The following is a 143,759-nucleotide window of genomic DNA, read 5'->3' as shown; positions in this document are numbered from 1 at the left end:
CATTTAGGAGGCTGAGACAGAAGGATTGTGGTTCGCAGATAGCCTCAGCTACTTAGTGAGGCCTTCTGCAACTCAGTGAGACCCTGTTTCAAAATAAAGAATAAGCCAGCGTGATGGCGCACCCTTGTAATTCCCGCACTTGGGAGGCAGAGACGGGAGGATTGCGCAGGTTGGAAGCCAGCCTCACTGGCTTAAGAGACCTTGTTTCCAAAAAAAAAAAAAATAGGTCTGGGAGTATAGCCCAGAGGTAGAAGGGTTTCCAGGAACCTCAGTACCACAAAAAAAAAAAAAAAAAAAAGCCAAAACAACAACAACAACAACAAAAAAAAAACAAAATAAAGAATAAAAATAGGGCTGGGGATGAAGCTGGGAGGTAGGATGCTCCCCTAGGTTCAATCCCCAGCACCTCAAAAAAAAAAAAAAAAAGTAAGTAAATAAATAAATAAAAGGGCTGGGGATATAGCTCAGTAGAAAGCTCCTGTATTGAATCCTAGTACCACAAAAAAAGGGGGTACTGGTCAAGCCTACAGTACCAAAAATATAACTAGGTGTGACAATTAAATTCAACATAGCATCTTTCACTGGATCACAGAGTTAAAGCAGAAGAGAGTTACTGTGGCCATTACCGAAAGATTAAGAATTACATAGGAACTAATTAATATTCTATGAGCCTTAAATTTCTTTTTTGAAATGGAATCCCGCTGTTTTGCTCAGGCTGGTCTAAAACACATGAGCTCAGGTAATTCTGCCTCAGCCTCCCAAGTAGCTAAGACTTTAAGAATGTGCTACTGTTCTGGGTTAAATTTCTTAAGTGCGATAATAATGGCACTGTGATTATGTAGAAGTGTTCTTGCTAGTAGAAGCTACAAAAAGAATTCTGATGAAATATCATATCAGAACCCATCCCCAAATTATTGAAGAGGGTGTATGTATGGCAAAAATAAATGCATCAAAATGTATCCGTTGTACTACTTTTTTCTGCAAATTTAACTTTTTTCAAAATAAAATCTGAGAAAAAATAATCAAAGTACTTATTCTGCTATTCATTAACTATGAAATTTATAAAAAACTTTTTTTTTTGGGTGGTACTGGGGTGGAACCCAGAGGCTTTCTACTTCCGGGCTATACTCCCAGACACATTTTATACTTTATTTGGAAACAGGGTCTCACTAAGTTGCTGAGGCTGGCTTCGAACCGGCGCGATCCTCCTGTCTCAGCCTTCCAAGCGTGGGGATTACAAGTGTGCGCCACCAGGCCCGGCTTATAAAAAGCTCTTTAATGTAAAACAGTGTTTAACTTACAGCTAAGAGCTGTCGTATAAGCATGTCTGAAGCTTTCTCGGAAATGTTGCCAACAAAAACAGTAGTAGTGGGACCACAATTTTCATCATTTTCTTTAACCTTTAGACCTGGATGATCCTTCCTTGCTCCCAAATGCTTTCCAACCATGGACACAGTGGGTACTAACACCTAAGGTGAAGAAATGCAATAAAATTTTATCTGCTGATTAAATTTCCTATCACATTTCATGTAAGAATGGACAAAAGACAATTTTAAAGTAGTAAATATACAGCACATTATTAAAGCTTCTCTTCAATCTAAAGTTTTTAAAGCATTGGCATTTATTCATTAATACAAATTTATTCAGAAGTAAACATCTGTTATTACATTACCTTTTTAAAAACCTGAAAATGCAAAAAGGAATAAGTCATTTTGTGTTTTAGTTATTTTATGTTTTAAAACATAACTTTAAAATGTTTAAGACATTATAGGCCTTTTTAAATTTTCAAAAACATCTAGAAGTTTTTTCAACTATATTTTCAGTACCAGCATAAAAGCAAATTCTAATTATTCCTGCTAATCCTCAAACAGAATATCCCAGATCCTATAGCACTCCACTTATGATTTGCCCTTTAATTAGATTACATTCTGAGCTTATTTTCCCTTTATAACTTCCAACTTTGCCGAAGAAGGAACAGATCGTTTTACTTGACACACAACTCAGTAACTAAGACACATTCAATAATTACTGAATAAACTATGGTAAACTATTCCAAACTGTGAGTAGGTTCAAACCCCAATTTGACCTCTTCCTATCCTGAAATACAAGGAGGAGCACATGTCATTTGGAGGCTTTATAAAATAATCCAAGCCCGGCGTGGTGGCATACACTTGTAATCTTAGCATTCAGGAGGCTGAGACAGGAGGATTATGGTTCGCAGACAGCCTCAGCTACTTAGTGAGACCCTCCACAACTTAATGAGACCCTGTTTCAAAATAAAGAATAAAAAATAGGGCAGGGATTACAAGCATGCACCACCAGGCCCGGTGCTTCTATTTTTTATTTTGAAACAAGGTCTCACTAAATTGTGGAGGACCTCAATGAGTAGCCAAGGCAGTCCTTAAACCACACTCCTCTTGTCTCAGCCTCCTGAATGCTTGGATTATAAGCGTGTGCCACCACATCCAGCCTAAATAAGAAGGTTTGATGAATGTGGAGAATTAAAATTTAAGATACAAGAATGAAATTAACAATTCAGAAAAAGGTTTACAAAACTTTATGTATTAGGGAGAAAGAAGATAAAAATTGCTTGGAAAGGGCTAAAAATTAGAGGTTGGAAAGAATAGAAAGGTCATCAACACATTTCAAATTCAATTTATGTGAGGACCCTTCCTAAATTCCGTTTTTTTGTTTGTTTTTTTAAAGATCAGACAGATGACATCACTCTCCAATCTCTCAGGACCAAGATGAAATGAGAGAATGATGAAAAGATCAATGGAAGTCAGACGTGGTGGCACCCCAGTAATCCCAGTCCTTGGGAGGCTGAGAAAGGAGGATCCCAGGTTCAGAGTCAGCCTCAGCTACTTAATGAGGCCCTCCACAACTTAGTGAGACCATGTTTCAAAGTAAAGAATAAAAAGTAGGGCTGGGGATGTTGCTCAGGGATAGAATGCCCCTGAGTTCAATCCTCAGTTCTCCAGAAAGGGTGGGGGATGGGGGTAGGGGTGGGGATGGAATAAATCTATAGTGAGTTTAAGAAAAGTCTAAAGAGGAAGGAAAAAAAATCATAAAACTAGTTTAAGACAACTGCATACATGCATAGCTAAATAATGATAACCACGTGTGACAGAATATTCACGGATGCTGTCATTATTTTTTTAAATACTTAAAATTAACTATGTTTATCAAGTTTTTTTAGCTTTGAAAGCACTAGCACAACTGTAACTCCTAATTCCTCCTTTAAATTATACTTACAGTTGGCGCAGGAGCCATAATGCTCATTGGTACAGGAATCATTGGGGTCCCTAAGAAAAGAAAAAAAGGACAATGTGTCTATGCTATATAAGTATCAATATAAATGGCAATATAAGATAAAGGAAAACGAGATACTAATGAATGTCTTTATTTACAAAAATAATGATATCAGATTGGTTTATATATATCTATAACAAAAACTTATTCTGAAAGTAAAAAGCTATATATACTTTTGCTTTAAAAACTGTAAAATTCTGAACCAGGTGCTCAGGTACACCCATCTACTCACAGTACTTGGGAGGCTGAGAAAGGAGGATAGCAGATTCAAGGCCACCATAACATAAATTAGTAAAAACCTATTTCAAAATTACAAATAAAACAGAAGTGTGTCACAGCAGTAGAGCACCCCTAGCTTCACACTCCAGTACCACACACATACAACAGAATTTATTTTTCTTTCCTGTTTTTTCTTTTTTGTGGTACTGAAGATGAAACCCAGGGGCATTCTACCTCTGAGCTATACCTCCAGCCCTATTTATTTTTTATTTTAAAATAGGGTCTGAGTTGCAAAGGGCCTTACTAAGTAGCTGAGGCTGTCTGCAAATTGTAATCCTCCAGTCTCAGCCTCCCAAATGCTGGCCTCACTAAGTAGCTAAGGCTATCCGCGAACCGCACAAATGCTGGAATTACAAGTGTGTGCCACCATGCCCAGCCCAAAAGAAATTCTTAAAAGGCAATTCTAAACCAGGAATGGTGGCACACATAATTCCAGCACTGTGCAGTTTGCGGACAGCCTCAGCTACTTAGTGAGGCCCTTTCCAACTCTCTGAGACCCGGTTTAAAATAAAGAATAAAAAATAGGGCTGGGGGTACAATTTGGAGGTACAATGCCCCTGGGTTCCTTCTCCAGGAAAACACACACACACACACACACACACACACACACACACACACACACACACACACAATTCTATATAGTAGATGGGCATAATACTGGACAGCTCTAATCCCAATACTTGGGAGGCTGAGATAGGAGGATCACAGATTCTGGGCCAGCCTCAGCTATTAGGGAGGCCCTCCGCAACTTAGTGAAAGCCTGTTTCAAACTAAAGACAAAAAACAGGGCTGGGGGTATAGGTCAGAGGTAGAAGGCCCCTGGGTCAAATCCCTAGTACCACAAAAATAAAATAGAAAAGAATAAAAAAGTTTTGAACAAATCACATTATACAACATGGTGATTCTAGTTAACATGGTGATTATAAGATTGTATTCTTTTCATTTTTTGTAGTACTGGGGATGGAACCCAGGGGCTATACCTCCAACCCTATTTTTTATTTTTAATTCTTTATTTTATTTTTTTGCAGGTCTGAGGATGGAACCCAGGGGCATTCGACCTCTGAGCTATATCCCCTACCCTTTTTTTTTATTCTTTATTTTGAAACCAGGTCTCACTGAGTTGCAAGGGCCTAAGTAGCTGAGGCTGTCCGCGAACTGCGATCCTCCAGTCTCAGCCTCCCAAATGCTGGGATTACAAGCGTGCGCCACCACTACGGCTAATTCTTTATTTTGAAACAGGATCTCAATGAGTTGCATAGAGCCTCACTAAGAGCTGAGGCTGTCTGCAAACCACAATTCTCCTGTGTCAGCCTCCAGAATGCTGGGATTACAAGCATGCACCACCACACCCACCTTTAATATATTCTTAAAAATTGCTGAAAGTACATTTTAAGTGCCCTGACCAGAATAAAGTATGTAAAATATGTATAGCTAGGAGCGGTGGAGCACACCTGTAATCCCAGTACTTGAGAGGCTGAGAAAGGACTACAGGTTCGAGGACAGCCTCAGCAAGTAGTGAGGTGCTCAGCAACCTGGCAAAACCCTATTTCAAATAAAAATAAAATAGGGCTGAGATTGTAGCTCAGAAATAGAATATGCTGGGTTCAATCCTCAATACCATATAAATAAATAACATGTACCAAATTATATGCACTTTTCTTTTCTTTTTTTTTTTGGTGGTGGTACTGGGGATGGAACCCAGGGGCTTTCTACCTCCGGGCTATACTCCCAGACTTAATTTTTTATATTTTATTAGGAAACAGGGTCTAAGTTGCTGAGAGCCTCACTAAGTAGTTGAGGCTGGCTTCAAACCTCTGTGATCCTCCTGTCTCAGCCTCCCAAGGGCGGGGATTACAAGCGTGCAGCCACTATGCCCGGCCTAAATATGTAAATTCTGTTCAGTAAAAATCCCCTGAAACTTAAAAACAAAAAGTAGCAAAAAAAAAAAATAAATAAATAATAATAATCTGAAAACCTAAGAATCTTGTTATTTCTAAATTTTTTTTTTTTTAGGATATAAAAATCATGCTGGGAGCTGGGCATGGTAGCACACACTTGTAATCCCAGTACTTTGAAGGCTGAGACAGGAGGATCGCAGGTTCACAGCCAGCCTCAGCTTCTTTGTAAGGCCTTCTTCAGCTTAGTTTTAAAATACAAAAAAAAAAAAAATAGGGCTGGGGGGCATAACTCAGAGGTAAAATGCCCCAGGTTCCATCCCCAGTATCACTAAATAAGTAAATAAATGTCATGCAAGTGACATTCTCAAGAGACAATCTCAACTACTGTCAAAGAGTAATACCTAAGACAGGTTTATGCTACCTAAGAAAAACATACTGTGAGAGCCTAGGCACTATCAATGAACTATCTACTATCGAAAACTTCGAGGTTTCTCTTTTCAACTACATTGTTTGCTAATCAGTCGACAGGTGCTATTATATGGAGAGGCTCCATGTCTTATTTCTTTGAAGAACTAAGGAAAAAAATCAATCATCTGAAAACTAAGAAAACACTTAGAATACTATAATGAAAGCAAAATTAAGATTTACCTACAACTAAAAATGTATGCATTTTTGTGGGGGTGGGTACTGGGGGAAAAACCCAAAGACATCCTACCTCTGAGCTATACCCTCAGCACTTTTTTTTTTTTAGTGTGTAGTACTGTGAATTGAACCCAAGTGGCCCTGTTTTAATTATTTTATTTTGAAACAGGATCTCTCTAGGTTGATGAGAGTCTCACTACTTGCTGAGGCTGTTCTGGAACCCACACTCCTATTTCAGCCTCTGAACTATGGGACTACAAGCATGAGCCACCAAAACCGGATTTTTTTTTTTTGGTGGTACTGGGGATTGAACCCAGGGACATTCTACCTCAGAGCTACTCTCCTAGCCCTATTTTTTATTCTTTATTTTGAAACAGTCTTACTAGGTTGCAGAGGGCCTCACTAAGTAGCTTAGGCTGGCAAAGAACACACCCGAATCCTCCTGTCTCAGCCTCCCAAATGCTGGGATTACAAGCATGCACTGCCAAGCCTGGCTTTATGTTTAGTTTTAAAAAAGACTCTTGCTAAGTTGCTGAAGCTGGTCTCAAATCTGTAATCCTCATGTATTAGTCTTTCAAGTATTGCACAAGTAAAACCCCCCCTTTTTTTTACACCCAGCCAGGTAAATTTTTAAACACTTCTAAATAGTTAATAGTCTAGCTGGGCGTGGTGGTACACACCTATAATTCCAGGAGTTGGGAGGCTGAGACAGGAGGATCATGGGTTCTTGGCCAGTCTCAGCAACTTAGTAAAGGCTTTGTTTAAAAATAAAGCACATGCTTATAATTCCAGTATTTGGGAGGCTGAGACCAGAGGATTGCAGTTCTCAGATAACCTAAGCTACTTAGCAAGGACCTTCACAAATCAGTGAGACTCTGTTTCAAGGAAAAAAAAAAAAAAAAAAAAAAAAAAAAGCCTGCATTGGTGGCGCATGCTTGTAATCCCAGCATTTGGGAGGCTGAGCTAGGAGGATCACAATTCGTTCGCAGACAGCCTCAGCTACTCAGTGAGGTCCTTTGCAAGTCAGTGAGACCCTGTTTCAAAATAAAGAATAAAAAATAAGATGGGGAAATAGCTTGGAGGTGGAATTCCCCTGGGTTTCATCCCCAGTACCAAAAAACAAAACAAAACAACCGCTGGAATTGGTGGCACACAACAATAATATCAGTACTTGGAAGGCATAGATAGGAAGAACCAAGGGTCCAAGTAACATAGTGTATGGTGACTTAGCAAGACTATTTCAAAATAAAAAGGGTTGGGAGTATCTCCTCAGTAGTAGAACATTCCTAAAATCAATCCCTAACACCAAAAAACAACAACAAAGTTATTAAAAAAAAATACACCATCTACTGCCACAGGAAAATGAAACAACCATTTTTAGAATGACACTAATAGATCTCTTTAACAACCAAGTCAAACTGCTATCATTTACATTTACCTAAAGTTAATATCACAATGTCAGAAGTACAGGTTAAAAAGAACAACAGTATCAATAAAATTTACCTGGAGGCACAGGTGGAGGAAAGCCAGGAAACTGTGGGGGTGGGATCCCTGGTGGGAGTGCTGGAATTCCCATGGGAGGGCGATTCAAATGAGGGGGGAAAGACATTCTTACTGCAGCACTCTAAAGAAAGAAATCATGACAAATCATTTTATTTGAAAACTTTACAATTTGATATGCCTAGTTTGTTGGCCTTCATTTTTACAGTATCTGCAAAATTCTAAAGTTTTCTTACCCAAAGGAGTTGGCAAAGACCCTCTTTTCTCTGTCTGTCCATTGAGAATTTTTAAAACTTAGATCTTTTCTAAAATAAGTTCCCAAAATGTACACGATCTAAGTTCAGGATAGACTCCTACAATCATGTGGGAATACATATAAAGGAAGAAAAAAATTTTGAGGTTCAGTTAATATCCAAAAATTAAATACCAAACATAAATGAATCTTTTAAACCAAACTCAGAATGGAGGAGGACATATAATAGATATTTTGAAAGTGTTCTGATATATTCATTTATTTTGGCACTCATCAGCACCCTGAAAACTAAATGTACAAGGTTACACAGTATTTGACTCAATGTTAGCCAATTCCTCAAGGACAAATTTGTCAGTGAACTACAAGCCTGGAGTGCAAGGAAACAAACTCCTGATATCAGGCCACACAGTAACCACTCAAAAATGTAAAGAACAAGCCAGGCGTGATGGCGCACACTTGTAACCCCAACATTCACTTGTAACCCCAACATTTGGGAGGCTGAGACCAGAGGATCGCGGTTCGTGGACAGCCTCAGCTACCTAGTGAAGCCCTCTTCGACTTAGTGAGACCCTGTTTTAAAATAAAGAATAAAAAATAGGGCAGGGGGTTGTAGCTTGAAGGTTGAATGCCTCTAGGTTCCACCCCCAGAACAACAACAACAAAAAAAAGTGAAGAACACATACAATTTGTGACAATGAGAAAAAGGTTTTTCTTAAAAGCAAACCTCAGCCAGTTGCGGGAGCACATGATTCACATGATGTAATCCCAGTATTTGGGAGGCTGAGACAAGAGGAATGTGGGTTTGTGGCCTGTCTCAAAAAATTAGTGAGAACCACTACAACTTAGTGAGACTGTTTCTAAATAAAAAAGATAAAATGTGAAGGGTGTAGCTCAGAGGTAGAACATCCCCAGTATCACAAAATAAATGAATTAATTAAGTAAATAAGCAAGCCTGGTAGAAGATGAATGTCTTAAAATCCCAGTATGTGGGAGGCTGAAACAGGACGATCACAGGTTCCCGGTCACCCTCAGTAACTTTGTGGGACCGTTTCAAAATAAAAGAGCCAGGCTGGTAGTCCACACTTGACACTTGTAATCCCAGCATTTGGGAGTCTAAGACAGGAGGATACCTGTTCTCCAATAGCCTCAGCAACTTAGTGAGACTCTTTGCAACTCAGTGAAAACATGTTTCAAAATAAAGAATAAACCAGGCATGGTAGAGCACACTGGTAATCCCAGCATTTGGGGGGCGGTGACAGGAGTGTCTGCATTCACGACCAGCCTCGGCTACTACTTAGTGAGGCCCTTTGCAACTCAGTGAGACCCTGTTTCAAAATAAAGAATAAAAAATAGGACTGAGGGTGTAGCTCAGAGGTAGAATGCCCCTGGGTTCCATCCTCAGTACCACAAAAAAAAAAAAAAAAAAAAAAGACTGATTCTTACTAAGCCTTCTAAGTACCTGGGATTAAGGTGTACACCACTGCTCCCAGCTGTCTTAATTTGAGAAAATTTATTTATTATATTTTGGTCATACTGGGGGGTGAAATCCAGGCGCTTTTTCTACCTCTTGGCTATACTCCCAGACCTATTTTATACTTTATTTCCAAACAGGTTCTCACTAAATTGCTGAGAGCCTCACTAGGTAGCTGAGGCTGGCTTTTAACCTGTGCCATCCTTCTGTCTCAGCCTCCCAAGTGCTGGGATTACAAGTGTGCACCACCACGCCCGGCTTGAGTAAATGTATATAAAAACTTCCTCCTTTGCCAGGCTTGATAGAGCACACTTATGATCTCAGTACTTTGGGAGGCTGAGACAAGAGGATCACAGGTTTGTGGCCAGCCTCAGCTACTTACTGAGGCTTCCACAACTTAGTGAGATCATGTTTGAAAATAAAGAATAAAGCCAGGCGTAGTGGCCCACACTTGTAATCCCAGCATTCGTGAGGCAGAGACAGGCGGACTGCTGTTTGTGGACAGCCTCAGATACTTGGGGAGGCCCTTTGCAACTCAGTGAGACCCTGTATCAAAAATTAAAAAAAAAAAAAGACTAAAAAATAGGGCTGAGGGTGTAGCAGCTTGAAGGTACGATGCCCTAGGGTTCCATCCCAGTACAAGTAAATAAATACATAAAAGAAAGAATACGAAATAGGACTGGGAAAAAAATAAAATAGGTCTGGGGGTGCAGCTCAAAGGAAGAATGCCCCCTAGGTTTTATCCCTAGTACTGAAAAAAAAAAAATTCCTTGCCGGGCGTGGTGGCGCACGCTTGTAATCCCTGCGCTTGGGAGGCTGAGACAGGAGGATCGCATGGGTTCAAAGCCAGCCTCAGCTACTTAGGGAGGCTCTCAGCAACTTAGTGAGACCCTGTTTCCAAATAAAATATATAAAAAAAAGGTCTGGGAATATAGCCCGGATGTAGAAAGCCTCTGGGTTCCACCCCCAGTACCACCAAAAAAAAAAAAAAAAAAACCCACAAAAATTCCTCCTTCAAACCTTTTTATTTTCATAAACATCCTTAAGCATTTGGATCTATTGGGGGATGGGGATGAAAAAAGTGTTTGGATATCCTAGGAGGGTTCTGTTTTGTTTGACACAGTACTAGGGACTGGACCCAGGGACATTCTATCTCTGAGCTACATCCCAACCATATGTTTTATTCTTTATTTTTTTGAAACAGCATTGCCAAGAGTGGTGGCGCATCCTTGTAATCCCAGCATTCAGGAGGTTGAGACAAGAGGATCATTGTTCCTGGACAGCCTCAGCTACTATTTAGGCCCTTTGCATCTCAGTGAGACACTGTTTCAAAATAAATAAAAAATAGGGCTGGGGGTGTTGCTTGGAGGTAGAATGTCCCTGGGCTCCAACCCCAGTACCACCCCCCCCCAAAAAAAAATAGGGCTGGGGTATAGCTCAGAGATAGAATGTTCCTGGGTTCCATCTTTAGCACACACACACAAAAAAGAAAAAAAAGAAAAAGAAAAAGAAACAGGGTCTCAGTAAGTTGCAAAAGTGCAAAAGGTCTCACTAAATTGCTAAAGCTGACTTGAACCTTTGATCAAACCTGACTTCAAACCTGCGTGATCCTCCTGTCTCCGCCTCCCAAGCACGGGAATTACAAGCGTGCGCCACTATGCCCGACTCCTTAGTGTTTTAAAACTGTTTTACTTACCCTTCAGGACAGAAGATAAAAAAGCATATGTCTTCTTTCTTTCTCCCTAACCCCAACAGTCATATATCATGGTGTTTTACAAATATCTTTCTATATACAAACTAATATATAAGTTGTTCTCTTCTACAGTGTGATCATAACTACTGTTACCTGCATTTTCCCCTCAGTTTCACTGACACCTCTTCACATCAGTTCATAAAGTTCTACTCCAATTTTTGTAATGCAGTGAATTATTAGAGTACAAACAAATAATAATTATTCAACCCAAACTAATGCTTGGCTCTATTTTTAGCTCTTAAAAAATTTCAACATTCTTAGACATATCACACATAATTCTATAAATCTGTGCAAATAATTCCATAACACATATTACTACTGTATATATCCACACTTTATCTCCAAATCTAGTATACAAATTTATATGCCCTCAACACTGTTGGAATAAATCTGTCTTTATTTTATCTTTCTTGTTTTTGGTATTGAGGATTGAACCCAAAAGCATTCTACCTCCAAGCTACACCCCCATTCCAATTTTTTATTTCTCATTTGGAAACAAGGTCTCACTGGGTGGCTGAGAGCCTAAGTTGGTGAAACTGGCTTTGAACTTGGCAATCCTCCTGTCTTAGCCTCCCAAGTACTGGGATTGTAAGTGTGTGCCACCAAGCCTGGCTTTAAATTCATCTTTAAATTCTAAAATCTGATAGGCTTAAAATCACTCTTATTGGCCAGGCGTGGTGGAGCACACTTGTAATAATCCCTGCACTTGGGAGGCTGAGACAGGAGGATCGCACAGGTTCAAAGCCAGCCTCAGCTACTTAGTGAGGCACTCAGCAACTTAGTGAGACCCTGTTTCCAAATAAAATATAAAATAGGTCTGGGAGTATAGCCTGGAGGTAGAAAGCCCCTGGGTTCCACTCCAGTAAACACACACACACACACACACACACACACACACACACACACACACACACACACACCACTCTTATTCAACGAATAAGGTTCAGTCTCTTTACCTGTTGATTAGACATTTCTTTACAATGGAAAAGCATGGCTTTCAAGCTCACAACTGTTCTTCCTCAGACTGCTCCTCTGTCTTAGTAAGTTAGGATAACACCATAGTCTATAAAATTTAAACTTCAACTTCAGAAAACACAATATACTTAAAATACTTAAAGGAATTCCTAGGATGTTTCATACTCTTAATAAATTACTGGGCTGCTTTAAAATTTAGGTGAGTAGTAGTATATATTATAAAGAAAATCACAAGATTGCAAATTGTAAATGTGTTGCATTTCTTAATCTTTTGTAATACTTTCTGTCCAAAACCAAAATCATATTCTAAATGTAAAGGTTCAGGGAGGGGTGTATCTTCTTTTAAAATACAGAAGGCTACTGTCCTACTTACAGAAGCTCTTGTATTATCATTATAATACTCTATCTCAGCACTTTCTTAGGAGGACAGTTGGTATAACACCTGTTGAATAAATAAATTGATAAATGAGTCAATCAGTAAACAAAGTTTAAGGACCTCAAACTTATTCTACACAACTACCATGTGTCAGGTACTATTGAAGCAGCGGCACACACTAGCCTCTCAATAGTCACAAAATTGGGCCATCAATTCATTTTTAGAAACAATTTCCCCCCTAGTAATAGATTTAATATTTCAAAAACCAAAGTATAGCCAGGCGTGGTGGTGCACGCTTGTAATCCCAGTACTTGGGAGACTGAGACAGAAGGATCTAGGTTCCTGGCCAGCTTCAGCTACTTAGTGAGGCCCTCTGCAACTTAGTGAGACCCTGTTTCAAAATAAAGAATAAAAGCTGGGGGTGGTGGCACACATTTGTAATCCCCACGCTTGGGAGGCTGAGACAAGAGGATCGCGCAGGTTCGAAGCCAGCCTCAGCTACTTAAGTGAGGCTCTCAGCATATTAGTGAGACTCTGTTTCCAAATAAAATATAAAATAGGTCTGGGAGTGTAACCCAGAGTTAGAAATTCCCTGGGTTCCACCCCCAGTACCACCAAAAAATAAAAAATAGGGCTGGGGCTGGGTGTGGTGGCATACAATTGTAAATCCCAGCTTTTGGGAGGCTAAGACAAGAGGATCATGGTTCGAGGCCAGCCTCAGCTACTTAGTGAGGTCCTTTGCAACTCAGTAAGACCCTGTTTCAAAATAAAGGATAAAAAAAATAACGGCTGGGGGTGTAGCAGGAAGGTAGAATGCCCCTGGGTTCCATCCCCAGAAAAAAAGGGGGGGCAGGGATGTAGCTCAGAGGTAGAATACCCCTGGGTTTAATCCCCAGCACCCCCCACTGCCGACACACACACACACACAGTTAAGAGTTAACCAAAGCCAAGCAGAGCATGGTAGCACATGCCTGTAATCCCAATACATGGAAGGCTGAGACAGGCAGATCACAGGTTCAAGGACAGCCTCAGCAACTTAGCAAGATCATCAGCAGCTTAGTGAAACCCTGTTTCAAAATTTAAAAATAAATGTCAAGCATGAACGTACACATCTCATCACTTGGGAGGCTAAGATAGGAGGATCGCATTTTGGCCAGCCCCAGCAACTTAATGAGGCCTTCTACAACTTAAAGCTAGTTTCAAAATTAAAAGATAAAATAGGAATAGTAGTGTAACTCATAGGCAGACACTCCTGGGTTGAATTCCCAATACAATAAACAATCGAACAAACAAATGGGTTGGAGGAAGCCCACATGGCAGCCCACACCTGTAAATCTTAATACTTGGGAAGCTGACATGAGAACAGTAGGTTCGAGGATAGCCTCAACAACTCTCAGCAACCAGGCAACATCGTTATTCAAAATAAAAAATGAGCTGGGCATGGTGGCGCATGCTTGCAATCCCGGCATTCAGGAGGCTGGGACAACAGGACAGCAGTGCGCAGACAGCCTCAGCTACTTAGCGAGGCCCTTCACAACTCAGTGAGACCTGGTTTCAAAATTAAGACTAAAAAATAGGGCTGGGGATATAGCTCAGAGGTAGAATGCCCCTGGGTTCCATCCCTAGTACCACAAATAAACAAATAGATAAATAGATAAATAAAAGGAGCAGAGTGTGGTGGCACATACTTGTAACACCAATATTTGGGAAGCTCAGACAGGAGGATTGCAGGTACACGGCCAGCCTCAGCTCCTTATAGTAAGTCCCTGTTTCAAAATTAAGAAAATAGGGCTGGAAGTGTAGCTTGGAGGTAGAAAACCTCTGGGTTCAGTCTCCAGTACCACCAATTAAAAAAAAAAAAGTTGGGGTGTGGCTTGAAAAGATTGCCCTTGGGTTCAATCAATCCCCAGCACCTTCCCCCAAAAAGGGGGTTGAGGTTGTAATTTAGAGGTAGAATGTTTCAACACACAACACCAACAAAAGACAACAAGAAAGATAATGGCTACTTCTATGAAAATTTAGAAAACAAGCATTTCTCGTAAAGTTAGTGTGTGCACGCATGCACTTGGTATTGAACCCAGACGCATCCTTCTGAGCTACACCGTCCCTGCCCTTTCCATTTGGAAACAGGGTTTCACTAAATTACTAAGGTTGGTTTAAATCTGTGATCCTCCTGTTTTACAACCTCCCAAGTACAGGGATAAATTATAGCCTATGCTACCATATCTGGCTTAATCTTTGATAAATAATAATGTTCATTTTAAACATCTTTAAGTGCCGGGCGTGGTGGCGCACGCTTGTAATCCCCGCGCTTGGGAGGCTGAGACAGGAGGATCGCACAGGTTTGAAGCCAGCCTCAGCTACTTAGTGAGACCCTGTTTCCAAAAAAAAATATTAAAAAAAGTCTGGGAGTATAGCCTGGGGGTAGAAAGCCTCTGGGTTCCACCCCCAGTACCACCCCCCCCAAAAAAATAAAAATCTTTAAGTGAGCAGCAATTGCATATTTCAAGTTAGGTTTTCCATGTGAAAATGAGAATAATTGTTAATGTATGATAAAATATAAATTACAATACTCATATTTCATACAAATATTAAAATTTGGAAAGCTATTTTGTAGAAGAATAAAGCAGGGAAGAGAGATGGGGAATGGTTTATTTCAAATCCAGGAACAGGCCTTACAAAGGTGAAAGTTGGAGCAGGAAACCCTATTCATATGGGGGAGAACCTTCCAGGCAAAAGAACCTGCATACAAAAAAGCCAAGGTAGTGCCAGGTGTGTTGGTGCATGCCTGTAACCCCAGTACTTGTGAGGCTAGTTAGGAGGAACACAGGTTCTTAGCCAGCCTCAGCTACTTAGGCCCTCATTAATTTAGTAAGACCCGATTTCAAAATAAAGAATAAAAATGAGACTAAGGGTATAGCTCAGTGGGTTCAGTTCTCAGTACAGGGGGAGGGGGGGAAAGTCAAGGTAGGCACAGCATATTTGAGAGAGGGCCAGCAAAGTATACAATGTTGTCTGTAGCACAATAAGTAAGGAACCATAAACACTGGGTGTCACTTAGGGAGAGAATCCACAGCAAAGGGCTTTGCAGTACATTGTAAGGTTTGGTTGTTACTTTAATAAACATTTGAAATTTTTTTACTTGACTTATATTTTAACAGTATCATCAGATACTGAGTTAAGACTGGAAAGAAAGAAGATGAAAGCAAAACTACTGCCATAATCCAAATCCAAACAAGACCTGACAACTGGCGGTGACGGTGGGTATGGAGTTGCTGGACACAGGTTATATTTGGAAGACAGCCATTCGCTGAGGAATTTTATGTGGGTTGAAGGAAGATGCAACTATTTTATTAGTGCAGAAATTATTCAAATAGAATTTTTAAGATTACTGTTTAATTTTTAGAAGGTTCAAAGGATTTTTACCTACTCAATATAAATGTTTACAGCCGAAATTAGCAAAATCAAGCATTCATGAGACATATTTCCCATCAATGTGTTGGAATTAAAATGAATGCGTTTTTTGTGTGTGGTACTGGAGATGGAATCCAGGGACTTTCTACCCCCAGGCTACACACTCAGACCTATTTATATTTTATTTGGAAACAGGGTCTCACTACATTGCTGAGAGCCTTGCTAAAGTAGCTGAGGCTGGCCTTGAACCTGCACAATCCTCCTGTCTCAGCCTCCCAAGTGCTGGGATTACAAGCATGTGCCACCATGCCCAGCTAAAATGGATAATTTTTAAACCAGGAATGGTGGTGCATGCTTGTAATCCCAGCGTTTGAGGCTGAGACAGGTGAATCGTGGGTTCAAGTACAGCCTCAGCTACTTAGTGAAGCCCACTGCAAATCAGTGAGACCCTGTTTCAAAAAATAAAAAAATAAAAAAATAAAAAGCTGGGTGTGGTGGCGCACGTTTGTAATCCCAGCATTTGGTAGGCTAAGAAAGGAGGATCGCACAGGTTCGAAGCCAGCCTCAACTACTTAGCAAGGCTCTCAGCAATTTAGTAAGACCCCGTTTCCAAATAAAATATAAAATAGGTCTGGGAGTATAGTCCAAGGTAGAAAAGCCCCTGGGTTCCACCCCCAGTACCACAAAAATAAATTAATAAATAAAATAAAGAATAAAAAATTGGGGGAGGGGGCGGCAAGCATGGTGGTGCCCACTTATAATCCCAGCATTTGGGAGGCTGAGACAGGAGGATCACAGTTTGTGGACAGCCTCAGCTACTACTTATGAGGCCCTGAGCAACTAGTGAAACCCTGTTTCAAAATAAAGAATAAAAAATAGGGCTTGGGGTGTAGCAGGATCCCCAGTACTGCAAAAAAAGGGGGGAGGGCCTCGGGGTGTAGCTAGGAGGTAGAGTGCCACTGAGTTCCATCCCCAGAACTGCAAAAAAAAAAGCTTTTTTCTGTAATTTTTACCTCAAAAGATTTAGTCCAAAAAATCTAATATTTATCTGTACTACCTAAGACATGCATGCATCCTGCTTTGCTTTTCTCTTTTTTTCACTTTACTCTTTCTTTCTTTCTTTCTTCTTCTTCTTTTTTTTTTTTTTTTGGTGGTACTGGGGTTCCTGGAAGCCCTTCTACCTCCAGGCTACACTCCCAGACCTATTTTTACATTTTTATTTGGAAACAGAAACAGGGTCTCCTAAGCCAGCGCGCGCGGCTGGCTTCGAACCTGCGCGATCCTGTCTCTGCCTCCCGAGCGCGGGGATTACAAGCATGTGCCACCACGCTCGGCTTCACTTTACTCTTTCAAACCATTCTTTAGTTTTCTATACTCCAAGGAATACCACAAGTAAATCAAAATAAGCATCCCTCTGCTGGCAGACTTCTCAAAATGAAACAAAATTATTTCACCAGGGTTAGATTTATAAACTAATTCTATAGCTGGGAGTGGTGGCACATGCCCATAATCCCAGTACTTGGAAGGCTGAGGAAGGGCATAGGTTCAAAGTGAGCCTCAGCAACTTAGTGAGGCCGTGTTCCCAAATAAATAAAATAGGGTTGGGGGTACAGCACAGAGGTAGAATGCCCCTGGGTTCCACTCCAAGTACCACAAAGTAATAAAAAATACACTAGCTCTATCAGGATACTACATGCCAAAATACTAAAAGAACAAGCCAACAGATTCCCCTAGCTAATATTAAAATAGAGCTCATTCATTTGTTCAATATCTAGTTCCAATTTTGTACCAAATTCTCCTCTAGGTATCATCTGTATTGTTTTTCTTTCTTCCTGGCACTAGGGACTGAATCCAGGGGGACTCTACTACTGAGATACATCCCCAGACTTTTTTATATTTTAGTTATTTTATTTATTTTGCGGGTCTGGGGATGCAACCCAGGGGCATTTGACCTCCGAGCTACAGTCCCTGCCCTATTTTTTTTATTCTTTATTTTGAAACCGGGCCTCACCGAGTTGCAGAAGGCCTCACTAAGTAGCTGAGGCTGTCCGCAAACCGCGATCCTCTGGTCTCAGCCTCCCGAATGCTGGGATTACAAGCGTGTGCCACCACACCCGGCACTTTTATATTTTGAGACAGAATCTCATTAAATTGCTGAGGCTGGTCTCAAACTTGGTTTCCTCCTGCTTCAACTGGGATTTTAGGTATAGACCATCATGCCCAGTTGAAAGGCTGAACTCTAAGTTACTATGTAAAATTCTACAGCCAGTCTATTGGCTCTACAATATAAGTGACCATTAGTGTAACGTGCACTGCTTCCTTCCCTCCTGAATCTGCCTGCAAAGTACAATGGGGACTCACTTTACCGTCCGCCCTCGGCCTAAGCAAACCATACCCCTTAACACACTTCATAAATTTCGCGAAAACTGGACTTTGCACAAATTATTCCTAGAAAAAAGTGTTCCATGCCCAATGCATAAAGGGTAATGTTAACCCAAGTTTTTCTTACACAACAAAGCTTTATTTATTAATTTATTTGCTTATTTATTTATTTATTTTTTACGAGTCTGAGGATGGAACCCAGGGGCATTCGAACTCCGAGCTATACCCCCTACCCTATTTTTTATTCTTGATTTTGAAACCGGGTATCACTGAGTTTCAAAGAACCTCACTAATTAGCTGAGGCTGTCCGCGAACCACGATTCTCCGGTCTCAGCCTCCCGAATGCTGGGATTACAAGCATGCCCCACCACGCCCAGCTGCAACAAAGCTTTAGAGGTATGAAAATTCTCAACCAGCCGAGAGTGTGGAAGAAAGGAACTACTCAAGGGTTTTAAATCTCCAAAAAAGAAATTGATTTTTTTCTCCGTGTGTTTTCCACTTTGTTACTGCACCATTTCCAATAATTAAAAGACAACACCAAAGCTGGATGTAGCGGCACACACTTGTAATCTCAGCATTTGGGAGGCTGAGTGAGACAGAAGGATTGAGGTTCACGGACAGCCTCAGCTACTTAATGAGGCCCTTTGCAACTCAGTGAGACCCTGTTACAAAATAAAGAAAAAAATAGGGCTGGGAGCTGGGCGTGGTGGCGCACACATGTAAACCCAGCATTTGGGAGGCTGAAGCACAGTAGGATCGTGGTTTGCTGACAGCTTCAGCTACTTAGTGAGGCCCTCCGTAATTTAGTGAGACCCTGCTTCAAAATGAATAAAAAATAGGGCAAGGAGTGTAGTTTGGAGGTCAAATGCCCCTGAGTTCCATCCCCAGTACCAAAAAAAAAAAAAAAAAAAAAAAAAAAGGCAACACCAAGCCAGGTATGTAATTCCAATAATTGGGAGGCTTAGACAGGATGATCTCAGGTGGGACCAACAACAACAACAACAACAAAAAGGTCTAGGAGAGTCTAGCTCAGAGGCAGAATGTCCCTGAGTTCAAGTTCAATTCCCAATACCACAGAAAAGGGGGGAAGAAAAAAAGGCATCACCATGCATACAGAAATATTAGCAGAGCCAGGTGTGGTGGCGCACACTTGTAATCCCCGCGCTTAGGAGGCTGAGACGGGAGGATTGCACAGGTTCAAAGCCAGCCTCAGCTACTTAGTGAGGCTCTCCGCAACTTAGTGAGTATAGCCCGGAGGTAGAAAGCCTCTGGGTTTCACCTCCAGTACCGAAAGAAGGAAAGAAAGAAAGAAAGAAAGAAAGAAAGAAAGAAAGAAAGAAAGAAAGAAAGAAAGAGAGAGAAAAGAAATATTAGTGGTTAAGCCGGGAGGCTAAGACCAGAGGATCACGGTTCACGGACAGTCTCAGCTAATAGTGAGGCCCTCTGCAACTCAGTGAGACACAATTTCAAAAGAAAGAATAAAATAAAATAAAATAGGGCAGGGTATAGCTCCTAGGTCAAATGCCCCTGGGTTCCATCCCCAGACCCACTAAATAAATAAATAAATAAAAATATTAGTGGTTGCTACAAACAAGTGGGTTTGCTTTGCTTTGGGGGGAATGGATGCACAATTCTGCCTTATTAAAAATTATTGCATTTTATAGATCAATTACAACTTCATAAAGTTACTATTTATAAAAAGGACAACCTAGCTGAGCGTTGTGGCGCAATCTGTTATTCTAGTACTTTGAAGGCTGAGATAGGAAGATCACAGGTTCTAAGGCAGTCTCATAAATTAGTAAAACTCTCAGCAACCCAGTGAGAACCTGTTTCAAAACAAAAAATAAAATAGGAGCTAGGCATGGTGGCACATGTTTATAATCCCAGTACTTGGAAAGCACAAAGGTTTGCAGGTTCATGGCCAGCCTCAGCTACCTAGTAAGGCCTTGCGCAACCTAGTGAGATACTGTTTGAAAATACAGAATAAGTGGCACATGCTTGCTAATTCCAGTACTTGGGAGGCTGAGACAGGAGGATCCTGCAGGTTCCAAGCCAGCCTCAGCTACTTAATGAGGCTCTCAGCAACTTTGTGAGACCCTGTTTCTAAACAAAATATAAAATAGGTCTGAAGCCGGGTGTGGTGCTGCACGCTTGTAATTCGAGCATTTGGGAGGCTGAGACCTACCTGAGGATCGTGGTTCACGGACAGCCTCAGCTACTTAGTGAGGCCCTCCGCAACTTAGTGAGACCCTGTTTCAAAATAAAGAATAAAAAATAGGGCAGTGGGTGTAGCTCGGAGGTCGAATGCTCCTGGGCTCCACCCCCAGACCTGCAAAAAAAATTTTTTTAATTAAAAAAAATAAAATAGGCGTGGTGGCGCACGCATGTAATCCCTGCACTTGGGAAGCTGAGATGCTTAGGAGGCTGGACAGGAGGATCACGCAGGTTCGAAGCCAGCCTTGGCTGGTTTAAGAGACCCTGTTTCCAAATATAAAATATAAAATAGGTCTGGGAGTGTAGCCCGGAGGTAGAAGGGCCCTGGGTTCCATCTCCAGTACCACCAAAATAATAAAATTTTAAAAATACATAAAAATAGGTCTAGGAGTGTAGCCCGGAGGTAGAAGGCCACTGGGTTCCATCCCCAGTACCACCAAAAACAAAAACAAAAAACAAAAACAGAATAAAAAAATCAGGTTGGGGATGTAGCTCAGAAGTAGAACGCCCCTGGTTCAATCCCCAGTATCACAACAGAAAAAAAAAAAAATAATAATAATAAAAAAATAGGGCCAGAGGTGTAACTGACAGAACATCTCTGCATTCAATCCCCAGTAATCAAAATAAATAAATAGGACACCTTGCCAAAGGTGGTGGTGCATACCTGTAATTTCAGTATTTGGGAGTATGAGACAGGATTGTAGGTTCATGGCCAGCCTCAGCTACTTAGGCCCTCCACAACTTAGTGAGACTCTGCTTCAAAATAAATAATAAAAAATAGGGCTGGGAGTGTAGCTTGGAGGTAGAATGTCCCTGGGTTCTATCCACAAAAAATAATAAAGAGAAAATTAAATTGGCCTAGAGATGTAGCTCAGAGGTAGAATGCCCACGGGTTCAATCCCTACTACCAAAAAAAAAAAAGGAGGACAACTCCTGGAGATACACATCTATATTATCTCAGTACTTGGGAAACTAAGACAGGAGGATCACAGGTTTGAAGCCAGCCAGCAAACATGAACTTAGGAAAACCCTATTTTAAAATAAAAATAAAAAGGATTAGGGATATAGCTCAAAGACAGAATGTCCCTGGGATCAATCCCCAGTACAGGAAGAAAGGGAGGGAGGGAAAGGACAACTGGCAAAATCTAAGACCTAGAAATTAGATAATATTGTATCAATGTTAATTTTTTTTGGAAAGTCTGGGGATGGAACTCAGGGGCATTTGATCTCCAAGCTACACTCCCTGCCCTATTTTTTATTCTTCATTTTGAAACAGGGTCTCACTAAGATGTGGAGGGCCTCACTAAGTAGCTGAGGCTATCCACTAACCATGGTCCTCTAGTCACAGCCTCCTGAATGCTGGGATTGCAAGCGTGTGCCACCACGCCCGGCTTGGTTTTTGTTTGTTTTGTGGTACTGGGGATGGAAACCAGAGACATTCTATCTCCTACACCTCCAGCCCTATTTTTTTTAATTCATTATTTGCAATGTGTCACTGAGTTGCAAAGGGCTTGACTAAATAGCTGAGGCTGTCAGCGAACTGAGATTCTCCTGTCTCAGCCTTCCAAATGCTGGGATTCCAAGCATGCACCACCATGCCTGGCTAATTTGATAGTTTTTATTTAATTGTTGTACTATTTCATTTTATAAACTTTCTACTGTTGTTGTTTTCCTTTAATTCTGGTACTAGGGATTAAAACCAAAGACACTGATCTACATTTTTAGCACACTCCCACCCAGTTTTATTCCATGTAGTACTGGGAACTGAACTCAGAGCATTCTACCTCTGACCTAGTCATATCCCCAGCCCTGTTTTCTTCTTTTTCTTTTAAACAGGGTCTCGCTAAGTTAATGAGGACCTGGCTAAATTGCTGAGGCTGACCTTGAACCTGCAATCCTCTTGTCTGTCTCCCATGGACTGGGATTACAGGCATGCAACACCATGCCTGCCTTCTTTCATCACCCATGCTCACCTTGAACTGTCATCTTCCTGCCTCAGCCTCCCCAACAACTGGAGCTACAAGTATATTCTATCCTGCCCCAGCTACTTCCTAGATTTTAAAGAAATACACTTCAGTATTTATGGGTTAAAAGACATTACTGCTGGGGTATACTAGGGAAATATTTCATAAAAGCTGTGGAGACAGAGAAGTGCAAATAAAGCCAAATGGTAAAACGTTAACATTTGGGAAATTTGGGTAAAAGACAGTTGAGAATACACTTCATTATTCTTACAACTCTTTGTAAATTTAAATTATATCAAAATTTAAAAAGTAGTCAGAAGCCGGGCATAGTGGTGCACACTTGTATTCCCAGTGCTTGAGAGGCTGAGACAGGAGGATTGCACAGGTTTGAAGCCAGCATCAGCTACTTAGTGAGGCTCTCACCAACTTAGTGAGACGCTGTTTTCCAAATAAAGTATAAAATAGATCTGGGAGTATAGCCCGGAGATAGAAAAGCCCCTGGGTTTCACCCCCCAGTACCACACAAAAAGGGCGGGGGGGGGGTGAGAAGCCAGGCATGGTGGTACATGTTTGTGATCCCAGCATTTGGAAAGCTGACACAGGAGGATCACGGTTTGCAGACAGCCTCAGTTTCTTAGTGAGGCCCTTTGAAACTCAATGAGACCCTGTTTCAAAATAAAGATTAAGAGGATCATGGTTCGTGGATAGCCTCAGCTACTTAGTGAGGCCACTCTGCAACTCAGTGAGACCCGGTTTCAAAATAAAGAATAAAAAATAGGGCAGGGGGTGTAGCTCGGAGGTCAAATGTCCCTGGGTTCCAGCCCCAGACCCACAAAAAAAAAAAAAAAAAAAAAAAAAAAGATTAAAGGGGGGGGGGACTTGGAGACAGAATGCCCCTGGGTTCAATCTCTAGTACTGCAAAAAAAAAAAAAAAATAATAACAACAACAACAACAAATAAATAAATAAATAAATAAAAGCTATCAGAGCAACAGGGCGTGGTGGCGCACACTTGTAATCCCAGTACTTGGGAGGCTGAGTTGCGAGACCCTGTTTCAGAATAAAGAATAAAAAAGACGTCTGGGGATATAGCTCAGAGGCAGAATGACCCTGGGTTCAATCCCAGTAAAATACACACACACACACACACACACACACACACGCGCGCGCGCGCGCCCCCAACGCCCACCCACCCGCACGCACACTCTATTAAAGCCAGGCACGGGGCATGCCTGTAATCCCAATACTCCAGTACTTCAGAGGAGGATAGGAGGTTTGCAACCAGCCTCAGCAATTTAGTCAGGCCCTCTGAACTTAAGTGAGATCCTGTTTCCAAATAAAATAATAAAACAGGGCTGGGGGTGTTGCTCATAGGTAGAATACCCCTGGATTCAATCGCCAGAGCGCGCGCACACACACACACACACAAAGATAAATCATAAAAGAAAAGCTTAGTCAAAGCCATTATTAATACATGGTTCCTATATGCAACAGTGAGATAGTAAATCATATTTTCCCTAAGACTTCTGGTACTCTCCCAGAGGAAGAGGGGGAAACTTAAAAAAGGAAAAAACAAAACAAAAACAAAAACAAAGCACTTTTGAGACCTTAAAGAAATCTTATAGTTAGGCTTCGTGGCACAGGCCTGTAATCCCAGTACTTGGAAGGCTAAGACAGGAGGATCACAAGTTGGAGACTAGCCTCAGCAATTTAGGTGAGACTCAGCAACCTAGCGAGATCCTGTTTCAAAAAAATTTTTTTTAGAAGATATCTGGTAAGCCCAAAACAACAACACATAATAGCTATGTTTTTATTTATATTTGTAAACTTCTTCATTCTCATTTAATCTCCCACATTATTTGATGTAGATGAAAATGTTAGCTTGTCCAAGGGAACACAGTGAGTAGAAACTCCAAGGCTCCCCACTATCCTAAAATTACTGATTCAAAGGCTGCTTTTACTTGGCTGTTTTACTCTACGACTAAGTCTCTTTCTAGAAATAATATACAAATAGGGCCTGGTGGTGCTAGGTTGTTAATTCCAGCATTTGGAAAGTTAAAACACATGAGGATGACAGTTCGCTATTTAATAGCTTAACTTTTTTTTTTTTTTTTGGTGGTACTGGGGTTACTGGAAGCCCTTCTACTCAGGGCTACACTCCCAGACCTATTTTATATACTTTTTTTGAAACAGGGTCTCTTACGCCAGCGCGGCTGTTTTCGAACCTGCGCGATCCTCCTGTCTCCGCCTCCCAAGCGCAGGGATTACAAGCGTTTGCCACCACGCCCCGGCATAGCTCAACTATTTAATGAGGCCCTTTGCAACTCAGTGAAACTTTGTTTCGAAATAGAGTTAAAAATGGGGTTGGGGAGCCAGGCATGGTGGCCTAGCATGCTTGTAATTCCAGCATTTGGGAGGTTGAGACCAGAGGATCGCAGTTCGCAGAGGCCCTCCGCAACTTAGTGAGACCCTGTTTCAAAAAAAAAGAATTAAAAAAATTGGGCAGAGGGTATAGCTTAGAGGTCAAATGCCTCTGGGTTCCATCCCCAGACCTGCAAAAAATAAATTAATTAATTAAATAAATAAAAATGGGGTTGGGAGTGTAGCTCAGAGGTAAAATGTCCCCAGGTTCTATCCCAGGTAGCAACATAAATAAATAAATAAATGATAAATAAATAAATAAATAAATAAATAAAGGATGCCTGGGGGAGCTGAGCATGCTGGAGCCTGCTTGTAATTCCAGGACCTGGAGTCCAAGACAGATGGATTGCAGATTCGAAGCCAGCCTCAGCAACTTAGTGAGGCCATCTGCAACTTAGTGAGACTCTGTTTTGAAATAAAAGAATAAAATAGGGCTGGGGTGTACCTTGACGTTAAATGCCCCTGGGTTTCATCCTCAGTGCCACCAAAAAAGAGGGGCTAAGGGTGTAACTTAAGAGGCAGAATGGCCCTGGATTCAATCCCTAGTACCACAAAATAAAAATAACAAGGGCTGGTGGTGTACCTTAGAGGTAGACCATAACTAGGTTCAACCCCAACTATCACACACACACACACAAAAAAAATCTACTTATAGAAAGGAAATACTACAACTTACTTGAGTACTACACTTAAGATTTTTTCTCAGTTCCCAACCACAATAACCTATAAGGTGGAAACAATTATAATTCTAATTTTACAGATGAAAAAAACTAGGTTTTAGCCGGGCGTGGTGGCGCACCCTTGTAATCCCAGTATATTGGAGGCTGAGACAGGAGGATCGCGGTTCACAGACAGCCTCAGCTACTTAGTGAGGCTCTCCGCAACTTAGTGAGACCCTGTTTCAAACTTAAGAATAAAAAATAGGGCAGGGGGTGTAGCTTGAGGTCAAATTCCCTTGAGTTCCATCCCCAGACCCACACACACAAAAAAAGTTTTAAAGAAAATTAAATTATTAGAATCTATTTGAATCTCCAGAACTGACCAACTGAATACCTTTCTAAGACTATGAATATTCTTGAAATAACCTCTACAAAATTAAAGTTCCCACATATACATTGAAAGAAAGCACTGTTAACATCAACACTTCCTTGAGCCGGGTGTGGTGGTGCAGGCTTGTAATCCCAGCATTTGGGAGGCTGAGACAGGAGGATCGCGGTTCAGGGACAGCCTCAGCTACTTAGTGAGGCACTCCGTAATTTAGTGAGACCGTTTCAAAATAAAGAATAAAAAATAGGGCAGGGGGTGTAGCTCAGAGGTCAAATGCCCCTGGGTTCCACCCCCAGATCCACAAGAAAAAAAAAAATCAATGCTTCCTAATTTGATCTAAAGACTTAACACAGTATCAAAAATATACAGTAACATTATATTGCTTTTGAAATTATTGACAATGTACTTTCGAAGTAAAAAAAAAATTTTTTTTGGCACTGGGAATAGAACCCAGGGGCATTCGACCTCCAAGCTACACTCCCAGCCCTATTTATTTTTTATTCTTTATTTTGAAACAGGGCCTCACTAAGAAGCTAAGGCTGTCTTCGAACTCCTATCCTCCTGTCTCTGCCTCCCAAATGCTGAGATTACAAGCGTGCGCCACCACGTCCAGATCAAAATAAATTTTTTAAAGCTGAAAACTGCGAAAGAATTTTTTCCACAATATAAAAATTGTTTATACTACTGTCAACTACCTAATACACAGTAGTTCACAGTAAAAAAAGTCTGGTGCAAGATTAGTCCAATCTCTTCCCTCTTTTTTGTCCATCCTACTCAACCCAATATCAAAGTGGCATTTCCATGACAATTTAAATCCATATTACATAATTTCAAAATAACCTTGACACTCCTAGACCTACTCCAGAAAACATGCTTTAAAAAGCTGTACTGAAGGCCAAGGAAGAGAAAGAACGGACGTTAATGTGGAGGTTAGTAGGCGCTTAAAATGAATGAAGACATAGTTCACTGCATCCCTTCAATGCAGAGAGAAAACAGGCCCGCAAAACTGATCACCATCTAAAGCAAGCCAGGGAGGTCCTAGAAAAGGTGGCCATTAGCTCCATTCAAAGAGGGTAGGGGCAACTTATTTGATAAGGATGGCCAAATACGAAGAGAAAGAAATCCGTTGGTGGCCAGCACCTCGCTAAAATGGGTGGGTGCAGGCTGGCTTCTGGGCAGGGCCGAGGCCTGTGTGTCCTGCGCCCAGAACCCTGCTGGGGGGCCTGCAAGACCATAAAGAAAGCGGCCACGGGGAAAGGCCCCCCCAGGGGCATACCGATCATTGGTGGCTACCGCGGAGTCGAGATGGAGCCGAGGCGCTCCCCTCCCTGGCGGAACTGGAAGGGGAAGGGAAACTGAGCGACAATATGAAGAGGAACGCTCAGGGAGTGGGCCGGCCTCCCCGGACTGACCGGCCCACTGGCTTCGAGGCCTCGGCGAAGCGGAGAAACCTCAGCCTCGTGCCCGTCCCCTCCCCCACCCGCACCCCCACCCACCCCACCCCACCCTCCCGCAGCCGCCCAGGCTCTTCCTCCTCCCCCGGCTGAGGCACCCGGTCCGCCGGCTTCCGTGCGCGTCCAGAGGCGTGAACTCACCGGCCGCTAAGAGGGCGGTACTGTTTTCGGGGCCTTTGGGGCTCCACGTTACGAGTGGGCTCCACCGGTTTCGAGGTTTCTACGCGCCGCTCGCCCGGGAGCCTGGTTCCGTAGCGCCTACTCGCACAGGCCGCAAACACAACCGCGCTGCGCGGGGACCTTCTGGAGGTCTTCCTCTTGCCCAGCGTGCACTGCGGCCCGGGGCGTGCAGCCGGGGACCATAGAGAAGAGTGGACCTAGAGCGTCTCCGCCATCGGCTCTGACACGCCGCGCAGAGAGGGACGACCATAGAGAGGAAGAGCCGGCCGAGGGCTAGAAAGGCTCGAGCTGTAAATTAGGACCCACCCTGCCATTTTTGATTGGAGCTGATTGAATCTTATGACTACGGGACGCCATCTTGAGGTCAAGGTTCCCGTTGGGCGCCGCGCGATCCTTATTTAGAGGATTTCTCACTTTTCGTGGTTTTCTCGGTATTGGGAAGTTATTCCGTGGTATTCTGAGGGTCGATGAAGTGATCTGTCAGTTCGGCTGAGAACCTTAATAGAAACTCTAAATTTCCCTAGAAAACTATTCCTGTGAAGAAATAACTGGCAAAGGCTATATTATTTTGGGGTTTTTTTTTAAGTGCGTGCATACGTATGCATGTTGATAGAGCCAAAGAGGTAATTAGAAAATGTCTGAAATATGTAGAAAGACCTGTAAGAATATTTAATACATCTTTCAATCTGTAATGTAGGCATGCCAAAAAATAGTTGAAATGACTTAGTGTGATCCTGTTTAAAAACTAAAAATAAGAAGTGCTGGGATCAGAGCCCAGAGGTAGAATGCCCCTGGGCTCAATCCCCAGTACCAAAAAAATGGTGGAAATGAGTAAGACTACTCACAAAGTATTAGATTATTCAATTTATGGACTTAAAGCAATATCAGTTTATAGGCCTCTGTTTCCTGGCTGCTTCTCAGGAGGATTATGATTTATTCCATATAAAATCATTGCCACCCTCAGTGCCTAGGGCTGTGCAAATGAAGGGAAAGGGTGTGAGATTTGAGATTTGTTCCTATCTTTGAAAAACTACAGTTGAGGTGTAATAGGTAACAACAAACAATGACACTCTGACCTTTTTTACTTTTTTTTTTTTTTTTAGTACAGGGGGATTGAAGACAGGGGCATTCTCCCTCCAAGCTACACCCCCAGCCCTATTCTTTTTTTATTTTGAAACAAGGTCTCACTGAGTTATGGAGGGCCTCCCTTAGTAGCTGAGGTTGTCCTCAAACCTGCAATCCTCCTGTCTCAGCCTCCCAAATACTGGGATTAAAAATGTGTACTACTATCCCTGGCACCTACTTTTCTTTAAAAGAAAAAAAAAAAACTATTCCTAATTGGACACAGTGGCACATGCCTATAATCCTAGAACTTGGGAGGTTGAAACCAAAGGATGTCTGGTTTGAGGACAGCCTCAACAATTTAGCAAGAGCCTGTTTCTTTATTTTTGTTTAGTTTTTGTTTTTGTTTTGCAGTACTATGAGTGAAACCCAAGGGCATTCTACCTCCAAGCTACAACCCCAGCCCTATTTTTTATTCTTTATTTTGAAACAGGGTCTTGCTGAGTTGCAAAGGGCCTTGCTAAGTAGCTGAGGCTGTCTGTGAACTGCGATCCTCCTGTCTCAGCCTCCCAAATGTTGGGATTACAAGCATAGGTCACCACACCCAGCTTTTTAATTTTTTATTATAAAACAGTGTTTCACTAAGTTACTGAGGCTTTGCTATCTTGCTAAGGCTGGCTAACAACCCGAGATACCCTTGTCTCAGCTTTCCAAATAATGAGATTACAAGAGTGTGCCATCAGGCCCAGCTAGAATGTAGACTTTAAAATATTCTTTTTTTGATTGATAAAACTAGGTTTCTTTTTTTTTTTTTTTTTTTTTTTTGCAGTGCTGGGGATTAAACCCAGGGGCATTATATCTTCGAGCGATACCTCAGCCCTATTTTTTATTCTTTATTTTGAAACAATATCTCCTTAAATTGCAGAGGAACTCACTAAGTAGTTGAAGCTGGCCGAGAACCTGCAATCCTAGCTCTACCCCCAAGTACCGGGATTACAAGTGTACGCCACCACGCCCAGCTGAATCTAGTTTTTTAAATATACCAACATGACTCTCATCTGGGTGTTTTGACAATTTTACTAGGAGTAATATTGTAAGTATTGTGAACAGATGAGTGAATTGAGGATTAGTAGTCATTTTTATTTTTCCTGTATTGACTTTCATGATCTGTTAAACATGACTTGGGGAGGGCGGGAGGGGGGTGAGTTGGCCCAGACCACCCTCCCCCGATGCAATTTTGGCATGGGACTATAACTATTTTCTGTATTTTTATCTTTTTAATAAACTTCTTTAAATCTTCAAAAAAAAAAAACATGACTTGTGTTCTGATAAGTTAATCTATGGAAAGAGAAATGAAAATAGTAGCTGTGGGGGTATTAACTGGGAAGGGGGAAGCCGCCGCCTTCCAAGTAGCTGGGATTAGAGGTATTCACCACCATGCCCAGCCTGATATTTTTTTTTACTAAGAGCTAGCAAAGTGTATATTTCAAAAGGTTAAAAGTTTGACTAATACAAACATCAAGGGAGATAAATCAAATATTTTACACATGAATAAGGAAATTAGAGCTAGATGCACTCTTGTAATCCCAGTACTTGGGAGGCTTAGACAGGAGGATCACAGGTTTGTGGCCAGCCTCAGCTACTTAGTGAGGCCCTCCACAATTTAGTGAGACTGTGTTTCAAAATGAATAAAAAATAGGGCTGAGAGGGTAGCTCAGAGGTAAAATGCCCTGGGTTCAATCCCCAATACCAAAAATTAAAAATGAAAAATAGGAAAATCAGGATGGTGTAGATGGTTCAAAAAGCATTTGAAAGCCGGGTGTGGTGGTGCACACTTGTAATCCCAGCACTTGGGAGGCTGAGACAGGAGGATCACACAGGTTTGAAGCCAACCTCAGCTACTTAGTGAGACCCTGCTTCCAAATAAAAATATAAAATAGGTCTGGGAGTATAGACCAGAAGTAGAAGGCCTCTGAGTTCCACCCCCAGTACCACCACCAAAAAAAAAAAAAAAAAAAAAGCATTTGAAAAGAGATTTACAGTCAGATAAGAATTAAAAAAAAAAAAAAAAAAGCCAGTCGTGGTGGCGCACGCTTGTAGTTTGTAATCCCAGCTTTCGGGAAGCTGAGACTGGAGGAGCACTGTTCCCGGACAGCCTCAGCTACTTAGTGAGGCCCTCTGCAACTCAGTGAGACCTTGTTTCAAAATACAGAATAAAAAATTGGGCTGGGAGCTGGGCGTGGTGGTGGCGCACACTTGTAATCCCAGCCTTCTGGAGGCTGAGACATGAGGATCGCAGTTCGAGGACAGCCTCACCTACTTACTGAGTTCCTTCACTGAGGAATAAAAAATAGGAATAGGGGTGTAGCTTGGAGGTCAAATGCCCTTGGGTTCCATCCCGAGACCCACAAAAAAATAAAAATAAAAAATAGCCGGACGTGGTGGCGCACGCTTGCAGTCCCTTCACTTGGGAGGCTGAGACAGGAGGATCACATAGGTTTGAAGCCAGCCTCAGCTACTAAGTGAGGCTCTCAGCAACTTAGTGAGACCCTGTTTCCAAATAAAGTATAAAAGAGATCTGGGAATATAGCCCGGAGGTAGAAAGCCCCTGAGTTCCACCCCTAGTACCACAAAAAAAAAAATTTAAAAAATAAATAAATAAAAATAGGGCTGGGGGTGTAGCTCAGAGGTAAAATGCCTCTGGGCCAATCCTTAGTACAAAAAAAAAAAAAAAGGCATGATGAAATGGGTTTGCTGAGTTAAATATAAAACATAATAATAACCAGGCGTGGTGGTGCACGCTTGTAATCCCAACATTCGGGAGGCTGAGACCAGAGGATCGCGGTTCGCAGACAGCCTCAGCAACTTAGTGAGGTCCTCTGCAACTCAGTGAGACCTGGTTTCAAAATAAAGAATAAAAAATAGGGCAGGGGGTGTAGCTCAGAGGTTGAATGCCCCTGGGCTCCATCCCCAGACACCCGCCCCCCACACAAAAAATAATAATAAACTGGGTGAGGTGGCACATGCCTGTAATTCCAGCACTTGGGAGGCTGAGACAGGAAGATCATAGGTTCAAAGACAGCCTCAGCAATTTAGCAAGTGTCTCAGCAATCTAGTGAGGCCCTGTTTCAAAACAAAGAATAAAATAGGGTTTGGGGTGTAGCTTGGAAGTAGAATGCCTTTGGGTTCAATACCCAGTCTCTAAAAACACACAAGAATAAAATAACATATAGAACTATGTTTTAAGGTTACCACATAAACCGGTCATAAGCCAGGCGTGGTGGCGCATGCTTGTAATCCCCGCACTTGGGAGGCTGAGACAGGGGGATCGAAGCCAGCCTCAGCTACTGAGTGAGGTTCTCAGCAACTTAGTGAGACCCTGTTTCCAAATAAAATATAAAAAAAGGTCTGGGAGTATAGCCTGGAGGTAGAAAGCCTCTGGGTTCCACCTCCAGTACCACCAAAATAAAAAATAAAAATAAACCGGTCATAGTGTTGCATGTCTGTCATCCCAGTATTTGGGACGCTGAGACAGGAAAATCTCAGGTTCAAGGACAGCCTCAGCAATGCAGTGAGATTCAGCAACATACAAGCCCTTTTCAAAATAAAATAGGAGCTGGGTATGGTTGTGCATCCCTGTAATCCTAGTATGTGGCTAGGATTACAGCTGACACAGGAGGGTTGCAATTTCAAGGCCAGCCACACAATTTAGTAAGGAACTCAGCAACTTCACAAATTTTTTTTCCAAGGGTTTTTTTTTTGTGTGTGTGTGTGTGTGTGTGTGTGTGTGTGTGTGTGTGTGTGTGCTGGGGGTTGAATCTACCTTTGAGCTACATCTCCAGTGCTATTTTTTTTTTTTTTGAAGGTCTGGGGATGGAACCCAGAGGCATTTGACCTCCAAGCTATACCTCCTGCCCTATTTTTTTATTCTTTATTTTGAAACAAGGTCTCACTAAGTTCTGGGGGACCTCACTAAGTAGCTGAGGCTGTCTGCGAACCACAATCCTGCAGTCTCAACCTCCCGAATGCTTTATTCTTTATTTTGAAACAGGGTCTCACTGAGTTGCAAAAGGCTGCACTAAGTAGCTGAGGTTGTCCTTGATCCACAATCCTGTCTCAGCCTCCCAAATGCTGGGATTTCAAGTGTGTGCCACCACGCCCTGCACTATTATTTATTTATTTATTATATTTAATTAATTAATTTATTTTTCCGCATCTGGGGATGAAACCCAGGGGCATTCAACCTCCGAGGTACACCCCTCGCCCTATTTTTTATTTTTTATTATTATTTTTATTTTATTTATTTATTTATTTGGTGGTACTGGGGTTCTTGGACACCCTTCTACCTCTTGGCTACACTCCCAGACCTATTTTATACTTTAAAAAATTTTTTTATTTATGGAAACAGGGTCTCTTAAACCAGCTCTGCTGGATTCGAACCTGCGAGATCCTCCTGTCTCCGCCTCCCAAGTGCGGGGATTACAAACGTGCGCCACCACGCCCGGCATTATTCTTTATTTTGAAACAGGATCTCACTGAGTTGCAAAGGGCCTCACAAGTAGCTGAGGCTGTCTGCGAACTGCGATCCTCAGCCCCCTGAAAGCTGGGATTACAAGCGTGCGCCACCACGCCCAGCTTTATTATTTATTTTTGAAACACAGTCTCATTAAGCTGCAGAAGTCCTCACTAAGTAACTCAGGCTGGCCACAAACCTGCTATTCTGTCTCAGCCTCCCAAGTATTGGGATTACAAGTGTGTGCCACCACGTTCGTCTTCACAGTTTTATTTTTTAAATTATTTTTTGTTTTTGTGGTACTGGGGATGGAACTCAGGGACCTTCTACCTCTGAGCTACATCCCCAACCTGTTTTTTATTCTTTATTTTGAAACAGGATTTCACGGAGTTGCAAAGGGCCTAAGTAGCTGAGGCTGGGCTCGAATCTCAGTCCTCTTGTTTTAGCCTCCCAAATGCTAGGATTACAAGTGTTAACAACCACACCTCGCTAAAATACTATTTTTTTTTTTTTTGTGGTACTGGGGTTCCTGGAAACCCTCTATCACCGGGCTACACTCCCAGACCTATTGTATATTTTTATTTGGAAATAGGGTCTCTTAAGTCAGCAAGGCTGTCTTTGAACCTGCGTGACCTTCCTGTCTCCGCCTCCCAAGCGTGCACTACCATGCCTGGCTAAAATACTAAATTTTAAAATTTACTTGGTGCTGGGAATTGAACCCAGAGGCATTCTACCTCTGAACTATATATCCAGCCCTATTTTTTATTCTTCATTTTGAAACAGGGTCTTACTATGTTGTGGAGGGCCTTACTAGCAAATGCTAGGATTACAAGTATGTGCCATCACACCTGGTTTATTTTATTTTTATTTAGAAAGAGGGTCTTACTAAGCTGCTATGAGCCTCACTAAATTATTGAGGTTATCTTTTTTACCCAAGATCCTCCTGTCTCAGCCTCCTAAGTACTGGGCATGTGCCACCATTTCTGGCTCCATGAGATCCTGTTTCTAAGTAAAAATAAAGTAAGACTAGAGTGTAGCTCAGAGGTAGAATGTCCTGTTTTCAATTCCCAGTACCCACACAATTAACAAACACACATTATTTTGGTACTGGAGACTGAACCTTGAGGCATTCTACTTCTGGGCTACATCCCCATACCTTCATACTCTTTATGTTGAAACAGCGTCTCCCTAAATTGCCGAGGCTGTCCTCTAACCTACAATACTCCTGCCTCAGTCTCTCAAGTACTGGGATTACAGACATGTACCACTATGCCCAGCTAAAAAGGAACATTTTTAAAAGGTTGGGGTAAGCCGGGTGTGGTGGTGCATGCTTGTAATCCCAGCATTCAGGAGGCTGAGACCAGAGGATCGCGGTTCGGGGACAGCCTCAGCTACTTAGTGAGGCCCTCTGCAACTCAGTGAGACCCGGTTTCAAAATAAAGAATAAAAAAAAAATAGGGCAGGGGGTGGGGCTCGGAGGTCGAATGCCCCTGAGTTCCATCCCCAGACCCGCGAAAAAAAAAAAAAGAAAGAAAGAAAAAAAGACTAAAAAATAGGGTTAGGGGTGTTGCTTGGAGGTATCATGCCTCTGGGTTCCATCCCCAGTACCTCAAAAATAAAGGTTTGGGGTAGCCAGCCATAGTGGCATATGCCTGTAATTCTCAATATTTGGCAGACGGATATAGGAGGATCACAGGTTCCAGGACAGCTTCAGCAACATTGCAAGCCTCTCTGCAACCTAGTGAGATGCTGTTTCCAGACAAAAAATAAGAGCCAGGTTTGAAGCTGGGCAAAGTGGCGCAAGCTTGTAATCCCAGCATTTGGAAGGCTGATACCAGAGGATCAGCCTCAGCTACTTAGTGAGGCCCTCTGCAACTTAGTGAGACCCTGTTTCAAAATAAAGAATAAAAGCTGGGCGTGGTGGTGCCCAGCACTTGGGAGGCTGAGACAGGAGGGTTGTGGTTCAAGGACAGCCTCAGCTACTTAGGCCCTTTACAACACAGTGAGACCTTGTTTCAAATTAAAGAATAAAAAATAGGGCTGGGATGTAGCTCAGAGGTACAATGCCCTTGGGTTCCATCCCCAGTACCACACACACACACACACACACACACACACACACACACAACCCCCCACAAAAACAAAACAAAAAAACATAGGGCAGGGGGTGCATTTTATTTTATTTTTGTGGTACTAGGGTGGAACACAGGGGTTTTTCTACTTCTGGGCTGTACTCCCAGACCTATATTTTTATACTTTATTTGGAAAGAGGGTCTCACTCATTCCTGAAAACCTACGTCGCTGAGGCTGGTTTTGATCCTGTGCATCCTCCTGTCTCAGCCTCCCAAGCACTGGAATTACAAGCATACGCCACCACACCTGGCTGGTATTTTATTTTTGAGACAGGGTCTCACTGAGTTACAAGAGACCTCACTAAATATCTGAGGCTAGGATTACAAGTGTACAAGTGTAATCACGTAACCATGCCTGGCTATTATTATTATTATTATTATTATTATTATTATTTATTTATTTTTTTTTTTGCGGTACTGGTGATGGAACCCAGGAGCATTTACCTCCAAGCAACACCCTCAGCCCTATTTTTTATTCTTTATTTTGAAACAGGGTCTCACTGAGTTACAGAGGGCCTCACTAAGTAGCTGAGGCTGTCTGTGAACCGTGATCCTCCTTTCTCAGCCTCTTGAATGCTGGGACTACAGGCGTGCGCCACCATGCCCGGCCTATTTTTTATTTTGAAATAGGGTTTTGTTAGGTTGATGAAAGTCTCACTATTTGCAAAGGTTGTCTTTGAACCTACAATCCTCCAGTCTCAGCCTCACAAACACTGAGATAAGCACTCCGACTTTTCGTTTCCCACTTTATACTGAAAAAACATTTATTTATTTTTGAGCGCTAGGGATTGAACCCAGGAGCATTCCAGCTCTTGAGTTCCAGCTCTATTTTATTTTTTATTTGGAAACGGATCTCACTAAATTATTGAGTCTGACTTCGAATTTGCCATCCTCCTGTCTCACCCTCCCAAGTACTGGGATTACAGGCAAGCGCCACCCTGCCTGGTTTATCCTGAACATTATTACATCAGAGGTAGAGCCATTTCCACCCCTCCTCGTCAGTACCTTCAACGACTGCTGAAACCTGCGGAAACCACAGTCAACGCAAAGACTACAAGTCCCAAAATACTCGTGGGCGGTCTCCAGGCCCGCTCGCCAGTGCTGCGCTCGGGTCTGGGAGTTGTAGTCACCCGCAGCCCGCACTTCCGGGCTGAGGGGCTGCGGACCGCCGCGCGAACTACGACTCCCAGGGGGCCGCGCGCGCCGCCTCCCGCCCCGGCGCTCCTCCTCCCGGCTGCTCCGCTCACGCCTTCCTGTTAGCCAGAGCTGGGAGAAGTTCACTCCGATCAGCTGATCCCAACTGACAACAGAGGAGGAGGAAGCCCGGGAGGCAGCGGAGGAGGAGGGGGGTGCGGAGATGGGGATGGGGATGGATCCGCCGGTGCCCTGAGGAGCAGCCCCCGCCCGCGCCGCAGCCCTGCGGCCCCCGACGCCGCCCGGCCGCGGCCGAGCCTCAGCGCCGCGGTGGGATCCCGGGCGGCCGCGGGCAGGGCAGGGCAGGGCAAGAGGGCACGGCCCGCGCCGGGCAGCGAGCGTCCTGGGGCTCGGCTGCCCCCGGGAGGGAGGGGGGCCGGGTGCGGCTCGGGTGGGGGTGGGGTGGTATAAACAATGGATCCAGCTCCAGGCTGTGCTGGCGTGGGGGGATTTGGGGGGAACTTCTTTGTTCTCCGGTCCCCTCCTACCCCTCGGGTTGTGCTAGTGTTGTCCGGGAGGAAGGAAGGGTGAGGAACCCCCGTTTGGACAGAGGCGTCGAGGAGGAGGTTCGAATGGGCAGATTGTTTGCCTGGCCTGGTGGGGGTGAGGTGTTGTTTTGAAGGATGGTTTTATATTTTTCTCAATTGTACAAGTTTTGATTTTTGTTTCCGCTTCGGGAGCTGGTTGGGCATGTAGGAGGTCAGGGTGTAAATAAGGTCCCCTAATCATTCCCTTCGCCTTCCTTGTTTATCCAAAAAGAAGATTGATAGATTGATTACTGTAGGAGAGGAGTGAACATCTATCTAAAAGGAGGACTTTACACTTTGTTGGGCGATGGAATGGGGGTCAAGGCTAGAGAGAATTAGGAATGTAATTGTAGAAGTGACCAGAGCCCCAGTTATCTTTTCCCCCACCCTTTGTTTTTGGAAGTTATTTTTAAGTTAGTTTGTGAGTGACAAAGAGAAAAATTATTTGTTTTGACTCACTGCAGTCCTGATTTTGCGGTGGCCCACAGTGCAGGAATTCTGCCTCCTGTTGCTCCCCCTCTTTTGCAGTTAGAAAAAGAAGGGACAAAAGGAAGTATAATAATTGTTTTATTGTTTTTGAATGTAAAATTGTGACTGCTGTTTTCAGACTTAAGAGTCCTTACTAGGCGTCTCTCTAGAGTTGAAACAGTCCTGTTACACGGATATCTGGATCTTTCCAGGTCTTTGATGGGTCAAAAGTTTGTTGTTGTTATTATTTTTTCCTTAACTTTTTATAGGTTCCCTTCTCCACATACCTATTGTAAGGTGCAGGTGAGGGGGCATAGGGTTATCCTTCCAAGGACTGTTTGCTTAGTGATTTTTTTTGGGGGGGGTACTGGGATGGAACCCAGGGGCATTCCACTTCCGAGCTACACCCCCAGCCCTATTTTTTTATTCTTTTTTTTGAAACAGGGTCTCACTGAGTTGCAAAGGGCCTCACTAGGCAGCTGAGGCTGTCTGCAAACCACGATCCTCCAGTCTCAGCCTCCCAAATGCTGGGATTATAAGCTTGCGCCACCACGCAGGGCTGCTTAGTGATTTTTATTCTGAATTTAATAACTAAATGAACAGAACATTTCAGTCTGGAGCATAGAGCATCAAAATTATTTAAACGAGTTGGGCCTAAAGGAGGATTAGCCATGATTTTGGGAAGAAATTTCTAGTATCAGAACAAGCCAGTCTGAGTTTGCTAGCAAGAATGAGAATTATCTCGCAGTTTTGGCTTAGTATTTAATTACAGTCTTTTTGTTTGTTTTAAGGTGTACTTCTGTTTTTAGATGAGTGAAATCCGTTTCCTTCCTCTATTCTAGGTGTTTCCTGAAATATTGACTTGAGGTTGAATTATATTGAAAAGCTTCTGACGCTTTATTTCATTACCAGAACTTTGTGGCTGAGGCCCAAGGGATGATCTCACGTGTGTGAGCCCATCACACCTCTCTCAGATTGCCATCAAAGACCCCGTCAAGTTCACTTTGACTACATCTTTGCCTGCACTTTATGAAGAATGAAACCTTCAAACCAAATCAATGTTGCTGCTGATTTCTGAGTCTTGGAGGCAGAAAAAAAAATCTGAACACTTGGTGAGTGTATAAAGATTACACTAGGACAGGTTTTTAAGGTCTTCAGAAGCCTTTTCTGGGTAGTCTTCAGACTCGGAGCCCTTGTCTTCACTCCTGGGGAGAGCTCCGTGACTGTTCAACAGGGTGCATTACCTTACCAATCTGAGTTATGAGTGCCCAGACTTCCCTAGCAGAGAAGGGCCTGAACCCGGGGCTGATGTGCCAGGAAAGTTACGCCTGCAGTGGGACTGACGAAGCTGTCTTTGAGTGTGACGAGTGCTGTAGTTTGCAGTGTCTCCGCTGCGAGGAGGAGCTCCATCGTCAGGAGCGCCTGAGAAACCACGAGCGGATAAGACTCAAAGCTGGCCATGTCCCTTACTGTGACCCCTGCAAGGGCCCCAATGGACATTCTCCAGGTGTTAGGCAGAGAGCAGCCGTGAGGTGCCAGGCCTGCAAAATCAACTTGTGCCTGGAGTGCCAGAAGAGGACTCATTCTGGGGGGAACAAGAGGAGACACCCTGTGACCGTGTACCATGTCAGTAAGGTCCAGGAGTCCCTGGAGGCGGAAGAGATGGATGAGGAGACTAAGAGGAAGAAGATGACTGAGAAGGTTGTGAGTTTCCTCCTCGTAGATGAAAATGAAGAGATTCAGGTAAGCCCTTGGGCCTGGTGAGAATCATGTGGGCCGGGAACAGAAGTTGCTATCGGAAGGGAGCTCTTGAAGAGATAGATCAGGAGGGAGGCTGAGACAGGAGGATGGGAGGTTTGAGGCCAGTGTGCAGTTAACAGTGAGAACCTGTTTAAAAAAAAAAACAGGGCTGGCGGGAGGTGTAGTTTAGAGGTAGAATGCCCCTGGGTTTAATCCCCAGAACTCCACCACCCCCCACAAAAGAGAGAGAAAGGAAGAAAAAGAAAGAGACAGGCAGACTACCTGGAGGAGCTCACACTTAAATCATTAAAAGCCAAGACCTTTGAAGGTTAAGTTGCCTCAAGTCAGATTTAGTTACTTACCAACTGCACAACCTCAGGCTGAATTATTTCCCCTTTCTGAGCCTTAGTTTCCTCATCTATAAAATGGGAACAGTGCCTACTTATTTGGGTTGTTGTGGGGATGAAATGAGATAGTGTTTGTAAAGCCTGTGGCTTAATAAATGCTCCATATGTGGCCATCGTTGTTGTTGTTATTTGGAAGAACTGCTTTTTTTTTTTCCTTTTTCTTTTTCTTTTTTTGTGGTGCTGGGAATTGAACCCAGGGACATTCTACCTCCGAGCTACACCCTCAGCCCTATTTTATTTTTATTTTGAAACAGGGTCTCACTAGTTGCTGAGACTGTCCTTGAACCTGTGATCCTTCTGTCTCAGCCTCTCAAGTACTGGAATTATAAGTGTGTGCCACCATGCCCGGCGGAAGAGCTGTTTTAAAACAGTGTTTGTTTGTTTGTTTGTTTGTTTGTTTATTGGTACTGGGAATTGAACTCAGTGGAGGTCTATCACTGAGCTACATCCCCAGTTCTTTTTATTTTTGACTTTGAGACACTCTCTCACTAAATTGCTAAGGCTGTTGACTTCGAATTTGTAATCCCTCCCATCTCAACTTCCCAAATACTGAGATTATAGACCTGTGTCACCATGCCAGGCTAAAACAGCTTTTTGAAAGAGAGCACTTGGCAGCTGGGCATGGTTGGTGCACTTCTGTAATCCCAGTACTTGGAAGGCTGTGACAGGAGGATTGTAGGTTCAAGGCCAGCCTCAGCAACTTAGGTTCTTGGCAACTTAGTAAGACCCTATTTTCAAATAAAAAGTAAAAAGGACTGGGAGTGTAGCCTGGAGGTAAAAGGCCCTTGGGTTCCATCCCCAGTAGCATGAAAAACAAACAAACAAACAAACAAACAAACAAAGCAAAAAGGGCTCTTGGGCAATTGTGAGTGAATGGCAGTGATCAGCGATTGCTTAAATAGGGAAAGGAAGGCGGGGCCTCTGGGAATGTGGGTAGTATGGCATACGCTTGCTCCCTTGACTTAAAGAGGCAGATCTTTAAGAAAATGTCTTTTAGGGCTAGGGATGTAGCTCAGTGGTAGAACATTTATCTAGCATGCATAAGACCCTGGGTTCCATATCCAGCTTTGGAAGGAAAAAAGTGTCTTAAAAGGAATGTATTCTCTCTAGATAGCCTCCTCTTGTTTTCATTTAGAAGATTTTTTTCTTAGTCCGTTATCTGTTACTATGACAAAATACTCAAGAATGGGTAATTTATTTTTATTTATTTTTTGGTACTAGCCCTTTTTATTTTTTATTTTGAAATAGGATTTCACTAGGTTTCTAAGAGTCTTAAGTTCCTGAGGCTGGTTTTGAACCTGCAATTCTTCTGTCTCATGCTCAGAAGTACTGGGATTATGGGCATGTACCACCACAACCAGCAAGACTGATAATTTATTATTATTATTATTATTATTATTATTATTAATTATTATTATTATTATTATATTATTTTGCAGTACTGGGATAGAACCCAGGGGCATTTTACCTCTGAGCTATACTCCCACCCTATTTTTTATTCTTTATTTTGAAACGGTCTCACTGAGTTGCGCAGGGCCTCACAAAGTAGTAGCTGAGGCTAAGAAACTCCTGTCCCAGCCTCCCAATGCTGGGATTACAAGAGTGCGCCACCACGCCCAGCCAAGACTGGGTAATTTATGAGGAAGAAAGGTTCATTTAGTTGATTGTCCTGGAGGCTGGGAAGTCCAAGAACATGATCCTGGCATCTTGTGAGGGCTTTCTGCTGCATCACAACATTGTGGAAGCCAAGTGTGGTGGTGCACACCTGTAAGCCCAGTACTTGGGAGACTGAGACAGGAGGATTGCAGATTCAAGGACAGCCTTAGCAAGTAATGACATTCTCATCAACCTAGTGAGAGCCAGTTTCCAGCTAAACATAAAATAGACCTGGAGGTGTAGCTTAGAGGCAGAATATCTTTGGGCTCAATCTCCAGTACCACATACATACACATACACCACAAAAAACAAAAAACCAAAAAACATGGTGGAGGGCATCACAGGGTGAGACAGAAAGCAAGCTTTTGCTCTGGTTTCTCTTATGAAGCCATGACCATATCTAATCCCAGTAACCTCCCAAAGACACCAATTTGTGTGTGTGTGTGTGTGTGTGTGTGTGTGTGTGTGTGTGGTACTGGGGATGGAATCCAGGGGCTTTCTATCTCCTGGCTACATTCCCAGACCTATTTTATATTTTATTTGGAAAAAGAGTCTCACTACATAGCTGAGAGCCTCCCTCACTAAGTAGCTGAGGCTGGCTTCGAACCGGTGCGATCATCCTGTCTCAGCCTCCCAAGTACTGGGATTAGAAGTATGTGCCACCACGCCCGGCTGAGACACCATTTCTAAATAGCAGCAGTCTATGAATTTGGGGATTAAGTTTCAACCTAAATTTTGGAGGGGACATTCAGATCAAGACAACTTGTGATCAGTAAAAGCCAGAGCGGGCTTCTGGAATGACGAGGATATTTGATCTGAGTTGGGAGTGGGTAGCACTGGTGGAGCAAGCTGGGAGACAGGTATGTGGGCTGGTCTGGAGCCACTGGGCGGGGTGGTGTCATGTCTATACTTTGGAGTGAGCTTTCAGATGAACACTGCTTGAATTCACATCCTAGTTCACCACTCATGGGCTGTGAGCCACAGGCAAGTTATTTACTCTGTGACTCAGTTTCATCTCAACTTCATAGGATTGTTAAAAGGATTCAAGAGATTCGGAGAGCCCGGCTTGGTGGCGTATGCTTGTGATCCCAGCATTTGGGAGGCTGAGACAGGAGGATCGTGGTTTGCGGATAGCCTCAGGTACTTAGTAAGGCCCTTTGCAACTTTGCAACTCAGTGAGACCCTGTTTCAAAATAAAGAATTAAAAAAAAAAATAGAGCTGGGGGTGTAACTTGTAGGTGGAATGCTCCTGGGCTCCATCATCAGTATTGCAAAAAAAAAAAAAAAAAAAAAGGATCAGGAATGGAAAAGACTTACGGGGCTGGCACACAGTATCCAGTACCAGTTTGTTGCCAGTATCCTTGGGGTATTTGTGGTCCCTTGACTCAGTATTTGTGGTGGTGATGACTACTTTTGTCTCCAGATGGGATGGGAGGAGTACCTATGTAAGTTGTCATTTGAGAAATTTCAGTTTCCCACTAAATGTATTCCATCTCTACTTTTCTCCTCCTTTGGTAAACTGATAGAAATGAATAACATTATGACTCCTATGTCTAACTTTTTTTTTTTTTTTTTTTTTTTTTTTTTTTTGCGGGACTGGGTGTTGAACCCAGGGGCATTCTACCTCCAAGCTACACTCCCAGCCCTATTTTTTATTCTTTATTTTGAAACAGGGTCTCACTGAGTTGCAGAGGGCCTCACTAAGTAGTAGCCAAGGCTCTCCTCGAACTGCGATCCTCCTGTCTCAGCCTCCCAAATGCTGGGATTACAAGTGTGCGCCACCATGCCCGGCTATCTTTCTTTCCTTTCATATGTATTGTTAAGTTATTCTTTTAATTATTTTATTAGCTAAATACTAATACAGTCCTTTTTTTTATGACACTGGGGATTGAACCTGGGGCATTCTACCTCTGAACTATATCCCAGCCTTCCTCCTTTTTTTCTCTATAATTTTTCTTTTTCTGTCTTCATGCTACATCCCCAGACCTGTTTTATTCTTTTATTTGGAAACAGGGTCTCACTAAGTTGCAGATGTTCTAAGTCGCTGAAGCAAGCTACAAACCTGCGATCCTCCTGCCTCAGCCTCCCAAGTACTGGGATTACAATCACACACAACCACACCAGGCTTAATATTTTATTTTATTTATTTTTTTGGTGGTACTTGGGGTAGAACCCAGAGGCTTTCTACCTCCGGGCTATACTCCCAGACCTTTTTTATATTTTATTTGGATACAGGGTCTCACTAAGTTGCTGAGAGCCTCACTAAGTAGCTGAGGCTGGCTTCGAACCCGTGCGATCCTCCTGTCTCAGCCTCCCAAGCGCGGGGATTACAAGTGTGTGCCACCACTCCGGGCTTAATATTTTATTTTTTTGAAGCAGGGTCTTATTAGGTTGCTGAGAGTCTTACTAAATTGCTGAGGCTGGTCTGAAACCTGCGATCCTTCTGTCTCAGCCTCCCACATGCTGGGATTACAGGTGTGGTCAGCACACTCACTAATACAGACTTTTCTTTATTGGTTGAGAAGAACTAATTACCCACTAAATATATTCCATCTCTACTTTTTTCCTCCTTGGATAAACTATTAAAATTAGTAGTGTGGTGGTTCCTGTGTGTTTCCATTGTCAGCTAAGTGCTTTGCTAACACAGGCTTTTCTTTATTAGTTAGAGGGGAGCTGATGGAGTTGTGAAGAGTGACCCAGATCTCTTTCTGCCTCCCTCGTCAGCAGAAGTCTTCATTATGGATTACGCTCTAATTGAGTGGCATTGTGGACTAAATATTTTATAAATGGAGCACTTGGGTTTGGATGATTCTTACTGGTTTTCCTCTCAGTTTGCCTTAATGTCAGCTTTTGGAAAGTCATAGTGTGTGGGGCTGTCACTTTCCCAAAGATCCTCAGGAATATGGTGTTTGCACATTTCAAAATAATTTTTTTGAGGAAAGAGGATGTGTGTGTGTGTGTGTGTGTGTGTGTGTGTGTGATAGAGATTGAACCAGGGCAGTCTAACTCTGAGCCACATCCCCTAGATCTATTTTATTTTTTATTTTCAGAAAAGATCTCATTAAATTGCTGAAGCTGGCCTCCTATCTCACCCTCCTGAGTTATCTGGGATTACAGGCATGCAGCACCATGCCCAGCTATGATTTAGTTTTCTGAAAGGTAGAAGTCCAAAACACTTAGATGATTGATGCACATCTTTTTTTTTTTTAATGCGATATTGAGGATGGAACCCAGGGGCATTCTACCTCCGAGCAACACCCCCAGCCCTATTTATTTATTTTTATTTTTTATTTTTTTATTTTTTATTTTTTAGTGGCACTGGGGATGGAATCCAGGGGCCTTCTACCTCTGGGCTATACTCCCAGACCTATTTTATATTTTTTATTTGGAAACAGGGTCTCTTAAGCCAGCAAGGCTGGCTCCAAACCAGCACGATCCTCCTATCTCTGCCTCACAAACATGGGGATTACAAGCGTGCGCCACCACGCCTGGCTAGTTTTTTTTATTTTTGAAACAGTCTCACTGAGTTGCAAAGAGTCTCACTAAGTAGCTGAGGCTGTCTGATCCTCGGGTCTCTACCTCCAGAATGCTGGGATTACAAGTTTGTGCCACCATGCCCAGCTTGATACAAATCTTGATTATAAATTTAGCTAGGCCAGGCGTGATGGGGCATGCCTGTAATCCCAGTACATGGGAGAATGAGTCAGCAGGATCCAGGTTCAAGGACAGCCTCAGCAAGTAGTGAGACTCTCATCAACCTAGTTAGACCTTCTTTTCAAATAAAAATAACAAGGGCTGGGGCTGTAGCTTGGAGGTAGAATACCCCTGGGTTCAATCTCCAGGGCCCTCCCCCTAAATAAATATACAAAGAATTCAGCTAAATTGTAAATTCCTGGGGAGTAGGACATTTTTTTTATGCCCTATATGTTACCATATGTAATGATAAGCAACTTGGGACTGCAAAAATCCTTAACTGATTTGTAATGTCCTACTACAACTTGACTCTTATTTAATTTTGGGTACTGGGAATAGATCGCAGAAGCATTCTACCTCAACTACACCTCCAGCCCCTTTTTACTCTTAATTTATTTTTATATTTATTTATTTATTTGTTTATTTATATTTATTTGAGGGTTACGGAGGGCCTCGCTAAGTAGCTGAGGCTGTCCATGAACCGTGATCCTCCGGTCTCAGCCTCCGGAATGCTGGGATTACAAGCATGTGCCACCACGCCCGGCTTACTTTTTATTTTGAAATGAGTTCTTGCTAGGTTGGTGAGGGTCTTGCAAACTTGCTGAGACTGGTCTCAAACCTGTGATCCTTTTGTCTCATCCTCCCAAATACAGGAATCCCAGTGTGCATCACCATACCCAGCTTTCAGCTTGTTTTTATTTATTTTACTACTACTACTACTACTACTATTATTATTATTATTATTATTATTATTATTATTATTATTTGGTACTGGTTATTGATATCCAGGAATGTACACTTGTAATCCCAGCATTTGGGAGGCTGAGACAGGAGGATCTGGGTTGGTGGCCAACCTTAGCTACTTAGTGAGGCCCTTTGCTACTTAGTGAGAACCTGTTTCAAAAATAAAGAATAAAAATAGGGCTGGGGTGTAGCTTGTAGAATGCCCTTGGGTTCCTTCCCGGTACTGCAAAAAAAAGAAAAAAAAAAAAAGTAAACATATAATGAAAAGAGTTGGCCTCCTACTTTTTACCCTTTATTCCTTTTTAGTTTTGGTGTTACTAGGGGTTGAACCCAGGGCATTCTACCTACAATCTACATCCTCAGCCTTTATTTTATTTATTTATTTATTTATTTATTTATTTATTTATTTTTGTGGTACTGGGATTGGACCATAGGGGTATTCTGTCCCTGGGCTACACCCCCAGCCCTATTTTTTATTTTTTATTTTGAAACAATGTCTCACTAATTTGGGGAGGGTCTCACTAAGTAGTTGAGGCTGTCCTCAAACTGTGATTCTCCTGTCTCAACCTCCCAAGTATTGGGATTTATTATTTTTGTTTTTAATTTTGAAAACCGTGTCATTAAGTTGCTGAGGGCCTTACTAAGTTGCTGAGGCTGAGCTGGAACCTAGAATCATCCCTCTCAGCCTCTCAAATACTGGGATTATAGGTCTTTATTTATGTGTGTGTGTGTGTGTGTGTGTGTGTGTGTGTGTGTGTGTGTGTTACTGGAAATTGAACCCAGGGACATTCTACCTCTGAATTACTCTCCCAGCCCTATTTTATTCTTTATTTTTTATTTCAGCCTTCTGAATGCTGGGATTACAAGTGTGTGCCACCACGCCCAGCTTTTATTCTTTATTTTGAAACAGGGCCTCACTAAGTTGCAGAGGGCCTCACAATATGCCGAGGCAGGCTGTGAACCTGCGGTCCTCCTGTCTCAGCCTCCCAAGTACTGGCATTACAGGCATGCACTCCTGAGCCTGGCTAGTTTTTTTAATTTTGAAATAGGGTCTGAGTTGCTGAGGGTCTCATTGAGTAGCTGAGGCTGTCCTTTATCTGTGATTTTACTGTTTCAGCTTCCTAAGTACTGGGATTACAAAGGTGAATGCCTACCTGTATATACCCTTATGTGTGTGTGTGTGTGTGTGTGTGTGTGTGTGTGTGGTCCTGGGGGTGGAACCCAGGGGCTTTTCTACCTCTGGGCTGTACTTCCAGACCTTTTTATTATTTTTTTAAATTTTTTATTTTGTGGTACTGGAGATGGAACCCAGGGGCATTCTACCTCCAAGCAACCCCCCCCCCCCAGCCCTATTTTTGACTCTTTATTTTGAAATAGGGTCTCACTGAATTGCAAAGAGCCTCACTAAGTAGTAGTTGAGGTTGGCTTCGAACCGCGAACCTCCGGTCTCAGCCTCCCGAATGCTGGGATTACAAGCATGCACCACCACGCCCGGCTTCTCCCAGACCTATTTTTATACTTTATTTTGAAACAGGGTCTCCCTAAGTTGCTGAGAGCCTCACTAAGTTGCTGAGGCTGGTTTTGAACCTGTGTGATCGTCCTGTCTCAGCCTCCCAAGTGCTGGGATTACAAGTCTGTGCCACCACTCCCAGCTTTATTCTTTATTTTGAAACAGGGTCTCACTAAGTTGCAAAGGACCTCACTAAGTAGTAGCTGAGGCTGTCTGAGAACCGTGAACCTCCCATCTCAGCCTCCCAAATTCTGGGATTACAAGCATGGGCCACCACGCCTGGCCCCAAATCTATTTTAATCAATTAAATTATTTTATAGTACTAAGGATTGAATCCAGGGACATTCTACCTCCAGAGCTACACCCCCAGCCCTATTTTTTATTTTTATTTTTGAAACAGGGTCTCACTAAGTTGAGGAGGGCCTCACTAAGTAGCTGAGGCCGTCCTCAAACTGCAAACCTCATATCTCGGCCTCCCAAGTATTGGGATTACAAGCATGCACCACTACTCCTGATTTATTTTATTTTTTAATTGGAAACGGAGTCTTGGCAAGTTGCTGTAAGCTTTGCCCAGTTGGTGAGACTGGCAAAGAACCTGTGACCCTCCCGTTTCAGCCTCCCAAGTACTGGGGTTTGAAGCATGTGCCACCATGCCCAGCTGTATGTAGCTTTTTTTTTTTTTGGTGGTGGTACTGGGGATGGAACCCTTCTACCTCTAGGCTCCAGGCTATACTCCCAGACCTATTTTATATTTTATTTGGTAATAGGGTCTCTTAAGCCAGCGAGGCTGACTTCGAACCTGCACGATCCTCCTCCCAAGCGTGGAGATTACAAGCGTGCGCCTCCACGCCCGGCTTGTATGTAGCTTTTTAAACAAAAAGAACCCAGTGTACTTGCTGTTCTTTACTTGCCTTTTTTTCTCAAAGGGATACATCTTGTTGGACTTATCTTACCAGAACATTGAAGCCTATCTCATTTTTTAAAGGCTACCTAGGATTGCTTTGAATAGCTTTCCTTAATATAGTCTATTAATGGATATCTGAGTTATTACAAACAAGGGTGGGTTGAATATCCTGTACATCTTTTTTTTTTTTTTTTTTTTTTGGCAGTACTGTGGATTGAACTCAGGGGCATTTTACCTCTGAACGACCATCCCAGCAATTAATTAATTAATTAATCTGTTTATTTGGTACTGGGGATCATACTCCAGGTAGATTCTACCTCCAGACTGCACTCTCAGCTCTTTTTATTTGATTTTTATGTTGAAACAGGGTTTTGCTAAATTCCTGAGTCTAGTCTCAAACTTGTGATCCTTCTGTTTCAGTCTCCCAAATTCAGGGATTGCCAGTGTTCACCACCATGCCCAGCTTATATTTTGTTTTGAAACAGGTCGCTGAGACTCTTTCTAAATTGCTGAGGTTGCCCTTGAACCTGAGCTCTTCCTGTCTTAGCCTCCTGAGTACTGGGATTACAGGTGTGAGGCCTTTAAAATTTTATTTTTTATTTTGTTGGATGTGATGGCACGTGCTTGTAATCCCAGTACTTGGGAGGCTGAGACAGGAGAATCACAGGTTTGCAGCCAACCTCAGCTACTTATTGAGGTCCTCTGCAATTTAGTAAGACCCTGTTCAAAATAAGGAATAAAAAAACAGGCATAGTGGCAAATGCTTGTAATCCCAGTACTTGGGAGGCTGAAACAGGAGGATACATGTTCGTAGTCAGCCTCAGCTACTTAGTGAAGCCTTCCAAAACTTATTGAGACCCTGTTTCAGAATAAAGAATAAAAAATAGGGCTGGGTTTGTAGTTCAGAGGTAGAATGCTCCTTGGTTCAACCCCCAGCACCACAAGATAAAGAAATGAATAAGTAAATAAACAATAAAAAAATAGGGCTTCTGGAAATAGGTATACCTTAGAGAGAGAATGACCTTGAGTTTAATCACCGAACACACACACACACACACGGATTCCTTGGATTTTGGCCCCATCATCCACTTCAAAGCCAGCAGTGTAGTATCTTCCAGTCCCTCTGTGCCTTCTGCTCTCATCATATTTCTTTCCTTTTTTTCCCTTGGTAACTGGGGATTGCACCCAGGGGCCCCTGAGCAATATCCACAGCTCTGTTTTACTATCTATCTATCTATCTATCTATCTATCTATCATCTATCTATCTGTCTATCTATCTATCTATTTTGTGGGTCTGGGATGGAACCCAGGGGCATTAGACCTCTGAAATTCACCTTCAGCCCTATTTTTTACTCTTTATTTTGAAATAAGGTCTCACTGGGTTGCAAAGGGCTTCACAGTAGCTTAGGCTGTCTGCAAACCGTGATCCTGCTGTCTCAGCCTCCCGAATGCTGGTATTACAAGCCTGTGCCACCGCCCAGCTATTTATTTATTTTTGTGGTACTGAGAATGGAACTCAAGCATTCTACCTTTCGGGCTGTACCCCAGCCTTTTTTTGTTTTTTCTTTGGTTTTTTTTTTTTTTTTTTTTTTTTTTTTTGGTGGGTCTGGGGATGGAACCAGGGGCATTCTACCTCCGAGCTATACCCCCAACTCTACTCTTATTTTATATATATATATATATATATATATATATATATATATATATATATATATATAATTTTTTTTTGGTAGTACTGGGGGTGGAACCCAGAGGCTTTCTACCTCTGGGCTGTTGCGAACCCAGATCCTCCTGTCTCAGCCTCCCAAATGCCCTGGGATTACATGCGTGCACCACCATGCCTAGAATTTTTTATTCTTTATTTTGAAACAGTCTCACTAAGTTGCAAAGGGCCTCACTAAGTAGCTGAGGCTGTCCTTGAACTGGGATCCTCCTGTTTCAGCCTCCTGAATGCTGGGATTACAAGACTGTGCCACCACACTCAGCTTTTCTTTTTAGTTTTGAAATAAGGTCTCACTAAGTTTCTGGGGGCCTTGCTAAATAGTTGAGGCTGGCTTGGAACTGTGGTACTTTCTTCTCAGCCTCCCAAATACTGGGATTATAAGCATGTACCACCATGCAGGACTCGGCTCCCTCTTTGTAAGGATCCTCGTGATGACATTGGACCCACAAAGGTGATCCACCACAGTCTCCCCATCTCAAAGGCCTTAACCTAATCACATTTTCAGAGTCCATTTTGCCACAAGTGACAAATTCATAGGTTCCAAGAATTAGTATGTGGCCAATATTGGGAGAAAGTCAATATTTAGCCTACTACACTCTATAAAATAATTGTGTTTTATAGATGAGGACCCTGAAACAGCTTGCCAAGATCAAGTTACAGTAAGTGGCAAAGGATTTGAACATAGGCTTCTTACTCTAAAATTCTTATTGCCAGGCGTGGTGGTGCATGCTTGTAATCCCAGCATTCAGGAGGCTGAGACCAGAGGATCGTGGTTCGCAGACAGCCTCAGCTACCTTAGTGAGGCCGTCCGCAACTTAGTGAGACCCTGTTTAAAAATAAAGAATAAAAAATAGGGCAGGGGGTGTAGCTTGGAGGTCGAATGCCCCTGGGTTCCATCCACAGACACACACACACACACACACACATATACACACACACACACACTCTTATTCTTAGCTCGTCATGGTATGGTGGCACACTCTTGTAATCCCATTACTTGGGAGGCTGAGACAGGATGATGGAAAGTTTGCAGAGTCTCAGCTAGTAGTGAGGCCCTCTGCAACTTACTGACACCTTGTTTCAAAGTAAAGTATAAAAAATAGGACTGGGGTGTAGAATGCTATTGTGTACCATCTCTAGTATTGCAAATAAATAAGTAAATAAATAAATAAATAAATAAATAAAATCTTCATTCTTGGCTGGGCGTGGTTGAGACTAAAAGATCACAGTTTTGAAGCCTACCTCAGCAATTTAATGAGACCTTGTTTTAAAATAAAAAGCAATTAAGGGCTTGGGGTATAGCTCAGAGGTAGAACACCCTTGTCCAGTGTACAATTAAAAAAAAATCAAATTCTTAACTATGATACTCTTACCATCTTTAACTGATTTAGTTAAACTTTGTAACTGCAGGCCGGGTGTGGTGGCACACACTTGTAATCCCTGCGCTTGGGAGGCTGAGACAGGAGGATTGCACAGGTTCAAAGCCAGCCTCAGCTACTTAATGAAGCTCTCAGCAACTTAGTGAGACCCTGTTTCCAAATAAAATATAAAAAAGGTTTGGGAGTGTAGCCCGGAAGTAGAAAGCCACTGGGTTCTACCCCCAGTACCACCAAAACAAAAAAAAAACAACAAAAAAACCTTTCTAATTGCCGGGCGTGGTGGCGCACGCTTGTAATCCCCGCGCTTGGGAGGCAGAGACAGGAGGATTGCGCAGGTTCGAAGCCAGCTGCGTGCACTGGCTTAGGAGACCCTGTTTCCAAATAAAAATGTAAAAATAGGTCTGGGAGTGTAGCCCAGAGGTAGAAGGGCTTCCAGGAACCCCAGTACCACCAAAAAAAAAAAAACCAAAAAAACATAAAAACCAAAACTTTCTAACTGCATTTCATTATAATTTCAGGACTAGCTTACCAGTTCCTCATAGCAGCTGTGAGAATCAAATGAAACAATTGTACGTAAATTTAAGAGACAACGTTATCTCTGAGGAACTCCTTCATAGCAGTAAAAGCTGAACTAAAGCCCGGTGTGCCGGGTGTGGTGGCGCACTCTTGTAATCCCCGCACTTGGGAGGTGGAGACAGGAAGATCGTGCAAGTTCGAAGCCAGCCACACTGGCTTAAGAGACCCTGTTTCCAAATTAAAAAAAAAAAAAAACATAAAATAGGTCTGGGAGTGTAGCCCAGAGGTAGAAGGGTTTCCAGGAACCCCAGTACCATTAAAAAAAAAAAAAAAAAAAAAAAGCCTGGCAAGGTGGTGCATGCTTGTAATCCCAGCATTTGGAGGCTGAGACAGAAGGATCAAGGTTTGTGGACAGTCTCAGCTACTTAGGCCCTTTGCAACTCAGTGAGACTCTGTTTCAAAATAAAGAATAAAAAGCTGGGCGTGGTGGCTTATATTTGTAATCCCAGCACTTGGGAGGCTGAGACAGGAGGATTGCACAGGTTCAAAGCCAGCCTCAGCTACTTAGTGAAGCTCTCAGCAACTCAGTGAGACCCTGTTTCCAAATAAAGTATAAAATAAGTCTGGAAATATAGCCCAGGGGTAGAAAGCCCCTGGGTTCAATTCCTGGTACCACATACAAAATAAAGAAAGAATAAATTATAGGGCTGCAGGTGTCTCTTTCTTGGAGGTAGAATGCCCCTGGGTTCCATCCCCAGTACCACAAAAAAACAAAAGAAAACAAAAAAACTGAATTGATCACTGGATTTTTTTTTCCAGAACTGGGTGTTGAACCCAGGGACATTTTACTCTAAGCTACAACCCCAGTCCTATCTTTTATTTATTTATTTATTTATTTAGAGTGTGTGTGTGTGTGTGTGTGTGTGTGTGTGTGTGTGTGTATGTATGTATGTATGTATGTATGTATATAACTTAGGGGCATTCTACCTCCGAGCTACACCCCTAGCCCTATTTTTTACTCTTTATATTGAAACAGGGGTTTCACTGAGTTGCAAAAGGCCTCACTAGGTAGCTGAGGCTGTCTGTGAACTGTGATCCTCCTGTCTTAGCCTCCCAAACACTGGGATTGCAACCATGCGCCACCATACCTGATTGGTTTTGATTATTTTCAAATTAATTTATAGGATTTCTTTGGCACCTCATAGGTAAGCTGTTACTTGGAGGTAGAATGCCCCTGGGTTTAATCCCAAGCACCCCCCCCCCCCCCCGCCCACACACACACACATAGAATAACAAATAGGGCTAGGGTGTAGCTCAGAGGTAGAATGCCCCTGGGTTCCATCAAAAAAAAAAAAAAAAAGTGCAGAAGTGGGGCGTGCCTTTAACCCCAGTACTTGGGAGGCTGAGACAGGAAGATCGCAGGTTTTCAGCAGCCTTAGCTACTGAGGTCCTCTGCAACTTAGTGAGACCCTGTTTCCAAATAAAGAATAAAATGTATGGCTGGGAATATAGCTTAGAGGTATGCCTCTGAGTTCAACTCCCAGCACTGGAAAAAAAAAAAAAAAAGCTCAATTTGTCTCATTTGGTATTATCTAACATAGTGGTTCTTTTTTTTTTTTTTTTTTTTTTTGAGGCAAAGAAAATCTTTTTTTTTTTTAAATTTTATTTTATTGGTGCACTGTATTCATACATCATAGTGGGATACAAACTTTTGTAGACATACATGCACACATCGCCCAGTCAGCCCCCACCCGATCCCCACCCCATTCTCTCCCCATCCCTCCTTTCCATGCTTGGCTTAGTGGTTGACATCTAGTATTATAGCAATTTATCCAAAATTAAAAATGATAATCTCACATAACAGTTTCATTTGTCTGATACCAAGCGTTTGATGATTTAAAGATAGCATTTCAATATTTCTTTTTGCTTTCTTTCTTACTAGAGCATATTTTTTTCTGTTTTTTTAGGTGAAACTATCATATATTTATATATTTATTTTTCAGAAAAAAATCTATCCTAATATGGAATATGAATTCTAGATACCCAAAACAATCTTGAAAAAGAACAAAGCTAGCAGATATATATTTTCTGATTTCAAACCATATAAAGCTACAATAATTGAAACAGTGTAGTACTGTTCTAAAGGCAGATATATAGACCATTGGAGTTAAATACAAGCCTAGAGCTAAATTCTTCCCTATATTGTCAAGTTATTTTTGACAAGGTTTCCACGAACATTTGGTGGTGGAAATAATAATCTTTTAACTAAATATTGTTGAAAAATAATAATTACATGGAAAAGAATAAAATTGGACCTTTACCTAATCCCATATACAAGTATTAACTCAAATTAGATAAAAGACCTAAATATAAATCTTAAGACTATAAACTTTTAGGAGAAAATCTGGGTCATAAAACCTCACAACATTGAAATTGGCAGTGATTTCTTGGATATGATTTCAATGGTACAGGCAACAGAGGAGTATACAAACTCCCTAAAAAATAAAAGAAAATATTGTATATCCAAAGACAATGTAAACAGAGTTAAAAGTTACTAATAGAATTGGATAAAATATTTCCAAATGCTATATCTGAAGGTATATTAATATTCCAACTAGAAATCCTAAAAATTAACAACAATAAAGGCAAACAATACAACTTAGAGATAGGTAAAAGACTAACATAAATAATGAATCTCCACAGATAACCAATCTTAGTTGTCTGTTGGATGGAAACTCTTGTTTCTCTGGTTCTGGTGAGTGTTACCTATTTCTTCTTTGTAGTTAATCTCTTTGAGTATTTTCTCTAGCGCTGGTTTTGAAGACATAAATTCCTTCAGTTTCTGTTTGTCATGGAAGCTTCTTATTTCTCCATCTAATTTGATAGAAAGTTTTGCTGGATAGGAAATTTTTGGCTGGAAGTTGTTTTCTTTCAGAGTTTGGAATATGTTACTCCAAGCCCTTCTGGCTCTCATGACTTGGTTTGGGAAGTCTTGAGTGATTCTAATTGGTTTGCCTCTGAATGTCAGTTGGCCCTTTGTTTTTGTTGCCTTTAAGATTCTCTGCTTGGCTTCCACATTGGTCATTTTGACAATTATATGGCGTGGGGATCCTCTTCTCTGATCCTGTCTAAAGGGAGTTCTATAAGTTTCCTGGATCTGTGTATCAACCTTTTGCTCTATATTTGGAAAATTTTCTGCTATTACTTCCTTGAAGAGATTGTTGATCCCTTTGGTTTCACTTTCTTTTCCCTCCTCTATTCCAATTATTCTTAGGTTAGCTCTCTTAAGATGGGCCCATATTTCTTCAATGTCAGATTCCTGCTGTTGGATATTTTTTTCTAGATTAGAAACTATGCATTCATTTTTGGATTGCTCATCTTCTAAGAGCGAGATTCTGTTCTCCATGTGGTCTAATCGGTTGTTTGTGCTTTGAATTGAGGCCTTTACTTCATTAATTGCATCCTTTATCTCTTTTTGGCTCTCTCTGAGTTCTTTTCGAAGCACCTCTATTATTTCTACAGTTATTTTCCTGATTTGATCTTCTAGAAATCTCTGATTTTCTGTTTTGTCAGGTTCTGATGTTGTGGGGTTGTGCACATTCATTACTCCAGTGTTATTCCTCTTTCCCATGATTTCGGAGGTTTGTGCCTTCTCTGGGTTCTTCCCTTGGGTCACTATGGCTTCACTTAAGGTGCTCTGGATCTTGAGTCTGTATTATCTCAGACCCCACTACTCCTTTACTGGGTTGTATCACAGAGTCTCCGACCCAGGGAGTCGATAGAGGCTGCTTTAAACTATGGGGGGTGCCAGGTTGCACGTTCTCCTATGGTGTGATATCTCTGCCACCACCACTCCCTCACTGGGTCAAGTCCCAGGAGGCCCAATACTGGGATTTCTCCTCTGTGGCCCGCAATTTGACTCACTGTTCTTGAGTACGCAGATGTAGCTGTACTGGACTCGGTGAATTCACTGCTGCTGCCGCCGCCGGTGTCAATATGGCGCCTCTGCCATGCCCTCGGCCATGAGGCTGGCGTATTTTTTCTTCTCTGGTTTTGATTTCCACTCTGAATCCCTGCAGCGTGTGCTGAGCTCAGCCACTGGGAGCTTTAAATGCTGTCTGCGCCGAAAGATCCCGCCTGGCTGTTCCGCAGCGGCTCACCTGGCTTGCTGTAGCCGTCCGTTGAGTTCGCCGCTGCCGCCGGCAGTATGGCGCTGCTGCCGTGTCCTCGGGCGCGTGTGTCTCCTCTGTGGCCCTGAGCTCTGTTCTCAGTCCGCTTTCTCTCTGGAGCCTGGTGGTTTTTTTTTTGTTTTTCTGGTGATGGTGTTTTCTGGCTATGAAAGGCACTCTTTTTGTGGTAATGGAGATTGGTTGTTAGCGGGACTCTTAAGCCCCGCTTTTCTCGGTCACCATCTTCCCGGAAGTCACATAGTGGTTCTTAACCAAGAATGATATATATATTTTTCCTTTGGTGCTGGGAATTGTACCCAGGGACTCACACAGGCTAGGCAGGTACTTACACCTGAGGTGTTCTACCTCAGGTGTAAAATTTTATTTTGCCATAGTGTCATGCCAAGTTGCCCAGGCTGGCCTTGAACTTGGCGTCTTCTGTTTTAGCCTCCTCAGTCAGTAGCTTGTGTCACAGGTGGGCATCACCAAGCCTGGTTCCTCAGAGGCATTTGGCAGCGTTCTGACGTGTGTGCCACATCTTGGGGGTAAGAGAGATGGCTGCTGGTAAATATCTTACATGGGGTATCGAGCAGCCCCCACACGAGAATCATTTGGTACAAAATGTCAGTAGTGCCACAATTGAGAAACTGAACAGATGAAGGTTCATTCTAGCAGGAGATCTGGATCCTAGTGAAGTGGAAAATATATCAGGGACAAAAAGTTTAACCAGACACCAGCCTTTCATCTTTTGGCTCTGTGTACTCCTCAGAAGTAATCCAGCTGGTGGAGTCAGTTCTCCTTTGGCATAGTCTGTAACCTCTCTAGTGGCATGGTCAGGCTCTCTGGGTTGTGTTCATTGATTTTTCTAGGCCTCAGTCAAACAGTACTAGGAAAACCAAAGGGACAATGGATTCATCATTTAGAGCCTTACTAAATAAATGACCCCCACAACAAATCTCCTGAAGCCAGATGCAGCGCCCTTAGCAAACAACTCAGAGGTCAGAAGAATGAAGTTTCTAGCAATTAGGGCTCTTGGTGGAGGAAGATGATGGTATTTTCCAATCTGTTGGGTCTCAAGGGAGTCAGACATCTTGTTTTGTCAGAATGTTTACTAGTCAGCGGGGCAAAGGTGAAACACTAAAAGGCTTTCTTTCTTTCTTTTTTTATTTTTGTGGTACTGGGGATGGAACCCAGGAGTTTTCTACCTCTAGGCTACACTCCCAGACCTATTTTATATTTTATTTGGAAACAGGGTCTCACTAAGTTACTGAGAGCCTCACTAAGTGGCTGAGGCTGGCTTTGAACCTGTGCGAACCTCCTGTCTCAGCCTCCCAAGTACTGGGATTACAAGCATGTGCCACCATGCCCGGCTCTTCCCTTTATTCTTGCATTTAAAAAGAAATCTCCATACAAGTTTGTTTGTTTGTTTGGTTGGTTGTTTTGCCGCCACCCCACTCAAATTATGTTCTGTGACTTTCCCTCTTTCCTAGATAGCAAATAAACACACTGGTGAGAAACTGCACCTGTTTTGCCTTCGTGCTGAAGGACCTCTGACGGCGACAGCAAGAGAGCTCAGGACTTTTTCATGTCAGAAGTCTCCCACTTGCCAGGCATGGTGGGGCATACCTGTAATCCTAGTACTTGGGAAACTGAGACAGGAGGATTGCAGGTTCGAGGATAGCCTCAGCAAGTAGTGGGACTTTCATCAACCTAGCGATACCTGTTTCAAAATAAAAATAAAATAGGGCTGGGGTTTATCTCAGAGGTAGAATCCCCAGTAACTCTACCCTCCCAAAAGAATCTCCCCTTGTGAAGTCCTGATGCTGACCAGATAGTCTCATAAGAAGGCTCAGTGACCCAGGAATGCTAAGACACTAACGAAGTGTCTACCTGGGCAAGGGCCTCCTCAGCTCAGCAGCCTTGGAGCCAAGCGTGGTGCATGCTTATAATTCCAGTACCTGGGAGGCTGAGATGGGAGGAATGCAGGTTCCAGACCAGCCTCAGCAACTTAGCAAAACCCTGTTTCAAAAAAAGGGGGGAGCTACAGGTATAGCTCAGAGTTACAATCTTCAGTATCAAGATAAAAGTAAACAAAAAATAAAAATAAATAAAAGTAAAGAAGGAGCTGTGGGCCCTCTCTAGACGGGGCCTATGATGGGTCTGGTCCTTCCCTTCAGCCAAGCCATTGGTCATCTTCCTGAGCTGTTCCTTTAAGACCATCCCATTGCTTGGCTGCCTCTCTTGTTTACAGTACCAGAATAGTGCTGCTCCAAATACTGGGACTTGGCTTTTTTTTTTTTTTTTTTTTTTCTATATTGGCTAAAAGGGACATTACTCTAGTGGGATTCAGGAATGGAAAACAGGAGAGGGTGTTTTCTTGCTGTATGGGAGTTCTCGACCACAAGCTGGCTGCATGGTGTGTCAGGTTTCTCTGTAGCGTCTTGTCTTTGTCTCCACTGCTGTTGGCCTCACTGGTCCTGGCCTCTGGCCTCTGGCCCTGGGAGCTTCTTGGGGCTTACTCTTTCCAGGCCTCTGCTGCAGCGAGGCTGGCCAAAACCCCACAGGACTTCATCCTGTGCAGTGCATTTGGAGCCACAGGGATCATCATGAATGGCCAAACTATTACAATGTAAGGACAAATTTTGGTGCTGTGGCTGGTTACCTCTGGCCAATTCTGCTAAGAACATAAATATATTTACCATTAGATTTCTTAGGTGCCACTTAAAAAATGTGACAAAACCCTGTACATTCACCTAAGAGCTACCCGCCATGATAATAAGCAATAGTTGGATGAGTGGCAGAGCCTCTCTCCTCCACCACAGCTTTGCACTCACAGAAACCCAAGTAAAAGCCCCTTTTGTTGAGTGATGGTGGAAGAGGGGAAGGCATTAAATGGGATTACTGGGACACAGTGTTGGGGATGACTCAGACATACAGAAAGACAGAAGAGCCCCTATTATGTGCCTTTAGTTTCTTCTGCTCAGCATTTTGTGAACCTTGAACTGATTGAGTTAACAGACTCCTGGCATTTAACCTGGGAGACTCTTTAGTACAGGGCTGTTTAAAACTTGACCTATATAAGCCACCAAAACCACCATGAGTCAGCCTTCTAGGGAACCCATCTTCAGCTATTTTAAGTTACCTTCAAGCTCTGTTTGTCATTTCCTTAAAGTGATTGTTTTTTTTAATTGGGCAACTCTTTGGGTTTTGAGCTGGGGGTAATATAATAGGCAGATTTCCTATTAAGTCGGCCCTTATCTATATTCACTGTGGATACATTTACTGACTGAATCCCTCTTTTTTGGGGGGTACTAGGGATTGAACCCAGGGCCATTCTATCTCTTATCTATTCTTCCAGGCCTTTTTATTATTTATTTTGAAACAGGGCCTTAATACATTGCTGAGGCTATTCTCAAACCTGCCATCCTCTTGTCTCAACCTTCCAACTATTGGGATCACATGCCGGGTTTAGTATTTTTAATGGCTGGTTGAACTGTTCTGGAGGGTCTTGCCTGCTTGGGAGGAGTGCCTGTGAGCTCTTCTCCTCTTCCTGTACTGGGGATTGAACTCAGGGCATTCTACTTCAAGTTACATCCCCAGCTCTTTTTATTTTGAAGCAGTGTCTCACTGAGTTGCTAAGGCAGACCTTGAACCTGTGATCCTCCTGACTCAGCCTCCCAAGTACTAAGATTACAGTCAGGTGCTGCCACACCTGGCTCTATTACCTGTTTTAAAGTATCCAATTCAGCTGGGTGTGGTGGCACAAGCTTGTAATCCCAGTACTTGGGAGGCTGAGACAGGATATTCCCAGGTTTATGGCCAGCCTCAGCTACTTAGTGAGGCCCTCCACAACTTAATGAGACCCTGTTTCAAAATAAAGAATAAAAAATAGGGCTGGGAGCCGGGCGTGGTGGCGCACACTTGTAATAATCCCTGCACTTGGGAGGCTGAGGCAGGAGGATCGCACAGGTTCTAAGCCAGCCTCAGCTACTTAGTGAGACCCTGTTTCCAAATAAAATATAAAAAAGGTCTGGGAGTGTAGCCCGGAGGTAGAAAGCCTCTGGGTTCCACCCCTAGTACCATACACACACAAAAAAAATAGGGCTGGGGGTGTAGCTTGGAGGTAGAATTCCCCTGGGTTCCATCCCCAGTACCGCAAAAAAAAAAAAAAAGTCTCCAATTCAGTGGTCTTTGGTATAATCACACAGAGTGTTGCACAGACATCACTTTTATCATTGGAAAACTATTTTTTTTTGTACTGGGGATTGAACTCAGGGGCATTCTACCTCCGAACTACATCCCCAGCCTCTGAGGTACATCCCTGCCCTATTTTTTATTCTTTATTTTGAAACTGGGTCTCACTGAGTTGCAAAGGGACTCACTAAGTAGCTGAGGCTGTCCACAAACCGTGATCCTCCTGTCTCAGCCTCCTGAATGCTGGGATTACAAGCATGTGCCACCACGCCTGGCCAGGACTATTTTATTTTATTTCATTTTATTTATTTATTTATTTATTTTTGCGGTACTGAGGATGGAACCCAGGGGCATTCTGCCTCTAAGGTACACTCCCAGCCCTATTTTTTATTCTTTACTTTGAAACAGAGTCTTACTAACTTGCAGAGGGCCTCACTAAGTAGTGGATGCTGTCTGTGAACTGCTGTCCTCCAGTCTCAGCCTCCCAAGTACTGATATTATAAGCGTGGGCCACACTGCGGGCTTTTTATTCTTTATTTTGAAGGTCTCACTAAGTTGCAAAGGGCCTCACTAAGTAGCAAACCATGATCCTCTGTCTCAGCCTCCCAAATGCTGGGATTACAACCACATACCTGGCTTCCTATTTCATTTTTATTTGAAACAAGGTCTTGCTAAATAACCACATGCTGTCCTTGAACCTGCATTCCTCTGATCTCAGCTTCCCAAAGTACTGGTATTATAGGGGAGTGGTACTGCTCCTGGTTATAGATCTCTTTTAGGATCTTCAGCATAGCAGGTGTGGTAGTACACACTTACAATCCTAGTACTTGGGAGGCTGAGACAGGAGGAGTACAAATGTGAGGCTAGCCTGGCAATTTAGCGAGACTGTTTCAAAATAAAAAAAGAGCTTAGTGATAGAGTGCCTCTGGGTTCAATCCCCTGTGCCACCAGTGGAAAAAAAAAAGAAAAAGCTTTTTAGTTAGTCTTTGGTGTATGTAGTCTTGGAATCATATCAGATTATTCTTTTGAAAAATACAGTGGTTTGTTATCTTATTTTTTATTTTTTTGAGGGTCTGGGAATGGAACCCAGGGGTATTCACCTTTGAGCTACACCTCTGCCCTATTTTTTTTTTTTTTTTTTTTTTTTTTTTTTGCGGGTCTGGAGATGAAACCCAGGGGCATTTGACCTCTGAGCGACATCCCCTGCCCTATTTTTATTCTTTATTTTGAAACAGGGTCTCACCAAGTTGCAGAGGGCCTCACTGAGTAGCTGAGGCTGTCCACGAACCACAATCCTCTGGTCTCAGCCTCCTGAATGCTGGGATTACAAGTGTGCACCGCCACGCCCAGCTTACCTCTGCCCTATTTTTTATTCTTTATTTTGAAATAGTCTCACTAAGTTGTGAAGGGCCTAACTAGCTGAGGCTGTCCTTGAACCACGATCCTCCAGTCTCAGCCTTCCAAATGCTGGGATTACAAGCGTGTGTCACCACGCCTGGCTTGACAGTGCTTTTTTATGAGTTTAATTATCTGTATTTCTTTTTTATTATTATTTTTTTGTGGGTCTGGGGATGGAACCCAGAGGCATTTGACCTCTGAGCTACACCCCCTGCCCTATTTGTTATTTATTTATTTTTTGGTGGTATTGGGGTTCCTGGAAGCCCTTCTGCCTCCGGCCTACACTCCCAGACCTATTTTATACTTTTTAAATTTTGGAAATAGGGTCTATTAAGCCAGTGTGGCTGGCCTCGAACCTGCGTGATCATCCTGTCTCCGCCTCCCAAGCGTAGGGATTACAAGCATGCGCCACCACACCTGGCTATTTTTTATTTTTTTATTTTTTTGTGGTACAGGGCTTCCTGGAAGCCCTTCTACCTCCTGGGCTACACTCCCAGACCTATTTTTTTATTTTTGGAAACAGAGTCTCCTAAGCCAGCGCAGCTGGCTTCGAACCTGCGCGATCCTCCTGTCTCTGCCTCCCAAGCGCGGGGATTACACGCGTGCGCCACCACGCCTGGCTTATTCTTTATTTTGAAACAGGGTCTCACTAAGTTGCAGGGGGCCTCACTAAGTAGCTGAGGCTGTCCACGAACTAAGATCTTCTGGTCTCAGCCTCCTGAATGCTGGGATTACAAGTGTGCGCCACCACGCCCAGCTTTTTGTATTTCTTTAATGAGACATTTATTTTTGGGCTGTGGTGGTATGTGTTTGTAGTGGGGAGGTTGAGAGAGGAGGATTGAAGAAGGTTCAGTGCCAGGACTCAGCAATTTAGCAATACTGTTTCAAAATGATGGTACACTCCTGTAATCTCAGTACTTGGTCTAAGACAGGAGGATCACATGTTTGAAGACATACTCAGCAAGTAGTGAGATTCTCATCAACATAATGAGACCCTGTTTAAAAAAAAAACAACACAAAAACTAAAGCCCAGGCGTGGTGGCGCAAGCTTGTAATCCCAGCATTCGGGAGGCTGAGATCTGAGGATCGCGGTTCTAAGACAGCCTCAGCTACTTAGTGAGGCCCTCTGCAACTTAGGGCAGGGGGTGTAGCTCAGAGGTCAAATGCCTCTGGGTTCCATCCTCAGACTGGCAAAAAATAAAACAAAACAAAACAAAAAAACCCCCCAAAACTTAGAGCTGGGTGTGGTGGCGCACGCTTGTAATTCCAGCATTCAGGAGGCTGAGACCGGAGGATCGCAGTTTGCAGACAGTCTCAGCTACTTAGTGAGGACCTCCACAACTCATTAAGACCCTGTTTCAAAATAAAGTATAAAAAATAAGGCAGAGGGTATAGCTCAGAGGTCAAATGCCCCTGGGTTCCATCCCCAGACCTGAAAAAATAAAATAAAATAAAATAAAAATAAGAAGTAGGGCTAGGGGTATAGCTTGGAGGTAGAATGTCCCTGGGTTCAATCCTTAGTGCCACCAAAAATAAAAGAAACCAAAATGACAACAACAACAACAAAAGTAAAATAGGGCTTTAGATGTAGATTTGAGGTAGAATGCTCCTCAGTTCAGTCCCCAGTACCAAAAAAGAAAAAGAAAAGAAAAACATTTTTTAGAAACCTCCTATAAGGAAGGTTTTTGTTTGGAAAAAGAGAAATTTTGTTGTGGTGAGGACTGGCTCAACACCAAACCAGGGCAACTGTAACAATGTCAGTCAACACTTCTGTAGCATTGAGTAAATGCCTCTCCTGTGCGTGAATCACACTACTCTTTGAAGTAGATTGTGCTGTTACCATTTTATAGGGAAACAAACAGGCGTGGAGAAATTGAATGCATGGAAGTGCAGTTTGACTCCTCTCCCATCGAGAATACAGCTTCTAGACCTTTGGCGCTGTGTTCATTTATTTAGCAAATACGTCTTGATTTCCTATTATGTGTCAGGCTCTGTGCGAGGGATCTAGTGATGTGGTGGTTAATAGCACGGACCAGACCTCTGCATGGAATGCATTCTAGTTGGGAAGCTCAGAGATGGGAACAATAGAAAAATGTTCACCGCGAAGGTGGGCGGGAATGAAAGCTTTGAGCAGGAGAGGGGTTGAGTCGCTGCCGTGAACTGTGTAATCCAGGCCTAGCTCTTGTCTTCTGTCCAATGTGGCTCTTTACCGGTAAGTCTACAGCCTTACCAGAGCTTGTGCCTGCCTTCATTGTGGGCAAATCTTGGTGTGTAAAAAGGGTGACTGGTCTTGAAGTAGAAGGCTTTATTCGGGTGTAAATGGGTGCTGAACAGCCTGAGTTGGGTGTGGGCAAAGACATTGATCATGGAACAAAAACAAAAAAATAAGCTTTTGTAAAAAATTTGTCAAGGCTGAGACCAGAGGACCGCAGGTTTGTGGCTAGCCTCAGCTACCTAGAGAGGCTCTCCACAACTTAGTGAGACCCTGCTTCAGAAATTGAGAATAAAAAATAGGGCTGGGAGTATAAGTCAGAGGTAGAATGCTCCTGGGTTTGACCCCTAGTATCACACACACACACACACAAAAAAAAAGATTGTGGATCATGTCCACATAGAAATTTTCTTTCCTGCAAGGGCAGCAGGAGCTGTGGGCAGTATCTTTGGGGAGGGCCAGAGGCTCCACCAGTAGCTATAGACACAGGAGGGAGTTCCTGACCTCTCAAGTGTTGGAACTTGCTGGGACGCGCAGTGGAAGAAGAGCGATCTTTGCCCTCACCCAGTGTGCTCCGTGTTTGTGAGGCCAACCTCGTGACTTCAGTCATCTTAAGAAAACATTTGATTGAGAAAGACTGTGTTTTCACATGAAACTCTATTAACACATACACGGATAAGCACAAAGTATATATTCCTTTTAGACAGAATGAAGCAACATTTTCTGAGCTTGTGTGTTGAGGAAACGTTTTAATAGAACTTTACTATTGGAATGGAACCTCCTTATCATTTGAACTTTAAAAATAGACTAGCTAAAAAGAGAAAAATAAAAACAGACTGGCTACTGGTCTGTTTGACACATTTTTAGTAAAATCCTCTTTGATAGGACACAAACAAGTCATTGCCTGATAGTCTTTTATTCTTTATTCTTTTGAAACACAGTAAGTTGCAGAGGGCCTCATTAAGTAGCCGAGGCTGGCCATGAACCTGCAGTCCTCCTGTCTCAGCCTGCCAAGTACTGGGATTACAAGCATGTGCCACCATGCCCAGTTCTAATATTCTTTTGAATATAAGGATAAGCCAAGCATAGTAGCACATGCCTGTAATCCCAATACTCAGGAGACTGAGACAGGAGGATCACAAGTTTGAGGACAGCCTCAGCAAGTAGTGAGACTCTCATTAACCTAGTGAGATCCTGTTTCAAAATAAAAATAAAATATGGCTGGAGGTGTAGCTGAGAGAATACCCTGGGTTCAATCCCTAGTCACCACCCCCAAATGTATGTATATATAATGATAGTGGTCTTGGATTTCTGAAGGAAAAGGCCCCACTCTCCACTTCCTTCTCGCCCATAGAAGAAAGAAAGAAATTACCCAAATTCTGTCCCTTTGTGGTCTGACATCAGGTCATTGTGGATCAAGGAATGAATTCCAGTGAGTCTGTTCACCTGTTGAGGGATTGGAGTTCTACTTGCTTTTTAGGGTACTGGTCCCAGTTCTGATAAGAGTGAAAATCTTGTTTGGTTTCTCTGGTTCTTCTGAATTCAGCCAAAAAATGGAATGAATAAAAATAAGCCAGAAATCAACAAATAAAGATTGTTAGTAGAAACTTAGTTTGGGAATAGCTGTCAACCTAAGTTAGTTTTTTAATCTCAGTGGAAAGGTGTGTTCACTGCTTGGCCCTGGGTGGAATTTGTTTTATACATATTCATTGTGTTGGGAGTAATTAGACCTCCTGTTGCCTGTTTTGCCTCCTGTCACTGGGACATCTTTGTAAATCTGAGAGGAATGTCTGTTTGCAGTTGATACAGATTAGATCCTTCCGTTCCAGAGAGGCCAGAGCTGGAGGGACCTTGATGCTGAGCTCCTGAGGAGTGCATTCTGGTGTCTTTGAGGTTTAACTGGCCGAGCTGCTGCATGAGGCTCTTCAGTTCATTTGTGTTCCTAGCCTTTGCCTTCCCCAGGCGACAGGGAGCAAAGTCTGTGTGTGCACTTTCTTCCTGGAATGATCCTCAGGACTGAGACGGCTCTCTTGGGACCGGCATTGCTCCCCTGGCTTGCTTGGGTCAGACCCTGGCTGCTGGACACTTCTGTAAACCACTCTGAACTCTAAGTTGAAACAATGGGGCATCATTGCCTATTGCTATTTTCATTGTCCAAACTACTTAGAAACCTATAAAAAGCAAAGCTTCATGGGCAGTTTAGAGAAAGTGAGAGAGGGGTGTGAACTGCTGTTGGGTTTCTTACAGATTATTTTGATAGTAGATTGTTACTTTACTAAAAGTCAGCATTAATAATACCATGTTATTAAGCTGGGGACGCTTGTAATCCCAGTACTTGGGAGGCTGAGACAGGAGGATTGCAGGTTCATGGCCTCAAGCTACCTAGTGAGGCCCTCTGCAACTTAGTGAGACCCTATTTCAAGAATAAAAAATAGGGCTGGAGCCAGGCATGGTGGCGCACGCTTGTTATCCCCACGCTTGGGAGGCGGAGACAGGAGGATTGCACAGGTTCTAAGCCAGCTGTGCTGGCTTAAGAGACCCTGTTTCCAAATAAAAAGTATAAAATAGGTCTTGGAGTGTAGCCCGGAGGTAGAAGGGCTTCCAAGAACCCCAGTACCACCAAAAAAAAAAAAAAAAAAAGGGCCGGAGCCAGACGTAGTGGTGCACACTTGTAATCCCAGCATTCGTGAGGCTGAGACAGGAGGACAGTCTCAGCTACTTAGTGAGGCCCTCTGCAACTCAGTGAGACTCTCTTTCAAAATAAAGAATAAAAAATAGGGCTGGGGGTGTAGCTCGAAGATAGAATGCCCCTGCATTTCATTCCTAGTACCGCAAAAAAAAAAAAAAAGTGTGTGTGTGTGTTACTGGGAATTGAATCCAGGAGCATTCTACCTCTGAGTTACACCCCCAGCCCTATTTTATTTTTATTTTGAAGCAGGGTCTTGCTAGGTTGATGAGAATCTCACTACTTGCTGAAGCTGACCTTGAACCTGCAATCCTCCTGTTTTAGCCTCCCAGGTACTGGGATTACAGGTGTGTGCTGCCACACCTGGGTCATCATGCTCTTTTTAAATTTTTTTTTTTTTTTTTTTTTTTTTTGTGGTGCTGGGGATGAAATCCAGGGGCCTTCTACCTCCGGGCTACACTCCCAGACCTATTTTATATTTTATTTGGAATCAGGGTCTCACTTAATTGCTGAGAGCCTCACTCAGTAGCTGAGGCTGGCTTCAAACCTGTGCGATCCTCCTGTCTCAGCCTCCCAAGTACTGCAATTACATGTGTGTGTCACCATGCCCGGCTCTTATCCTGCTCTTTTGATCATGGAAAAACTAATGGAGTTATCTGAAGTGAGCAGTGAGGTCTTTCATTTTTCGGGTAGAACCACTTCAGGTCTCACCACACTGCTGATGTAGCCCCTGAATGGGTAACTTCTGAGCTGCAGGCAGGTGCAGGCCCGGTTGCGCACCTGGTATTTTCCCAGTGGCTGGCTCACATTTGTGCTTAACTGGGGCCGGCGCTGTGCCGTCCCCGTGCCCTTTGTGTACTTTGCGTTCCTTTGTCCTCCGTAGTCCTAGGAGCTGTACAGTCTACTATTATCTTGTGTCCCTGAGGCTTCAGCAGTTAAGGAACTTTTCTAAGACCGCACAGCAGCAAAGCCAGGAGGGGATTGAGAGTCTAGCAGCTGGTTGGTGGAGGGACGGCAGGAGTCGGGAGTCGGGATCAGTGTCTCTCCTGCTGTTGCCAGGGCCAGCGACTGTTTCCAACACTTGTGGAGTTGGGTAGGGTGGCCTGTGGCAGGGCGCAGGGTCAGGGAGCTCGTTACCCTCCAGGAACGGAGCAAAGTGGGATCACTGACGCCAGACAGGTGGAGCGGGTAGAGCGGGAGCCTTGTCTCTGGCCCCTTCCTCCACTCATCAAAGGGCATCTTGTCTTCCCTTTACCTTTGCCTCCCTGAGGGAAACCAGTCTTGCTGCACCGAGGCGGAAGGCGGCTTCCTCCTTTCTGGCTCAGTGGAGAATGACCATGGGCTCAGGATGAATCTGCTCCTGTGATAAGGAGCAAAATAACCTGACGGGCAGAGGGACTGAAGCCTGGCTCTGGTCTGCCAGGTATTTTCTCTCTCATTTCTTGCTTTCATTAGCAAGTCTACTGTCCCAGGGAGGCAAAGCTGGTTATGTCGTCATTTTACAGGAGAACAGATGCCCTCAGTGTCTGATAAATGATTGCCTACAGCTCTTGAGAAGCAAGACCAGCCGCCAGCTGTGCCCTTTCTCTCAGAGCTCTTCCACTGGACCCAGATGCATGTGCCCCACACCTGAATGCGGATGCCGAGCATCCCCCAGGACGCCAAATGCCAAATGGGCTCCAGAATGCTAACGGGGGTGTTTTAGTTTTAGCATAAATACTTTCTTTTTATTATTTTATTTTATTTATTTATTTTTGGTGGTACTAGGGGTGGAACCCAGGGCCTTTTCTACCTCCGGGCTATACTCCCAGACCTATTTTATACTTTTTTTGGAAACAGGGTCTCACTAAGTTGCTGAAAGCCTCACTAAGTAGCTGAGGCTGGCTTCGAACCTGCATGATCCTCCTGTTTCTGCCTCCCAAGCGTGGGAATTACAAGTGTGCGTCACCACGCCCAGCCCTCTTTTTTATTTTCAGTGGTACCAGGGATTGAACACAAGGGCTTTCTACCTTTGACCTATGCTCCCTAGCCTCTTTTTTTCTTTTCTTTTCTTTTTTTATTTCTTTATACTTAGGATTAAACTCAGGTTTAGGATTGAACTCAGGGAAGTTCTACCTCCCAACTACGCCCCCAGCCCTGTTTTTATTTTTTATTTATTTTGCAGCAGTGGGAATAGAACCCAGGGGCATTCTACCTTCAAGCTATACTGCCAGCCCTATTTTTTATTCTTTATTTTGAAATAGGGTCTCACTAAGTTGTGGAGGGCCTCACTAAGTAGCTGAGGATGGCCACAACAAACTTGCGATCCTCCTGTCTCAGCCTCCCAAGTACTGGGATTACAAGCATGCACCACCATGTCCGGCTTTTTATTTTTTATTTTGCAGAGAACCTCACTAAGTTACCAATGCTGGCTGAACCTGCAGTCCTCTTGTCTCGGCCTCCCTAGTACTTAGCTTGTTATTTTATTTTTTTGCAGGTCTGGAGATGGAACCCAGGGACATTCAACCTTCAGGCTATACCCCCTGCCCTATTTTTTATTCTTTATTTTTAAACAGGGTCTCAGTAAGTTGTGGACAGCTTTACTGAGTAGCTGAGGCTGTCCGCGAACCGCGATCCTCTGGTCTCCGCCTCCCGAATTCTGGGATTACAAGTGTGTGCCACCATGCCGGGCTTTTTTTTTTTTTTTTTTTTTTTTAAACAAAGTCTTGGCCAGGCATGGTGGCGTATACTTGTAATTCCAACATTTGGGAGGCTGAGACAGGAAGATGGCAGTTTGCAGCCAGTCTCAGCTACTTAGTGAGGCCCTTTGTGACTCACTGAGACCTTGTTTTAAAATAAAGAATAAAAAAAGTAGGGCTGAGGGTATACCTTAGAAATAGAATGCCCCTGGGTTCCATCCCCAGTACTGCAAAAAAGTAAAAATAAAAATAAAAATAAAATAAAGTCTTGTTAAGTTGTTGAGACCTCAAACCTGGGATCCTCCTGCTTCAATTTCCTAAGTACTGGAATTACATGTGTGTGCCACTGTGCCCAACTAGGTTATTTGTTTGTTTATTTTTTTGGTACTGGAGATTGAACCCAGAAGCATTCTACCTCCAAGCCATCCACAGCCTGATTTTCTATCTTATTTGGAAACACAGTCTTACTAGGTTGCTGAGAGCTAGCTATGTTGCTGAGGCTGGCTTTGAACCTGTGATCCTTTGGTCTCAGCCTCCCAGGTACTAGGATTACAAGAGTGTGCCACCGTGCTGGGCTCTTAAATTACTTATTTATGTATATTGCATACATTATTTGGTGGGTGCTGAGACGTTTAATTCTGTGCCTAAGACATTTATTTTGATTCTGTACCTAGAACATTTAATTCTGGACCTGAGACATTTAACTCTAACTAAAGGTCCTATATGCCCCTTTCAGGTGGCTGAGACTCCTAGATATTCTGGTTAACAGTTGCTATTTTTGAGCCAACGGATTCATGAGAGTTGATTTTTGTGGGGAAACAGCCCCCTGGCCCCTCTCCCTGCTCCTGGCCTGTTTGAGCAAGTGTTCGGGCCTCCCATGGCCACCCGGCTTCACCCGACTCCTTGCTGGTGGAGGTTTCCGGATCTCTTGTTTGTCTCTCTTGCTAGCCAGCGAGCAGCTGGGCACTAGGCTGGCTGCATGTCACAGGTCCAAAATGGGCAGTTCTGTGTAACTTCTTGTTTCTCAGAACTATCTGCTAGATCATTTAGGTCATTGCCAAGATTACCAAATACCGCAGTGTTTAGCCCCGTGGAAGATGTATGGTGGAGCCTGGAGCGTGGGGGCACAGGCTTGTAATCTCAGAACTCGGGAGGCTGAGACAGGAGGATATCAGGTTTGAGCTCAGTGTACAGTAACTTAGAGCTTGTTTCAAAATAAGAAAGTAAAATAGGACTAGGGGTATTAGTCAGACGTAGAATGCTCCTGGATTTGATCCTGAATACCACAAACAAAAGAAGAGAAAAAAGGGAACAAAACAAAAACAGATGTATGGTGGAGGAAGAGCGATTCAGGTCCTAGCAAGGTGCCTGGCATGCAGACAGTTACTCACTCAGCAGCCAAATACTGAGATCCTGCCGCCTGGCTGTGTCCTGAGCGCGGTGTGTGAAGATATGATAGACAGATGGCTGTGCTTGTGGAGCAAGTGAAGGGCCCTGCCCTGGCCTCCAGTGGCATTCAGAAAGTTTTTGGTGTTAATAGTGTGTCTTCTAATAATGTAATAATAGCCAGGCGTGGTGGTGCAACGCTTGTAATCCCAGCATTCGGGAGGCATTCGAGGATCCGGGTTCGCGGACAGCCTCAGCTACTTAGTGAGGCCCTCTGCAACTCAGTGAGACCCTGTTTCAAATAAAGAATTAAAAACATAGGGCAGGGGGTGTATCTTGGAGGTAGAATGCCCCTGGGTTCCATCCCCAGTACCCCCCCCCCACACACACACAAAATAATAATAGTAGTGGTGTCAGTAATAGAATAAATGGGTAGGTTAACATTTAATGAGATTACAGGAAACAAGGGTTTCTCAATTTTTCACAGTTGTTTATCTGTATTTCTCTATCCTTTTTTTTTTTTTGTGTGTGTGTGTGTGTGTGTGTGTGGTACTGGGGATTGAACCCCAGGTTCTGAACCCCTTTTGATTTTTTTGCTTTGAAACAAGGTCTTCCTAAGTTGCTGAGAGTTCCACTATATTGCTGAGGCTGTCCTCAAACCTGTGATCCTCCTGTCTCTGCCTCCCAAGTACTGGGATGTCAGGTGTACACCATAAACATCACCTGTTTGGATGAGAAGCTTTGACCCGGAGTTCAACAATCTGAGAAAGAGCCCTTAATATCTTTCTGGAGCTCCAGTTTTGATGTTACTGGCCTGGCTTTTTATAAGGAGTGTGGTGTTCTTTACACTGTTAGCAGGGGAATTATAGTTAAATGATTTTGAACAATAAGCTCTCCTTTTAAAAAAAATAACAGTATTATTGAGAAGTAATTCACATACCATAAAATTCACCCTAAATACAGTATTTTTAGTGTATTTATAAAGGTATTCAACCCTAACCACCACGTCACTGATGGTAGCAGGGTTGTTTCATCATCACAGGTAGAAACCTTGTACCTATTATTTCTTCCTCTTTGCTTCTTCCCGTAGCCCTTGGCAGCCACTCAACTACTTTCTGCTTTATTAATCTGTTTATTTTGGACATTTAATATAAAGAGAGTCATATAACATGTGGCTTTTTGTGATTGGCTCCTTTCATTAGTTATACTTCCTTTTTTTTGTTTTGTTTTCCTGTGGTACTAGGGGTGGACGCCAGGGGCATTCTACCTCCAAGCTGTACCCCTATTTTTTATTCTTTATTTTTGAAACAGGCTCTCACTGCGCTGTAGAGGGCCTCACTAAGCAGCTGAGACTGGCCACGAGCCACATTCCTCCTGTCTCAGCCTCCTAATTGCTGGGATTACGAGTGTGCTCCACCACACCCGGCTTCATTAGTTATATTTTCAAGGTCTTCCATGTTGTAGCATCTGTCAATACTTTATTCCTTTTTTTCTCCCATAAATGTCAAGAAAATACTCTTTGATAGTTACTTTTGTTTCATTTTTTGGCATTTTTTTACCTAAATGTTATTAGGTAGCAATGAAATTTTTATTTCTAAATTTTTGTTATTTTGACTTTAGCTCTACAGAATTGAGAGATGGGGAATTCGAAATTGGCAGTTGTCGACTTTAGGCACACAGGGGGTTGGCTTACTAATAAAACATACTTTGAAAATATAATACAACCAGGCATGGTGGCACATGCTTATAATCCCAGTACTTGGTAGGGTGAGACAGGAGGATTGCAGGATCACTGATTTACAGCTAGCCTCAGCAACTTAGTGAGGCCTCCAACTCGATGAGACCCTGTTTCAAAATAAAGAATAGAGCCAGGCTTTATTCTTATTTAAACTTAAGAGTGGGAGAATGAGAAAAGCATGTTAAATATAATCACTTTAATTTTTTTTTTTTTGGTGGTACTGGGGTTCCTGGAAGCCCTTCTACCTCCGGGCTACACTTCCAGACCTATTTTATATATATTTTTTGGAAACAGGGTCTCTTAAGCCAGTGAGGCTGGCTCCGAACCAGTGCAATCCTCCTGTCTCCGCCTCCCAAGCGCGGGGATAACAAGCGTGAGCCACCACACCTGGCAATCACTTTAATTTTTTATAAAGGCATTAAAATGCTTTTCAGCCAAGCATGGTGGCATCTGCTTGTAATCCCCGCATTCAGGAGGCTGAGATCAGAGGATTGCGGTTCTCGGATAGCCTTAGCTACTTAGTGAGGCCCTCTGTAACTTAGTGAGACCTGTTTCAAAATAAAGAATAAAAATAGGGCAGGGTTAGCTCGGAGGTTGAATGCCCCTGGGTTCTATCTCCAGATCCGCAAAAATAATAAAATAAAATAAAAATAGGGGCCAGGATGTAGCTCAGTGGCAAAGAGCCTGCTTTGCAGGTGTGGTGCTCTGGGTTTGCTCTCTGGTTCCAAAATGACAAAAACAAAAACAAAAAACAACCCCTTTAAAAAATAAGGAATTAAAAAAAAGGGCAGGGGCTGTAGTTCAGAGGTCGAATGCCCCTGGGTTCCATCCCCAGACTGACAAAAAAAAGAAAAAACAAACAAACATAGGGCTGGGGGTGCAGCTCAGATGTAGAATGCCCCTGGGTTCCATCCCCAGTACTGAAGAAGATTGGGGGTGGGGAGAGAATGAATAAAGACAATATAATGCAAAATATTTACAGATCCTATAAGTATGAAGAACATTTTTTTTTGGTGTGTGTTGGTCTGGGGATGGAACCCAGGGGCATTCGACCTCTGAGCTATACCCCTTGCCCTAATTTTTAATTTTTATTCTGAAACAGGGTCTCACTGAGCTGCAGAGGGCCTCACTAAGTAGCTGAGGCTGGCCGCAAACTGCAATCCTCTGGCCTCAGCCTCCCGAATGCTGGGATTACAAGCATGTGCCACCATGCTCGGCTGAAAAGCATTTTAATGCCATTATAATAAAGTAAATGTGATTATATTTAATATGCTTTTCTCATTCTCCCACTCTTAAGTTTAAATAAGTGAAACTGAAATGAAAGAATACTTAAAGATTTAAGGAGAAGCTGCCATTACAGTTTCCCCACTGATAAACTAGTTGAAGTGATTTAGGGTTTTCCCAGAATCCCCCTTCCTCTGTGTGTGTGTGTGTGTGTGTGTGTGTGTGTGTGTGTTACCATGGTATTGGTGATTGAACCCAGGGGCACTGGACTACTTAGTTACATCTTCAGCCCTTTTCATTTTGTTTTGAGGCAGGATAAATTGCAGAGGCTGGCCTTGAACTTGGAATCCTTCTGTCTCAATCTCCTGAGTAGCTGGGATTAGGGGCGTATGCCACTGTACTCAGCCCAGTAGACTCTTTCAGATATGTAATTCCTTTCAGAGCTTAGTCTTATCCATTTTCTAACCAATCAGAGCAAGTCAGTAGGGAAATTATATAGGCTTTTTTTCTTTTTATTACTGGGGATGGGACATTCTACCTCTGAGGGTTGCATTTATTTATTTATTTATTTTATTTATTTATTTATTTTTTGCGGGTCTGGGGATGGAACCCAGGGGCATTTGACCTCCGAGCTACACCCCCTGCCCTATTTTTTATTCTTTATTTTGAAACCGGGTCTCACTGAGTTGCAGAGGGCCTCACTAAGTAGCTGAGGCTGTCCGTGAACCCTGATCCTCCAGGTCTCAGCCTCCCAAATGCTGGGATTACAAGCGTGTGCCACCACGCCCGGCTATTTATTTATTTATTGCAGTACTGGAGATTGAACCCAGGGGCATTCTACCTCCGAGATACACCCCCAGCCCTGTTTTTATTCTTTCTTTATTGTTTGTTAGTTTGTTTGTTTGGTGGTACTGGGCATGGAACCCAGGGGCTTTTCTACCTCTGGGTTATACTCCCAGACCTATTTTATAGTTTATTTGGAAACAGGGTCTCACTAAGTTGCTGAGAGCCTGAGTAGCTGAGGCCGGCTTCCAACCTGCACAATCCTCCTGCCTCAGCCTCCCAAATACTAGGATTATAAGCGTGTGCCACCACATCTGGCTTCTATTTTTTATTTTGAAACAGGGTCTCGTTAAGTTGCAGAGGGCCTCACTAAGTAGCTGAGGCTGGCTGTGAACCTGCGAACTTTCTGTCTCAGCCTCCCAAGTACTGGGATTACAAGCGTGCGCCACCACTCCCAACTTCCTTTTTTAAATTTTTTTATTTTGAAACAGGGTCTCACTAAATTGCAGAGAGCCTCACTAACTGAGGCTGGCCACGAACCACAATCTTCCTGTCTCAGCCTCCCAAATACTGGGATTACAAGGGTGTGCCACCATGCCTGGTAAATAATATGGTTAAGAATAAGAAGAAAACTAATACCTAGATTAGTAGACAAGACTTCAGGACAGTGCACACTCTTTTCTAGCAGCAGGAGTATATAGTTTCACCATGGAATTTTAAGCCCCCTCTGAAGTTTGCTGAGCATGGATTCAGGAAGACTTTAAAGGAGGAACTGGCCCAGTAATGGCAGAAAACAAGACATCAATAAGACTTGCCAAATGAGGTCAAAGTGAGGACACATTTCAGAAATGTCCTAAAGGTCAGGATAACAGATGTATAATGAAGTAGTGGGTGGAAATTGGTTCATTTCTTTTTATGGCTGAATAGCATTCAGTGTTTGGGTAGGCCACATATGTATTTATCAGTTGATGGGCAGTTGGGTTTGGGTCCACTTTCTTGCTTTTATGCCTAATAATGCCAGGTGAACACTCATATGTGTATATGCTTTGTGTAGATGTATATTTTCAACTTGTTGGGTCCTAATTCTAGGAGTTGAATTACCAAGATATATGTTAACTCTATATAATTTTTTGAGTAGTTGCCAGGTTGCTTTCCTGTGCCATTTTATGTTCCCACAGCATTTTCTGCATTGTGTCTCTTTGATCATAGCCATTCTAGTGGTTATGAAGTGATCATCTCATTTTTTCTTTATACTGGGGATCAAACCCAGGGGCATTCTCCCTCCAGGCTAGAACCCCAGTCCTATTTTATATCTTATTAGGAAACAGGGTTTTGCTAGGTTGATGAGAGTCTCATTACTTGTTGAGGCTGGCTTTGAACCTGCGATCCTCCTGTCTCAGCCTCCCAAGTGTTTGGATTATAAGCATGCGCCACTATACCCAGTTGCAGCACACAGTTTTAAATTTTGATAAACTCTAATTTAAACCTTATTACCATGTATGGATTGGAAGGAGCTAAGTTTCAGGATAAGGTTAGAAGGGAACTATACCAAGAAATATTGTGTGTGTATATATATATATACACATATGAATGTAATGCCAGGTGTGCTGGCACATGCTTGTTATCCCAGTACTTGGGAGGCTGAGACAGGAGGATCACAAGTTATTGACTAGCCTTAGATCCTTAGTGAGCCTCCCAAGTAGTGATATTACAGGATTGCCCTACCATACCCAGTTGTACCAATAAAATTCCAAAAATAAGGCCAGGCGTGGTGGCACACACTTGTAATCCCAGCATTTGGGAGGCAGACACTGGAGGATCGCAGTTCATGGACAGCCTCAGCAACTTAGTGAGGCCCTTTTCAACTCAGCGAGACCCTGTTTCAAAATAAAGAATAAGCCAGGTGTGGTGGCACACACTTGTAATTCCTGCACTTGGGAGGTTGAGACAGGAGGAGTGCTCAGGTTTGAAGCCAGCCTCAGCTGCTTAGTGAGGCTCTCAGCAACTTAGTGAGCCCCTGTTTCCATAGCCCGGAGATAGAAAAGTCCCCGGGTTCCACCCCTAGTACCACCAAAAAAAAAAAAAAGAAAAAGAAAAATAGGGCTGGGAACTGGGCATGGTAGCGCACGCTCGTAATCCCAGCATTTGGGAGGCTGAGACCAGAGGATCGCAGTTTGCGGACAGCCTCAGCTACTTAGGCCCTCTGCAACTCAGTGAGACCCGGTTTCAAAATAAAGAATAAAAAATAGGGCAGGGGGTGTAGCTCAGAGGTCGAATGCCCCTGGGTTCTATCCCCAGAACCACACACACACACACACACACACAGACACACACACACACCTAGGGCTGCGTGTGTCATTTGGAGGTAGAAGATTAACTCCTGTGCTTTCTTTTAAGAGCTGTATAGCTTTAGCTCTTTGGGGACCACCAAGCTCTCATACGGAGGCTCCAGAGGCTCGTGTGGGCTGTTTGCCGGCTGGGAGGTGACAGTGGAGTTCTTATCCTGAGCGTTCCTTCCCTTCTCCATCTCGACAAGCCAGTCATGGGTCTCGAGCCTGGGAAGCACTTGTCCTTTAGTAGGTATTTCTAGCTGTTTTGCAATTTCTGTATTTCATTTTTTTTTCCTTTCATTTTTTTCTAAGGTAACAAATGAAGAGGACTTCATTAGGAAATTAGACTGTAAACCTGATCAGCATCTGAAGGTGGTTTCCATTTTTGGAAATACTGGTGATGGAAAGTCTCATACCCTCAACCACACTTTCTTTTATGGCCGTGAAGTCTTCAAAACCTCTCCTGCCCAGGAGTCCTGCACTGTGGGAGTGTGGGCAGCCTATGACCCAGTCCATAAAGTAGCAGTGATAGACACGGAAGGGCTTTTGGGGGCGACCGTGAATCTAAGCCAGAGAACGCGGCTTCTCCTTAAGGTCCTGGCCATCTCAGACCTTGTCATCTATCGAACTCATGCAGACCGGTTGCATAATGACCTCTTCAAATTCCTTGGGGATGCTTCAGAAGCTTATCTGAAACACTTCACCAAGGAGCTCAAGGCTACCACTGCCCGCTGTGGCCTGGATGTCCCCTTATCCACCCTGGGCCCTGCGGTTATTATTTTCCATGAGACTGTGCATACCCAGCTCCTGGGCTCTGGTGAGTAGACGGTGCTGTCTCGCTGACCTTTACTGGGTACAAGGAGGTGGTCATTGGGCTACAGTAGCAACTTGGTGGTGGAGTGCCTAGAAAAGTTTCTGCCCAGGTGAAACACAGAAGTATTCTAAGAAGGATGGAGTGATCAACCATGTCAAGATTGAGTTACCACCTGGCCTTGACAACAAAGAGGTCCTGGTGATCTGGATAAGACCTCTTTCAGGGGTGGGAATGTGGCTTAGTGGCACAGTGCTTGCCCAGCCTGTGGTTCAGTCTCCAGTGCCTCAGAAAACCATGCATCCCCTTGGGATAGTGGCATGAAAACTTGATCAGAATGAGATCAAGAGGTGTCACTAAATTGCTGAGAACCTCTTTAAGTAGCTGAGGCTGGCTTTGAACCTGTGCGATCCTTCTGTCTCAGCCTCCCAAGCGTGGGGATTACAAGCGTGCACCACCACGCCCGGCTTTTTATTCTTTATTTTGAGACAGGGTCTCACTGAGTTGCAGAGGGCCTCACTAAGTAGCTGAGGTTATCTGTGAACCGCGATCCTCCAGTCTCAGCCTCCCAAATGCTGGGATTACAAGCGTGTGCCACCACGCCCGGCTTCCATTTTATGTTTTATTTTTGAAACTTCTGTATAGTTTGCTGAGAGCCTCAGGAAGTTGCTGAGACTGGCTTCACACCTGACATCCTTCTGTCTCAGCCTTCCAAATACTGGAATTACAAGCATGTGCCACCAGCCTTGGCTTTTAATTAACATTTTGAGACAGGGTTTCACTAGGTTCCTCATGCTGGCCTTGAGCTTGCCATCCTCTGCCTCAGCTTTCCAAACAGCTGGGATTACAGTCATGTGCCACCAAACCAATACTGTCTTGTCTTTTTCTTTCTATCTATCTTTCTTTCTTTCTTTCTTTCTTTCTTTCTTTCTTTCTTTCTTTCTTTTTTTTTTTTTTTGTGGTATTGGGGATGGAACCCAGGGGCCTTCTACCTCTGGCTATACTTCCAGACCTGTTTTATATTTTATTTGGAAACAGGATCTCACTAAGTTGCTGCGAGCCTCACTAAGCGGCCGAAGCTGGTTTTGAACCTGCAATCCTCTTGTCTCAGCCTCCCAAGGACTGGGATTACAATTGTGTGCCGCCATGCCGGGCTCAATACTGCCTTTTCTGTGTTCCCACCCTTGTATATTCTGTTCTGTCTGCCTGGACCACTCTGCCCCAGCTAGTCATACATCTCTCAGATTCAGCTCAGCTCTCAACCCTGTGAACTTTCCTGTTGGGTACACATTTATCCCATCGCCCTGTTCATCATGCCAGCCTTGAGGTCGTCCTGTGCTTATTTGTTTTGGGCCTTTCCCTCTTCAAATGGAAGCAGCACAAAGACAGGACATTGCACACCTTATTCACCTCTGTGTTTCTCAGAAGCCTCGGTCGTGCTGGACACATGGATGCATGCGGAATGAAGAGATGAAGAGGTTCTGTGTGTCGGAAGCACAGCTCGCATGGGAGGGATGTGGAGATACTCAGGAGGCAGAATATGGGTGCCCTTGGACCTCTATCAGTTGTCAAGCAAGACGGCTTTTAATGCAGTTATATGATGAGACCTATGTTAGACCTACCTCCGAGCTACATCCTCAGTTCTGTTTTTTATTCTTTTTTATTCTTAGCCTCCCAAGTACTGGGATTACAAGCATGTACCACCATGTCCAGCTTTCTATTTCTTAATTATACCTCCAGACCTTTTTTATTTTTTTATGTATGTGGTACTGGGGTTTGAGCCCCAGGGCATTCTACTTCTCAGCTACACTCCCAGCATTATTTTATTTTATTGTATTTTAAAAATTGTGGTACTGGGGATCTAACCCAGAGGCATTTTACCTACAAGCTACACTCCCAGCACGATTTTATTTTCTGTTTGGAAATAGGGTCTCACTACGTTGCTCAGAGCCTGACTAAATTGCTGAGGCTGGCTTCGAACCTTTGATGCTCCTGCCTCAGCCTCCTTAGTATTGGAATTACAAGCATGTGCCACTCTACCCAGCTTTTTATTTATTTATTTACTTTTTATTATTTTATTTTATTTTGGTGGTACTGGGGTTCCTGGAAACCCTTCTACCTTAGGGCTACACTCCCAGACCTATTTTATATTTTTATTTGGAAACAGGGTCTCTTAAAGCCAGCGCGGCTGGCTTCGAACCTGCGTGATCCTCCTGTCTCCACCTCCCAAGCGCAGGGATTACAAGCGTGCGCCACCACGCCCGGCTATTTATTTTTTGCGGGTCTGGGGATGGAATCCAGGGGCATTCAACCTCTGAGCTACAGCCCCTACCCTTTTTTTTTTATTCTTTATTTTGAAACCAGATCTTACTGGGCTTCACTAAGTAGCTGAGGCTGCCTGCAAACTGCGATCCTCCCATCTCAGCCTCCCAAATGCTGGGATTATAAGTGTGTGCCACCTCGCCCGGCTTTTTTTATTTTGAATCAAGGTCTCACTGGGCTGATGAGAGGATGAGCATCACAGTACTTGCCGAGGCTGCCCTGGAACCTATGATCCTCCTATCTCAGCCTCCCAAATACTGGGATTACAGGCATACACTACTATGCTCAGTTTAGACCATTAAAAAAAAAAATATATATATATATATATATATGTATATGTATATATGGGTGGACATGGTGGCGCACGCTTGTAATCCCCGCGCTTGGGAGGCAGAGACAGGAGGATCGCGCAGGTTCGAAGCCAGCCTCCGCTGGCTTAAGAGACCCTGTTTTCAAATAAAAAATATAAAATAGGTCTGGGAGTATAGCCCGGAGGTAGAAGGCCCCTGGGTTCCATCCCCAGTAGCTTGGAGGTAGAATGCCTTTGAGCTCAATCCCTGCTAAAACACACACACACACACACACACACACACACACACACCCCAAATTGTGTAACATGATGAGTTTGCAACCTGAACACACCCATGTGATCAGTACCAGATCTGAAACACCCGTGTTCCTCATTCGTCATAGAAGCCCTCTTCGTGCTTCTTTTAGGCAAGATAAACCTAAATAAATTCTGATAGTATATGAGTTCTGTCTGTGTATATGCTTTTTATCTATGGAGTGAGATTCTGTCATTTATTTATTTATTTATTTATTTATTTATTTATTATATTTTTTTCTTTTTTTTTAAACAAGAAGTTTATTTAAACAACAAGACGCTTGACTTGAAGGGAAAACTATCTAGGATTCTTTAAGAGTAATTTACCCCTACTTAGAGACAGATCGCCCTACATGTAACAGCTACGTACAAAAAAGTTATAAAATTGTCCTTGGTTTTACAATGATAAATGAAAAACATTAAAATTCTCCAATCGAACAAGGTGTGCAAGGATTTTTATGTTGTTGGTTTTTCTTTTTTTTTGTTAAAACAATGAGAGCAAAATAACTTACTGGAATATAAAGATAAGAGCTGAATGAGCATGCCACTAATGGAGAAAGGGGATATTTTCACAGAACCAGTATTTTTCCCCATCCCATCTCCATTTGATGTCAATCAAAACATATCATTGGCCATTTAGTTTAAAAAAAGAAAAGCAATATGCTTGTGCACATACACCAGTTACTTTATGTACAATAAAGGAATGGGGAAGGGGAAAATGAAAGAATAGAGAAAACTATACTGTAGTAGTCAGGATGAGGTGGAACCGAATTGCAGTTTTCTAATTGCGAATGTATTCTTGGTCTGTAAGAACAGAGTTCTGGAGTAAAATGGCAGGTTCCCTTTTTAGTAGACACCTCCTGTCTGCTGCTGGAACACATCAATTGTATCTTCATCCTCCATTTCCAACTGTGCAGGTGTGTCTGTTTCATTGATTGGCTGCCCATCAAATCGGAATCTGATCTGCCTCATTGACAAACCCTGTCGTTCACAATAGGCTTTCATTAGTTTACTAAGTGGTGTATGCCTCTTAATCTTAAACTGCACCACAGAACCATCCTGCCCCGCCACCTTCAAATTAATATGATCGTTGTTCTCAGTCTTGACTCCTTCCTTGGGCTTTTCGTCGGCCATGGCGAGCGCCGGAGGCTCCTCAGCTGCCGCTTCACAAAAGAGGCACCGGGTCCGCGCCGAGCGAGCGCACAGGCGGCACCAGGAACGGCAGGAGAAGGAGGCGGCAGCGGTGGACGAGGCGGAGGGCGCGCGCACGTCCTTATTTATTTATTTATTGTGGTATGGGGGATGAAACCCAGGGGCATTCTACCTCTGAGCTACACCTCCAGCCCTATTTTTTATTCTTTATTTTAAAATAGGGTCTCACTGAGTTGCAAAGGGCCTCACTGAGTAGCTGAGGCTGTCCACAAACTGCAATCCAAATGCTGGGATTACAAGCATGCGCCACCACGCCTGGCTCCTAACTTATTATTATTATTTTTACATCATTACACGTTGCTCACAGGCCTGTTCTTCTTGTATAGATCACCCCTCAGAGGTGCCGGAAAAGCTCATCCAGGACCGATTCCGGAAGTTGGGTCGCTTCCCCGAAGCCTTCAGCTCCATTCACTACAAAGGAACTAGGACCTACAATCCCCCCACAGACTTCTCTGGGCTTCGGCGTGCGTTGGAGCAGCAGCTGGAGAACAATACCACCCGCTCTCCCCGGCACCCGGGAGTCATCTTTAAAGCCCTGAAGGTTAGTAGGCTCCTGCCCCAGGTGCTTCTCCTGCCGGTCCCAGGGGGAGGTGAGAACACTCAGTCCTCAGCTCTCTTGGTGCAGGTGACTGCAGGGCTGAGCTAGCCCAGAGGAAGCCGGGAGTAAAAAAGTTGATAGAGCCTCATCTTGGAGAAAAGCTATGCTTGGAGGTAGGAGGAATCATTCATTGCTGGGTGGTTTGGCCCAGTACTGGTGAGTTGACCTCAGGTTGATTCTCACTTGATGTATTTATTTAATTAATTAATTAATTTATTTATTTATTTAATCAACTTACTCCCTTTTCTTACCAGTCCTAGTCTGCTTTCTTTTGCTGTAACAAAATACCTGAGATTGTTTGTTTATAAAGAATAGAGGTTTAGCCGGGTGTAGTGGCGCATGCTTGTAATCCCAGCATTCAGGAGGCAGAGGTGGGAGATCATGGTTCACAGACAGCATCAGCTACTTAGCGAGGCCCTTCACAACTCAGTGAGACCCTGTTTCAAAAATAAAAAGACTGAAAAAATAGGGCTGGTGGTGTAGCTCGGAGGTACGATGCCCCTGGGTTCCATCCCTGGTACCGCAAAAACAATATATTAGAGAGAGGTTTAGCAGGGCATAGTGACACACAGCTCTAACAATCCCGGTATTTGAGAGACTGAGATAGGAAAGTTCAAGGTCTGCCTCAGCAACATAGACTTAGCAACATAGTGTGACCCTGTTTCAAAACAAAAAATAAAAAGGGCTGGAGGTGTAGTTTGGCAGTAGAATGTCCCTGGATTCGCCGGGTGTGGTGGCGCACGCTTGTAATCCCTGAGCTTGGGAGGCGGAGACAGGAGGATCGCGCAGGTTCGAAGTCAGCCGCGTTGGCTTAAGAGACCCTGTTTCCAAATAAAAATACAAAAAATTGGTTTGAGAGTATAGCTCGGAGGTAGAAGGGCTTCCAGAAACCCCAGTACCACCAAAAAAAAAAAAAAAAGAATGTCCCTGGATTCAAGCCTCAGTAACACACACACACACACACACACACACACACACACACACACATACACGCAGTTCTGGAGACTGAGGAATCCAAGAGCACTGTGTGTGGATCTGTTCAGCATCTGGAGAGGCCTTCTAGTTGCATCATAGCGTGGTGGAAGGCAACACAGGGCAAGACAGAACAAGTGTTCTGGAGGGAGGGAGGGAGCTTTTACAACGAAGCTACTCCCTTGTTTGCTCATTAGTCTGTTAGTTCATGATGAACTAATACATTCTTGGGGGTGCCCCCCTCACCAAAGTTTCCATCTTCAAATACTGTGTTTGTGTGTATGTGTGTGTGTGTGGGGTGGGTCTGGGGATGAAACCCAAGGGTAATCGACCTCTGAGTTACACCGCCTGCCCTGTTATTTATTCTTTATTTTTATTTTATTTATTATTATTATTATTATTATTATTATTATTATTTTTTTTTTTTGGTGGTACTGGGGGTGGAACCCAGAGGCTTTCTTCCTCTAGGCTATACTCCCAGACCCATTTTATATTTTATTTGGAAACAGGGTCTCACTAAGTTGCTGAGAGCCTCACTAAGTAGCTGAGGCTGGCTTCGAACCTGCGCAATCCTCCTGTCCCAGCCTCCCAAGTGCGGGGATTACAAGCATGCGCCACCACGCCCGGCTTTTATTCTTTATTTTGAAACAGGATCTCACTAGTTACGGAGTGCCTCACTAAGTATCTGAGGCTGTCCACAAACCGAGATCCTCCGGTATCCCAAATGCTGGGATTTCAAGCCTGGGCCACCATGCCCAGCTTCAAATACTGTTAACCTATGAATTTGGGATTAAGTTTCCAACACATAAAATTTGGGGGATATAGTCAAACCATAACATTACCTAAATTAATTTAGTTAAGTAAACTTTCAGCTGGGCATGGTGGTGCAAGTTTGTAATCCCAGCATTCAGGAGGCTGAGACCAGAGGATCGCGGTTTATGGACAGCCTCAGCTATGTAGTGAGGCACTCCGTAACTTAGTGAGATCCTGTTTCAAAATAAAGAATAAAAAACAGGGCAGGCGGTGTAGCTCGGAAGTCAAATGCCCCTGGGTTCTATCCCCAAACCCACAAAAAAAGAAAAAAAGAAGGAAACTTTCTGTTACCACTGTTAAATGGAAAACTTGTCTCACAGGTGGAAGATTACCAAGACAAAAAACAAGTCACATGATGATATTAATAATCTGTTATTTTTATATTTTTTAAATTTTTTGCCGGTCTGGGGATGCAGCCTAGCGGCATTCGACCTCTGAGCTACATCCCCTGCCCTTGTTTTTATTCTTTATTTTGAAATGGTCTCACTAAGTTGCGGAGTGCCTCACTAACTAGCTGAGGCTGTCTGCGAACTGCGATCCTCCAGTCTCAGCTCCCTGGAATGTTGGGATTACAAGCGTGCACCACCACACCCAGTTTATTTATTTATTTACTTACTTACTTATTTATTTATTGTAGTACTGGGGATGGAACCCAGGGGAATTCTACCTCTGAGCATCACCCCAGCTCTATTTTTTATTCTTCATTTTGAAACAGGGTCTCACTGAGTTGCAAAGGGCCTCACTAAGTAGCTGAGGCTGTCCGTGAACCATGATCCTCCTGTCTCAGCCTCCCAAATGCTGGGATTACAAGCGTGCGCCACCATGCCCGGCTTAATGATCTCTTATTGTGCACTAAATCTCAGAGTACTGTGTATGGATTCCTTAAGTTAATACTTACACCAGCTCCATTTGTTAAATATTGTTATTCCCATTTTGAAGATGGGGAAGCGGAGGCACAGAGCGGTGAAGTAATGGGGTAGTTACTAAGTGACAGTGGGTATAAACGCTGGCTATTTTATTCTATATTGTTTCTCAAAACTAGGAAGAGCCAGGCGTGGTGACGCACACTTGTAACCGCAGCATTTGGGAGGCTGAGACAGGAGGATCGTGGTTCGTGTTCAGCCTCAGTTACTTAGTGAGGCCCTCTGCAACTCAGTGAGACTCTGTTTCAAAGCTGAGGGTGTAGCTCAGAGGTAGACTGAAAACCTAGGAAGCCTCTACTGCTGCTCAGCAATAAAATTATGTACTTTTTCTTAGCAAGAGACTCTTACTGGCCAAGTGTGATGGCACACACCTATAATCCTAGTCCTTGACAGACAGACTGAGACAGGATTGCAGGTTTGAGGCCAGCCTCAGCAATTTAGTGAGGACCCCAGAACTTAGACCTTGTTTTGAAATTAAAAAAAAAATAGGGCTAAGGGTGTAGCTCAGAGGTAGAACACCCCTGGGTTAATTCCCAGTACCCACTAAAAAAGAGAGGGAGAGACTGTTACAAAAGGTTCCAGTACTGGAGCTTCTTTCTTTCTCTTTCTTTCTTTCTTTCTTTCTTTCTTTCTTTCTTTCTTTCTTTCTTTCTTCTCCTTCCTTTTATTTATTTATTTATTTATTTATTTATTTATCGTGTGGTACTGAGGGTTGAACACAGGGGCATTCTACTGCTGAGCTACACTACCAGCCCTATTTTATTTTTACTTTGAAACAGGGTCTTCCTACATTGATGAGAGTCTCATTACTTGTGGAGGGTGTCCTCTAATCTGTTATCCTCTAGTCTCTGTCTCCCAAATACTGGAATCACAGGCGTGCTCCACCACACCCAGTTATGTACGTATTTTTTGTGATGCTAGGGATTGAACCCAGGGTCATTCTACCTCTGAGCTACGCCCCAGCCCTGTTTCTTTTCTTCCTTATATTGAAATAGCATCTCACTGAGTTGTGAAGGGCCTCATTAAGTAGCTGAGGCTATCTGCGAACTCTTTCATCCTCCCAAATGCTGGGATTACAAGTATGCGCTGCCATGACTGGCCCCCAGTCCTATTTTTATTTGGAACAGGGTCTTGCTAAGTTGTTGAGTGTCTCATTAAATTACTTAGTAAGGCCCTTTGCAACTCAATGAAACCTTGTTTCAAAATAAAGAATAAAAATAGGGCTGGGGGTATAGCTTAGAGTTAGAATACCCCTGGTTCCATCCCCAGTACTGCAAAAAATAAAATAAAATAAAATAAAATAAAATAAAATAAAATAAAATAAAATAAAACCTTCTTTAGCCGGGCATAGTGGTGCACGCTTGTAATCCCCACACATGGGAGGCTGAGACAGGAGGATCATACAGGTTCGAAGCCAGCCTCAGCTACTGAGTGAGGCTCTCAGCTACTTAGTGAGACCCTGTTTCCAAGTAAAGTATAAAACAGGTCTGGGAGTATAGCCTGGAGGTAGATAAGCCCCTGGGTTCCACCCCTACTATCCCCCCCCACACACAAAACTTCTTTAGCCTCTGACTGCTTAATGTAAATTGTTAAATTGGACTTTCCAATTCCATCATATCAGGAAACATTTATTAAAGTTTAGTAAACTCAGTGAGAACCTGTTTCAAATTTAAAAAAGAATAAAAAATAGGGCTGGGAATGTAGCTTGGAGGCAGAATGCCCCTGGGTTCCATCTCCAGTACTGCCAAAAAAAAAAAGTTACCATGTTGATTGGTAGATGGCATCACTGATTATAAAAGAATGTCCATTTTGAATGAGAAATTTCACTTCTAGCCCTTGATGCCTGGGACTAACCTTTATAGGTACAATAGAAAGAGGCACAGTGTTGCCCAGGCAACTAAGGTTCAGAGCACCTGGTCTCCAGGCAACCGTCCCAGACTTGCCTCCATGCTTTCCCAGGCACTCGCCCTGCCTTTCCCTTCCAGCTTTTGGGATCTCAGGAGGAGAGAAACTACAAACTACAGAATGATGTGAGGTTTGAATTCCCTCCTCCCACCCCCAGTGCTAGAATTGAACCCAGGATCTCACACATGTGAGATTTGGAATTTATGAACCAACAAACTATATGGATAAGGTGGTATGTTATGTCCACTCTATAAAAATCAAATTACAGCAAAGGAAGACAGTTCTCCCTATTCTTGGATCAAAAATACAATAACATTGATTTATTTTTAATGGTTACTGTTATATTCTCAGTACTCTTGATTCTGGCAGCAAAGAAGTGACCTGCTTGTTCTCTTAGCAGTCTGTGAGAGAGGGGGTGACTGGCATCAGAAGTGACAGGCTGCTTTGTCAATTCTTTTCTTTATGATGGCATAAGAGGTTACTGTTGCCGTGGGCAGTATAAGCCTGCTGTTAATGTGTCTGGGGCAGAGAATGATGGTGGCTCTAAGCGCACATGTACCATGGCGAATTGCACAGTGGATGGTTTCATGCCACGCCTCTAGATACTTAAACACGCTTCAGCTAGGCGTGGTGTGCTGCCTGCCTGTAATTGCAGCTACTTGGGAGCCTGAGGTGGGAGGATCAAAAAATTCAAGGCCCATATGAACAATTTAGGAAGATCCTGTCTCAAAAATAAGATGAAATGGTTGGAGAAAGAGCTCCAAGATAGTATTCTTCTGGGTTGGATCCCAGGCTGTGCATAAAAACAAAACAAAACCATTTTCTCACTAAGTTGCAGAGGGTTGGAACACAAAGAACCTTATGCTATAAATTTTATATTTAGTGGAGGTAACATGATTCCTGAATTCAACTCAGGTTGAATCCATGTGCAAATTTGATGTTTGTCCTTAAGAAACCAGTCTTTCAGTTACTTTGTTTGTTGTTTGTTTTTGTGGTACTGGGGATAGAGCCCAAGGGGTATTCTACTTCTAAACTACACTCCCAGCCCTATTTTAGTTTTTATTATGCAACAAGTCTCACTAAGTTGTGGAGGGCCTTGTTAAATTGCTGAGGATGCCTGTGAACTTGTGATCCTTAGCCAGGCGTGGTGGCACACGCTTGTAATCCCAGCGTTTGGGAGGCTGAGACAGGAGGATCGCACAGGTTTGAAGCTAGCCTCAGAAACTTAGACCCTGTTTCCAAATAAAGTATAAAATAGGTCTGGGAGTATAACCCGTGGGTACAAAAGCCCCTGGGTTCCACTTCCAGTACCACTAAATAAATAAATAAATAGCAAGAACTTCAAGGCTAATAAAATGTTGTTTGGTTTCTTCTCCTCGTCACTGGAGATTGAACCCGGGAGGGCTCTGCCTCTGAGCTATACTCTTCATACTTTACTCACTGAGGATCGAACCCAGGGACATTCTACCTCTGAGATACACCTCCAGCCTTACTTCTTATTTGGAAACAGGGCCTCACTAAGTTGCTGAGGCTGGCTTCAAACCTGTGGTCCTCCTGTCTCAGCCTCCCGAGCGCTGGGATTACAAGTGTGCATCACCACATCTGGCTTATTTTTTGTTTGAAATAGAGTCTCACCATGTTGCTGAGAGTCCCGCTAAGTTGCTGCAGTAGACCTCAAACCTGTGATCCTTCTGTCAGACTTCCAAGTGCTAGGATTATAGGCGTGAACAACTGTGCTTGGCTTATTTTCTATTTCCTATAGCAGCTTCTACATTCCTTAGTTAGCTCCTTTTTTCTTACTTTCTGTTGGATGCATCTTCATTGGATACATGAGCGTCTTCTTGCTGCTAACTGTTCACCCACGAAGACTAGTAAGAAAAGGAGAGAGGTGCTTGTGTCGGTGCATTGCCTAGGTTAGGCAGTGGGAGTGCCTATGGAAGAAAATAAGACAAATCTCAGCATTCAAGCAGTAACAGCGATATTACTGGGCTGCTAGTCTGTGTCAGGTGTTCTACACCCGTGCCTAGTTTGGTCCTCACAGTTGACCTGCCCAGGGAGTCCCCGGTGGCAGGCCCATTCCACAGATAGGGGCCAGAGGGAAGAGATGCAAGGCTGTCAGCTGCCGGCTGAAATGACTGGAGGGGCCTCATGGTTTATTTATGCATATTTTTGTTTACGTTCATACTATATATTTTTTAGTGTGTGTATAATTACAGCTTTCTAAATTTTTCTGCAGATTTATGCGTTAGGAAGATAATGGTGTATTTTCCCACCAGCTATCTTCAGAGTTATACATATTCTGTTTGAGAAGCACCATCTTAAGAGTTATTATGAGCCGGGCGTGGTGGCGCACGCTTGTAATCCCCGCGCTTGGGAGGCTGAGACAGGAGGATCGCACAGGATTGAAGCCAGCCTCAGCTACTTAGTGAGGCTCTCAGCAACTTAGTGAGACCCTGTTTCCAAATAAAATAGAAAATAGGCCTGGGAGTATAGCCCAGAGATAGAAAGCCCCTGGGTTCCACCCCCAGTACCACAAAACAAAACAACAACAACAACAACAACAACAACAAAAGAGTTATTATGAGGTGTGGTAGCACATGCTTGTAATCCCAGTACTTAGGAGGCTGTGATAGGAGGATTGCAGGTTCCTGGCCAGCCTCAGCTACTGAGTGAGGCACTTTTTAACTTAGTGAGACCCTGTTTTAAAATTAAAAAAATAAAGTAAGGGTGGAGGTATTATAGCTCAGATGTAGAATGCCCCTGGATTTAATCCCCAGTACTCCCCCCACAAAAAAAAGGGCTGGGGGTGTGGCTTATGTGGCTTAGAGGTAGAATGCCCCTGGGTTGAATCCCTAGGACCAGGGGGATAAACAAAAGAAAAGAGAGTTATCAATAACTTGGCCAATAGGGAATAGCTAGTCTTACGCTTGAGAAGGCTGGTGTGCATGGGATGAAGCCGGGCAAGGCCGGGCAGGTTCGTGAGTGAGGTTTGGTGCTGGGACTCTTCGCTAGGATGTGGAGGGGTGTGGAGGGGGAGCTTCTTTGTAGCATCTGTGATCTAGAGTTCATGTAGATCCATAGCTTTGCACCACTGTCTACAGCATACCTGGTTTAGGGGGAGTCCAATAGGGCTCCGGGGAGGGCAGAGGATATGGTCTTGAGCCGTTGGGTAGGAGAGGCAAGTAAAAAAAAGACCTAGGAGGAATGGGTCACATTTACAAGTAGAGAACATGGACATGTTAAGATGTTTCATGTACCCTGCTTCTTATTTATTCTCATTATTCATATATGTTCAATCATTCTCTTTTTTTTTTTTTTTTTTTTTTGCTGGTCTGGGGATGGAACCCAGGGGCATTCGACCTCCAAGCTACACCGTACCCTGCCATATTTTTTATTCTTTGTTTTGAAACCAGGTCTCACTGAATTGCAGAGGGCCTCACTAAGTAACTGAGCTGTCTGAGAACCACGATCCTCCGGGCTCAGCCTCCCAAATGATGGGATTACAAGCGTGCGCCACCACGCCCGGCTAGCCCTGTTTCAAAATAAAAAGCTAGCTGGGCATGGTGGCTCACGTTTGTAATCCCCGCGCTTGGGAGGCGGAGACAGGAGGATCGTGCAGGTTCAAAGCCAGCTGCACTGGCTTAAGAGACCCTGTTTCCAAATAAAAATGTAAAAATAGGTCTGGGAGTGTAGCCTGGAGGTAGAAGGGTTTCCAGGAACCCCAGTACCACCAAATAAAAATAAAAATAAAAAGCTAAAGCTGAGCGTGGTGGCGCACACCCTTGTAATCCCAGTACTTGGGAGGCTCAGACAGGAAGATTGCAGGTTCCAGCCAGCCTCAGCTCTTAGTGAGACTCTGTTTCAAAATAAAGAATAAAAAGTAGGGCTGGGGGATAGCTCAGAGCTAGAATGCCCCTGGTTCAATCCCTAGTACTGCAAAAACAAAAACAAAACAAAAAACCCTGTAGTGTAACTCAGAAGTAGAAGGCCCCTGGGTTGGATCTCCAGCACCACACACACACACACACACACACACACACACACACACACACACACACGGAATGGAAGCTTCCTTTCAACATTAAGTTTTGTTTGAAACAGGGTCTCATTACTCTTTCAAGTGCTTTATCTTTCTTTTTGGCATTTACTTTGGCCATTTGCCATCTTGTAGGTTAGTAGAATTGATAGATGGCTGAAAAACACTATAATAATTTTTCTGTTATTTGCTGATTTTATTTTTCTATGTTGAGATAGTTTGTGGCCTAGGGAGCCCCATGTGGATACCTGTGGTTAGGTGGGGCAGAAGGCCAGGGAGCTCTCGGCTCACTTCTTAGCCCTCTGGAACCCCCTCTTGAGCCTCAGTGTTGATTCCAACTTCCCAAAGATGAAATGGGCAGCAGTCAACATTTGTGATGATCTTGAATAAAACCCTGAGCATGTGAGGTGTTTATAAGAACGTAATTTTGCTTGTTTTTTTTTTTTTTTTTTTGGTGGCACTGGGGATGGAACCCAGGGGCATTCTACTTCTGAGCTACACTCCCAGCCCTATTTTTTAATCTTTATTAAACAGGGTCTCACTAAGTAGCTGAGGCTGGCTGTGAACCTGCGATCCTCCTGTCTTAGCGTCCCGAGTACTGGGACACAAGCATCTACCACCACGCCTGGCTTAACTTTTTTTACTTTTGACCTCTCGGGCAGTGGGCTATCCCTTCCCAGGCGTCCTGTGGTGAGGACTGGTATAAGCTGGGTCAAGGCTAGGGGTAAGGAGCAGACGTTACTGGGTTTCTTCTTCGCCGGTGGTGTATATGCTAGGAGTATGGTGCTCCTCAAGAGGCAGGGAGTGGAGGGCCCAGTTGCAGGCTGTCTGCGGAGGGCCTCATGCGTTACCTTCCCTCCTCGGCAGGCGCTGAGCGACCGCTTCAGCGGCGAGATCCCTGATGACCAGATGGCGCACAGCTCCTTTTTCCCAGATGAGTACTTCACCTGCTCCTCCCTGTGCCTCAGCTGTGGGTAAGTGAGGCCAGCCCCGCCCTGTCCTGTGTGGGCACTAGAGGCTTGGAGAGGTGCTTTCAGACTCCATTGTGTGTGCTCGCCACCAGGGGTCTGGCTAAGCTGCACTCTGATAAAATGTTGTACATTTCCAACAGGCTCCTGGGTGACCTGTGGTCTGCGGGCCAGTTTCAGATAGCAAAGAATTTAAGGTTACGCGGCTGATGGCTTCCTTTGAAGATTCTTCTTTTTGTTTGTGTGTGGTACTGTGGATGGAACCCAGAGGCGCTCGACCTCCGAGCTACAGCCCCAGGCCCATTTCTTATTCTTTATTTGGTAACAGGGTCTCACTAAGTTGTGGAGGGCCTCACTAAGTAGCTGAGGCTGTCCGTGAACCTGGTATCCTTCTGTCTGAGCCTCCCAAGCACTGGGATTACAAGCATGCGCCACCACGCCCGGCTTCCACTGAAGATTCTAAATTGTTAGATGTGAAGTTTACTGGTTTCTGGTTTGGGCAATTTTTAATGGAATTTTTTTTGGGGGGAGGGAGGCCCTTCTTTTTTCTGTTTCTTTAACCAGGGCTGGGAGTGTAGCTCAGAAGTAGAATACCCCAGGGTTCCATCCCCAGTGCCACACACACACAAAAAAAAGCAAAATGACATTCTTATAAACACCTCACATGCTCAGGGTTTTATTCAAGATCATCACATACTACTTAGTCAACTAATATTTGAAGTCCCCCATCATACCTGTGTAAAACATTATAGAAGGTGATTCTTTTCAATATGAGAGCAGATGCTTAGAGCACATTAGAATTTTTCAGGAAGCTTTCAAAATGATTGAGGCCAGAGCTCCACCTCCAGGGACTCTCATTTAATGGATCTGGGGTGCGGCCTCTGCATTGGTGTATTTAATATAGGCTTTCAGCCACCTAGCGACACCCTATTTCAAAACAAAAAATAAAATAGGGCTGGGAGTGTAGCTCAGAGGTAGAGTGCCCCCCCCCAAATAAAGCTAATAGGGGTCCAACTCAGGGGTAGAATGAGTGCCCCATTCAATCCCCAGCACACACAAGAAAAAATAAATGGCCCTTGGGTGATTTCTTTCTTTTGTGGTACTAGGAATTGAACCCAGAGTCATTCTACCTCCAAGTTATATCCCCAGCCCTATTTTTCATTCTTTCTTTTGAAACAGAGTCTTACTAAATTGCAGAAAGCCTAAGTAGTTGAGGCCGGCTACGTACCTGCGATCCTCTTGTCTGAACCTCCCAAGTACTGGGATTACAAGTGTGGGCCACCATGCCCAGCTCCTTGGATGATTCTAATATAGTTTTAAGCTGAGAGCATTGAGTTAGGCAGTGCTTACCAAACTTTACCTGTGTGTGCACCAGTGTGAGTTATTGTTGAGATGCAGATTCTGAGCCAACGGGCCTGAGATTCTGCCTCTAGAGATTCTCACCTTCAGGGTGATGCCCGTGCTGCTCCTCCAGGGGTCCCACTTTGTCACGGGGGTAGGGCAGTGATTCTCAAGTTTCAGTATGTATCCAAAAGCCTTGAAGGCTGGCTAAAACATTGCTGGTCCCTGTCCCCACAGTTGCTGACTCAGTAGGTCTGAGGCAGGAATTGGATCTGGGAGTTCTCATACATTCTCAGGCGATGCTGCTGTTGCTCTTTGGGATCACACCTTGAAGGCCATTCGATTACTTTAAGCTGTTGGTGGATCTTAAATCACAGCCTTGTGTGATGGGCCACAAGGGGTTTAAGTGCAGTGTATCAAGGTCAGGTTGTACTCTAAATGTCCCATGGACTCCCCCGGGCCCCGTCAGTGTTGAGTTGTTCTAGCTCATATCAGGACCACTACCCATGTAGTCCACAGCTGCCCATCCACAGGCAGAGGCCTGAGCCACTTCTGTTATGAATGAACCCTATAGGGTACCTGCCAGGACACCTCTGACCTTGGTTAAAAGGTTTTGGCTAACCCGGCGTGGTGGCTCACGCTTGCAATCCCTGCATTCAGGAGGTTGAGACAGGAGGATCACTGTTTGTGCCTCAGCTACTTAGCGAGGCTCTTTGCAACTCAGGGAGACCCTGTTTCAAAATAAAGAATAAAAAAATAGGGCTGGGGGTGTAGCTTGAAGGTAGATGCCCCTGGGTTCCATCCCTGGTACTGCAAAAAAAAAAAAAAAATGGTTTTGGCTCTTGGATTATATGGGGTTGTCTAGAGAGAATGAAGGATTCTTATAAAGAGTTCAGTTTAGCAAGGGGAGAGGGGGCAGGCATGAGGGACTTACTAAGTACTGTTGGATCATCACTTTTCCATTCTAACAGAGCCTTACCAGGGTTTCCAGAATTTTCCCTTTTTTGTTTTTTTGCAGTCCTGGGGTTGGAACCCAGGGGCATTCTACCTCCGAGCAATACCCTCATCCCTACTTTTTATTCTTTATTTTGAAGCAGGGTCTCACTGAGTTGCAAAGGGCCTCACTAAGTAGCTGAGGCTGGCTTCAAACCTGCGGGATTCTTCTGTCTCAGCCTCCCAAATGCTGGGATTACAAGCATGCGCCACCAAGCCCAGCTCAGGATTTTCCCTTTTATCACAGTGAAATTCTAAAGTCCTGATCTCTGTTTTTGCCTTGTCAGGATGGCAGAGCTCACTGTTAATGTGTTTTTCTTGTTCAGCATAAGCCTCCCCTTAATGCATTTTGGGGAGTTGGCTGCCGTTTTGCATCTTGGCAGCCAGTTTTGGTTTAACTTTCCATCTGATTCTTTTGGGATTTTTAGTTTCTTGAGAGCCATTCAGGTTTCATCTCTGGTCAGGTAAGTATCTTCTGGCTTCTCCATTCCTGCTGAGGGGCCAGGTCAGTGTTTCAAGAAGAGTTTCCTTTTCCCTTTCCTCGTACAAGGGTAATAGTTGCTCTATTGCTATTCACGGCAAGTGTGAGAGAGAGAGGCACGCGGGCTTCAGAGGCGAACCGTCCTCTCTGTACTCCTGATCCGTGGCCTAGTCAGTAACCAGGTCTGGTTTCTGCCCTGTGCCTGGCGCAGGGTTGGACTCTTGTGTGTAAGTAGCATCGGCTCCACTGGCTCTCTCACCATCTGCTGGGGCTTCCCTCAGGGTTGGATGTAAGAACAGCATGAATCATGGGAAGGAAGGAGTGCCTCACGAAGCCAAGAGCCGCTGCAGATACTCCCACCAGTATGACAACCGCGTGTACACCTGCAAGGTGAGTCCTCCCAGTGCCCCTCGCGCCAGAGCCAGCTTGCCGGCGCCCTCCCTGGGGAGCCTGGCCTTGGGGCTGCCCTTCAAATGATTTCATTTGCATCTTCTCTCAAGCTGTGGTCAAAAGAACTCACGTGTCTTTATTGCTGGCACCTCTTTTACTTATTAATTTATTAATTTTGCAGTACTGGGCATTTATTTATTTATTTATTTATTTATTTATTTATTTATTTATTGTGGTGCTGGGGATGGAACCCAGAGGCTTTCAACCTTCGGGCTACACTCCCAGACCTATTTTCTATTTTATTTGGAAGCAGGGTTTCAGTAAGTTGCTGAGAGCCTCACTAAGTAGCTGAGGCTGGCTTGGAACCTGTGTGAGCCTCCTGTCTCAGCCTCCCAAGCACTAGGATTACAAGCGTGTGCCACCATGCCCAACCTTTATTTACTTTTTTTTTTTTTTTTAAAGAAAAATTTTCCTCTTCCTGTTGAGCTTGTTTGTAAGGGTTGTATATACACCGACTTCAGTTTTCTTCAGACCTGAAATGCTTTTCAGGAAATTAGTTTTGATGGATTTCTGCTGTCTGTGACAAATGTCTAATTAATTAATTTATTTTTGGTGGTACTGGGGTTCCTGGAAGCCCTTCTACCTCTGGGCTACACTCCCAGACCTATTTTATACTTTTTTACTTGGAAACAGGGTCTCTTAAGCCAGTGTGGCTGGCTTCAAACCTACATGATCCTCCTGTCTCCACCTCCCAAGCACAGGGATTACAAGCGTGCGCCACCATGCCTGGCTACAAATGTCTAATTTAGAAAGCTCAGGGTTTTTTTTTTTGTTGTTGTTGTTTTTTTTTTTTTTTTGGTGGTACTGGGGTTCCTGGAAGCCCGTCTATCTCCGGACTACACTCCCAGACCTATTTTATTTTTGGAAACAGGGTCTCCTAAGCCAGCATGGCTGGCTTCGAACCTACGCGATTCTCCTGTCTCTGCCTCCCAAGCGCGGGGATTACAAGCGTGCGCCACCACGCCCGGCGAAAGCTCAGGGTTTGGACCGGGGCTGGGAACTCCATTCATTATCATCCGGGGACCTGGCTTCTGTAGAGAATGAGTCTCCTCCGGGCTCTGAGCCCAGGGTAGTGTAACCTTTAGGCGGCAGGGCCTGGGCTGGGGAGGTGAAGAAGCCAGGGCGGCATGCTCAGTGGCTCCTAGAGTAAGCTGGCAGAGTGCTCTGTGTTTCAGGCCTGCTACGAGAGAGGAAAGGAGGTCAGCGTAGTGCCCAAGACATCAGCTTCCACAGACTCTCCTTGGATGGGTCTCGCGAAATATGCCTGGTCTGGGTGAGTTTAACAACATAGCTGAAGGTTTTTGATGTTTGTCTCTCCAGGACCTGGCTGGGTAACGCTTTATTTACCTCTCTTTTAGGTACGTGATTGAATGTCCTAACTGTGGCGTGGTCTATCGTAGCCGGCAGTATTGGTTTGGGAACCAAGATCCTGTGGATACGGTGGTACGGACAGAGATTGTGCATGTGTGGCCTGGAGTAAGGACTGTTATTGATTTTTCCTCTTTCTCTCGTATTGTTCAGCTATTCATGTGTGGGGGGAAGTAGAACTTGTATAGGGGGAGGTCAGTCAAGAATTTTGCTATCTTGGTGGTGTAGAAGGGCATGATCCAGAAGCCTTTTGTTGTTTTTGTTTCTTCTCGCATAAATGGTAGGAGCACAACCTTTTTTTTTTTTTTTTAAAGGGTCTCACTATGTTGCTGAAGGTCTCCGCCAGCCTCGATCCTCCTGTGTCAGCCTCCCAAGCGCTAGGATGACAGGCATGCGCCACCATGCCAAGCCGGAGCACAACTCTTTAAATAAAAGAAACTAAAAATTAATTTGTCATTCTCCTTTGGCAGAGGTGCCCCTCATTCATTTTCCTTATGCATGTGTTTTTATAGGTGCACTTGTTTGTTTATTCATTTACTTAGAGACATAGGGCCTCTTTAGATTGCCCAGCCTGACCTCAAACTCCATCCTCTTGACTCAGCCTCTGAGGAGCTGTGACTTCAGGTACATACTACTCTGCAGGGTCTGATTATAATCTACATGCCATTTTCCTGCCTTGTTCATGACATAATTTATTTTGTCCAGTGTTAACAATTTCATTCACTATTTATGCTTATTTTTGGACATTTATGCTGTTATGATCTTTTATTTTATTTATTTTTTATTTTTTTGCGGGTCTGGAGATGGAACCCAGGGGCATTCTACCTCTGAGCTACACCCTCTGCCCTATTTTTTTATTCTTTATTTTGAAACCGGGTCTCACTGAGTTGCATAGGACCTCACTAAGTAGCTGAGGCTGTCTGCAAACCTCGATCCTCTGGTCTCAGCCTCCCGGATGCCGGGATTACAAGTGTGTGCCACCACACCCGGCTTGTTATGATCTTTTATTATCAACAAAAATGCCTTAGTGACCATCTTTATGTAAGAAAGCTATTTCTTCTGTGAGATTCTTTTTTTTTTTTTTACCTTGCGGGTCTGGGGATGGAACCCAGGGGCATTCGATTCCCGAGCTACACCCCTGTCCTGTTTTTTATTCTTTACTTTGAAGCAGGGTCTCATTAAGTTGCGGAGGGCCTCACTGAGTAGCTGAGGCGCTCTCTGAACCGCAATCCTCTGGTCTCAGCTTCCCGAATGCTGGAATTACAAGTGTGCACCACCATTCCTGGCTGAGACTTCTTTTTTTCTTTTTTTTTTTTTTTCTTTTTTTTTTGGGTGGTACTGAGGGTGGAACCCAGGGGCTTTCTACCTCCAGGCTATACTCCCAGACCTATTTTTAAATATTTTATCTGGAAACAGGGTCTCACTAAGTAGCTGAGAGCCTCACTAAGTAGCTGAGGCTGGCTTCGAACCTGTGAAATCCTCCTGTCTCAGCCTCCCAAGAGCAGGGATTACAAGCATGCGCCACCACGCCTGGCTGAGATTTCTTTTAAGTATGTTTTAAGAAATGGAATTATTATAGACCCTTATCACTGTTTTTTTTTTTTTTTTTTGGTATGTGTGTGTGTGGTATTGGGGATGGAACCCATACAGCATAGTAAAGCCTTGTCTCAAAAAAAATAAAAGCAACATGAGAATTCACACTTGTAATGATTAAAAAATCACAACAAATTCAACATCCTTTTCTCTCATTAAAAAAAAAGCCAAGTGGTAGCTGGGCGTGGTGGCGCACGCTTATAATCCCAGCGTTTGGGAGGCTGAGACAGGGGATTGCACAGGTTCGAAGCCAGCCTCAGCCACTTAGTGAGGCTCTCAGAAACTTAGTGAGACCCTGTTTCCAAATAAAATATAAAATAGGTCTGGGAGTGTAACCCGGAGGTAGAAAGCCTCTGGGTTCTACACCCAGTACCACCAAAAAAAAAAAAAAATAAATAAATAAATAAAGCCAAGTGGTATTTACTAAAGGAGTTACTTCACACTCTGTTATTTCCCTTGCTGCGTAAGTTCTCCTGCCTAGCAGTCTCTACTATTCAAGCTTTCTGTAACTGTTGAAAATACCTGACATAATCGCTTATAAAGAAAGTTTTTCTTTTATTATTTATTTATTTTTTGGTGGTACTGGGGGTGGAACCTAGGTGCTTTCTACCTCCGTGCTATACTCCCAGAACTGTTTTATATTTTATTTGGAAACAGGGTCTCACTAAGTTGCCGAGAGTCTCACTAAGTAGCTGAGGCTGGCTTTGAACCTGTGCAATCCTCCTGTCTCTGCCTCCCAAGCACTCGGATTACAAGTGTGTACCACCACACCCACCATAAAGAAAGTTTTTAAGCCAGGCATGGTGGTGCACACTTGTAATCCGAGCATTTGAGACAGGATTGTGGACATCCTCAGCTACTCAGTGAGGCCCTTTGCAACTCACTATTCAAAATAAAGAATAAAAAGACCCTATTTCAAAATAAAGAATAAAAAGTCAGGCGTTGTGGCGCATGCTTGTAATCCTAGCGTTTGGGAGGCTGAGACAGGAGGATTGTGGTTCAAGGACAGCCTCAGCTACTACTTAGGCCCTCCACAACTTAGTGAGACCCTGTTTCAAAATAAAGAATAAAAAATAGGGCTGGGGGTATAGCTCAGAGGTAGAATGCCCCTGGGTTCCATCCCCAGTACCCCCCCCCAAAAAAAAAAAGAAAGAAAAAAAAATAGGGCTAGGTGGTGTTGCTTAGAGGTAGAGTGCCCTTGGGATCAATCCCCAGTACTATCAAAAAAAAAAAAAAAAAAAGAGAGAGAGAGAGAGAGAGTTTTATTTTGGTTCACAGTGTCAGAGAACTCAGTCCATCACCATCCTGTTGCTTTGAGCCTGTTACCATGCAGTACATTATGATGGGAGCGTGTGGTGGAGGAAACCAGTTTGTCTCAGGGACAAGGATGGAGAGAGACAAGCATCCCAAAGTCCCCTTCAGGAAGGGCGTGTCTTCCTGTAGGCCCCACCTCTTACAGCTTCCATCATCTCCCAGTAGAGCCAATCTGGGGGCTGGGGACTAAGCTTTTAACACATGGGCCTTTGGAGGATGTTCTCATTCCAGTGTATAGACCAGTCCTACCTGCAGATCCACCTTTGAGCTTTCCTGGATCCTGTAGCTGTGGAAAACTAAGGATTTCCTTATCCCTCTCCTCCAGTTTCTGGGCCCGCTGAAATTTGTTATTGTAGTATAGTTTTCAGTGTGGGGCCCGTTCCCTGGTCCTGCTGGTCTTGACATTGAGACAGTGCTGGGCTAAGGACTTGATGCGGTTTTAATATGAGGAAATAAAAGTGGTGAGATAGTTTCTGTTCACTCTCAGCTGCTTCCCTCATAGTGCTGTGGATTAGGAGAATACCTTGCTTTTTGTTTGTTCGTTCATTCATTCATTATTTCAAAGTATATCATTAGCCAGGCGTGGAGGGGGAATGTTTATATTCTCAGCATTTGGGAGGCTGAGACAGAAGGATCGTGGTTCGCAGACAGCCTCAGCTACTTAGTGAGGCCCTTTGCAACTCAGTGAGACCTTGTTTCAAAATAAAGAATAAAAAATAGGGCTGGGGGTATAGCTCAGAGGTAGAGTGACCCTGGGTTCCATCCCCAGTACTGCAAACAATAAAAAAAATAAATCCTTCTTTAGCCGGGCATAGTGGCACACGCTTGTAATCCCAGCACTTGGAAGGCTGAGACAGGAGGATTGCACAGGTTTGAAGCCAGCCTCAGCTACTTAGTGAGGCTTTCAGCAACTTAGTGAGATCCTATTAACAAATAAAGTATAAAATAGGTCTGGGAGTATAGCCCAGAGATAGAAAGCCCCTGGGTTCCATCCCCAGTAACACACACACACACACACACACACACACACACACACACACACGACCATTTTTCTTTTCTTTTTTTTCTTTTTCTTTTTTTTTTTTTTGGTGGTACTGGGGTTCCTGGAAACCCTTCTACCTCCGGGCTACACTCCCAGACCTATTTTTACATTTTTTTTATATTTGGAAACAGGGTCTCCTAAGCCAGCGCGCGCAGCTGGCTTCGAACCTGCGCGATCGATCCTCCTGTCTCTGCCTCCCAAGCGCGGGGATTACAAGCGTGCACCACCACACCCGGCATACAAGACCATTTTTCTCAGAGTTCATAGTCTCATAGGGAGTCAGATATATAATAGATTTTACGCTTACACATGGAAACTGAGGTTTTCTAGAGATGTACAGGTGTTACAGGAGCTGGGAGGAAGGGTTTCCTGACCGAGCCTCGGTGGGGTCTTCCTGGAGGAGATGTCACCTCCTGCGAGGGGCAGCGTCAGTCCTGGGTGGACCAGCTGCACACCAGGCCTCTGGGTCACCTGGACGAGGCTGTCAGTGCTGGCTGGCTCGTTGGGTGCCTCTTGCCTCAAAGCCAGAGAGCTTGCTGCTCCGCCTCTGTTCTCCCTGCAGGGAGTTGCTGGTTCTGAGTCAGCCCTGGACGCCGGCCCTTCTTCCTCTCCCTCCACTCGGAGTGTGACGAGAGCCTTCATTTTCATTTCAGACCGATGGGTTTCTGAAGGACAACAACAATGCTGCCCAGCGCCTCCTGGACGGGATGAACTTCATGGCTCAGTCGGTGTCTGAGCTCAGCCTGGGCCCCACCAAGGCCGTGACGTCCTGGCTGACTGACCAGATCGCCCCTGCCTACTGGAGGCCCAACTCCCAGATCCTGGTATGGTGTGCAGGTCGCCCCTGCGTCCCTGGCTCAGCCCCGCCTGCTCGTGCCTCGGCCGGTGCTAGGCCGCGCCGTGAAGGAGGTGCGCACTTGTCTCCAGCACCGTTGTCTCCATGGTGTTGGGAAGGGCAACAGTGAGGCGTCACGTTCTTCTTTGCTCACTGTTTCCTTTGTGTTATTCTGCAAGTATTTTCTCGGTGGCGGGTTCTAGCTTCCACACTTGTGAGGGCACGATTGCTCAGACTTCAGAAGCCACAGACACAGAATCTGGAGAACGGAGCCTGTTAGTGGTCATTCAGGGCCATCTTTGGCTTCATGCTGAAATCCTTCGGGTGCCCACAACCAGGGAGCACCAGCTCCAGCCCATGGCTTCCCGGTGACAGGAAACTCATTCCCCCTCCTTTTCACGTTCAGCTACCTATTATTACTAGACAGTTTGGGTCCTGGTTGAGCTACATTTCACCACCCCGAGTGCTGGTCGCCCTGGGACTGAGCACACAGGTACGATTCCTGCCTCTCCGTTTTGTTTTGGGCTTGGAGCAGAGCTGCAACAAGTGTGCAACGTCCTTTAAAGACAACGACACTAAGCATCACTGCCGGGCCTGTGGGGAGGGCTTCTGCGACAGCTGCTCATCCAAGACTCGGCCCGTGCCCGAGCGGGGCTGGGGGCCCGCACCCGTGCGGGTGTGTGACAACTGCTATGACGCCAGGAATGTCCAGTTAGGTAACGTGGGGCCCGGGGACCCAAGGGTGGAGGGGGAGCTGCCCTCCTGCCGTTCAGCTGAACTCCCACTGCCCCGCCTTTGTGATCGCATCACTCTGCTGAGAGCACAGCCTCTGGCTTGCCAGTCAGCCCTCAAGCTCTTTGCTGGTGGGGCCCCGTGGGAGCTGTTCCTGGGGGTGGGCTTGAACCTGGCTTGCGCGCTGAGGTGCAGAGTGGTTCTGAGGGAGGAGGACTTTCCCCCACACGCAGCGGTTGCACTCTTCAAGGTCTGCAGTATTTACTAGAGGAGGTCTTGCTCTGAGTCCTCTCCCTGGAGAAAGCTCTAGGTCACGGTCCTAGAACCTCTCTGGCTTACTGTAAAAGAAGGTTGGTTATAAAATAGGGCTGGCGGTAAAAGAAAACCGATGTTTCAGGGTCTGGGTGACCTGCAGTCAGTGCAGGCCAAGCACGGTGGTCTAAGGAGAGGAATCCAGAAGGGCCCTGCGGTGGCCCCTGAGTTTGGCATTTGGGAAACAACGTAGAGCAGCAGCGTCTCCTTCTCGTCGTCTACAGATGTTACAGAGGCACAACTGGACGATGAAGGCGGAACACTGATCGCTCGGAAGGTGGGCGAAGCTGTGCAGAGCACTTTGGGAGCCGTGGTGACAGCCATCGACATACCACTAGGTAGGCTTGGCGATGTCTGTCTTGGGTGCAGTGAATGCAGGATGAGGGGCTTCTGGGTGCTCAGGCTGTCATTTTGTTGAAGGCTTGCCAACCTAGATTGAGCTGGGCAACAAGAAATCAGGCAAAACCGTTTCATTTGCTCACTTCTGCTGAATCTCTTTCGGCTTCTTGTTTGTTCCTGGAGGCTTTTCTCTTGTACCCCTAGTGCTGTATTACAGGCTACCTCAAAATGTAAAGGCCTAGCGGGGCGTTGGTGGTGCACGCTTGTAATGGCAGTAATTGGGAGGCTAAGACAGGAGGATCACGGGTTCATAGCCAGCCTCAGCATCCTTATAAGGCCCTCTGCAACTTAGTGAGATCCTATTTTAAAATAAAGTAAATAAGGTTGGGGTTGTAGCTAGCTCAGAGGTAGAATGCTCCTGGGTTAAACCCCCAGTACAACAAAACAAAAATAATTGTAAAGGCCTCTCAGTGGCCATTTTATGTCTTAAAACTATGTGAGTCTAGAAGTCAGGAAGGGTAATTTTTCTGCTCCTGATGGTGGTGTCTGGCGCTACCGTCTGATATTCCAGGGCGGCAGCTGAACTGGTCTTGAAGGTACATGCAGGGGCGCCTCAGTGGAACAGGTGGGAGCGGGGCTCAGCACAGCCCCCTCCTGCTCCACAGCCCCTCACGCTTCTCCGCCTGGCGTCTCCGGTGGTAGTTGGATTTAAATGGTGGCCCAGAGTTTAAGAGCTAACTAATGTCTCCAGAGACGGAACATGGAAGCCTCCTGTTTCTTAGGGCCTGTGCCTGTCAACTGGTGTGTCTCTCCTGTAGTCTGTTGCAGTCTGAGCCAGTCTGGATTTGAGGGAGCAGGCAAGAGTGTCAGGAATGAAAGTCATGTTAAAGAATCTCTGCCTTTATCACATCAACCACTCTATTATTAATTTAGTATTTAAGATCATACCCAGCTCCAGATGTGAGGGGCACTTGTAGAGAGGGTGGGAAGAGGGAGAAGAGGCAAAACCGGCCAGTGGGTGGAGGACCTTGGCGGTGTTGGCTGGGCCTGGGGGTAGTTTGACACACTGGGGGAGAGACCAGAGACTCCTGGGTGGGTGGTGATGAAAACGGCTTGGATCAGCTTTGCACATTGTGGCCTACAAGATGAGCAGATGAGCTTTGGATCCAAGGGTGTCAGAAGACATGGATGAGCCCGGGCTTGCAGTTTAGATTGCATCTGCCCCAGGGGTACGTGGGAAAGGTAGGGGCTGCCCTTTGGCCCAGATGGCTCTGCCTCTGCTTATGCAGTGCTCACTCGCTGCACACCAGCAGGCCAGCGTGTCAACGTGTTGTTTCTTGTATTTGTACTAAAGAGCTCTCAGAGGGCGTTGTTAAAGATGAGTAAACCCCCACAACGTAAAGTAGCCTCTCTCTCCTGCCACTCCTTGTTGACTCGTGCTCAGTGGAACTGGGATTTGAAGGAGGGTCTAACTTCTGAGTCCAGACTTCCCCACGGTTCCTCCGGGGGGGGCTTAGTGCGGCTCTGCTTGAGGGTCACCTGCAGAGATTAGTGGATGTGTGATTGCCAGTGCCTGGCCCTGCCCCAAGATCCTCCCGGGTGTTCAGTGGCAGGATGCTTTCCAGCCACTTGGGGCTGGGGTGTCGGGTCTGGCAAGTTCTGACCGTCCTTCCTCCCGCCACAGGCCTGGTGAAGGACGCGGCCAGGCCCGCCTACTGGGTGCCCGACCACGAGATCCTGCATTGCCACAGCTGCCGCAAGGAGTTCAGCGTCAAGCTCTCCAAGCACCACTGCCGCGCCTGCGGACAGGGCTTCTGTGACGAGTGCTCCCACGACCGCAGGGCTGTCCCCTCCCGTGGCTGGGACCATCCTGTCCGAGTCTGCTTCAACTGCAATAAAAAGCCGGGTGACCTTTAACCCCAGCTCCCTCTTCCGAGTCCTTCACAATTCCTTAGGTTCTCAGGGTTAGAAAAAAGTCTCATTGAGGTAGGCCCTCCTCCTGGTCACCTGTTGTGGTGTGTTCTCTCCTAGTCATCCTAGGGCCACTTGCCTCAGTGGGGGTGAGCCTGGCGGCAGGCCCGAAGGCAAAAACCCCTCGGGGTGGAGGGCCCAGCAGCTCGCAGCAAAGGGGGCGAACCTGAATCCCTTGCATTTATTTCAGTTAAAATAATAAATAAATAAATAAATATATATATATATATATCTCCACATATCCATACGAAAGGAACTTGGGAGTGCATCGAGGCCGCTGCTGGCTGTGAAGACTCCCCGGTCTGTCCCCAGCACAGGGATACAGTGGCAGTGGCAGCAGGTCTTCCCCACAAAGCCAAGCCAGGTCCAGAGCCGCAGTGTCACTGGCCACTCTGGCTGCTTCTCTCCGAGCTTGGCAGCCTCCCCCTCCTGGCCTTCTCTTCGTGGCCCCAGCTGCCGGGAGGTGAGCCCCAGGAGCTCCTGCTGAAGCAGCAGAAGGGACTCCGCCTGGGCCCTCAGGGAGCTGACCTCCAGGTCTTGGTCTAAGCCTGTGGTAGTCAGAGACCTCCCAGCTTACTGTGCAGGTCACCAGCGTGTGTGGCGGCCCAGAGGTCAGGTCTTCAGCCCAAGAAGTCCCAGTGTGGTGCTGTGACGTCCTCACTGCTGGGGAGTCCTGAGGGATGGGGTCTTCCCCAGCGGCGTTTCCTGCCGGTGGACCTTTCTGTCTGTTCCCACCAGGCTTTCCCAGAAGGCCGCATCCTGGTCCTGAGTCAAAGCACCTACCACCTCCCCTTCGAGCCCACGATCTGCTTCTGAGTGTCGCTCTAGAGTTTTTATTGCTTAAAGTGTCTTAATTCTTTGTTCCCAGACACACAACCCCTCTAGCTGCTGGAGGGGTGAACATAAGAAACCTTCCAGGGAAACAGAGCACAGAATGGACTCTTAGTTTTTTTTTAAGTATAAAATATTTCAACAGATCATAAAGAAAAAAAAATTCCATGTCTTTGGTCCATGCAAGAGAAGTCAGATGAATGTTTCTTGTCAAGAGCGTGGACATCCATATCGATCATGACTGGAAAGAGACTGTTGTACTGAGATCCTGTCAACAGGGTGGAGTTTATCTTCAGTGGCCAAAAAAGAACTAAAGCAGCACGGTTCCTGGCTGAACAGGTGGGTGGGTGGAGCTTCGGGGAGGTGCTCGGGCATCATTCCTGACGTGTGTGTCTGTGTGGTGTGAGCCCTGGACTGGGTTGGTTCTTCTCAGACTTGCTCTTTCCTGCCTCCCGCGGCCCAGCAACTGAGGCCCTACTCGAACTGTGTATTATCAAAATCACCATCATAAAGGAATCTTCCTGCTGACACGGACTGTGCTCTTTCTCTTGTCAGGCAGTCTCAATCTTTCCAGTCGATGTAAAGTACATGGCGCCTTGCAGAGCAGATGCCAAGCGAGAGGCATCTATATAAAGACTTGAGTTCATGATTCTGACAAATAACTTTTTTTCTAGTAAAAGTATAGATGGAGCCGGGTGTGGTGGCGCCTGCTTTAATCCCAGCATTTAGGAAGCTGAGAGGAGGATCACGGTTCGTGGCCAGCCTCAGCTACTTAGCGAGGCCCTTTGCAACTCAGTGAGACCCTGTTTCCAAATAAAGAATAAAAAATAGGGCTGGGCATGTAGCTCAGAGGTGGAATGCCACTGGGTCCCATCCCCAGTACAGAAAAAGAAAAAAAGAAAAAGCATGGATGGGTCAGACCTGGTGGCGCACACTTGTGATCCCAGTACTTTGGAGGCTGAAAGTATAGGCAGACTGGCATGGTAGTGCACACCTGTAATCCGTGTCTGGAAGCTGAGGCAAGAGGATCTTTAACTTCCTGTGTGGAAAGGCTTGCTTATAGGTGGGAAGATAGTCTGGGAAGCTGTGGCTTCCTAAGCAATGGGTCCCAGTGGGATCTTTACACATCCCTTAGGTTTAATTAATTCAGCTGGTTGACTTACATGGGAATTGGAAAAGCAAAGAGAACCACTGTTGCCTGCTACACTGCCAGGCACTGTGCTAGGAGCTTTGTATGGTTGATGTGAACCATATAAAGTCACGCTGGCAGGCAGGCAGGCAGGCAGGCCGGCCTGATCTTGGTTTACAGCCAGACCCCAGCCCAGAGAAGTTCGGAAGGCCAGAGCTGCCTGGCGAGACTCGAAGCTGGTGTCCGGGTCCAAGTGGACCTGTGCAGCCTTTGGGCACAGCTTCTCCTCTGAAGTTTTCCTTTCTTTTCCTTTAATAGGACCTGAATTCTTTCCCATTTCTAGAAAAGGTCAGTATCTCAAAGTTGAAAAGCCAAAGTCCCTGCCATTATCAGGAGGACTTTAGCTTTGTGTGTGTGTGTACTAAGGATTGAACCCTGGGGCATTCTACCTCCAAGCTACATCCTGAGAACTTTGTATTTTTTTATATTTTATTATTATTATTATTATTTTTTTTTTTTTATTGCAGTACTGGGGCATTCTACCTCCTCCGAGCTACACTCTCAGCCCTATTTTTCATTCTTTATTTTGAAACAGGGTCTCACTGAGTTGCAAAGGGCCTAAGTAGCTGAGGCTGTCTGTGAGCTGCTATCCTCTCATCTCAGCTCCCAAATACTGGGATTACAAGCGTGCACCACCACGACCGGCTGTATTTTTTATTTTGAAACATGTTCTAAGTTGCTGAGGCAGGCCTGAAACCTGCATTCCTCCCAGCTTAGCCTCCCAAGGACCAGGAGTATGGGCATGTCACTACACCCAGTTGAGGGTCAGTTTTATTTATTTGCGGTCTGGGATGGAACCCAGGAGCATTCTTCCTCCGAGCTATGCCTCCAGCCCTATTTTTTATTCTTTATTTTGAAACAGGGTCTCACCGAGTTGTGAAGGGCCTCACTAAGTAGCGGAGGCTGTCTATGAACCGTGATCCTCCAGTCTCAGCTTCCTCAATGCTGGGATTATAAGCGTGCGCCACCACGCCAGGCCCAAGGGTTAGCTTTCGATCTACTCATTTTTTTTGTGTCCTTGGATTTTCATGGCAAGCAACAGTAATACTAAGCTAGCAATAATTAGAAAGTAAACAAGTTGGTCTAGTCTACACAAGAGCTAAGCTTCCAGTTGTTAAAAAAAAATGAAGCCAGGCATGGTGGCACATGCTTGTAATCTCAGCACTTGGGAGGCTGAGACAGGAAGATCACAGTTTGTGGACAGCCTCAGCTACTTAGTGAGGCCCTTTGCAACTTAGTGAGACTTTCATGGTGGCGCACACTTGTAATCCCCGCGCTTGGGAGGCAGAGATAGGAGGATCGCACCAGCCGCGCTGGCTTAGGAGACCCTGTTTCCAAATTAAGTATAAAAGTCTGGGAGTGTAGCCGGAGGTACGGTACCACCAAAACAAAAAAACACCCACTACCATGTCCTCAGCGGCCACCTGGCCCTGACGCTCCACTACAGTCTAACTCAGGTCTCATGCGCTGAAGCTCGGGCCAGAACCTACTTACTCCCTTCATCGTCCTAAAAAGCAGGTTTGGAAGAGCCCGCGTGGACTTCCTGCTGCGTAGTCATGTGGGCTCAGCTGCCCGGCTGCTGGCGTCCACGGAGTGCATGCCTTTGCTTGGACTGTGCCTCGAAGGAACTGCTGTTGGTATGGCATGCTGGAGATAGAACCCAGAGGCATTTGACCTCCAAGCTACACCCCCTGCCCAATTTTTTTTTTGTGTGTGTGTGGGTCTGGGAATGGAGCCCAGGGGCATTCAACCTCTGAGCTACACCGCCTGCCCTATTTTTTATTCTTTATTTTGAAACCGGGTCTCACCGAGTTGCAGGCGCTTTTATTCAACAGCTTTTATTCAAATGAAGCCTTTTCTAAGCATATGCCGTAGCCATTGAGCTACACCCCCAGGCTGAACCATTTGTCTGCAAAATGCTAAAAATTTTATATTACTATTATTATCCTACCTTCTTTAGGGTTGTTATAAGGATCAAGTTTTTTCTTTTTTTGGAACTGGAATTGAACCTAGGGGTGTTTTACCTCTGAGCCACACCTTCTGCCCTATTTTATTTTTTTAGTTACTTTTTTTGTGGCATTGGGGATTGAACCCAGGGGCATTCTACTTATGAGCTACACCCCAAGCCCAATTCTTTATTCTTAATTTGAAACAGGGCCTGAGTTGCAAAGGGCCTATGTAGCTGAGTCTGTCCATGAACTGCGATCCTCCTGTCTCAGCCTCCCAAATGCTGGGATTACAAGTGTGCGCCACCACGCCTGACTTATTTTTTATTTTGAAACAGACTAGCATCAAGCCCGCGATTCTCCTGCCTTGGCCTCCCCGTTACTGAGACATGTGCCACCAAGCCCGGTAAGGGAAGTTTATTGTAAAGTGTGAGACAATGCTGGGCATGGTGGTGTACACTTGTAATCACAGTACTTGGGAAGCTGAGACAGGAGGATCACTGGTTCGAGTATGGCTTCAGCAAGTAGTGAGAATCTCATCAACCGAGAGAGTCACTGTTTCAAAATAAAAATAAAAAAGAGAGCCAGGGATGTCGTAGTTCAGAGGTAGAATGCCTCTGAATTCAACCCCCAGTATTGCCCCCCCCAAATGTGAGACACTAAAGATAGAACCTGTAGCTCAACTATAAGATGACTCATCTGACACTGGCCCAGTTTTTGGATTTCTATGTTAAGTTGTGTGAGGGTTCTGGCAGGAAGCGCACAGAACATTCAAGAGGGTAACTAGAGAGTTTAACTGGCAAAGCATCTTGGGGCCAGCAGCAGTACGGTGCTAAGGACATACAGAGCAGGTACTAGAACCCCGTGGCCTTTGGTCATAGCCACCACGGCCTGGCATGAAGGCAGCGAGGAGAGGGCCGTCCCTCCTGTTGCGCCCTCTGCCCTCCCGCTGGCCAGGGAGCCAAGGTCGGAGCTCTCAGCAGAGCTGGTGGAGCTGCTCTCGGCTGTCCTTCCTCTCATCCAGGACCTGAACTGGGGCTGGGCCTCAGCTGCCCTGCCACAGCCCAGGCATCATTATCTTCTGTACCTGCAGAAGCGACATGCCACACCATGGTTCTTTCTACTTTATTGGTTGGTAGAAAGACAGGCTTTTTAACGCTTTTGTATAAACATCTCACAAAAATTCAAAATCAAATCTCTTCGACCCGGGAACACTGACTCTGACATTCAAGTTGCTGTAACAGAAACAGGTGCTACTACCCATCTACATTTAGGAGGGTGACTCCCCGAGGCACCCCAAGGCCTATTTTAAAACCCCAGCACTTAAAGAGACCCACCCTCCCTTCCAGAGCCCATGAGAGACAAGAAAAGGTGAATCCCAGGCATCTGCTGAGTGTGAGGCCACGCCATGACTCTAACCTCTGCCTTAAGTCTGTTCTGCAGAGACTCAGTCATGACCTCTCTACCCCAACTGGCTCTTCGATAGGATGGCTGCAGTCTTGGAAGGCCAGCCCCGACTACTCAACCTCCCCAGACTCCTCACTGCCTCTCTCCGGGGCTTTTGGTGAAAGAAGCAACTTTAGTTATTTTAGCTTTTGCCAATCCTCAGTCCTTAAAAAGTCTTCTTTCTTAAAAAAGGGCTAGGTCCCCTCCACAACATAGTGAGACGTTTCAAAATACAAAATACAAAAATTGGGCTGGGGGTGTATTTGGAGGTAGAATGCCCTTGGGTTCAATCCCCAGCACCACAAAAAAGACAAAAAAAGAAAGGGCTAGGAGAGGTGGTGCACACCTGTAATCCCAGCACTTGGGGTTAATTCAGTAGCTTAAGTGAGATGTTTTTTTTGTTTTTGTTTTTGTTGGTACTGAGAATGGAACCCAGGGACCTTCTCTGGGCTACACGCCCAGACCCATTTTATATTTTATTTGGAAACAGGGTCTCACTAAGTTGCTGGAACCTCACTAAGTAGCTGAGGCTGGCTTTGAACCTGCTCAATCCTCCTGTCTCAGCCTCCCAAGCGCAGGGATTACAAGCATGTGCCACCACACCTGGCTAGAGACCTGTTTCAAAATAAAAGATAAAATAGGGCCAAGGTATAGCTCAGTGGCAGCGAAGTGCTGGGTTTGATCCCCAGTAGCACACACACACAAAGGGGAGGGCGGGGACTATTTTGAGAAATTCAAGAAAAGGAAGGAAGTACCTTTTATGAAAAGGACTTTAAAGCTCTCTGAGCCCACAATTTAACTGCAACAGCTTTACTAAAGGGTCTTCATGTCAAACACTTAGCACCTTGCCCCCAGCAGCTGGAAAGATGCAGTTTGTGCAACTGAGCATCACTTAACATGTCCTCATTCAAAACGGAAACGAGCCACTCCACTCCTTTAGTCAAGCCCGCCCCCCTGCAGTTAGCTGTAGGTGAAGCAAAAGAGGTCCTGCTGCACGGCCATCAGCAGCCCGGGCGCCCCCCGCAGGCCTCCCAGCCGGCCCGAGAAGGCCACGCTGGGAATGTCGGCCTTGGAAGCAGGGCATGGGGAAGGTATGGTCCTGAGCAGGCGGGCATCGTGGAGGCTCCAGATTCTCGTGTAGCAGTCCTGGCCCACTGAGAGAGAAGACACACGGCAAGTTAGCGAGAATGCAAAGGAGAGCTTAAGGTTCATCAGGGCCAAAGGCGCTTTCCTGTGAGCCAAAACACAAACTCGTTCACGAAACATATTTACACTGCTAATATGAGTTTTAAAATAAAAATCACGAGCTGCATGCAGAGGCCCACTCCTGTAATCCCAGCTACTGAGGCAGAGGATGGCAAGTTCAAGGCCAGACTGGGCAACTTGGTGAGAGACACTGTCTCAAAAAAGGGGGGAAGAGGTTGGGGACGCAGCTCAGTGATAGAGCACCCCTGGTTCAAATATGAGTAAATAAGATTTTAGAGTCGGGCATGGTGGTGCACGCTTGTAATCCCCGCGCTTGGGAGGCTGAGTCAGGATCACACAGGTTCGAAGCCAGCCTCAGCTACTAAGTAAGGCTCTCAGCAACTTAGTGAGACCCTGTTTCCAAATAACTTATCAAATAGGTCTGGGAGGATAGCCTGGAGGTAGAAAGCCTCTGGGTTCCACCCCCAGTACCACCAAAAAAAAAACCAAAAAACAAACACTCTCTGCCATCGTATTTTATGGCCCCCAAACAGTATGATCTGTAATCGATTATAAGTCCATTCAAGGGGGGCTTAGTAGCTAGATAGCTGCTCCCATCCTACAGATTGAGGATGTTGTTAAGGGAACAGGAACTGGTTACTTTACAATGCCCTTGGTTTCTTTTACCCTGGTTTCTATGTGCCCAGAAAGGGAGCACATTTTAGGCAAGACTGTGCACGGTGGGATGCTGCTGACCTGCTGACCAGCCTTGCGCTCCAAACCGAGGTCCCCCTGCTGCCATGTCTCACTGCCTCCTGCCCACGGAGAGAGGGCTATCCATCTGCTGTTGACACTGATGCTCCCGAAATCAATCCCACTTCCCTTCTAGCCTCCCATCCAATTGTCCACAGTTCCCATTCATCAGTCCTGATTTTGAGTACATTCTTTCTCTGATGCTTCTGTTGCCCGGGCCCTAAGTGATATTACTTGATGGGGTGGAATCCCCCTTCCCCAAGTACCTGCCACCAGGATTCCTTCTTCCTCGTGTACGTGCAGAGGAAGGTAGGCGTACTCGTTCACGTGGCCTTCGTACTGCCTTACACACTTGGTGGCCCTCAGGTCCCACATCTTAATCTGTGGGAAGAAGTACAAGGCATCAATAGGGAGGGTGCGGCAGGCACACGAGCGAACGCACGAGCCAGGCAGGGCCAGGTGGCCTCCGCAGGTTATGAAGAGGCATCTACAAGTCTGCCTTCTGAGCCCCAAGGCCGTCGAAGTCAAGTAGCCATAGACCCTCTTTCACCTCTGTTTAGGCCACCTCCGAGGTGGGGGGGCTCCCAGGGAGAGCCTATAATCCCCTGCCTGATGCCCTGGTACCAGCGCCTCTTCTACAGGACCCCTTTGTTTGGCAGGGACCTGGGCTCCAGGATGTCTGTGTCCCCACCTTTCCAGCCATGTCTGACGCCATCAGGTATTGCTCTTCCTGGAGGATTTGCACAGAGGTCACTGCTGAGTCGTGGAACAGGCGTGTGGCCTTCCAGCCCTTGCCTTGGCTTCGAGAACGCAGATCAATGGAAAAGATCTCCCCGGAGCGACAGCCATTGAACAGCAAAGGACTCTGTGGACAGAGACTGCTCGGGGTCTGGCTGCAACAGCCCCCAGGCAGGGAAGGGGACTTCCTGGTCTGACCCCTCTCGCCTCCATCCCAGACCCTGGTGTTGTGGGGGTCTGGGTCTCAGTGGAGTTAAGAGTAAGTCCTTGTGAGCCAGGCGTGGTGGTGCACACTTGTAATCCCAGCATTTGGGAGGCTGAGACAGGAGGATCAAGGTTCGTGGACAGCCTCAGCTCTTAGACCCTTTGCAACTCCGTGAGACCTGTTTCAAAATAAAGAATAAAAAATAGGGCTGGGGGTGGAGCTTGAAGGTAGAATGCTCCTGGATTCCATCCCCAGTACTGCCAATAAATAAATAAATAAATAAAAAGTCCTTGTAAGTACACAAGAACCAGACCCCACATCTCCAGTGTTGTTCTTGTGGGGAACCCAGGGCTGCGGCAGGTGGCCCCACTCTGCCCTTGGGCTTCTCTTATTTCTGAAGCCTAAGTATAGCACCCTATCTCTAGCAAGGTCTTTGGACTTGGAGAGCAGAACCTGGGAGAGGCGAGCGGTGCACAGGGAGACAGCTGAGTTCTGAATGATTGACGCTGAGCTTCCTGCTTGAAACAGGTCAGCAGACTTCCTTCTCCAGATCTTTAAAGAACAATGGCATTCTCTTTTTTGTGTGTGGTACTTGTGATTGAACCCAGGGGCATTTCACCTCTGAGCTATTCCTCCAGCCCTATTTTATTTTTATTTTGAAATAGGATATTGCTAGGTTGGTGAGAATTTCACTACTTGCTGAGGATGTCTGAGATCCTGTGCTGCGATCCTCCTGTCTCAGCCTCCCAAGTACTAGGATTATAGGCATGGACCACCACGCCCGGCAGCAATGGGCATTTTCTACAGGGCAAGTCTTCGAAGCCTTGAACTTGTGATCCTTCTGTCTCAGCCTCCCAGGTTCTGGGATTACAGGGGTGTGCTTTTTTTTTTTTTTTTTTTTTTTGTGGTTATGAGGGTGGAACCCAGGGGCTTTCTACCTCCAGGCTATACTCCCAGACCTATTTTATATTTTATTTGGAAACAGGGAGTTACTGAGAGCCTCATTAAGTATTGGAGGCTGGCTTTGAGCCTGTGCAATCTCCTCTCTCAGCCTCCCAGCGCGGGGATTATAAGGGTGCGCCACCACACCCGGCCAGGAGCGTGCATTTTAAAAATGATTCGTCCTAGCCGGGCATGTTGGCGCACTCTTTTAATCCCAGCATTCGGGAAGCTGAGACCGGAGGACTGCAGTTTGCAGACAGCCTCAGCTACTTAGTGAGGCCCTTTGCGACTCAGTGAGACCCTGTTTCAAAATAAAGAATAAAAAATAGGGCAGGGGGTATAGCTCGGAGGTCAAATGCCCCTGGGTTCTATCCCCAGATTAAAAATAAAAAAAATTTTGTCCTGCTGGCTAATCCAAATACTCAGGAACTGCTAACAATTCATTTAAACAGGGAAGTGGTTAAGGGCAGCTTAGCAGGCCAACTTTCACTCAGCTCAGACACAGTCACAAAGTAAGCCATTAATGCTTTCTGATGTCCTATTCTCCTTATAATGAAGGACTAGATGCTACGCCCAGAAATCCAATTTTACTCCAGTAAACTTTCTACTGTGAGGAATCTTCCTGTGGCGCCCTTCCTAATCAACCAACCGTGACAGCAAACTTCTGGGCCAAGACATCGCTGTTGGTCCCATACGACTGCCGATGTCCCGTCACCACGTTGGTCAAGAGTACTCGCCGGGACAAACCTGGAAGACAGAGAATGCTGGAAGGACGGTAGCCTGGGAGGGCCACTGCTGGTTGGAGTGAGGGTCTGTTAAATCCTCCACTCTGGGCGCGGGGGAGGCGGCCATGGCTCACCGGTACTGAAGCAGTCATTTGCCTGGACGTTCAGCGACCACGCACAAGACCAGGCTCCAGGGATCCGGAAGCTGCAGAGCATGCCTGGCTGGTCTGCACCTGCTGAGGGGGACAGAGGAGGCAAAGCACGGCTGTCCGCCAGGCCCAGAGGTCCCTCCATGTCGCCAGGCTGGGGCCGCCAGAGCTGCGGAGAGCTGCTCAGAGGGTCTGCCACAGCCTGGGTGTATAGAGTTCATATGGAAATGTATCTCCAGAGTCATGTTGATGGCATCTGAGGCAGGGCCTCTGGGAAGGAATTAGGGCTAGAGAGGTCACGGGATGCAGCAGGGAGGCCCTCGCCCCCCAGGCACGTGCTCGTGGACTCCCCAGCCTTCAGAACTGTAAACCCAGCAGCCACCCAGCCTATGGCATTGAGTCACCACAACAGAGAACAGAACAAGGGGTGCAGCCTGGCCCACTTCTGGGTTTTGTGGTAACTACAAGAGACTCTGCTGGGGGGCTGGCTAAAGGCCGAGGAACGCACAGTTCTGTAGCTGTCAGGGAGGCAGTGGTGTCACAGGGAAGGTGTTTCAATCCCAGATCACACTGTAAGTTGTGTGCACTCAAGTGAAACATCATTTTTTTTTTGTTGTTGTTGTTTAGTACTGGGAAGGGAATCCAGGGGCATTCTACTTCCAAGCAACACATCCAGCCTTATTTTTCTATTCTTTATTTTGAATCAGGGGCTCACTGAGTTGCAAAGGGCCTCACTAAGTAGCTAAGGCTGTCCTCAAACCGTGATCCTCCTGTCTCAGCCTCCTAAATGCTGGGATTATGAACATGTGCCACCACACCCAGCTTTTTTCAAGTGAAACATTTTAAATATAAACATCTGCAGCTAGGTATGCTGGCGCACACCTATAATCCCAGTACTTGGGAGGCTGAGACAGGAGAATTGCAGGTTCCCAGCAACTTAGTGAGATCCTGTTTCAAAATAAAAAAGGCTGGGGTGTAGCTTGGAGGTAGAATGCACCCAGGTTCAATCCCCAGTGCCAACAAACAAACAAAAAAACAAAATCAAAATACATAAGCGTTGATAAAACACACAGGAAGGGCACAGATTGTAAGGCCAAAGTTTCATGAGTCATCATAAAATCAATCAGCCATGTGCTCACCACCCAAGTTAAAAAATAAAACATTCTAGTACCCGGGAAGCCTCCTTCACCTCCTTCCCAATCGCTACCCTCATCCCAGCTCTTTGCCACAGGGAATGCCACTTTGACTTCTAGCACTAAAAATGATTTTGTGAGGCAAATTCTGACCCTCTCTGCCTCCATTTCCTCGCCTGTACGGTGGCGATAAGACGCTTTCCTGCCTCCTAAGCTTGTTGTGTGGTGAAGTGCCAGGCACTGGGCTCAGCATGCGCGGCCTCGTCTGAACCTCCACAGATGGCAGGATGATGCAGGTGTGGGCTTTACTTTCCAGGGCTAGGCAATCTGTTCGAGTGGGTAAGGCAGGGCCGGGATTCCTGCCAGGTCTGCCCAAAGCCTGCATGCTCAGTGGCTGGTCCTAATTCTCTGAAAGGCTGAAAACTTAGTATACCCCTATTGCTGCCAGGAGTATAAGTAGCCAAACTGCCTTCGCTCGACAGGATGTAAGTATCCCCAGTGATGCCTGCCCCACAGGAGAAGCTTAAGAGACGTCTTCTGAATGGTAGGCGCAGGCAGCCCAAGCCAATGCTGTGACGCCTTGCACTGGTCACACGCTTTAACTCTCCTCTGGCTCTCGTTTGTTTTTGCAGTACTGGGGATGGAACCCAGGGGCATTCTACCTCCAAATTATACTCCAGCCCAATTTTATTATTCTTCATTTTGAAGCAGTCTCGCTAAGTTGCAAGGGCCTCACTAAGTAGCTGAGGCTGGCCGCCAACCTGCGATCCTTCTCAGTGTCTCAGCCTCCCAAGTACTGGGACTACAAGCGTGTGCCACCGTGCCTGGCTCTGAAATGACCCAGAGGGGTAAAAAGCAGGAAACACTGTACATGCATGTGCACCTTGTACAGATCCTGGGACAGACTGAGCACTCCCTTGTGCTGCAGTGTCCCTAGCCCGCGATCCAATCTGGGCTCCTCCAGTCTCTGCTTCCGACCTCCTCTCGGGGCCTCCAGGCAACTCCAGAGGGCAGAGACCTCCTTCGGAGCATGGTTTATTCCAAGGGAAGGGACCCTGTACCTGGGTGGTTACTGATGAACAGCGATGCCGGGAGCAGCGTGGCACAGCCTGGCGTCTCTGTGAGTCCCATGAGGCACAGCCTGGAAAGAGCTGTTAAGGACAGTCAGGTACAAGGCTCTCTGCTGGGAGACAGATGGGCAGCAGTACCCTTCGAGAAATTATAAAACACACAAAGTAGGACACAGACCGACACCCATTGCCCAGACCTAACACCTTTACATTTTCCATATTTAGCTTCAGGCTTTTTTTTTTTTTTTTTTTTTTTTTTTGTGGCAATGGAGATGGAACCCAGGGGCATTCTACCTCTGATTTACACTCTCAGCCCTATTTTTATTCTTTACTTTCTTTGTGGCACCAGGGATTGAACCCAGGGGCTTTCTACCTCCAGGCTATACTGCCAGACCTATTTTATATTTTACTTGGAAAAGAGTCTCACTAAGTTGCTGAGAGCCTCACTACGTAGCTGAGGCTGGCTTCGAACCTGCATAATCCTTTTGTCTCAGCCTCCCAAGTACGGGGACTACAAGCATGCGCCACAAGCGTGCAGCAGCTTTAGGCTTTTTTTTTCTTTTCTTTTTTTGGTGGTATTGGGGTTCTTGGAAACCCTTCTTCCTCCGGGCTACACTCCCAGACCCATTTTATATTTTTTATTTGGAAACAAGTTCTCTTAAGCCAGCGATCCTGGCTTCGAACCAACGCGATCCTCCTGTCTCCGCCCCACAAGCGCGGGGATTATAAGCGTATGCCAGCACGCCCGGCATCTTTAGGCTTTCTTAAAGCAGTAAAATGTCACAAATATCGTGAAAAGCCCTTTTTAACCCCTCCCCGGTCCAATTCTCCTTCTCCCTCACCCAGAGAGAACCGCTGTTCTCAGAATGGTGTGAGTTCTATGCTGCGCTGTAAAACTTCCACACGTTATCTGTGGATGATATTAAAGTATAGCTTATGCTTTTACAACACATGTAAGAGGCACCATAGAATATCTGCACCAACTTTCCAATCTCTACTGTCTCCTAGAGCGCCCCCTGTTGATACTTCTGGTGGAAGCATTCAAGTCCTGCCCTGTGGCCACACAGCCAAACTTTTTTTTTTTTTTTTGGTGGTACTGGGGATGGAACCCAGGGGCTTTTCTACCTCGGGGCTATACTCCCAGACCTATTTTATACTTTTTTTGGAAACAGGGTCTCACTAAGTTGCTGAAAACCTCACTAAGTAGCCGAGGCTGGCTTTGAACCCGTGCAATCCTCCTGTCTCAGCCTCCCAAGCACTGGGATTAACAAGCGTGTGCCACCATGCCCAGCTTTTTTTTTCTTTCTTTTTTTTCTTTTTTTGCAGTACTGGGGATGGAACCCAGGGGAATTCTATCTCTGAGCCACACCCCCACCCCTATTTTTTTTTTTATTCTTTATTTTGAAACAGGGTCTCACTGAGTTGCAGAGGGCCTCACTAAATAGCTGAGGCTGTCCGCAAACCAAGATATCTCCGGTCTCAGCCTCTCAAATGCTGGGATTACAAGCCTGCGCCACCACGCCCGCACCACCATGCCCGGCTTCAGCCCAGCTTCTCGTTGCAATGCTCCGTCTTGGCCTCCAGCATAGCATTCTTGGAGTTGTTCCTGGCACCTTCTCTACCGGATCCTCTGGCTGGCACCTAGGTTTCTCTTAGGCTCACATCCTCTCCTCCAGGCCTGCCTGCTGCAGCAGCTCACACCCTCACCACCGCCCTCTTCCAGTCTCACCCTCACCAGCCTGCACACCACAGTGTTCCCAAAGGAATCTTAAAAAGGGACTCCACAATTGCAGTCATCTGAGGGCACCCCAGCTCTGAGGATTCGGTCTTGGGAAGCACAGCCTCAGCAGAGACAGCCTGGAACAGCAAACTGCTGCAAGCATGCCAACACCTCTCCTGACTCCCCTTCTGCTGGGGGCTCCCGTCCTTGCCTCCCGTGTGGGTATCCGGCAGGCAACACTTGCATCACTATCACGTCCAACCCTTCTCACAGACTGGGTACCTTGCATGGTACTGTTGAGGTGCCTGTCTCCTGTACCATGCAAAGGGATTGTATGTGCTTAACAGATGTTGGCTGATAGACACACATATATGACTCATCAGAAAACATAAAACATTGAGCCGGGTGTGGTGGCACACACTTGTAATCCCAGCATTTGGGAGGCATTTGGTGCACAGACAGCTTCAGCTGCTTAATGAGACCCCTTTGGGTTTTTATTTATTTATTTATTTATTTATTTATTTATTTGGTGGTACTGGGGTTCCTGGAAGCCCCTCTACCTCCGGGCTACACTCCCAGACCTATTTTTTTTATACTTTATTTTTGGAAACAGGGTCTCTTAAGCCAGCGCATCTGGCTTCAAACCTGCGTGATCCTCCTGTCTCTGCCTCCCAAGCACAGGGATTACAAGCGTGCGCCACCACGCCCAGCTAATGAGATCCTTTGCAATTCAGTGAGACCGTGTTTCAAAATAAAGAATAAACTAGGCATGGTGAAGCAAATTAAAAAAGAAAGGTTCTAATTCAGCTGTCATTTGTTTAGGACTAATGATGTGCCCAAACTGCGCAAAGAGCATGCTCAGAGGCTAACAATGGTCTCATGACCACTCGTGAAGCAGGTGTTAAGCCCAATGACAGGGAACAGGATCAAGAGCACCTTTTGGTTTATGGATGGGAACCAAGGACAAGCATCAGGAACACATGGCTTTGGGTCAGACAACTCCTATGCAGCATCAACAGCTGCCGGGGTACGGGGGAGGCTGGGCATCACATCATCACACTACTATGCTCCGGACACCGAGGCTGGCAGCTCTGGGGGAAGCAGTCCAGATCGAGGAGTGCTCTAAAAGAAGGCTGTCCGTGGGCCTGTCCAATGCCTAGGAACCCCTTCTATGACCCCATCCTCAGCCCCCTGGGAGGACTTCCACCCCTAAGAACCACTGCTGTCCTCCTTGACCCAAGGAGGACCAGGCTCCTTCCTGAGGCTCTGCCAAAGCACTGGCTCTGTGGCACAGAGGCTGGGTCTGTCTAGTGACCACAAAACCTGAAGCCACACACCAGAGGCACCGTGGGCTCTGGAGCCAGATCACCTTGGTTACCTCTGACACTTAGATGAGAAGTTCCAGGACCGCGTCTGTACACAGGGCCATCGACACAACCCCACATGAACAGCTATCGATGGCCTTGACTGCTTTCTGCTGAACGGGAGTCCTTGCCATCTCCCCTGGTGCATGTTTTCTTCCGAAAACAGAAATGGCAGAACGGCCCAGCCCTCTGCCACCAAGGTGCCATCCCACCCAGGCCCACATCCCGGCGTAGCTGCCCACCAAACCTCTTCACCTGCCAAAGGATACAGAATGTGGGAATCCAGGTGATTCAGTGAGGCCCAGCACACAGAGTTCACCTGGAAGCACAGCAAGAGGGAGAGGGGTGTGACTGCGGCTCACGGAGAGGAATGGACAATGGTTTCTTATAGAGCAACTTGTCTCTTTAGGTCTTGTTCCTCTTAAAATGGGCTTGGGCAAGCATTCTGAGGACAGGGCAGCTCCCTGACCTGCCATGTCGGGCCTCAGGGGCACAGGAAGGAAGTAAAGCCACCATCTTTCCCCATCAGCATGGGTCCCACAAAGGATAGAGCGTGCTCTCTGAACTGGGGCGGAATTCACTTGGAATCCCAGTACTTGGGAGGCTGAGACAGGAAGATCACAGGTTCAAAGTTAGTCTCGGCAACTTAGTGAGGCTCTCAGCAACTTAGTGAGACCCTGCTTCAAAATAAGAAATGAAATTGGGTTGGGGGTATAACTTGGAGGTAGAATGCCTCTGGGTTCAATCTCCAGTACCAAAAACAAAAACAAAAGCAACCAATAGCAGGGGACAACCTAGCTCTGCCGGGTACCATTTAACTTCACCCCAAAGCCACTTGCAACTGGTACTCGTCTCTTGAGGCTCATGTCCCAACAGAGCCAAACAAAACGCCACAGCTTCTTACAGATGTAGCAACAACCCACTGTAACTTAAAGGTAGCCCCTGGATCGTGATTGGCTTATATTTATTTAAATTTCAGTGAACTTGGGAGGCTGAGACAGGAGCATCGCTGGTTCGTGACTAGCCTCAGCTACTTAGTGAGGCCCTCCACAACTTAGTGAGACCTTGTTTCAAAATAAAGAATAAAAAATAGGTTGGGGGTGTAGCTCGAAGGTAGAATGGCCCTGAGTTCAATCCTCAGCACCATAAAAAACAAAACAAAACAAAACAAAACACCTCCCAGTCCATCTTAGCTGACTGACGTGTTGGCACGGGCATGGAGAACTCTCCTATCCAGGCCACAGTCACTGCAGCCCAAGTCTCAGGACCTCTGCTCCTTCAGATCAGCTCAACGCTCCTGCAGGGAACATCCTTAGGACCAGTCAAAGCAGTGCTACCTCCACCCCGCCCAGCCATCCATGCTAAGTTTTTCTTCCAACACACAAGCTCCTGGGCCCTTCTCCCCTGTGGGTTTGGAGAACCCAAATCTGTTTTGTTGTTGTTGTTGTTTTGTGGTACTGGGGATTGAACCCAGAGGCATTCTACCTCTGAGCTATACCTCCCAGCCCTATTTTGTATTTTTTTATTTTTAAACAGGGTCTCACTAAGTTGTGGAGGGCCTCACTGAGTAGCTGAGGCTGGCTGCGATCCTCCTGTCTCAGCCTCCCAAGTGTGCCACCACTCCCAGCTCCAAATCTATTTCTCCTTCAGGAAAATGAGGTAACTAGCCGGGTGTAGTGGCACACGCTTGTAATCCCAGCATTTGGGAGGCTGAGACCGGAGGATTGTGGTTCACGGATAGCCTTAGCTATTTAGTGAGGCCCTTCGCAACTCAGTGAGACCCTGTTTCAAAATAAAGAATAAAAAACTGGGCAGGCGGTGTAGCTAGGAGGTCAAATGCCTCTGGGGTTCCATCCCCAGACCCGCAAAAAAAAAGAGATAACTATGCCCTGTCTTCTTCACGAAGTTCTTCTGTCCTCTCTGAATTTGGACAACTACTGCAGTGCCCCTGGGCCCAAAGAAAAGGTGGACTGTGAGGCTGGGGAAGGGGTCGCCATACCTTCCGGTTGGTGAAGTAGAGGTTCTCATGCATGTGTGCTTTGAGCGTGGGGCTCGTCAGACCCTGCAGGTTGATGATCCCGTATTTGGAGCCTCCAACTTTGACATCCTTCACTGTGAAAAGCCGGCTGCTGTTGGTATCCGCCTGCAGGAGAGAAGTGGGCTGCAGGTGACCTCCCAGGCAGAGCCAGCGGGCTGCCTAAGCCTTCCTGTCTCTCCTGGACCCCATGCTCTGCTGATGACTCGTCTTCATGAGGGAGTGTGGAGAAGACCTGACACTGGTCCCCTCAGTGCAGTGATCTCTGGGCAGAGCTCACAGGGACTGGCCAGCCATTCAGGAGCAGGTAATGGAATGCAGGAGCCAGGCATGGTGGTGCATGCTTGTAATCCCAGCATTTGGGAGGCTGAGAAAGGAGGGTCACGGTTTGAGGACAGCCTCAGCTACTGCTCAGTGAGGCCCTTTGCAACTCATTGAGACCCTGTTTCAAAATAAAGAATAAAAGCCGGGCGTGGTGGCGCATGCTTGTAATCCCTGTGCTTGAGGGGCTGAGACAGGATTGCGCAGGTTCAAAGCCAGCCTCAGCTACTTAGTGAAGCTCTCAGCAACTTAGTGAGACCCTGTTTCCAAATAAAAGTATAAAATAGGTCTGGGAGTATAGCCCAGAGGTAGAAAGCCCCTGGGTTCCATTCCCAGTACCACAAAAATAAATAAATAAATAAATAAATAAATAAATATAAAAAATAGAACTGAGGGTGTCGCTTGGAGGTAGAATACCCCTGTGTTCCTACTTCAGTGCCACAATAAATAAATAAATAAATAAATAAATAAATAAATAAATAAAGGAATGCAGGGAGAGGCATGGCCAGAACTGACATGACACCCCTGGCTGCAGTAAGTGCCCCCCACCCCGAATTGGGTTTGAAGAGTCCTAACATCAGCCCAGAGTAACATACAATGTGGGTGCCATGAAAGCCACATAGAAAGCTGGGCATGTAACACACGCTTGTTATCCCAGCATTTGGGAGGCTGAGACAGGAGGATCGTGGTTTGCGGACAGCCTCAGGCCCTTTGCAACTCACTGAGAGTCTGTTTCAAAATAAAAAATAGGGCTGGGCGTGTAGCTCAGAGGTAGAATGCTCCTAAGTTCAATCCCCAGTCCCACAAAATAATAAACAAATAAATAAATAAATAAATAAAGCCACAAAGCCACATAGAGATGTGGAAAATGCTAGTTATAACTGTTAGTGGGCAAGGGAGGAAATGAAACTGAATTCCTATTATACACGCACCATGATCACCAACACGAAAAGAAACATTACTGATCTGAGAGTTGCTCTCTGGGGCTTCCCTGCCCTTTGCTCACACCAGCCACGCTCAGCCGTGATGCTGGGTGATGGGGAAGGTCGCTGGGATGAAAGGCGAGGCCGTGTGTCCTCATGAGGATGCTCCGGCATAACGGGCGGTATGGGTGTAGCACCAGATTCCACAAACCAGTGACCCCCATTTCCACCAGGTTTACCCCAGAGAAGGGGCTCCAGAGGGGAACCCACTACATAAAGATCCTCTGCTGATTCAGGTAAAACTGAACTCCCCCCAACACACACACCAATTACAAAGCCACCGCAGAGTCGTGACCCTATCCTCAACACCCCTTAGGTGAGGTAGGACCTCTGCTCCCTGGGACCAGAGGACCCAGAACTAAGCTTCCAGCTCACCTCAAGGCTTAGCTCCAGTCCCACCTGCAGGGCACTTTGGGTTATTTATTTATTTTGCACAGTGGGCGGGGTGGGATTGAGACAGGGTCTTGCTAACTTGCCGAGGCTGGCCTGGAACCTGCGATCCCCCTGCTTCCGCCTCCCCGTACTGAGGTTACGGGGGCACCAGCACTCCCGGCCCAGCATCTCAAGGGGCTTCTCCTCCTACTCTTCTGGCTTTCCCCCGGCCTCAGGAAGGACAGGGTTTCCCAGGCAGGCCATGCTTCCATGTGGGCCATGGGGAGGGGAGGCTCCTTCATTTGCAGGGAACCCTCTAGCTCCCCAGGTTCTAACTGGTGGTCTTGGCTTCCAGTCAAGGTCTATAAATGATGTGACTGGGGCGTGCCCGTGTCAGCCCAGGGACCCAGGCGCCCAGGCCTGGGCCACTGACTCCAGGACAGGGAGCCACACCCCAGCATCCACAGATAGCGCCTTCCCACTCACCAGGATGAGGTTAAACCGGTCGCTTGCCAAAGCAGAGGGGTCTGAGCTCTCGATCTGCACGGCTCTCCTCTCCATGCAGCTCACTCGCAGCTCGTGGGCTAAGCTACAGAGGAAACAGAGGTGCAGGGAGGGCATGAAGGCCACAGCTAGTCACCCACCAAGGCATGGGGAGGCGGGCGCAGCGGCGTGCACCTTGGTCAGTTACTCAGGGCACTGAGACAGGAGGATGGCTTAACTCCGGGAGTTTGAGAGAAGCCTGGGCAACATAAAGAGATCCAGTTTCAAAAATGAATGAATGAATGAATGAATGAATGAGGAAAAGAAAAAGAAAACAATCTACCTGTAATCCAACCCAGCACTTGAGTGTCTGAGACAGGAGGATCACAGCTTTGAGGCCAGACTCAGCAATTTAGTGAAATCCTTTTTTTTTTTTTGGTACTGGAGGTGGAACTCAGAGGCTTTCACTTCTGGGCTATACTCCCAGACCTATTTTTATATTTTATTTGGAAACAGGGTCTCACTAAGTTGCTGAGAGCCTCACTAAGTAGCTGAAGCTGGCTTCAAACCTTTGCGATCCCCTATCTCAGCCTCCCAAATGTAGGGATTACAAGCGTGCACCACCAGGCCCAACAAAATCCTGTTTTAAAATAAAAAATTAAGCCGGGCGTTGTGGTGCACGCTTGTAATCCCAACACTTAGGAGTCTGGCGCAGGTTTGAAGCCAGCCTCAGCTACTTAGTGAGGCCCACAGCAACTTAGTGAGACCCTGTTTCCAAACAAACAAACAAACAAACAAACAAAAAAAATTAGTCTGGGAGTGTATCCCGGAGGTAGAAAGCCCCTGGGTTCCATGCCCAGTATATCTCTCTCTCTCTCTCTCTCTCTCTCTCTCTCTCTCTCTCTCTCTCTCTCACACACACACACACACAATAAATAAATAAATAAATAAATAAATAAATAAATAAATAGGGGCCGGGAACATAGCTCAGAGGTAGAATCCCTCTGGGTTCCATCTCCAGTACCACATACACATTAAAAAAAATGGTGACTAAGCTGGGCATGGTGGCACATGCTTGTAATCGCAGAATTTGGGAGGCCGAGACAGGAGGATTGTGGTCTGTGGACCATCTCAGCTACTTACGATGGGTATGGTAGCACATTATTCCTGTAATTCCAGTACTTGGGAGGCTGAGACAGGAGTATCACAAGCTCCAGACCAAATTCAGTAATGCAGTGAGACTCTCAACAACCCAGGGAGACCCAATTTAAAAACAGAAAACCCTAGGCCGGGCGTGGTGGCGCAGGCTTGTGATCCCAGCATTCAGGAGGCTGGAATCGGAGGATCACGGGATGCGGACAGCCTCAGCTACTTAGCGAGGTCCTTTGCAACTCAGTGAGATCTTGTTTCAAAATAAAAAATAAAAACTAGGGATGGGGGTGTAGCTCGGAGGTAGAATGCCCCTGGGCTCCATCCTCGGTACTGCAAAAGAACACCACCACCATCACAAAAATGGCTGAGGGTGAGAGGTGGAATGTCCCTGGGTCCCATTCCCAGAACCTCAAAAGAAAAGAAAAGGAAAAAAAAGGGCGACTCTGCAGCTCCTGCCCTTTCTCACCCCCCACATTACTTCTTAGCAATGATGTTCAACAACTTTCCTGATAGTCTTGATTTTAGCTTCCATGGAGAATACTCATGAAAACTAAACCACAGAACTGGGTAGCCCTCCGCAGAATCAACAAGAGAGCCGCTTCCGGTTATTAGTCCAACTCCTTCTCTTCGGGTGGTGAGACTCGCCTGAGAGATGGACCACCAGCTGCAGCGCACAGAGCGGACGAGAAGAGCCGGCCTTCCTTCCCCCTTCCTCTCTCCCCAGCACGGCTACCTCTCCACTACACACAGAAGACGTCTTCCAGGCAGGAGGGGAAGCAAGGTTTGCCTTTGCCTGTCTCAAACCCAAAGGAGACACTGGTCCACGATGAGAGGACTGTGCTCCAGAAGGATACCTCAAAGCAGGCAGAAGGCCGCAGAACACAGCACTGGGAACTTGGGTGACAGAGCCAGACAGGTCCCGCCTTCCTAGCTTTACCTTAAGCAAAAAACTGCACTCAGCCTCGGATTCTTCTTCAGGAAATAGAAGTATTTAGAATTCTATCAGATATCACAAATTTTGTTTGCAATAGTGAAGATTGAACGCAGGCACTTACACATGGTAGGTATGCACTCCACCACTGAGCTACACCCTAGCCCATTTAATTTTTAATTTTTAATTTTTTTGGTGGTACCAGGGTTCCTGGAAACCCTTCTACCTCCGGGCTACACTCCCAGACCAATTTTATATTTTTATTTGGAAACAGGGTCTCTTAAGCCAGCGAGGCTGGCTTAGAACCTGCACAATCCTCCTGTCTCCACCTCCCAAGCATGGGGATTTCAAGCATGCGCCACCACACCTGGCTCCCTTTTTATTTTTTAAGACAGGGTCTCATTCAGTTGTCCAGAATGGCCTCGAACTTAGGATCCTCCTGCCTTAGCCTCCTGAGTAGCTGGGATCACAGACCTGTGCCACTGTGCCGGGCTATCACAAGTATTTTGAAGAAGTTTAGTACACATTCCATTTAATGGCCCATCCTGGTAACAACTCATTAGAAGGGGAAGACAAAGCAGCAGACATTTCACAGGAATGAAGCTGCCTCGAGGATCGCCAGGTTACCGCCTTGAGTCATTTCTGCCCTGTTGTCCTCTCCTCTCGTTAGCCTCCTGCAGGAGCCTCCCTCTCTCCCTTGCTCTGCAAGCTGGAGCCCTCAGCCGTGAAGACTCCTTGCAGAACAGCACATGGTTTCCCCTAGCTGGGTCCTTGGACCATGCAAATAAGAAGCAGGAAAAACACTCATTAAGAAAACATAACAATAAGACATTAGCTTACCGGCAATAACTGGTGGCACTGAGAAAACCCAGCTGGCTTTTTCGTAGAAAGGAAGATGCATTAAATCCCATTCTGGCCACTTTCTATGATTAAAAAAAAAAAAGGATTCAAAGATTGAATAAAGATTTATTTTCTTGTAGGATAACAAGATATTTTAGTTTCACAGGATACAAAGATGGAAACAGGTGCTTTTTTTTTTTTTGTGGTACTGGGGATGGAACCTAGGGGCCTTCTACCTCCATGCTACACCTCCAGACCTACTTCATATTTCTTTTGGAAACAGGGTCTCACTAAGTTGCTGAGAGCCTCAATAAGCTGCTGAGGCTGGCTTTGAACCTGCGATCCTCCTGTCTTAGCCTCCCAAGTACTGGGATTACAAGCGTGCACCACCATGCCCAGCTCAAACAGGTGCTTAGTGAGGAAAAATTATATGCATAAAAATTCAGCGGTGTCCTCTGCAAGTCCTCTTTCCTTAGCAGGAGGATAGGCCAGCATGAGAGGCCGTGTGGGCTGGAGTCTGTGCCCAGCAATCTGCACGGGGCAGGGAAGCCGCCAGGCTGGTGAGTGCAGAGGGGGACTGGACACTCAGGTCTGCACTGTGTCCACCCAGGGTGACCGGAGGCCGGGACCCCACAGCCGAAAAAACATCCCGGCGTTGAAACCTGTTTTCAGGACTGCCAGGGGCAATGTAAATCATGCACAGCCCAACCACACATCCTGATTTTCTACTTAAAATAATACTGAAGCAACCCCATGCTGCTTCCTGAGAGTCCCCGGGGGAAGGAGGACAGGTGAGCCTACTGAGGAAGCCTGGGAGCGGGGGGGAGGGTGGGGACAGGCTCTCTGGCCGCTCTCACTGTCATCGCCATGTCCTGGCAGGGCGGCCGAGCTAAGGGTCCCAGGGCGCCGCATCAGCACGTCCTTTCGGCCCAGACGTGGCGCCCACCTTCTGCTTGTCCGCCTCCAGCAGCTGCAGCCTCCTGCTTTCCTTCTCCTTTTGCTGGATGCTCTCCTTCGTGAGGGGGTTGCAGTTGTTATGCCCAGGAAGCAAGCGGAAGTAGCGATTCTTTTCAGGGTCAAAGTAATACCCTGGCAGATCTTTAGTTAAGAAAAAAAATAAGATCCTCCACTGACACTTGGCAAAGAGCCCGTGGCCTGTGCGCGCTGAGGGCTGGGGTCGGGTTGGCGCGGCCGTCTCTGCCGTGGACCACGTGCAGTCCCGGGACATCATCTGTTCACGGGTCCCGGGTCACCGCGCGTGACACGCCCCGCTCTTTCCGCTAGCGCATCCATCTGCTCCTAGAACTCCCTCCGAGTCGGGAATGGGCTGGTGGCTCCTGGGCAGGTGAGGAGACCTGGCTGAGGGGGAAGGGGAGCCAGGCAGACACCAGGGGACACGGGGCAGCAGGCAGGACACGAGGTCCCCGCTTTCTGTGAGACTGGGGCGGAGGAGCCCGTAACGCAGCCACCCACCTGGCACCGAGGGGCTCGCGGGCGCGCCGGAGGAGGTCGAGGGGGCTTCGTCGTCATGGTCACGGCCGGGATCCCGCGGGGTCTGCGGCTCCTCTGCGGCGTACCTGTTCACACAGTTGTGGTGACCTGCAGTGAAGGGCTTGAGTTCCCACTCGTTCTGACAGGGCCGCGCCAGCAGTTCCGTGCGCTCGCCCAGCTCTGCCATTACCTGGGGGGGCCCAGCCCCACTGCACACACCCCAAAGTGAACAAGGACCCACACCCTGGCCGTCACTCTGCTTTCTTCTTCTTTTCTTTCTCTCTCTCTCCTCCTTTTCTATGAGTATGCAAGCACGCATATGGGGATTGAAGCCAGGCACTCTACCTGTGCGATATGCCCCCAGACCTATTTCATTTTTATTTGGAAAAAGGGTCTTGCTAAGTTGTTGAGGATCTCACTACTTGCTAAGGCTGGCCTCAAACCTGCAATCCTCCTGTCTCAGCCTCCAAAGTACTGGGATTACAGGCTTCTGCCACAGTGCTGGACTCCTTCTAGAACTTTCCAGATAAAAAGAACAGAAATCTTTGCCACTAAGAACTTTACCAACGGGACTAGTTTGTCAGCTCAAATGCAGTTACCAGATCAGATGAAGTTCTTTTTTTTTGTTTGTTTTTTGGTGCGAGGAATTGAACCCAGTGGCATACTACCCCCGAGCTATACCCCTAGCCATCTTTTATTTTTTATTTTGAAACAGGGTCTCGCTAGGTTACTGAAAAGTCTCACTAGGTCGCTGAGGCTGACCTTCAACCTGTGATCCTTCTGTCTCAGCCTCCCAAGTACTGGGATTACAGGCATGCGCCACCATGCCCAGCAGATTCTTTTCTTATTTGGCAGTAGAAGAGTTTAAATTTAGCCGGGCGTGGTGGCGCATGCTTGTAATCCCAGCATTTGGGAGGCTGAGATCTGGAGGATCGTGGTTCGCGGACAGCCTCAGCTACTTAGTGAGGCCTTCTGCAACTCAGTGAGACCTGGTTTAAAAAAAAAAAAAATAGGGCAGGGGGTATAGCTCGGAGGTCAAATGCCCCTGGGTTCCATCCCCAGACCCGCAAAAAAAAAAAAAAAAAAAAAAAAAGAGTTTAAATTTTACCCGGTTAGCCAAGCTTACCAATGAAGAAACTGGAGTTGAGGGAACAAAGGCAATCTGGTTAGTAATACCAGGACTGAGCCATGGCTAAAAGCTTGGGTTTGTAAAGCCATAGTGGCTTCTGTGGCAATTACAGGTTGATGGCTATAGTGACAAAGCCAAATGCCTTATTTTAGGATCTGATAAAATTCATTCTAAAATCAAGAACGTTACCTTTACACACACACACACACACACACACACACACACACACACACACACATACACACACTACTAAAAGAAAAATTACAAAAATTAGGTTGCAAAAACAAACTGCAAGCCGTGGTGGCGCACGCTTATAATTCTAGCGCTTGGGAGGCGGAGACAGGAGGATCGCACGGGTTCGAAGCCAGCCTTGGCTACTTAGTGAGGCTCTCAGCTACTTCGTGAGACCCTGTTTCCAAATAAAATAGAAAATAGGTCTGGGAGTATAGCCCAGAGGTAGAAAAGCCCCTGGGTTCCACGCTCAGTACCACCAAAAACAAAAACAAAACAAAAACAAAAAAACTGCAGCCAGCTATGGGGTCGCACGCATGTAATCCCAGCATTCTGGAGGCTGAGACAGGAGGATTATGATTCGCAGATGACCTCAGCTACTTAGTGAGGCCCTCTGCAACTCAGTAAGACCCTGTTTCAAAATAAAGAATAAAAAGCCAGGCATGGTGGGGCACGCTTGTAATCCCTGTGCTTGGGAGGCTGAGACAGGAGGATCGCACGGGTTCGAAGCCAGCCTCAGCTACTTAGTGTGGCTCTCAGCAACTTAGTGAGACCCTGTTTCCAAATAAAATATAAAATAGGTCTGGGAGTATAGCCCGGGGGTAGAAAGCCTCTGGGTTCCACCCCAGTACCACCAAAAAAAAAAAAAAAAAAAAAAAAAAGAATAAAAAATAAGGCTGGGAGGGGGGTAGCTTGGAGGCAGAACGCCCCAGGGTTCCATTCCCAGTACCACAAAAACAAAACAAAAACAAACACTGCAAAACTAGGTGGAAGAAATGAAACAACTTTCTCTTTTCCATAAATACTGACACTATACATAGTTTCAGGGAAAATTAGTTCCTCTCCTTCTGGTCCAGAGCTTCCTGGGACAGCTCATGTGTGATCAGCAGGAGAAGGAAGGATTAAATGTCAGGACAAATGCCTGTTTCTCATCCAAGGCCTGCTACTCCATTCTTTCCACATGAAAACCAGGAGGTAGCCATGCCCCGCAGGTTTCCAAGTGCTCTGCCAACGCTGGGCAGACACTCTTGCAGGGACCACATCTTGTTACACATTGTGCTCCTGGGAAGGCCTCAGGCCCAAAGTGTATCCATGGTTCTCTTCCCAAAACATACAAACATTGGGCACAGCCCTGCTCTTTCTATAATGTGGGTCAAGTTTGAGATGTTTACACCCAATGAGACCTGTCATGCGCCTAGGGCTTCCTGGTGCCAAGCAGCCTACGTGTTCCTTCTCAAGAGGTCAGTACAGCCGGGCGTGGTGGCACATACTTGTAATCCCAGTACTAGGGAGACTGAGACAGGAGGATCACAGGCTCATGGCCAGTCTCAGATACTTCGTGAGGCCCTCTGAAATTTAGTGAGACTGTTTCAAAAATAAAGAATAAGCCGGGTGTGGTGGCGCACGCTTGTAATCCTAGCATTCGGGAGGCTGAGACAGGAAGACTGCAGTTCAAATCCAGCCTCAGCTACTTAGTGAGGTCCTCTGCAACTCGGTAAGACCCTGCTTTAAAATAAAAAAATAAGCTGGGCGTGGTGGCGCACGCTTGTAATCCCAGTATTTGGGAGGCTGAGACTGGAGGATCGTGATTCACAGACAGCCTCAGCTACTTAGTGAGGCCCTCTGCAACTCAGTGAGACTCTGTTTCAAAATAAAGAATAAAAAATAGGGCAGGGGGTGTAGCTCGGAGGTCAAATGTCTCTGGATTCCATCCCCAGACCCACAATAAATAAATAAATAAAATAAAAAATAAATAAATAAATAAAATTAAAAATAGGGCTGGGGGTGTAGCTCAGAGGTAGAATGTCCCTGGGTTCCACCCCCAGTATCACAAAAAAAAAAAAAAAAAAAAAAAAAAAGGAGTTAAAAACAGAGCCTAGGATGTAGCTTAGAATGCCCCTGGGTTCAATCCCTAGTTATGGGGAAAAAAAAAAAAAAAAGAGGTCATTAGCCCTGCATTATACAACAAAATAGCTTAGAGTGATGAAGTGCTTTCACATAAACATGCAGACCTCAGCCAGGTGTGGTGGTGCACGATTGTCATCCCAGTACTTAAAGAGGCTGAGGAAGAAGGATTACAGGTTTGAGGGCAGCCTGAGCAATAGAGTAAGACTCTCAACAACCTAGCAAGAACTTATCTCAAAAGAAAAAAAGAAGAAGGACTAGGGTGTAATAGTTTAGAGACAGAATGCACCTGACTGGATTCAATCCCCAATAAAATCACCACTGTCCAAAAACCAAAAACAACAAAAAAATAAATAAACAAAAGCAAGCAAACAGCCACCTAGGCCTAAAGTAAAACCCTTGTTCTTTGCATTTTTGGATGATTCTCTTACTATTTGGGTATTTGCTCTAGAGAAGCATCCTGATATCTGACATTTTATAAACCTGAACCTACAAGTACAAATCTGTTCATTTTAAAAGGAGGTCTGCTGGGCGTGGTGGCGCACACTTGTAATCCCCGCGCTTGGGAGGCTGAGACAGGAGGATTGCGCAGGTTCGAAGCCAGGAGGATTGCGCAGGTTCGAAGCCAGCCTCAGCTACTTAGTGAGGCTCTCAGCAACTTAGTGAGACCCTGTTTCCAAATAAAATATAAAATAGGTCTGGGAGTAGAGCCCAGAGGTAGAAGGCCCCTGAGTTCCACCCCCAGTACCACCAAAAAAAAAAAAAAAAAAAAAAATTAATTAAAGGAGGTCTGAAGCCAGGCATGGTGGATCACGCTTGTAATCCTAGTAAGTTACTTAGGAGGCTGAGATAGGAGAATGGCAGGTTTGTGGCCAGCCTCTGCAGCTTAGTGAGGTCCTTTGCAACTCAGTGAGACCCTGTTTCAAAATAAATAAAAAATAGGGCTGGGAAGCTGGGCATGGTGGCCCACGCTTGTAATCCCAGTACTTGGGATGCTGAGACAGAGGATCGCAGGTTTGAAGCCAGCCTCAGCAGCTTCAGCTCTCAGCAACTTAGTGAGACCATGTTTCCAAATAGAATAAAAAATAAAATAGTAAGTCTGGGGGTGTAGCCTGGAAGTAGAGGTCTCTTGGGTTCCATCCCCACTACCACAAAACAAAACAAAAAAGAAAACAGGGATGGGAGTGTAGCTGGGATGAAGAATGCTTCTGGGTTCAATCCCTAGTACGGCCAAAAAGAAAAAAACAAAGGAGGTCTGGCTGGGCAAGGCAGCACAAACATGTAATCCCAGAGATTAGGGAGGCAGGAAGATTGAAATAAAGCTGGTGTGGTGGCACACACCTGTTAATTCCAGTACTTGGAAGGCTGAGGCAAGAGAATTGCAGGTTCAAAGGCAGTTCCAGGAATTTAGTGAGACCCTGTTTCAAACTAAAAAATAAAATAGGGCCCATGGGGTGTAGTTCAGAGGTAGGATGTCTGTGGGTTCAATCTCCAGTACCACCACCAAAAACAAACTAACTAGCCGGGCGTGGTGGCGCACGCTTGTAATCCCAGCATTTGGGAGGCCGAAACTGGAGGATCACGGTTCACGGACAGCCTCAGCTACTTAGTGAGGCCCTCTGCAACTCAGTGAGACCCGGTTTCAAAATAATGAATAAAAAATAGGGCAGGGGGTGTAGCTCGGAGGTCAAATGCCCCTGGGTTCTATCCACAGACCCGCAAAAACAAAAACAAAACAAAACAAAAAAACTAACTAACTAACTAAAAAGGGCCAGCGATATAGCTCAGTGGTGGAGAGACTCTAGTTCAAGCCCCAAAACAGGGATTGGGGGAGATCTGAAGTTTGGAAGGCTTTGAAATTGGCAGATGTGGAGCCAGGCGTGGCGGCACACGCTTGTAATCCTGGTACTTGGGAAGCTGAGACAGGAGGGCAGCCTTAGCAAGTAGTGAGACACTCATCAACCTAGTAAGACCAGGTTTCAAAATAAAAATAAAATAGGGCTGGGGGTATAGCTCAGAGGTAGAATGCTCTTGGGTTCAGTCCCCAGCACCCCCCCACACACACACACACACAGAAATTGGCAGATGTGGCCTCTTTGAAGGAGCTTATGAAGCCAAGGCCTATGTGAAGCCTTTGGGGCCAGGAGTCACGACAGCAGGCTCCGCTGCCAAAAGATGGCCTCTCCTGGGCCAGGTGGGGCCCAGCGTGCTGTTCTAACTGTCTGTGCTTCTTTCATGCAGGAAAATAAGAAGAATGTGGAAAATGTTTATACTGGGGACTTAAGTATAGTCTAGGTTCTATTTTCTAAGTTGGGTGGTGGGTACAGAGTCATAGTTTATATACTTGTGTATCGTAAATACTGTATTTTATATAGAAGATTTATAAATTACATAACAAGTGTATATTATATGTTATTTTTCATAACATTACATATATTATATATGATGTATTGTTATATGTTATATATCTATATCTATATATCTATATCTACATATATATATATATATTTTTTTTTTTTTTGGTGGTACTGGGGGTGGAATCCAGGGCCTTCTACCTACACCCACACTCCCAGACCTATTTTATATTTTATTTGGAAACAAGATTTCACTAAGTTGCTGAGAGCCTCACTTAGTAGCTGAGGCTGGCTTTGAACCTGCATGATCCTTCTGTCCCAGCCTCCCAAGTACTGGGATTACAAGCGTGCGCCACCAAGCCCAGCTATGTTACCAATATGTAAGTAATTTTCAAGGACTTAGAGTGAATAAGGTTCTATAAACATATTTTCTTTGGCCAAAGGGAGAAAAATGCTCCAAAATGCAGAAGCAGATTGTATCAGATAATGTCTACCTGTAACCTTACAGCTAACGCTGTGGCCAGAAGCTACGGATGCTCTGAAAAGCGACTGGCCACACTCACACGGCTCACGGAGCAGCCACACGGAAGCACAGCCCCCCGCGGGCCCCACCCGGCTCACTGCGCGGAGACCCGGGGCCGCGCAGGCTCGCGGTGCCGGCAGCACTGGGGAGCCGGCTTCCACCCCTGCGCACTTGCCTCCTGCTGGAGTGGCGCTGTCTAAGCCACTGGTGGCCTCTTCTCCCATGTCTTCGTCTACCCTGCCAGCTGCTCTTACTCATCTCTGCTCCTGCAAGAGAAAACAACGTCACGTCTGCCCGTCTGTGGAGTGCTTGCCACTTGCTCTGCGAAGCTCCTCCGCTCACAGTGGCTATTACCAAAGCTGCCTAAAACAGTTCCCTGTCCCAGAGGCGATGTGACCAGTACAAATATGTCCAACGCCCCCCCCCAACTTTTTTTGAGGCCAGCCTCAGCTACTTAGTGAGACCCTGTTTCCAAATAAAGTATAAAATAGGTCTGGGAGTATTGCCTGGAGGTAGAAAAGCCCCTGCGTTCCACCCCCAGTAGCACAAAAATAAAATAAAATAAATATAGAAAGAAAGAATACAAAATAGGGCTGGGGCATGGCTCAGAGGTAGAATGCCCCTGGGTTCCATCCCCAGTACCATAAATAAATAAATAAATAAATAAATAAATAAATAAATAGCAAGCTGAGCTGGCAGAGAACCTGCAATCCTCCTGTCTCAGCCTCCCAAGTACTGGGATTCCAAGTGTGCACACCACGCCCAGCTAAGGGAGAACATTTCTAAACCACCAACTCACATATGACTCTACAAAAGTCTGGAACGCAGGTTCATAGCAGCAGCACTCCAAAATAGACCCAAGGTGGAAATAACTCGAACCTCCAATAGCTAATTAGAGCATAGACAAAACGTGGCTCATCCACGCAAATAAGAACCTTCCTTGGCCAGTGCGAAGGTGTGAGGTGTGGACCAACTTGATCCAGGGAGGAGCCTGAAAACTTCAAGTGAAAGAAGCCAGAGGCAAGAGGCCACGTGCAGGACGACTTCACGTCTATGAAATCTCCCAAACACGCGAATCCAGAAGCGGAGAGAGAACAGGGAATGACTGCTAACTGGCACAAGGGTTTTTGCTGTTGTTTTTTAAAGCTTTCTAGATAGTCTTTCTGTATGAATAATTGCTGTTTTCAGTCATCCCAAATGAGTTCATAAAGGATCTGACTTAAATTGTTTTATACTTTCAGAAGGAAGGGTGATTCTACTTATTTTTTAATAATTTTGGGGGGACTGGGGATGGAACCCAGGGGCATTCTACCTCCAAGCTACAGCCTCTGCCCTATTTCTCTCTCTCTCTCTCTCTCTCTCTCTTTCTTTCTTTCTTGGTGGTACTGGAGTTCCTGGAAGCCCTTCTACCTCCGGGCTACACTCCCAGACCTATTTTTACATTTTTATTTGGAAACAGGGTCTCCTAAGCCAGCGCGCGCGGCTGGCTTCGAACCTGCGCCATCCTCCTGTCTCTGCCTCCCAAGCGCGGGGATTACAAGCGTGCACCACCACGCCCGGCTTATTCTTTATTTTGAAACAGAGTCTCACCCAGTTGCAAAAGGCCTCACTAAGTAGTACCTGAGGCTGTTCTCGAACCGTGATCCTCCTGTCTCAGCCTCTCAAATGCTGGGATTACAAGTGTGCACCACCTCGCCCAGCCAACTCTACTCTTATTAAATAGGTAGCTCAGTAAAATTTTTGTGGAACTTTAAGTGATTTATGTACCACATGTGCTTATTTTTTTAACTTTTGGTGGTACCATGCAACGAACCTAGGGGCATTCTACCTACAAGATACACCCCCCAAAACTTTTTTATTTTTAATTTTGAAACACGGTCTCACTAAGTTGCAGAGGGCACCGCTAGGTTGCTGAGGCTGGCCGTGAACCTACAATCTTCCTGTCTCAGCCTCCCAAGAACTGGGATTACAGGCATGTACCACCATGCCTGGCCACGTATGTTTCTTCCTCCCTCCACCCCCTTTATTTTCTCTTGAAAGTTGAGGAGCTCTGTATTACAACATTCTGGCCCTTCTTTACTTTTTCTCTTTGAAAACATTCTACCAAATGGCTTTCCAAAAACTGTAGCACCAGCCGGGCGTGGTGGCGCACGCTTGTAATCCCAGCATTTGGGAGGCTGAGACAAAAGGATTGCAGGTTCATGGCCAGCCTCAGCTACTTATACCCTTTGACACTCGGTGGGACCCTGTTTCAAAATAAAGAATAAAAAATAGGGCTGGGGGTGTAGCTTGAAGGTAGAATGCTCCTGGGTTCCATCTCCAGTATCGCAAAAAAAAAAAAAAAACCCAAAACAAAACTGTAGTACCATACATAATACTTGAACAGCTTTAAAATTTCAAGCATTGTTTTAAAACCAGAATCAGGTTGGATGTGACTACAATTCAAAATGTATGCTTCAATCTTGCATAATGGTGCATCCTTGTAATCCCAGTACTTGGGAGGCTGAGACAGGAGGATTATAGGTTTTCAACCAGCCTCAGCTATTTAGTGAGACCCTCTGCAATTTAGTGAGACTTGGTTTGTAATCCCAGCATTTGGGAGGCTGAGACAGATCCTCAGCTACTCTGCAATTCAGTGAGACCCTGTTTCAAAATAAAGAACAAAAAATAGGGCTGGAAGCCAGGCGTGGTGGCACACGCTTATAATCCCAGCATTTGGGAGGCTGAGACAGGAGGACTGAGGTTTGCAGACAGCCTCAGCTACTTAGTGAAGCCCTTTGCAACTCAGTGAGACCCTGTTTCAAAATAAAGAATAAAAAAATAGAATAGCGTTGGGAGTGTAGCTTGGAGTAGAATGCTCCTGGGTTCCATCCCCAGTACCACAAAAAAAAATTAAATAAATAAATAAAATATAAAAAATAGGGCTGGGGAGCCAGGCTTGGTGACCCATGCTTGTAATACCAGTACTTGGGAGGCTAAGACAGGAGGATCACAGTTCTCAGACAGCCTTAGCTACTTAGTGAGACCCTCCGCAACTTAATAAGACCCTGTCTCAAAATAAAAAATAAAAACTCGAGCCGGGTGTGGTGGCGCAAGCTTGTAATCCCCATGCTTGGGAGGCTGAGACAAGAGGATTTCAAGAGTTCAAAGCCAGCCTCAGCTACTTAGTGAGGCTCTCAGCAACTTAGTGAGACCCTGTTTCCAAATAAAAATATAAAATAGGTCTGGAAGTATACACCAGAGGTAGAAAAGCCCCTGGGTTCCACCCCCAGTACCACACACACAAAAAAAATAATAAAAAATTGGGTGTAGCTCAGAGGTAGAATTAAAAAAAAATAGGGCTGGGGGTGTAGTTTGGAGGTAGAATGCCCCTGAATTCCATTTCCAGTACCGCCCCCCCCCAAAAAAAGTATGCATCATACGTATTTGTAAACCAGTAATACCTTGATTTCACATTTCTTATGCTGATTATGTTCTTGTTGAAAAGTAAGTTTATAGGTCAAATATGGAACTTCATGTTTCAATAAAAGCTAAAAAAAAAATGAAAATTCTTTACCCTAGGATGCAGGAGGATCAGAGGTTCGAGGCCAGCCTCAGAAACTTAGCAAGACCCTCTTTCAGAACTAAAAAATAAAGAGCTAGGCATGGTGGCATATGCCTGTAATCCCAGTACCTGGAAAGCTGAGATAGGAGGATCACAGGTCTGAGGACAGCCTCAACTAGTAGTGAGATTCTCAGCAACCTAGTAAGAGCCTGTTTCAAAGTGAAAAGGGGCTGGGGGGTGCTCAGAGGTAGAATGCCCCAGCACGGAAAATAAATGAGTAAATAAAGTGAGAAACACTTTAACAATAGGGAAACATTCTAACAACCCCCAAAACAGGGAAGCTCAGTAAAATTCTGGTACCTATTGTACTTTAATATGCAAAACACCAATTTTATTAGTTTGTAACAAATACAATAATGTTTCTACACTCAAAAGTAAAATGAGTTGGTCATATAATCCTGGTATTTGGGAGGCTGAGACAGAAACATCCTAGGTTTGAGGCTAAGAGTGCAGAATAACTTAGTGAGATTGTGTTTCAAAATAAAAAAATAAAGACTGTGTGTGTGGGGGTGTGTGTGGCTCTGATGCAGAATGCCCCCGGGGTTTAATCCCTAGCAACACACACACACACACACACACACACACACAGTATACAAGTGGACCAGAATAGGACAGTTCAGTGTGGAGTTCTGTTTAGTGATAAACTTATTAAAGTTTTTTTTCTTTTTTCTTTTTTAGTACTAGAGATTGGCCAGAGACATTCTGCCTCTGAACTATATTTCTAGCCCTATTTTATTCTGAAACAGGGTTTCAGTAAGTTACAAAGGGCCTCACAAAGTTGCTGAGGCTGATCACAAACCTGCAATACTCAGGTCTTGGCCTCCCAAGAACTAAGATTACAGGCATGTGCCACCACACCTGGTTCTTCTTAAGGTTTTCTTCTAGCTGGGCTTGGTGGCGCACATTTATAATCCCAGCATCTGGGAGGCTGAGACAGGAGGATTGCACAGGTTTGAAGCCAGTCTCAACTATTTAGTGAGGGCCTTTGCAACTCAGTGAGATCCTGTTTCAAAATAAAGAATAAAAAATAGGGCTGGGGGTGTTGCTTGGAGGTAAAATCCAGGGCCATTCTACCTCTGAACTACACCCCGAGCCCTATTTTATTTATTTATTTTTTGTGGTACTGGGGATGGAAGCTAGGGGCATTCTACTTTGGAGCTACACCCTCAGCCCTATTTTTATTCTTTATTTTGAAACAGGGTCTCACTGAGTTGCAGTTGCAAAGGACCTCATTAAGTAGTAGCTGAGACTGTCAGGGAACCGCCATCCTCCTGTCTCAGCCTCTCAAATGCTGGGATTACAAGCATGCACCACCCTGCCGGGCTATTCTTTTCTTTTGAAACGGCCTCTATTCTTTTCTTTTGAAACGGACTCATTAAGTTGCCGGAGCTGGCTGGGAACCTGAACTTTTCCCGTCTCAGCCTCCCAAGTACTGGAATTACAAGAGTGCATCACTTTGCCCGGCTTATTAAACTTTTTTGCTAACACGTCTTTAATAAACAGTCCAGGCAGCAGGCTTTGTACTAATGCCCAACCTGAAATGGTGTTTTTAAACCTATTTTACAGTGAGGAAACAGGGTTAGTGGACTAACATACCCTGAAGCTCACAATTAGTGGTGGACCTGGGGTCCCCCCTGTTGGTCAGACCTCTGGGCCTGGATACCAATAGGACACCTCCTCAGCTATAATTGCTACTCGTATTTTAAACCAGCTTTTGGGGACTGTTTCCTCCTGGAAGCTGTCCCACCAGTTCCCTTCCTTCTTGCTTCGCCATTCTCTTCATTCAAAACTATGTAGACCCCCCGCGAGGCAGAGGGTGTGTCGCGGTTTCGAAGTCGCTGGGGGGAGGAGAGGCTTCCAGAACTCAAGACCTAGTGTGGGAAGCCGGGCTTTCACGCTAATGAACTCGCTGTGGCTCGAACTTAGAAGGCTGGTTCAAACCCGGGCTCTATCACTCACTACATCGTGCACTAAGCATGGGCAAGTGATCTCCTCACTTCGCTCCCTACCGCATCGGATGAAGGTACTAAAGGCCTGGCGTTCGATCACAATTTGAATTTTAACGGGGGGAATTTTAACACAAGGGTTTGCAGTCCTGCCGATGCCAGGTCCTGGGGGTGGAAGGGGCCTTCAGCATCAAGCCTTAGGAAAACGCTCCTTCGGTTCAGACACTGCGCAGTGATGCGCAGGGTGTCGTCTCTGGGTGTTTACGGTCGAGGATCCGACTTGGCAGGACCAGCTGGGCTCCGGCACCCTCGAAGGCTGCGTCCCGAGGGCTCCCGGGCCCAGCCCCCCTCACGCCCAGCTCAGGCCCCACGTGCGGCTCCTCTCCACCCCTTTCCCTGACGCCCCTACGGCACCCGATTTCTGTCGAGGAAGGGCAGCAGCCCTCCAACCAAGGCCGACAGGAACCCCCACCAGCGAATACTTACCTGGATGGCGGGTCCTTCCGGGCTCCCTTCTGGCAACGCTAAGCAGAAGTACCCCGGAGGCGTGGAAGGACCCGGAAGACCGAGGTATAGTGTCGGCCAATCAGGTGCGCCAGTTTCCCAGATGTCCCAGCGGATAGGGGGAGGGGGCAGGCCCTGCCTTCTCATTGGACGCTGCTTTTGTCTGTCGACGTGATCTTACGGAGAGGGCGGGGCGATGTCTTTAGCTCCGCCCCCGTCGGACTAAGCCCGGCGCTCCAGGGGGCGGAGCCGGGGTTCTTGGGGACTGGGCCCAAGGCTAAGAGCCTTGGAGCACCCTGGCGGGGCACAAGGCTCGGTAAAGGGCTTTAAACTGCCTTGTGGGGTTTATTTATTACTTATTTTATTTTTTGGTACTGGGGATTGAACCCATTGTAATTCTACCTCCGATCTACACTCCTAGCCCTTTTTTTTTTTTTTAATGTTATGAATTTATTTATTTGTGGTGCGGGTGATTAAGCTATAGGCATTCTGCCTCCGAGCGGTACCTCCATAACTCCAAATGGTGGGTACCTTCTCTCTTTGGCGGACCAGGGAGGTGTCCCTGCTGCTTGGGATCCGCTAAGCCCGAGGTTGGGCTACAAATATAACTCAGTCGGAGACCACTTGCTTAGATGTGTGAGACCCCGGGGTTCCAGCCCCAGCACCCAAACCAAAAGCCAAACAGAACTACTCAGGAGGCAGAAGATCACAAGTTCGCGGCCAGCCTGGGCAACTTAGTGAGATTCTATCTCCAAAAAAAAAAAAAAAAAAAAAAAAAAAAGATTGGGAATGCAGCTCAGTGGTAGAGTTCCCCTTGAACCAATGCCCAATTGAGAGGGGCAGAGGGTAGAAAAGAAAACAAAACAAGAACTAATGCTAAGATTTGGAGGAGGAGGAAAGATTACGTTGTGGAAGTGCCAAGGAGGCTGTAGTTGAGGGAGAAAAAAGAAGGTGACATTTTCTCAGTCGCCTCAGATGGGAGTCTGAGTGTCGCCAAGGTACAGAGCACCCCTGCGGTGGGAATCACATGGCCTGGGTGCTAGGTCTAGTTCTGTTTCCTACTTGCTGTGCCACCTGGGACGAATGTCCTCCGTTCTCTGTGCCTTTATTTCTTATACTGTAATAAGGAAATTGATCTAATGTTCTGATGAGCTCTCCAGCTCAATTTATTATTTATTGTGTATGTGGTACTGGAGATTGAACCCAGGGGCATTCTACCTCTGAGCTACATCCCTAGTCCTATTTTTTTCCCTTTATTTTGAAACAGGGTCTCATTGAGTTGCAGAAGGCCTCACTAAGTAGCCGAGGTTGGCTGTGGATCTGTGATCCTCCTGTGTCAGCCCCCCAAGTTATAAACATGCGCCACCACAGCCAGCTCAAGGGCAGGCACATTTCTAAGTATGTTCTTTGTAAGGTATACATTTTTGAGCATGCTCGTACCTCATCCTGTACCTGGTCTACAGCTCCCCCATGAAGAACCCTCTATTACAAATATGGCTTGCCACCTAGTTGGTGCATATTACTCCAAAATAAGAGTAATTACTGTTTTTCATTTTGTCTCCAGAATTGCTTTCTTTTTTTTTTGGAATTGGGGGTTGAACCCAATGGCATTCAACCCCAAGCTACAGCCCCAGCCCTTTTAATTTTTTTTTTTTTTTTTTTTTTTTTTTTTTTTGTGGTACTGGGGGTGGAACCCAGAGGCTTTCTACCTCCGGGCTTTACTCCCAGACCTTTTTTATATTTTATTTGGAAACAGGGTCTCACTAAGTTGCTGGAAGCCTCACTGAGTAGCTGAGGCTGGCTTCGAACCCATGTGATCCTCCTGTCTCAGCCTCCCAAGTGTGGGGATTACAAGCGTGCGCCACCATGTCCGGCCAGCCCTTTTAATTTTTGTTTTGAACCAGGATCTTGATAGGTTGTTGAGAGTCTCACTATGTTGCTGAGGTTGTCTTCAAACCTGCGATCCTCCTGTCTCAGTCTCCCGAGTACTGGGATTACAGGTGTACACACCTGGCTTTGGGCACACCTGGCTTCAGCTCTGGAATTTGAAGCCAAGGCAAATATATCTTTTCTTTGAAACAGGATCTAGAATGAATCAATATTAAATTTGTCCACATAAACAGCACTTCTCTGGTTCTTTTCTTGGGCCAGGTAATTTCTAAGTCCTTTCCATATATTCATTCTTTTAATTACAGCAAGCTGGTGAGGTATGTACTCACTCGCTGATGAACTGTATGACAGAATTTGGAGGTCTTGTGCCAGGTCACAGAGCACTTGAGTGGCAGAGCTAGGACTCAAACTCAAGGTGGTCTATTTCCAGAGTTCACATTCAAAACAAAATCATGAGCTAGGCGTGGTGGCACACGCTTGTAATCCCAGGATTGTAGAGGGGGTTGGGCTGAGACTGGAAGATAGTGGTTCACAGACAGCCTCAGCTACTTAGTGAAGTCCTTTGCAACTCAGTGAGACCCTGTTTCAAAATAAAGAATAAAAAAGTAGGAGGCCAGGCGTGGTGGCGCACGCTTGTAATCCCAGCATTTGGGAGGCTGAGACTGGAGGATCGTGGTTTACGTGAGGCCCTCCACAACTTAGTGAGACCCTGTTTCAAAATAAAGAAAAAAAAAAAATAGGGCAGGGAGTGTAGCTCAGAGGTTGAATGCAATAAAAGAAAATAAATAAAAATAAAAAAAATAGGGCTGGGGTTGCAGCTCAGAGGTAGAATGTCCATGGGTTCCATCCCTAGTACCACAAGAAAATAAAAATTAAAAATAATAGCCGGGCATGGTGGCACACGCTTGTAATCCCCGCGCTTGGGAGGCTGGGATAGGAGGATCGCACAGGTTCAAAGCCAGCCTCAGCTACTTAGTGAGGCTCTCAGTGACTTAGTGAGACCCTGTTTCCAAATAAAATATTTAAAAAATAGGTCTGGGAGTATAGCCCGGAGGTAGAAAGCCTCTGGGCTCCACCCACCCCCAATACTACCAAAATTTTAACTAATTAATTAAAAAATAAAATAAAATAGATATAATGGTGTAGCTCAGAGGTAGAATGCCCCCTGGGTTCAACCCCCAATACCACAAAATAAAAAACTATTTATTTATTTATTTAGCGGGTCTGGGGATGG

General features: G+C 45.3%; 3 protein-coding genes across 4 annotated transcripts; 1 reads left to right on the top strand and 2 right to left on the bottom strand.

The window, feature by feature from the left end:
- Positions 1-38,690: 38,690 nt before the first annotated feature.
- On the top strand, positions 38,691-104,381 carry ZFYVE1 (zinc finger FYVE-type containing 1; the record flags this gene model as incomplete). 2 transcript variants are annotated; one of them, XM_080707529.1, is made up of 11 exons in its annotated part: positions 38,691-39,173; positions 76,813-77,317; positions 81,776-81,990; positions 91,564-91,670; positions 94,761-94,869; positions 96,105-96,202; positions 96,330-96,405; positions 100,900-101,070; positions 101,617-101,797; positions 102,350-102,463; positions 104,149-104,381. In XM_080707529.1, 11 exons carry the CDS (start codon positions 38,691-38,693, stop codon positions 104,379-104,381), a joined length of 2,292 nt encoding a protein of 763 aa, XP_080563655.1. The 2 variants fall into 2 exon arrangements, with proteins under 2 accessions (XP_080563655.1, XP_080563654.1); XM_080707528.1 differs by having other exon boundaries at positions 96,288-96,405.
- On the bottom strand, positions 80,993-81,371 carry LOC308271596 (small ubiquitin-related modifier 2; the record flags this gene model as incomplete). Its single annotated transcript, XM_080708024.1, has 1 exon — positions 80,993-81,371. One exon carries the CDS (start codon positions 81,369-81,371, stop codon positions 81,084-81,086), a length of 288 nt encoding a protein of 95 aa, XP_080564150.1. The 3' UTR covers positions 80,993-81,083.
- A 6,426-nt stretch (positions 104,382-110,807) lies between the features above and the next one.
- On the bottom strand, positions 110,808-124,081 carry DCAF4 (DDB1 and CUL4 associated factor 4; the record flags this gene model as incomplete). Its single annotated transcript, XM_080706980.1, has 9 exons — positions 124,029-124,081; positions 121,831-121,974; positions 120,101-120,150; positions 116,739-116,818; positions 114,530-114,631; positions 114,320-114,417; positions 112,477-112,650; positions 112,052-112,166; positions 110,808-111,001 (listed from the first exon to the last, which is right to left on the bottom strand). The coding sequence occupies exons 2-9, from the start codon at positions 121,861-121,863 to the stop codon at positions 110,808-110,810; spliced, it is 846 nt and encodes a 281-aa protein (XP_080563106.1). The 5' UTR covers positions 121,864-121,974; positions 124,029-124,081.
- Between the last annotated feature and the right edge of the window lie 19,678 nt (positions 124,082-143,759).

The sequence above is a fragment of the Muscardinus avellanarius genome, assembly GCF_963383645.1.
Source record: "Muscardinus avellanarius genome assembly, chromosome: 12".
NCBI lineage: Eukaryota > Metazoa > Chordata > Mammalia > Rodentia > Gliridae > Muscardinus > Muscardinus avellanarius.
The sequence above is the reverse complement of the archived record's forward strand: the minus strand, read 5'-3'. Positions and strand labels throughout refer to the sequence as shown.